Genomic DNA, 144,179 nt, shown 5'->3' with positions numbered 1-144,179 from the left:
AATTAATTAAAACAGTTTGTGGAAAATCAGAAGATATATTTCCTAGAGCTATATTGGTACATCTCTTATACAAATGTGTTCTTGTAGCCATATAGGACAGCTCTTATATCGATTTGTTTTGATTATTGCATGAAATTAAACCATAATGAAATTTCTCAGGGTTTATAACTACAAATTAAAGTTACCGAACCGCCTCTGGTCAAATCCTCTTTCTAACCTGTGTTCTGAATCTTGTTCCAAGAGCTGTGTTTCCTGCCAAACATACCGGATGGGACATCTGCAGCAAGGATTGGAAATGAGAATTTTGCCCTGAGTTTGAAGGTGTTATTTTTCCCATGGTTTGATTTGCCTGGCATTTTTTTGCTTGGCATCTTTTCCTTTTCCTTTGCAAGGAAAGGGAGAAATGAGGAGCGTTAGTTGCTGACGAATCAAGAGGGAGCTGAGGCTGGCTAGGTTTATTACTTTTGGCAGATGAATGGTGTGATGTGGTTTTACTTCCTATTTGCAGCCTTTCTAGAAACCTGGGCTCTGTTCTTCAGTGAGCTCCCCTTGTCGTCTTATATATATATTAAAAAAGACAGAGTGAAAGTCCAAAAGAAGAAAAGGCATTTTTAAAAAGAAGATTCGTGAGAATAGGGGACCCCATGAGAATGCCGTGGAATCAGAAGGGATAGAGCAGAAAACAATTGTCAACATGTAAAAATTGTCTTTCTTTCCTGTGTAGACTTTGTAGAATTTGCATGCATCTCTCTCATAAGCCAATGTCGATGATAATGATATTCGTAACAACAGCAACAATTACAAATGGCACATGTGTGGTAATTCCCAGTTGTTTGCACACATTATTTCATTTTTAAAAAGAAGGTATGAAACACAAAACAAACTTTTTGAGTAATCACATTAAAACTCAGAGCCTCGGCCCCAAGACGATGAACCGGTTTGGCACAAAGAGGAGACATGTGCCTGGCATCTGGCATCTGGTTTTGAGTTCAGCTCAGTCACTTTAAGCCTCAAATAAGGCACAAGCCCCCAGGCCTCAATGTTTCTCATCTTTAATATGATAAAATTATATTAGAAGATCTCTAAGAATCATCCCAAGTTTAATATTCTAAGTCTATGATCAATTTCCTGGATGGGCATAAATTTTCAGCTTAAATAAAGCACGATTTGGATGTTGAAAAGCTAACTCTGCTTTTTGAAAACATTTCTTATTGCAGCCAGTTGTCTGTTCAGAGGTTTACACTTGGTTTACAAAACCATTATGTTTTCAAGCATGCAGCTAGCTAAGAAAATAATGCTTTCATCACCATCTTTATTTGAAATGGAAAATGCTCCCTGAAAAGATTTAAATGGATGTGTGGATTGCATGTATTGTGTAACTACCCCACAGTGTAACAAGGCTAACAAAAACAAGAATCACTTACTAGATGCTGTAAGCCAAGTCTTCTTGAATGCAGTTCTAAGCTAGGAATATCTTTAATCAGCATACATAAATACTTGTTATGTTACTTAAAAAGAAGTTTCTACAACACCAGGAAAATGCAGGAAAATGAAGAGCAAGTATGCAGACAAGGAAGGACAAGCTAGCTGTGTATCAGCAATGATCTGGGGTGTGTGTGTGTGTGTGTGTGTGTGTGTGTGTATCAGGGAAGGTGGCAATGATGAGATCAGGTGTATTCAGGGAGTTATAATATGAAATAATAGGAATCTTGCTTCTTTAACTTGGGACTAGGATTCTTCTACACACTTGTTTCTTTTACACACACCTTCAAAGGAGATCTTAAAACCAACAAGACACAGACTTCAAGTGGCAAAATTCAATGAGAATGTTATCTTTAGTAGAATATCAGCTTCTAGGCTTTGAGTTCCTGGGTATGTTTCTCCTTAGTTTCAAGAAAGACTATGCCCATGATATGCTTTTGTTTTATTTTAGTGGCTTTTTTATTATTCATTCTAAGGATCCTGTTTCATAAGCAAACCTTTTTAAAGTAACATTTTTATTTTGGAGTCATTTTAGAATTATGGAAAAGTTGTAAGGATTGTACAGATAATTCCTAAGTCACCCTCACCCTGTTTATCCAATATTAATATCTGCATTATCATGGTATATTTGTCAAAATGAAGATATCAATATTGATATTACTATCAACTAAACTCCAGACTTTGTACAGGTTTTACGTGTTTGTCCATTAAGGTCTTTGTTCTGTTCCCAGACCCAAGCCAGAATCCCACATTGCCCACTATTTTATGTAGGCAAAGAGAAAGGTCTAGGGAAAGACCTACAAATGGCTTTGAGAGGTATTGCCTTTTATCTGGATTTTCCTCATTTTCCTAGAGGTAATGTTGCACAGTGATGAGCTGAACTCTGCTTTTCTGACTGAGCACTGATGTCCCCCTAGATGGATTTGGCTGCTTCTCTTTGATAGTGCCATTTGCAAACCTCTGTCCATGCACCCACCAAGCTGTACTACAGTCTCTCTCATAAATGATGGGAATCATTTAGCATCAAAGGTCTAGGGCGGAGAAGAAATGCCTCAGATCCAGGCAATGTAGTTTGTATCACATAAGTTTGATGGTCTTGGGTAAAGGGGTCTTGAGGCTATTGTTCATAGCTAGACAAGCTGTAAGTCCCATGAGGCAAGGGATTGAGTCTGTCTTGGTCACTGTTGTCTTTCCAGACCCACCTGGTGCCTGGCCCATCGTAGGCGCTCAATAAATATTTGTTGAATGAATGAACGTGTGAAAAGGTGAGAGGCTGCAAAGCTGTAGGAACATCAGCAGAGACAGGGAACACCGTGGTTGGCCAAGGAAAGGTCTCTGGCCCTCTCAGTCCTCACCCAGGTGGCCTTGGCAGTGATGGGGAAGAAATTCTTTCGATGGGGCAGTTTGGAGTCCTTCAGCTGTACTTAGTTGGAAGCCTCACTTTGCTACATCACACCTGGCCATATTTCAAAGATTAATGAACAGCATCTTGTCAGGTTTAATATATTGCTCTTGGGGAGTTTACTTTGACGATGTAATCATAAATTCCCTGAGCTGCGAATTACACCTTAAGGACTTAAATGAAGTTCTAGTGAAAACTAAAGAAACAAGAATTACTGTAAAATGTAAAAAGTGCCAGTTTTGAGAGAAAACTGTAAATTTTCTAGAACATTAGGTTTCAAAAGAAGGATTACACACAGACTAAACAAAGTAGAAGTCATAAAAATTTAAAGACACCACAAAACATAACAAAAATAAGATCCTTTTTAGTTATGACAGAATTCTAAAAGGAAACTTATACCGAATTGTACCACCCAAGCAGAGACATTAATTAACCTAATGAGAAAATATGTTCCATTTCCATGGCCAAAGCAAGTCAGGAAGCTTCTGACGTTTTAAAATGAGGAAGAAGAAAAGAGGAGAGAGAGAGAGAGAGAGAAGAGGAGAAAAGAAAGAAAGGAAAGAAGGAAGGAAAGGAAGGAAGGGAAAGAAAAAGAAAGGCAATTGCACAATTCTAAAAAGTTTTAAATGTTAACTTATCAGTTTAGGAAATCTGGGGTACTTTTGAGAATATCCTCAAAGATCTCCTGGGGAAAACTTTATAATTTTTATATAAATAAAATGTGGATTACAAAAGTGGTATTGGGAAAAAGAAGTTGGAGTCAAGGGAACCATTAGGAAACCAAGGATGAGAATCATTAACTGTAAGCTCAGCTACTGATCTTTGGGCAGAACTTCACAAAATGAACTTGAGCAATGAGGAGAGATGAAGCAAGGGCCTCCCTTCATCTCATCCCTCTGAAGCTACACTGACCCAAGTAAAGACTGAAGCAAAGCATGGAGATGTAAAAATTTGTATTCTGAAACAAAACTGTAAACCCCCTCCCAATTTTTTTTTTTTTTTTTTACTCAACTTTTGGTACAGCATTTAAAAATCAATCACTTTCTGTTTCTTAGTAATTCTATTGCTCTATGATCAATGTTGCTTACATTACAACCAAATTTGTTTTCGCTCTAGATTGTCACTCTGCTATCCCCTTTCTTCCTTAGCCCCCTCAATATCCCAAATCTCTCTGCCTGCCCTTAGTAAGACTTGAAGTTAGTTATGAGAGTGAGGTGACACCTGGGCAATTCACAGATGCTTTTTTCCTCCTGAGAAATGGAGATAATGATATTTCCCATATATTTCACAGAAGTTGTTTCATGGATTAGTAAAGTCATATGAGCAGAGTGCTTTGAGGTCCTTAGATGAAAAGGGTTATAGTAGTCTAACATGTTATTAGTCAGCGTTATTCAAATTGCTGCACAGTCTTGTACTAGCATAGTTATAATCGTGAAGGTATTAGTCAGGGGTTTATGTATTTCTCCCCAAGATTACTCTTAAAACTGAAGTTGCAAAGTAGTCCCAGTTGTGAAAGTTGAAACCAGAGTAGGTATGAAGGCTCTAGGCCTGGTTCACAGGCATCCCAGGTGGTGGTATGTGGCCTGGACAGGCTCCAGATTCTACTTTCTCTGGTGACCTGTGGGGTAACCTGCCCTTTTGCACTTTCAAAAGTGATAGTTAACAGGGTCCTGGCAGTCCTGGAAATTTTGCCTCAAAGTCTGAGGCCTGAGGTATTTTTCCAGTGTACACTGGGTTGGCAATCTAATTCTTACTGACCTTATTGATCCTGCCAATCATTTTAGGAGGCTGTCCGTTTGACTTACTCCATTTAAGTAGAAGAAATTGACTCAAGTCCACCATTTTCCAGCCTGAGATAATACTGAGCTTTCTAAATACCTCCTATCTGGTATAAAACCACAAGGCCACTGAAAATGCCCAAAGATGTGCCCAGACTTCAAGAATTCCAATACCCCTTGGCCTGACATCTATACCTAGGCATTAAGAGCCCAGATTTCAGGATATTGGACTTGTCCAAAGATCATATTATTGAACCAGATCATTAAATGAGGATTGAAGGGATTAATCTTTTTAAATGTGAAAACATACTGAGGTTTTTATATGGAAGTTGTACCTTAATGATGAGGATAAAACATTTTGAAATGGATTTAAACTCTAAACTCTAGATTGGTATTAGAGGAATCAAAATTTCTGATTCTAGAACTGTTGATTATTAGATCAAAATTTGCAGACTGACTGAAATCCTTTAGTTCACCAAAGTGAGTGAATCTTGATAATGCCATGGTTATTAAACTTCAGCATCCATCTGTCAGAATCTCCTGGAGGGTCTATTGCAATGCACATTGCTGGGCATTACCCCTAAAATTTCTAATCCAGTAGGGCCTGAGACAGGGCCTGAGAATTTGCATCTATTAACCAGTTCCCAGGTGATATGGTATGGAACTGTGTCCCCACAACATCTTATGTTGAATTGTAATCTCCAATCTTTGACGTGGGGCATGGGGGGAGGTGATGGGGTCATGGGAGTGTTTCTCATGGAATCTCTCTTGGGAATGTTCTCATGACAGTGAGTAAGTTCTCACAAGATCTGGTTGTTTAAAAGTGTGTAGCACCTCCCCCTATTTCTCTCCTGCTCCTACTTCCACCACATGAGATGTCTCGCTTCCCCTTTGCCTTTAGCCATGATTGTAAGTTTCCTGAGGCCTTACCAGAAGCTGAACAGATGCCAGCATCATGCTTCCTGTACAGCCTGTGGAACCATGAGACAGTTAAACCTCTTTTATTTATAAATTACCCAGTCTCAGATATTTCTTTATAGCAATGTGAGAACAGACATGATAACCCCCCAGGTAAGGCTAATGCTGCTGGCCTGGGGGCCATGCTTTGAGAACCAAAGTCTGCTCTTGGACCAGGTCATTGACATCAGCTGGAAGCTTGTTAGGAAGGCATTCTTTGGCCCCATTCCAGATCTACTGTATCTGTATCTGTATTTCAGAAGGTGGTAACCCAGGTGATTAGTATGCACATTAACATTTGAGAAGTGCCTTTCTAGAGGTCCCTGTATATTTGTTATTATTCCACAATCTTTGAGATATTCTGGATTCTCAGGATAGAGAGCTCGCTGAGCCATGTAACTTTCTGTTTGAATACAGCTGTCACTGAATGTGGCCAAGAACCCCCTGAGAATAAACTTAGCACAATATGGTCTAGGTATTACTCTTCTCTTACTCATGTCTCATCGAAGAGTAAGTTGAGACCTATAAAAATGTCCAGTGAACAAAATCAAATGGCTTAAGAACAATGACAAGCTTGCATTTACCATAGGAACTAAAAACACAGGAGAGACTAGTAATCTGTAATCATGAGTGGTGTGACTCTTTTTGAGCCAGAATCCCATGAGCCAGATGAGGCCCATGAGTGTCCACATTTTAGTCCCATTGTGCAATTCTATGCAGCAGAAATGTCAATGCTACTCTTGGCAAGGCTGGGTGCAGCTCTGTGTGTTGAGTCAGGTGTTCAACATCCAATAACACTGTCCTGGATCTGAGCAACCTAGAGAAACATGTAAATGAAACTTAAACAGTTGTAATAAGAACCAGTCGACCACCCTGTCCACCCTTTCCCGTCTCATCCCCCTATCTCTACCTCCCTTCTTTGCTCACAGAGCCAAAATTCCTGGGAGTATCTTTAGAATTGCAACTGGTATTTTAAAAAAATAGACTCCACAAACCTCAGCAACCAGGGAAGATTTACTGAAGGCCCAGGACACAAAGACTTCACCTAGAAGGACCCACCATGATATACAGTTAAGGACAGGGTTTGAAGATTACAGTTTACTAAATGTGCCAAATTTTCTACTATATTAAACATTTGTTATATCTCCTTTATTGTTTTTCATTATTCTAGCAAGGCATTAATTCAACAAGTACATACTCAGTGTTGGGGTTTGTGAAGAAGTACAAAAATAAAGCTCTTCGGAGGGGAAATAAGTGTGAACATTAAAATAAATACCAAAACAGAGTGCAAGGTTGAGAGAATTCAGGACCAGATGTCTTGGTAACTAGGAAACCTTGTAGAGAACAGGATGCCAGTCACTGAGGTGTAGGACACATGGGCCACAGCAGTGTGAACAGAAAGTGGTGATTGGGGCTGTGGCTGTACTGTTTCTTGATGTCACCCCATTTTAGTTTCCAGTGAACACATAAGCCCCTTATTTGGATTACTGATCATCCACTGAGGAGGTTCATCCCCGGGGAAGATCATCCCTTGTGGAAAGGAGGGGACAGTCTTGGAACCAATGCAGCTGGCTTAGTGGGTATGGACTGGTGCATGTTAGTGGTTTCACATCTCCCAAGCGCTTTCCGATGCACTTAAAATGAAACACAAACTTCTTATTCATCCTACAAGACCTTGCATAATTGTCTCCTGCCTACATCTCCAACTTGATTCTTTCCTTTGCTTCCATATTTCAGCCATTCTGGTTGCCAGGACCAGTCTGTTTCTCCCTCCAGGTCTTGATTTTGCTTCTCCCTCAGATGTCCGCCACAAACTCCTCACATCCTTCTCCTGAGATGGGATTTCTGTAGCCTCCCTGTTTACAGTAGCTCTCACTCCCAGTTACTGTCTTTGTCATCACCCCATTCATTTCCTTCATAGCTATTCTGTTCATCAATTACTATGCAACAAATCACTATAAACCTTAGTGAGTCAAAGCAAAAGCAATAATTTGATCATTTGCAGTTTTTTCAGGACAGAAATTGGAGAAAGACTCGGTGGGGCAGCCTCCACTCTAGGTCTTTTGTGCCATCGCAGTCAAGGGGTGACTGGAGCTGGGACAGTGCAAGGCTGTTGTGGCTGGGCCAGGCCGAACATAACTTTCATGTAATCTCATGGTCTCCCCAGTGGAGTTAGTTTTAGCTTTTTCACAGCATAGTAGCCTCAGGGTGGTTAAACTGCTTACACGGTGGCCAAAGCCTTCAAGAGCCAACTGTTCTTGTGAGCAAGGTACAAGTTTCATCGTCTTTTATGACCTACACTTGACCTAGCCTTGAAAGTCACTTAGCATCATTTCTCCTTTTTATTGGCCCAGATTCAAGAATAGAGGAATAAGACTCCACGTCTTCATAGGGAATGATTCCAGGAAACATGTGGGATGGGAGATCTTGTTGCATCCAGCCTTGGAAAATGTGATCTGCCACAGTGTCATTTATTGCAATATGTAGCTATTGTGTTTATCATTAATTTCTCTAATAGGCCTCCCTCCTTAGAATGTATACTGTCTGAGGCCTGGAGCCTTGCCTATCTTGGTAATTCCTGTACCACGAGCCCAAAGTGGGTGTGCAATTATGGTTTAGTGAAATATTGAATGAATGCCCAAATGCCAAGATTAATTGATGCTTCAACTCAATTCTTTTATGGAACTAAGACACATTAATTTTGAAGTAGCCTTTCCTGGCTGGGCACAGTGGCTCATGCCTGTAATCCCAGCACTTTGGGAGGCCGAGGCGGGAGATTGCCTGAGCCTAGGAGTTTGCGACCAGCCTGGGCAATACAGTGAAACGCTGTCTCTACTAAACTACAAAAATTTAGCTGGGCATGGCAGTGTGCGCTTGTAGTCCCACTACTCGGGAGGCTGAGGCAGGAGAATTGCTTGAATCCAAGAGGTGGAGGTTGCAGTGAGCCGAGATTGTGCCACTGCACTCCAGCCTAGGCAACAGAGTGAGATTCCGTCTCAAAAAAAAAGAGAGAAATAGCCTTTCCCCCTTGGTCCATACACTTTCGGAAGGCTGGAGTAATAACTACATAACAGCAATAAGAAGTTTTCCTTATCTCTTCTTCCTTTTAAGCTGACATTTGTCCAGTGCTTTTAAGTTTTTATTTAAAAGACACAGCTATTCTGAGGCTTTTCCTCTGCTCCTTGGCCTTCTTGTTCTAGAAACCCACAACTCACACCCACTTCTTTTTTTTCAACTTTTATTTTAAGTTCAGGGATACATGTTCAGGTTTGTTACAGGTAAACTTGTGTCATGTGTCATGGGGGTTCATTGTACAGTTTATTTCATCACCCAGGTATTAGGCCTAGTACCCATTAGTTATTTTTCCTGATCCTCTCCCTCCTCTCACCCTTCACCCTCCAAAAGGCCCCAGTGTGTGTTGTTTCCCTCTATGTGTCCATGTGTTCTCAACATTTAGCTCCCACTTATAAATAAGAACATGTGGCATTTGTTTTTTTGTTTCCCTGTTAGTCTGCTAAGGATGATGGCCTCCAGCGGCATCCGTGTTCCTACAAAGGACATGATCTTGTTCTTTTTTATGGCTGCATAGTATTCCATTGTGTATATGTACCACATTTTCTTTATCCAGTCTATCACTGATGGGCATTTAGGTTGATTCCATGTCTTTGCTATTGTGAATAGTACCACAAGGAACATATGTGTGCATGTGTCTATATAATAGAATGATTTATATTCCTTTGGGTATATACCCAGTAATGGGATTGCTGGGTTGAATGATATTTCTATCTTTAGGACTTTGAGGAATTGCCACACTGTCTTCCACAATGGATGAACTAATTTACACTCCCACCAACAATGTATAAACGTTCCTTTTTCTCCACAATTTCACCAGCATCTGTCATTGTTTGAGTTTTTAATAACAGCCATTCTGATTGGTGTGAGATGGTATCTCATTGTGGTTTTGACTTGCATTTCTCTAATGATGAGTGATATTGAGCTTTTTTTCATATGATTGTTGGCTGCCTGTGTGTCTTCTTTTGAAAAGTATCCATTCATGTCCTTTGTCCACTTTTCAGTGAGGTTGTTTGTATTTTTTTCTTGTAAATTTATTTAAGTTCCTTGTAGATATTGGTTATTAGACCTTTGTTGGATGCACAGTTTGGAAAAATTTTTTCCCATTCTGTAGGTTTTCTGTTTACTCTGTTGATAGTTTCTTTTGCTGTGCAGAAACTCTTTAGTTTAATTTGATCCCATGTGTCAGTTTTTGCTTTGGTTGCAATTGCTTTTGGGATCTTCATTATGAAATCTTTTTTAGTGTTTATGTCCTGAATGATATTGCCCAGGTTGTTTTCTAGAGTTTTTATAATTTTGGGTTTTACATTTGAGTCTTTAATCCCTCTTGAGTTAAGTTTTGTATATAGTGTAAGGAAGGGGTCCAGTTTCAATCGTCTGCATATGGCTAGCCAATTATCTCAGCACCATTCATTAAATAGGGAATCCTTTGCCATTGCTTGTTTTTTGTCAGATTCATTGAAGATCAGATAGTTGTAGGTGTGCAGTCTTATTTCTGGGTTCTCTATTCTCTTCCATTGCCAGACCCACTTTCTAGACATGCAACCTCTGCTAATAAGTACCTTCTTTTCCTCTGCTCTTCTTCTGCCCAATCTAGTTTTTCCAGCAGCACTCTAAGTTCTCCAATATAGGGCAATGAGTATGTCACAGGAATTCTCTGCTATAGATACATAATTCAATGAACATTAGATAACATTTTACCTAGCCAGATAGTGAAACATTTGACCACTGATTAGGTGTGCATATAAATGTTCAGGTCTGGGTAAGGAACTATTTTGTGGGCATTTTTTGCTCCCTTTTCCCCCCTTCAATTAGCTCAACTGTTTATTCCTTATGACTCACATGTTTTGTTAAATTGCCTGGAAAGGCATTTGGGGACAAGTGGAATTGAAGTGAAAAAGGCCTAGACAAAGTTATCCAGATGAACATTAAAAATTCTGCTTGGGGATCTCATGAATCACACTTAGGGATGCTGTCCAAAATGCATTCGATTGTCTTCCTAAGGAATAATAATGATATATCTTCACACGGTGGTTTTTAGATTAATATATCTTAAAAATACTAGCATTGCTGGTTTTTTTTTTTCCATAATGAGTATAGAAGCAAATTGGATCACGAAGTAACTCCAGTAGTATGAGGTACTGATCTTGAGAAGCTATGTATGTCTGTGGCAATAGTCACATATTTCTTATTAGAGACTTTAAGTTTATGGGAAGTTAAATGAATACATTCTGTTTGGAGCAGTATGGCAATGTCATAGTGTTTTTTTGCCCAGGCTACCTGTCTAAAAATAAACTTTTTTGAATCTGGGTATAGACATGCCTCATTTTACTGTACTTTGCTTTATTGATCCTCACAGATATGTTTTTTACACATTGAGACTTTGTAGCAACTCTGTGTCAAGCAAGTTTATTGTGACCAGTTTTCCAACAGCGTGTGCCTACCTGGTGTCTATGTCACATTTTGGCCATTCTTGCAATACTTCAAACTTTATTATTATTATTATTATTATTATTATTATTATTGTATCCCTTATGGTGACTTGTGATCAGTGATCTTTGAGGTTACTATTGTAATTGTTTTGGGGCACCATGATCCATGCCCGTGTCAGACAGTGAACTTAATAAATGTTGTGTGCATTCTGACTGCTCGCCAACTTGCTGTTCCCCTATCTGTCTTCCTTTCCTCAGGCCACTCTATTCCCTGAGACACAATAGTATTGAAATTAGGCCAGTTAGCAACCCTACAATTACCTCTAAGTGTTCAAATGAAAAAAAAAAAAAGAGTCACATGTCTCTTATTTAAATAAAAGCTAAAAGGATTAAGCTTAATGAGGAAGGCATGTTGAAAGCTGAGATTGGCTGAAAGCTAGGCTTCTTGCACCAAACATTTACCCAAGTTGTGGATGCGAAGAAAAAATTCTTGAAGGAAATGAAAAGTGCTACTCCAGTGAACACACAAATGATAAGAAAGGGAAACAACTTTATTGCTGATAAGGAGAAAGTTTTAGTGGCCTAGATAGAAGATCAAACCAGCCACAGCATTCCCTTCAGCTAAAGCCTAATCTAGAGCAAGGCCCACCTCTCTTCAATGCTATAAGGGCTGAGAAACGTGAGGAAGCTTCAGAGGAAAAGTTTGAAGCTAGCAGAGGTTGCTTCATGAGGTTTAAGGAAAGAAGTTCTCTGCATAATATAAAAGTACAAGATAAAGTAGCAAGTGCTGATGGAGAAGATGCAGCAAGTTATCCAGAAAATCCAGCTAAGATAACTGATGAAGGTGGTTACAATAAAAATCAGATTTTCACTGTGGACAAGACAGCCTTCTATTGGAAGAAGATGTCATCTAGGACTTTCATAGCTAGAGAGGAGAAATTAATGCCTGGCTTCAAAGTTTCAAAGGACAGATTGACTCTCTTATTAGGGGCAAATGAAGCTCATGACTTAAAGTTGAAGCCAATGCTCTTTCACCATTCCCAAAATCTGAGGGCCCTTAAGAATTATGCTAAATCTACTCTGCATGTGCTTTGCCAATGGAGTAAAAACAACCTGGATGACAGCACATCTGTTTACAGCATGGTTTCCTGAATATTTTAAGCCCACTTTTGAGATCTACTGCTTAGCAAAAGGATTTCTTTCAAAATATTACAGCTCATTGACAATTGTACCTGGTCACCCAAGAGCTCCGATGGAAATGTTCAAGGAGGCTAATGGTATTTTCAGGTCTGTTATCACACCATCTGTTTCGCAGCCCATAAATCAAAGAGTCATTTAAACTTTCAAGTCTTATTATTTACAAAATACATTTCATAAGGCTGTAGTTACCACAGATAACAATTCCTCTGATGGATCTGGGTAAGGTAAATGGAAAACCTTCTGGAAAGAACCCACCATTTTAGATGTCATTACAAAGATTCATGATTCATGGGAGGAGGTCAAAATATCAACATTAGCAGGACTGCTGGAAAAATTAATTCCAAACCTCCTGGATGACTTTGAGGGGCTCAAGACTTCACTGGAGGAAGTAACTACTGATATGGTGGAAATAGCAAGAGAAATAGAATTAGAAGTTGAGCCTGAAGGTGTGACTGAATTACTGCAATCTCATTGTAAAACTTGATTGTATGAGAAGTTGCTTCTTATGAATGAGCAAAGAAAGTGGTTTCTTGAGATGAAATCTACTCCTGGCAAAGATGCTGTGAATATTGTTGAAATGACAACAAATGATTTAGAATGTTACATCAATGTAGTTGATAAAGCAGCAGCAGGGTTGGAGTGGATTGATTCCAATTATGAAAGAACTTCTCCTGTGGGTAAAATGCTATCAAACTTCATTGCATGCTACAGAGAAACCTTTCATGAAAGGAAGTATCAATCAATGCAGCAAAGTTCATTGTTGTCCTATTTTAAGAAATTTCTGTAGCAACTCCAAAATTCAGCAACAACTACCCTGATCAGTCAGCAGCCATCAACACAGAGGCAAAACCCTACATCAGCAAAAAGATTATGACTTGCTGAAGACTCAGTTGATTATTAGCTTTTCTTTTAGCAATAAAGTCTTTTTGATGAGGTATATATATTGTGTTTTAGACATAATGCTATTTCGTACATAATATACTACAGTATAGTGTAAACAACTTTTTAAAAAAGTTTAATGTGATTTCATTTTGTTTTATTATTATTACTTTTAGGAAGCTTCTTGTTACTTTTCTTTAACTTTTATTTTAGATTCCCTTAGGTGTATCTGTGCAGTTTTGTTATATAGGTAAATTGTGTGTCACAGAGGTTTGGTGTACAAAATTATTTCACCACCCAGGTGATGAGCATAATACTCAATAAGTGTGTGTTTTTTGTTTTTTTTTGACACCGTCCTCCCTCTCTCTACCCTTAAGTAGGCCCATGTGTCTTTCCTTTCTTTGTGTTCATGGGTACTCAATGTTTAGTTCCCACTTGTAAGTGAGAACATGGGGTATTTGATTTTCTGTTCCTGTGTTAGTTTGCTAGGGATAACAGCCTCTATCTCCATCCACATTGCTGCAAAAGATGTGGTCTCATTCTTTTTTTATGGCAGTGTAATTATTCCATTGTTTATACATACCACATTTTCTTTATCTAGTCTACCATTTATAGGCATTTAGGTTGATTCTATGTCTTTGCTATTGCAAATAATGCTGCAATGAACATATGTGTGCATGTATCTTTTCAATAAAATGATTTATATTCCTTTGGGTATATACCCAATAATGGGATTGCTGGGCTGATAATTCGCTTTGAGTTCTTTGAGAAATCGCCAAACTGCTTTCCACAATAGCTGAACTAATTTATATTCCCACCAGCAGTATATAAGCATTCTCTTTTCTCTGAAAATTTGACAGCATCTGTTTATTTTTTTCTTTTTAGTAATAGCCATTCTGACTGGTGTCAGATGGTATCTCATTGTGGTTTTGATTTGGATTTCTCTGATGCTCAGTGATGTTGGGCATTTTTTCATATGCCTGTTGTCCACATGTATGTTTTCTTTTGAAAAGTGTCCGTTCATGTCCTTTGTCTACTTTTTAATGGGGTTATTGGTATGTTTCTTGTTGATTTGTTTAAGTTTCTTATAGTTTCCAGATATTAGATATTTTTCAGATGCATAGTTTGCAAAAATTTTCTCCCATTCTATAGGCTGTCTACTCTGTTGATAGTTTTCTTTGTTGTCCAGAAGCACTTTAGTTAGGTTCCACTTGTCTTTTTATTTATTTATTTATTTATTTATTTTTGCAATTGCTTTTGGCATCTTCACTGTGAAATCTGCCAGGCCCTACATCCAGAGTGGTATTTCCTAGGTTACCTTCCAGAATTTTTATAGTTTTAGATTTTATATTTAAGTCTTTAATCCATCTTGAGTTAATTTTTGTATATGATGTAAGGAAGGGGTCCACTTCAATCATCTGCATATTGCTAGCCAGTTATTCCAGCAACATTTGTTGAGTAGGGTGTCCTTTACTCATTGACTGTTTTTGTCAGGTTTGTTGAAGATCATTTAGTTGTAGGTGTGCAGCATTATTTCTGGGCTCTCTATCTTGTTCCCACTTGTCTGTGTGTCTGTTTTTGTACCAAGACTATACTGTTTTGTTTACTGTAGCCCTGTAGTATGGTTTGAAGTCAGGTAGCATGATACTTCCAGTTTTTTCTTAGACTTGCCTTGGCTACTAGGGTTCTTTTTGGTTCCATATGAATTTTAAAATAGTTTTTTCTAATTCTGTAAAGAATGTCATTGGTAGTTTGATAGTATTAAAAATAGTGTTGAATCTATAAATTGCTTTGGTTGGTGTGGCCATTTTTACAATGTTGATTCTTTGTATCCCTGAGCATGGAGTGTTTTCTTTTTGTTTGTGTTATCTCTGATTTCTTTGAGCAGTCTTTTGTAATTCTCATTATAGAGATCTTTTACCTGCCTGGTTAGCTGTATTCCTAGGTATTTTCTTTTTTGTGAATGGGATTTCATTCTTTTATTCTATTGTGAATGTGATTGCATTCTTGATCTGACTCTCAGTTTGGATGTTGTTGGTGTACAGAAATACTACTGATTCTCGTACATTAATTCTGTAGCCTGAAACCTCACTGAAGTTGTATATCAGATCAAGTAGCTTTTGGGCAGAGACCATGGGGTTTTCTAGGTATGGAGTCATATATGCTGCAAACAGGGATATTTTTACTTACTCTCTTCCTATTTAATGATGTCTTTTATTTCTTTCTATCGCCTAATTGCTCTAGTCAGGGCTTCTAGTACTATGTTGAATAGGAGTGGTGAGAGAGGGCAACTTTGTGATACAAGAGTTAAGAGAAACTCACTTAGGCAGATAGTAAGGGTGTAGGAGTCCTTGGTATGGCTTTTCTTTTTAATGAAAAGCAGCCCCAAATCATTTTCTAACAAAGAGCAGACTGGAAAGTTGAGCTGCAGACATAGACAAGCAAGCTGAGAGATCGCACAGGTGAATGCTGGCAAGAACTAGGGATTAGACATGTTCAAGATGGAGGCTTCAAATTCCCTTCTCTGCCAGCCATGTACATGGTAAGAAGCAGACAAGATGGGGCTGATCAACTGGAAAGCCCATTTGTATAAGAAGATTAGGGTGGGGTGACCAGCCTTCCCCACATGCTATGTAAATGTTATACCTGATTGAACCAATCTGTGAGCCCTACCTAAATCAGACACTGCCTCCTCAAACTAGACTATAAAACCTGACACATTTGAGGTCTGCTGGTCTTTTCTGCTTGGAGACCCTTTCCTCTATGGAGGAAGCTGTTTCTCTTTCTCTTCTCTTCTACCTATTAAACCTCCACTCCTAAACTCCTTGTATGTGTCTATGTCCTAAATTTTCCTGGCATGCGACAATGAACCCCTAGCTTTTGGGGGTACAAGTGGTTTCTGGTTATATGGATGAATTGTATAGTGGTAAAGTCTAAGTAATGCACCCGTTACTTGAGTAGTGCACATTGTACCCAGTAGGTAGTTTTTCTTTTCTCACCCCACCTTCATCTTCCCCCCTTCGGAGTCTCCAGTGTCGTTATACCACTCTGTATGCCTTTGCGTACCCATAGCTTAGCTCCCACTTATAAGTGAGAACATACAATACTTGGTTTTTCATTCCCGAGTTACTTTACTTAGAACAATGGCCTCCAGCTCCATCTAAATTGCTGCAAAAGACATTATTTCACTCTTTCTTATGGCTAATAGTGTTCCACAGTGTATATATACCACATTTTATTTTCTACTCATCAGTTGATGGGCACTTAGATTGATACCATATCTTTGCAATTTGTGAATTGTGCTGTGATAAACGTACATGTGCAGGTGTCTTTTTAATACAATGACTTATTTTCCTCTGGGTGGATACCCAGTGGTGGGATTGCTGGATCAAATGATAGATCTACTTTTCCTTCTTTGAGAAATCTCCATACCGTTTTCCATGGAGTTTGTAACAATAATCTACATTCCCACCAGCAGTACGTATGTGTTCCTCTTTCAGCACATCCATACAAACATCTGTTGTTTTTTGACTTTTTAAATAATGGCCATTCTGGCTAGAGTAAGACGGTATCTCATTGTGGTTTCAATTTGCATTTCTCTGAAGATTAGTGATGTCGAGCATTTTGTCATGTTTATTTGCCATTTATATATCTTGTTTTGAGAACTGTCTGTTCTTGTAATTTGCTCACTTTTCATGGGATTATTTGTTTTTTTTTCTTGCTGATTTGCTTGAGTTTTTTGTAGATTCTGGATATTAAGTTATGGATCTTTGTCAGATGCACAATTTGAAAATATTTTCTCCCATTCTTTAGGCTGTTGATTTACTCTGATGATTATTTCTTTCACTGTGCAGAAGCTTTTTAGTTTAATTAGTTTCCATTTATTTATTTATTTATTTATTTTATTTTTTATTTTTTTTATTTTGAGACAGAGTCTCACTCTGCCACCCAGGCTGGCTGGAGTGCAGTGGTGTGATCTCGGCTCACTCCAAGCTCAGCCTCCTGGGTTTATGTCATTCTCCTGCCTCAGCCTCCCAAGTAGCTGGGACTACAGGCGCCTGCCACCACGCCCGGCTAAATTTTTGTATTTTTTTTAGTAGAGACAGGGTTTCACCATGTTAGCCAGGATGGTCTCGATCTCCTGACCTCGTGATCCACCCGCTTCAGCATCCCAAAGTGCTGGGATTACAAGCATGAGCCACTGAACCCGGTCTTATTTTTGTTTTTGTTGCATTTGCTTTTGGGGGTTTTAGTCATAAATTTTTTGCCTAGGCCAATGTCCAGAAAAGTTTTTCTAAGTTTTCTTTTAGAGGTCTTTTTTTGGTTTCTGGTCTTAGATTTAAGTTTTTAATCTATATTAAGTTCATTTTTGTATGTGATGAGAGATAGGGATCTAGTTTCATTCTTCTATATGTGGCTATCCAGTTTTCCCAGCACCAGTTATTGAATAGGGTGTCCTTTCCTCAATTTATGTTGTGGTTTGCTTTGTCAAAGATAAGTTGGTTGTAAGTATTTGGCTTTATTTATGGGTTCTCTATTCTGTTCCATTGGTCTATATATCTGCCTTTATACCAGTAGCACCCTGTTTTGGTTACTGTAGCCTTGTAGTGTAATTTGAAGTTGGGTAACGTGATAGTCCAGATTTGTTATTTTTGTGTAGGATTGTTTTGCCTATTTGGGCTCTTTTTAAATTCCATGTGAATTTTAGGGTTGTTATTCTAATTCTGTGAAAAATGATGTTAGTATTTTGATAGGAATTGCATTGAATCTATAGATTGCTTTGGGCAGTATGGTCATTTTCATAATATTGTTTTAATCCAGAGCATGAGATGTATTTCCATTTCTTTGTGTCACATATGATTTCTTTCAGCAGTGTTTTTAGTTCTTCTTGAAGAGATCTTTCACCTCCTTGGTTAAGTATATTCCTAAGTATTTTATTTTTTTGAGGGTGTTGTACGACGGATTGAATTCTTGATTTGATTCTCAGCTCGATCATTGTTGGTGTATAGCAGATTTGTGTGCATTTGATTTTGTAACCAGAGACTTTACTGAGTTTATTTGTCAGATCTAAGAGTCTTTTGGAGGAGTCTTCAGGGTTTTCTAGGTATATGATCATCTCATCAGCAAACAAAGATAACTTGACTTCCTCTTTCCAATTGGGATGCCTTTTATTTCTTTCTCTTGCCTGATTGCTCTGGCTAGGACTTCCAGTACTATGTTGAATAAAAGTGATGAAAGTAGGCATCCTTTCTTGTTCCAGCTTTTAGGGGAAATGCTTTCAACTTTCCCCACTCGGTATGATGTTGGCTGTGGGTTTGTCATATATGGCTTTTGTTATTTTGAGGTATGTTATTTCTATGCCTAGTTTGTTGAAGGGATGCAGGATTTTAACAAATGCTTGCCCTGCATTTATTGAGATGATCATATAGTTCTTGTTTTGTTTTAATTCTGTTAATGTGCTGAGTCACAGTTATTGAATTGCATATGTCGAATCCTCCCTGCAGCCCTGGGATAAAGTCTACTTGATCATGGTGAGTTATCTTTTGATGTGCTGTTGGATTCAGTTTACTCATATTTTGTTGAGGGTTTTTGCATTTATATTCACCAAGGTTACTGGTCTCTGTTTTCTTTTTTTGTTATGTCCTTTCCTGGCTTCAGTATCAGGGTGATATTGGCTTCATAGAATGAGTTAGGGAGGATTCCCTCTTTCTCAATCTTTTGGAATAGTTTCACTAGGATTGGTACCAATTTTTCTTCGAATGTCTGGTAGAATTCAGCCGTGAATCTGTCTGGCCCTGGGGTTTTTTTGTTGTGGCATTTTTTTTCTTTTAATTACTGACTTGATTTCACTGCTTGTTATTGGTCTGTTCAGAATTTTTGTTTCTTCCTGATTCAAGCTAGAAGGGTTGTATGTTTCCAACTTCTCAATTTCTGCTAGATTTTGTAGTTTGTGTACATAGAGGTGTTCATAGTGATCTTTTGTATTTCTGTGGTGTCGATTGTAATGTCTCTATTTTCATTTCTAGTTGAACATTTTTTGAATCTTCTTTCTTCTTTTCTTGGTTAATCAAGCCAATTCACCTGGAATCTTAATTATGACACAGGTAAGATCTCACCCACATCTCTTGACCCAGGACCCAAATGTAGGCCTTAGCTAAGTAACCACAGTAGACTACATGTAAGAAAAAAGTTTTGGTTTGCCTAGTAAGTACTTTTAGACACTAATAGTATTATCTTTTTGTGTTTAGATTGTTGTTGGTTTTTTTTTCCCCAGAGTTTGTTATGAGAATGAAGGACCTTCTTTCTATACCTTTGTCTTTCCAACAGGGCTTAGACTTGTCTTAGAGAATTATATATCAATTGATTGGTGGATTGTTGAAGACTATTCTAGGCCCTGTTGGGTTTTGTTGTGTAAATTTAGAAAGACAGTATAACATATGAGAAAGAAACCTTCAAATTTTTTTTCCTGTCTTTCTCCCTCCTTTCATACCTTCTTTTTTTCTTTCTCTTTCTTTCTACTTTCTTTCCTTCCTTCCTTCTTTGCTTTTTCTCTCTCAATTTACCCTCCTTTCTTCCTTTTCTCTTTTCTCCCTTGATTTTTTTTCATTATAGAAATGGGGGCTGCATTTATTTGGCTTTGCTTTTCTCCAAACTCTGGAAATCAAAGTACACTTTTTCCCTTTACATTGGCTGTAACTATAGCACATTAATATGAATGCTTTTTTAAAATCTAATATTGTAAATGGGTAGTCAATTAGGGGAAACACATCAATATGAGATCCTAAGTCAAAACAAGTGGAATTGAAATACTTTAAAGCAAGCTTCGGAGAAGCCAACAGAACCACATAAAGAAATTTCTTAACTATGAAACAAGGAAGTAGGGAGACCAGTCTCCACGTATATCCATGGAGAGCAGGGGATTGTTGAAAGTAGGTGAAAACGTGAGTTCATGTCTAGTATATGATAATGTTTTGTGAGATAAGTGCAATAGACCTTCTACATGACTGCTGTGCTTGATGTTCAGCACACATTTGAAAAACTCTGTGGACTTTGTTTTTATCAAAGTCAGTAGCATAGTGAGTTCAGCTAAATAATGGGCAAACTTACCAACAAAGCATGACTGCATTGTTGTATATTAAAGTCATAATCAGAAACAAATGTTTGAAAACAACATAAAAATAAATATTATCATTAATTTGGCAGTCTCATTGTGGGAGGCAACATAAATACCTAGAAATTTGGAGCAATTAAGTCATTGTGACCTTAATTAGTGTTTTTAAATGGATGAACAAATTTAAATAAACTTCAAATTCCCCTTCCTCTTTTATTCTTACCAGAAACAATCAATATTGTCCATTATGCCAAGAAGATACGAGGCTAGTTTGCTCTGTTAGACTTCTAATGAATTGTATCTGTATCTATGGGACAATAGTTTCAAAGAAATTTCACCACATTATCTCATTTGAAGTTTGCAGAAACATGTCGATTATCTTTTCATCCATTTTATCAAATATGAAATAAAACACAGATGATGATTTCTTCCAAAGTCTTGACTATGAGACATTAGAACAACTACTAGTTAGTAGCTACTGAGACTCTGACTCAATTTCCACTGCTGGTTTAGGACCTTGCCACCATGTTGTTATCTAGTCCAAAGTACCTCAAATCTCAAACTATGAACACAGATTAACTTATACTCAACATTGATTTCCAGTCTAGCACATGATCTTGAATTACATTCTGAAGTCAAAGGAATGTAAGAATTGCCATACTGACCCATCCACCCCACTATTGTCTTGCTGAGGCACTTTCCTGGGAAGAAAGCAATCTGAAATAATCTTTAAACTTCAGGTGTATTTCAGCTTTAGTATAAATTTAGGGCTTTTCCTCTTGCACATGTCTATAGGAGAAAGAAGACAGCATTTTGCTTAATCCTGCAATTCCTTATTCTAATAGTTTGGTGGTGGTTACCTTCAAAAGAATTTGAATAATTGATAGAATTGTCTAAACTTTTGCTACTCAGGGAGGATCTGTGGAGCAGCAGCATTGGAATTACCTGAGACCTTATGAGAAATGCAGACTACCGGGCTCCACTCCATTCTTAGTGAGTCACAAGACTCACTAAGATCTTAACAAGATCCTCAGATAACTGGTAAAAAAGAGCATTAAAATTTGAGAAGAATGGGCCTTAGAAAATGGTGTGCTAATTAACAGCATCTGAGGTTGAATAAATGGACACATCTTTTCAGAGATTTGCTGTTCTGGTGTTTTGGTTGGTGATGCTTGTTGTTCAAGGTTTTTGGCACTAGAGGGTAACACTGGGCTCCATAGCCAATGAGCAAGCCCTTTATTTGGAAAACAAATGGGCATCTCAAAATTATCTACTCTTAAATGTGTGTTCAGTCTTTGGTGTTAAATTTACTCTAGCTACCGAATAACAATTGACATTTATTTAGCACAAATTATATGCCAAACACTATGTCAGGTCCTTTACATGAATCACCTTATTTTATCCTCAGATGTGCTATTATTGTCCTACTTTAAAGACAAAGAAATTAGAGTTAAGGAAGTTCAGGATATATGTTTGTGGTCACACAGCTGAGAAAAGACAAGACCTGACAGAGTGTGGATCAGACCAGGTCTGTCTGGCTATGAGCCTGTGCTCTGATAATGGATTTCAACTACACTACAGCCATTCTGCTCTGGCTTCTCTTGACTTCTGCCAATAATCCGTCAGGGCAGGCAGATTAAAGTAAACAACTGTGACTTCATTGAACAATCAAAATAGAAGAACAAAAAATTAAATTAAAATTCTGTATGTTTTTAATGCACTTTCTTTGTAAGTGAGAACATAGTGATTATGTGCCCACGTTCTAGAGATTTCTGTCTAATACAGGAGCCACTAGCCATATATATGGCTTTTGAATAATTGGAATGTGGCTACTGTGACTGAAAAACTCAATGTTTAAATGAGTCTTTAAGTAGTTTAATTTTAATTAGTTTAACTTTAAAAAGTGATAATTCAGTCATTAGAAATCTTTTAAGTGTGTTTGGAACAACTTGGGCATGTTAATCTACTTTTTCAGCTCTAAGTTTTATGCAAACTTTATTAAACAGATCAAGTATTTTTGATGAAAATTTTGTGTCTGAATTGAGATGTGCTATAAATGTAGAATACACACTGGCTTCCAAAGACACTATAACAACGTAACATATTTTATGACTAGTCTTGATATTGATTACGTGTTGAAACAATAACATTCTCAGTGCATTGAGTTACACAAAATGTATTGTTGAAATTAGTTTTATTTGTTTATTTTTACTTTTAAAATGTGGCTACTAGAAAATTTAAAATGATATGTGTAGTTCACATATTTCTGTGGGACATTGCTGCTCCAGAGCCCTATTGCTGGGTTCAAATCCTCACTCTACCATTGAATAGCTGTGGGAACTTTGTGTCCCATTTCTTAATCTATAAAATGACATAAGAGTACCTATCTCATGTGGTTGTTGAGAAGGTTCAGAGAATCAATATATGTAAAGTACTTATTGGGAGACAATTGTCAATGGACCTTTTGTGTTTCTGCACATCTTGTAAGCAGAAGTTTTGAATGCATTTCTTCTGAACTAACTTTTAAAGGATGCTTGTATAACAGCCAGCCTTGGAAGACAGTGATAGCTTCTCCCTCTAATGCAAAGGTCAGGTAGGTTTGCCTACTGTCTGTTATAAAAGATTTGGGATCCCTAAGCTCAAAGTTTCTTTTCTGTAACTCAACCAACTTCCACTGCAAATATCACCTGGCTCTTTCTGTTTCAATCTGTGATAACTGGGGCTCAGGGAACTGGTTACTGCTTCTGGCTATTCCTGTGACTAATAAACTGTCCTTTGTCTTTGACCCAGGAGTCTTATGTCTTCTGTCAGCCTCCCTGAAATTATGGCAGGCTAATTTGTTAGTTTCTAAGAGGAGTGAAATCTCAGAACTTCCACAGTTCTTGACATTTCTTTGAAGAGGTATCTGGCACACAGCACCATATAAGTGTTAGCAATTATTACTAACTCCCACTTGTTTCCATTCAGTTTAGCTGACTTGTTACTGTACTACACCTATTATGTCCACTTCCACTTACATAGGTATCTTTTCTTTGCTCTTTATTTGGGCGTCTGACATTCCCTCTGGCTCTACTCTATTGCTTATCTCTCGTGGTTATTTCAGGTTGTATGTAGTGAAATTTTTAGAGCTGTATCTTATAGATCAGTGTAATGGATTTGATTGTCTTTAAATATTGCTCCAAAATTTGTCTCTTTCAGGATAATTTTACAAAACTAAGTATAAAAATACGTGGTGGCAGTCTCATGCCCCTAGTTCCTCTGCCTGCATTTTCTCTAATTGAGGAGAGTTTGTCACCTGACAAGCACTAGCCTCCGTTTCTTCTTCCCACCAGCAATTCTTTGTATATAATGCTTTTTCTTCACTTGTACACACTCAGAAATGGGCATATACATGATCAGTGTGCATAGTTTCCACTTTCGCATAATGCATTTTGACTACACTATAAAACTACTTAGAATTAAGAATTTTACTGATTTTGGTCAAAGGTGAAAGTAAACATTTTTAGAGCAAAGAGTATGTCCACTATTCTATTTGCAGGAAGCTACAGGAACAAAAGGGTAAAAGGAAAAGGGAATATGAAACATTTCAGTATGAATTACATATAAGAGATTATCAAACATATCACCAAAATGTTTTAACCAAATTGTCTGAATTGCTTTTAGCTCTGAATTTTGAAGTAGCCAATATTAAAGAAAAAACACCAAAAAGCTCTTTTTATATAAGCAACTAATATTTAAATTTAATTAAAATAAAATAAAATAAAATTAAGTCTTCATTTCCTCAGTTGCACCAGCCACATTTCAAGAGCTTGACAGCCACACATGGCTAGTGGCTACCATATTGGGCAGTGCAAGTATATAACATTTCTATCATCACAGAAGTTTCCATTGGGCAGTCCTGCTCTCAGCCCTTCTAAATGTGGTACATAAATGTGTGGGTCAGATATTTTGTGGTGTTCTTTAACAAATAGCACTAAATTTGCTTCCATAGCATTTTGGACATAATTCCAGATATGTTTACAACTCTAAGTAACATGATTATACCTTGGTGTTAGGATAAAGTTATAAAACTTTAGTTCTTTTCCCTTTCCTTTCCTTTTTTTTTTTTTTTTTTTTCTGAAGACAAAGTCACACTCTGGAGTGCAGTGGCGCAATCAGGGCTCACTGCAGCCTCGACCTCCTGGGTTCAAACAATTCTCCCGCCTCAGCTTCCCATATAGCTGGGACCACAGGTGCATGCCACCCTAAATTTTTGTATTTTTTTGTGGAGACAGGGTTTGCTATGTGGTTCAGGCTAATTTTAAACTCCTGAGCTCAAGCGATCCACCTGCCTTGGCCTCTCAAGGTGCTGGGATTATAGGCATGAGCCACAGCACCCGACCATATTTCTGAAAATTCAGGACACAGTGTCAATACCAAATGCTGGTGAGGATGTGGAGATCTCATTAATTGTTTGTGGGAATGCAGATGATACAGCTACTTTGGAAGACAGTTTGGCAGTTTCTTAAAAAACTAAACATACTCTTACCATACAATTGAGCTTCTTGGTATTTACCCAAAGGAGTGAAAACTATATCCGCCCAAAAACCTTCACATGGTTGTTTGTAGCATGGTTGGCAAGTTTATAATTGCCAGAACCTGGAAGCAACCCAGATGTTTTTCAGTAGGTGAATGAAAAAGTAAACTGTGTTACAGGCAATGGAATAATATTCAGTGCTAAAAAGAAAAAAACCAACTATCAAAACACGAAAAGACATGGAAGAAATGTCTATTGGATAGACATTTCTAAGCAAATGGATATCACTAAGCAAAATAGCCATTCTGAAAAGGCTACACATTGTATGATTCCAAGTATATGACATTCAGGAAAAGACAAACTATAAAGACAGTTAAAGAGATCAGTGGTTGGCTGGGCTTGGGGAGACACAGGGATAAATAGGTGCAGCACAGAAGATTTTTAGGGCAGTGAAACTACTCTGTATGATACCATAGTGGCAGGTACATGTCATTTTCCATTTATCACAACCCATAGAATACAGAGCTAAGAGTGAACCCTAAGGTAAACTATAACTTTGGGTGATTATGATGTGCCAATGTAAGTTCATCAATTTTAACAAATGTACCTCTTTGGTGGGGGATATTGATAACAGGAGAGGTAGGTTATGTATATGTGGGGGGAGATGGTATACGAGATATATCTGTACTTTCTTCTCAATTTTGCTATGAACCTAAGATTGCTCTAAAACATAAAGTCTGTATAAAATTGTTAGAAAAAATCAGTATAACACAGATGCTCATTTTCCTTGTTTTTCAAGGTCTACATCTTCATTAAAGTATATTTATTCACAGTGATATTTTCCTTTCTTTTTTTTTCTTTTAACGGGAGTACTTCCACAGTTTTCTGTTACTGCAGTGTACTATCTTGGCGCAATTTATACAGTTTAAAACTAATGTATATTTTATTTATAGTACATATCACTTTAGCAACCCAGTTTTAAACAGATAGGTGAATTCCAGCATACATTGAAATATTGTACTTGTTTGTGTGATTATAGTGTTATTGCTGGAAATAAGAACAGCAGCTGTAGTAACCACAGCAAGCATCCCCAGTGTCATGGGGATGACTGACTGCTAAGCACAAATATTGACTCTGTGCTGTTGTGTACATTCTACCCAACTAAGCAGAAGCCTGGGATTAAGATGGAGACCACACCATTGTTTCCTTTTTGGAGGCAGAAGGTCATGTTTCCACTAAGTCTTTTCCAGCATTACCATTCTGCCCTTGAAGTTAAAACAGCCTATCCACCATGAATTAGATCCTTGCTCCTAAAAGTAAGGCTTTGTACCACCAGGATTAGTATAACCTCAGGGTTTGTTGGAGATCATCTGAGGCCCCAGCCCAGATGTACTAAATCAGAATCTGTGTTTTAGCGAAGTCCCCATCTGACATGAGGCACTATGGAGTTTGAGAAGCACTGTGTCAGACAATGAAAACGAGACCTCCGTGAAGTCTGATGCCATTTCTGGGGCACAGTGCTGTGGTGAATTGTGTCCCCTCCTCCTCTCCCTTCCCCAAATTCATATGTTGAAGTCCAAACCCTCAGTACCTTAGAATGTGACCCTTTTGGAGAGAGGATCTTTACAGAGGTAATCAAGTTAAAATGAGGTCATTAGTTTAGGCCTGAATCCAGTATGATCGGTGTCCTTATAGAAAGGGAAATGTGGGCACAGAGACACATATAGAGGGAAAGTGATGTGAAAAGACACAGGGAGAAGATGGCCTGGCACAGATCCTTTCCTTACATCCCTCAGAAGGAACCAGGCCTGCCAATACTTTGATCTCATACTTCCTGCTTCCAGGACTACAAGGCAATAAATTTCTGTTAAGCCTCCCAGTGTGTGAGACTTTGTTATGGTAGCCTGAGAAGACTAATATTCTTGGTTATGCTTTCTTCTGTGTCTTGAATTGACTACCTTCTCGATGACATCAACAGAGCATTTCTGCTCTTCTACGTGCCCAGAATATGCTGTCAGGTAGGGTGCCTACAGCAGTTCTCTTAGGGACATAATTCATGGAAGAGGCAATAATGATATTTGTGACAGTTGCAAAACCAAGCATTAGGGACCCTGAAGAGAGTGGCAGCTTCCCTGTAACATGCACTTCTTCAGCATGAAGGAAATGATGGACATGGATCAGATAACGTCTTAAAAATTTTGAGTGAGAGCTGTGGGAGACATGAACGGATTCAAGAATGAAGCTCCCAGATGGAAGAAACAGAAAAAGGAGATTGAGAGAACATCTAAGAGGAGGCAACACCAGACCCACAGAAGAGTGGGAGAGCCAAGGCAAACAGGAGGCTGGGAGATTAGAGGAAAATGCGTAAGAGTGTCTTTTATGATTATGTAACCACTACAAATTCGTGAAATGCAGTAGTTAATATATTCCTATGTAAGATTTGCAGTTTCAAATCTTCCATCCACATGGATCATGGAATTAGTACTACCTAATAGTAATACCTGTTTGTTAGAGCTGAGAGAACCTGAGTTCTTTTATATATAAGGCAGCTGAGTCCCAGTGTGGTGAGAGATATATCCAGTAGCTTCCAGCTAATTAGTTGGAGACTTGACATCTCCCAACCCTAGGCCAGAGCTCTTGCCTCTTGCCAGTACACCTGGCATGTGTGGCTTTTGGTAGCTGTAGATCATAGAACAGAGTGTCTATGATAAGTGAAATTGCTTTACATGAAGCACATGGATTTTGCATCAAGGAGTTTTAATTATAAGGCTATAAATATGTCAAAAGGATCTGACAACATCTTATTAAATTACAAGACTGAGCTCAAGTAGTTTCTGATGCTGGCATAGTCCCCAGAAGAATGAGTTTTATAGTTGGGAGCTACCCAGCCTTCTACCTCCCTCTCCCTCCCCCGTCCTTTTCCCTTTTAAAGTGTTCATTTATTTTAATCATAGAAAATACTGCATGGAAATTATAAAAATGTAGAAGAAATATTTTATCCAAATTGTTTTCCTTTCTTTTATCCTCTCATTTCTTCAAATGATAATAGGATTTAATTTTCAGAGAGTCTTCTTTAGAACTCCAAATAGAAAAAGACTATTTTTTACTGATAAGATAATATGTGTGGCTGGTATTTTAAATTGTATTTCCATTGGAAATAGAACATTAGTTTCAACTTTTCTATTAAAAAAGTGAGTGTAAAGGAGTGATTTTATAGACATATCTGTCACATTAACTGTCAAAATCCTGGGGAAATTGGCAGCTGAGAATTGTGATAGTACCAGTGTGAGCTATGAAGTCTTTTAATGACAACTGTGAAGGTTCCACTTCTCCACTGCCTTAGAAATTTAAGGTTTACATTCCAATTTTGGAAGTAGGATCCGTCTAACCTCATTTTATTGTGATCACATGAGATCCAAGATAATAGTTTCTTAATGTGTCCTCTTAAAGATCTCATCATGTCCCTTTTTGGTTCCACCACATTATCTCTCTTCTCACTGGTCTGTCATTCTTATTAATATTTGTATCAGCCGGGCATGGTGGGTCACGCCTATAACCCCAGCACTTTGGGAGTCCGAGGCTGGGGGATCACCTGAGGTCAGGAGTTTGAGAACAGCCTGGCCAACATGGTGAAACCCCGACTGTACTAAAAATACAAAAATTAGTCAGGCGTGGTGGCGGGTGCCTGTAATCTCACCTACTTGGGAAGCTGAGGGAGAACCCAGGAGGTATAGGTTGCAGTGAGCCTAGATTGCGCCATTGCACTCCAGCCTGGGCAACAAGAGCGAAACTCTGACTGGGTGCGGTGGCTCATGCCTGTAATCCCAGAACTTTGGGAGGCCAAGGCAGGCAGGTCATGAGGTCAAGAGATCAAGACCATCGTGGCCAACATGGTGAAACCCCGTCTCTACTAAAAATACAAAAATTAGCTGGGCGTGGTGGTGCGTGTCTGTACTCCCAGCTACTTGGGAGGCTGAGGCAGGAGAATCGCTTGAACCTGGAGGCAGAGGTTGCAGTGAGCCAAGATAGTGCCACTGCACTCCCGCCTGGTGACAGAGCAAGACTTGGTCAAAAAAAAAAAAGAAAGAGCAAAACTCTGTCTCAAAAACGAACAAACAAACAAACAAACAACAAAATTGTAGCAATCAGCGCCTAAAAACGGGAAATGGAGGCCACTTTAAGTGTTTACCACAGCGGGAATTTAAAGCAGGGAATTGCTTACGCTGGTGATGGCAGAGCTGAGAATCCAAAAAAGAGACAGTGAAGGAACCCAGAGAGATTAGCGAGAAATCACTTCCATCACTAGAGTGGACAAATATACTATTATTTTCTTCACGTATGTAGGAAATGATGTAGGTCTATCAGAGATTCAAAAATAGTAGACACACAAGAAACAAAAGGGTGATCATGGTCTGAGCCACAAGGACGCATTCTAGGAACTGGAAGGGTAGAAACACAAAGAATTCTGGTGCTTCGTGGGCTGTTGTGAACATGAGCTAGAGGGCTCTTTTCATGGTGACATTTCGTCTAACTTAAAACTTCTAAGGAGCAATCTGAGCAGAAGAACACCTTCTGAATGAATAAACACTTTGTAACACGTTTTATTCTTTTAGAAATAATAATGTCTTGCAGAGAGATAGCTTTTCCTTTCAACGAGTCAAAGAGATGCATTTATCCAGGAAGAAAGGGGACTTAGACGAACACCTTTTGCTTTTCTAAAAAAAAAAAAAAAAAGATTGGCAGATTTTAAATTTGTGCTCAAATTAACAGATCAAAATACTCCTGGTAGGGTTAACTAGAAGCAAAATGGCGAGGTCAACAAATTTTTGGGGTACCTGCAATCACCTTCGTTCATGTCCCTCCCCCTCCACATGCTTCTTCCCTTCAATTTGGGCACCCAGTGTTCCTAACTGCTCTTCTACATTCTTTACTTATTCTTACTTACTTGAAAGGATGGGATTTAAGGGACTTACAACCTAGAACAAATTTATCAATGTAACATCTTCATGGCTGCCTAATGAAACTGACCCTTAACATTGGCATATATTTTGGAAGAAAATTTTAAAATTAGAACGTAGAAAATGACAAAAGATGAGAATATTTTGAAGTAGTTTGGCTACATATTATTTAAAAACTGGTGTTTACATAATCAGTCTGTATGTTTAGAAAAAAGTTTTAAATTCTAAAATAAAAAAGAATTTTAAAATAGCACATGTACATCAAGTCATAAGATAAAGTTTAATCATTTTATCACGTTAAAAGACACAAAACACAGCCAATCTAACCAAATTTCAGGCATGCATTTACATAAATATATTAAATTAAGAAAAGAAATTGTACACTTAAACATCCTTTTCACCTAGAAATCATTAAATCCACAGATCAACAATAAAACCAATTCTCTGCATTTACCACTTCAAGATACAATTGTTCTATTTTAAAGATAACACAAATAAACTTGTTAGAATTTATATGCATTATACATATATTATATTTTACATAGATAGTGTGTATACATATGTAGTGTTTGTACAGATAGATAAACATATATACATGGGTGTGTGCACACGTACAGATACACACAGATGTACTTTAGGCCATCTGTACTGTTACTGCTGAATTCTAAAGTTGAGCTGAACTGGTGCCGTTGGATGTGATTATTGTCTTTTGCTTCAAACATGCTCATGATGCCCATTGGGCCCACAATCCCCCCTAGTAAATGTCCTTGTCTTTTCTACAGCACATAATCATGGTAGGAACTTTAATAAATATTTGTTGAATTAATAAATGGATAGATGATTGAATAATAGAAGATTGATTAAAGAGAAATGCATATTATAATAACTTGGTTAAATAAATCAAATAAATTCAAATTCAGAGAAATTACCTGAGCCAATGACTATGCATGTAACTTTTCAGACATTTATAGAAATCTCACCTAGTACATATGTTAGCCTTGCTCCCTTAAACTTGTACCTGCCTTTACTACCTGTTCAAATACCCTTCTCCCTTTTATTAACAGAAATCTAAGCATGGGTTGGTTCTGGTGTCTCCTGTGAGTAAGGTTCTGGACAAACTGCCCTAATTTTCACAACCTAAAGGGAAATGAACCATTAGAGAAACCAAAACATGTTAGAAGAATGATAAAAATAACCATTCCTTAATACTGGACAAAATAAATCACAGATAAAACCAAAAAAGACACAGAATTCTCATTTAAGTATTGTTTTATGTTTGTTCGTTGTGATTCAACAATTTTTTTCACTTTAATTAGTTGGGTTACTTTTGAATAAATAGTTTAGTTTACTGTAGCATGTCCTGGGGAATCAAGTTCTAAAAATTTCATAGTACCTCGGTTACCATTTATCTTATTACTATGTGGTTCTTGGTGAAATGCATGTCCAAACATATGCTGTGAATATAATGAGATAAGGGAAATATCTGATCTCTCATAAGGTAGTCAACTTGGTTTCTTCATAACAGTATTAGGAAAGGGACTGTATTGTACATGAAATCTTAATTTATTCTAGAAAAATCATGTCTCAGATTTTAAGAATATAAGGTAAAGAAACATAGGTTTTGGGCATACTATCCCAAACCTGATCATAACTTTTTCATGTGAATGGAAACTATCAATTAGTTATTTTTTTTAGTGAAAAGGAAAATATACAAGAATTAGTTTGTAACTGCAAAGACAAAGCTTATTTCATAGTTAGCCATTATGAATTTCCCATTACTGTTAATGTTCAGTTCTTTTTATATTATGTACTGAAATGTTTTCTTTTTGACTTAGAAGATTATAGTCAATTGAGATAACTCATCAAACATTTATATTAAGTTACATATATATGTATATATATATACACATGTATTTTGGATTTAAGTAATACATAATCTATATATGCAAAAAGAAAACCCCAAGAAATCCTAAATGAAAGATGATGGCTGACTTTATGACGTATGTGAGAAGTAACCTTAGATTTAATGTTGGGCTGATACCATTTTTTTAATGTTACTGTTTAGTCTGGATCAAAAAAGAATAACAGGTTTTAAGCACAAGGCTTTCTGTTGATACAAGGAATCCAATTATTTATTTTTTTTATTTTGTCAATGGCCTTATATATGACTTATACAAATTATATGGGAATCAAGGTAAATGACAGGTATACCTTAGGTTCACATTTAATGAGGAATTTAAGAAAAGTCCTAATCTCATAAGTGAACAAACCTTTCCATAGCAGCTAGGAAAACCCCACTATGACTGAGAAGAAAACAGCTCTACAATGCTCCCTCACAATCCCATGAATATATACTACTCTCCTAAAAACTTATTTTAAGGTGATGTCCAGAACTTATTCAGAGAAGACAGTTAAGAGAAAGAAGGATTGAAGTTGGCTAGGATTAGTGTTTGGCAGGTTCCATGGTTTTATATATATGTATTAAGATATATATAAAGATATATGTAACCAAATATATATAACCATATATATAAATATATATATGACCAATTTATGTTTGTGTGACAAAAAGAGGATAAGATAGCAAATATATATTTATTTTTAGGTATTGTAAAGATAAACTTTCTGATGGTATTGCCAGCATTCACAGTAATAGTTTACTTCCTGGGAGTAGTTTAAAAATATGTACATTTTCTGCCATGGGACTTTGGTCTGAGTCCTCTGCAACTTCAAATCTCATCCCAGGGGTGGGGAAATTAAGATTTATAAAGTCTCCATTGAGGAACTGCTTCTTATTTTTTCCTTACAGATTTGGAATAATTTTCTTAAAATTATTCCATAGAGAAGGTTGTTCCTTGGCTAGGAAATAGCTACTAACTTTCCCTGCTGTTAGCTAACCCCAGTGTTATTCTCCATGTCTTTCCTGTATCTATGCTAGAGCAGCTGAATTGGAGCCTCTGGACTGGTAGTGATTTCTGCTCTTCCTTATTTCTTTCAGTGGTTATAATAGATCAGCCTAGTATGTCATTTGTTTATTATCCACTATTATTTGTTATATAGAATTTGAGAAAATGTGGAACCAAGAGGGCTATTTTTCAGAAAAACAAAAGATCATAACCAGCAAAATCAATAGCAATCTAGCCCAGAACACCTTCAACATGGGTGTATTGAGAACATGTCTATTTAGGCAAAACAAATAGAAAATGTAGGAGAGGGAAGTGGTTAAAAGGAAAAAGAATATATGTATGTATGTATGTGTGTGTGTGTGTGTGTGTGTGTGTGTATATACACATATATATACACACACATACACATATATATTAGCCGAGAGAGTGAGAGGGGGAGAGAGAGAGAGAAGGAGGGAGGGAGAGGAAGAGAACACAGACAGTATAGGTAACATTTTATAAATTAATTGGTTAATCAGTCAATTACAATTAAAACTACAACTGCCAGTGGTATACCTTAGCCTTCCTCTAAAAATTTGGGCTTGATTTCTCTTTTATATTTCAAAGCTAAGAGACTTAACGGAAAGTTAGACTAATAAAAGTTTAAATTAATGTGTATCTTGAATGCTCCTAGATGTAGCATCTAACCTCACACCTTATACCTGGTAAGCTTGTATAGTTTGTAACTCAGAGATAAAAACAATATCAAAAGCAAATGGAAGCCGGGTATGGTGGCTCACACCTGTAATCCTAGCACTTTGGGAGACCTGGGCGGCTGGATCGCTTGAAGTCTGGAGTTTGAAATCAGCCTGGCCAACATGGTGAAACCCTGTCTCTACTAAAAACACAAAAAAATTAGCTGGGTGTGGTGGTGGGCACCTGTAATCCCAGCTACTTAGGAGGCTGAGGCAGGAGAATTGCTTGAACCCGGGAGGTGGAGGTTTCAGTGAGCTGAGATTGTGCCACTGCACTGCAGCCTGGGCAACATGGCAAGGCTCCGTCTCAAAAACAAAACAAAACAAAACAAACAACAACAAAAAAACAGCAAATGGATTAAAATTGTTAGTATACTGTTTGGTAACTATTTTCAAAGAAATAAATAGGGAAGAAGTAACTGCTCTGGGGCATGCAAATGACAAAGAAAATAGTTTTCTATTTAGGTTGTGTGTATATATTGTATGTGTTGGTTTCTCTGCTCTTTATGAGATACTCATTAATCCGAGAAAACTTCTGAGTATTCTTTGTCATAAAAGAAAAAAATATATTTTTACAATAATTACATTGAAAAAAATCCAAGAAGAAAAGTTATGGATGGAAACACTTACTTTTAGCCATCACTCAATTTCTTAAATTTTTTCTCCTTTTCACTTAAAGATCTGCCAATTGGTATTCCTTTTATTACCTTAAATAACTGTCAAGAAAACAAGGTTCTATGAACCAGGACAACAGTGTGGCAGAAACAGTAGTAGAAAGGTTATTTCCAACCATTTAAAACAACTATAACGTCATTTCACATTCAACTGACAACCACAGCTTAAACTTGAGAATGGACAAGGGAATAATAATATACATTTTTCTTTTTCATTATTTCATCTTTATCTTATGCATCAGTATTCTTACGAAGGACCTTTTTTCTTCTATTTGAGATTGTGTGCTTTATGAACTGAACAGATGTTGCCTTTCATGTGATTAAACAATAATTTTTTTCCTAGCTCATACTTCTTAACCAATTCCTACCTGCCTCTCATCATGAATCATTGAAGATAATTCTCCAGTCTTGCATTTAAAAAAATCTACTTGAAAGAAAAGGTCAAAGAGATTTTTTGAATTGACCACTTAATTTAAAATATGTTGCCATCAATTAGCCAGTGCTATCTACTTTTCTCTTAAGAACAGAAAGAAATGACTCCAGTGATTTTACTTTCTTTGCTTGGCTTAATATCCGTGGATCTTGCTATCTTCTCTTGAGAAGAACTTGGTCTTTCATTCTAATGACTCACAAAAGAAAAGGCAATGACACCTGGGGCACATATGTTTTCCTAAGTCACTTGAAAATCTTTCACTTGGGAAAAAGCTGTATAAAAAATCTGGGCCTGGTCAACTTAATATAGATATTTTAAAACAGTAGAACTAATGGCAATAGAACACCTTTTATTTGGGGGAGGAGATGGAAAGTTTAAAGATGTAAGAAGAAATGCTTGATTTTTTTAGATTTTACTGAATATACAGCAGTATCCTTATTGTTTTCAGGGAAACGAGGAAGAATTGGAGAATGTGTAATAAAACTGCACGATTTGACAGATTTGGACAGCTGGCTCCCTCACAAGAAGTTCACATTTTGTTAATGTCACCCACGTTGAATAAGGGACGATTAGATGGTAAGGTCCATTTACAAAAATGGTTGTCAGGACATTTTTTTTTTTAATTGTAAAACTTTCTGTGATGGAATTCAGTAAAAGGGCTACGAAGAGAAAGCAATGGAGACAAAAGATTGCTATTAACCTACAGATGCAGGCTACTGCATGGTTCATTGCAAGATTTGTCACACTGTTGGGCCAATGAAGTGTTAGTGTGACTAGAAGGGACCACCCCTTTTCTGGGGTAAGAGGGCAATTTGGTCTCCATGCTCATTTAATCCTGAGACTTCTTTGAATAGACTGTCAATTGAATCTAAATTGTGCAAAATTATGCATGCACTTTTTAATGCAGGCTATTGTTCACTAAGCACTGAACCAAGATTTCTCAACCCATTTCCATTTGGCATGAGGTCACTTGAAACTTAAGCAATCATATATGGAAGACAAGAACAGTGTACTTAACTGATCTTTCTACATTGTGGCTTCTATATAAATGCTCACTGGGCTTTAATTGCAAATCTCTCACCTTAAAACAATAGGGAAATACTAGCTACAATATATTTTTTAAATTGAGGCTTGTATTCCTAAAGGTAAGGAGCAGGTTTAGAAAGTCAGCTGGCGCTGCATAATCTATACTGCTCTACAATTTAGATTCTAGAGGAATGGATGTTTACAGAAGGACAGCCATAGTGGGTGTGCACTTGTCATGAGTAGATGTGTTTTTTCAGTAGTGCAAAGAGGCCTTATATTTTGTTAAAATCCAAACGTGGAGAGCTGGCTTTGAAAACCATAAAGAAAAATATCTACTAGACTTTTTGCAGTTTTAAGTCAGAACATGTCATCTCTGTAAAACCCTGAACAGAACATTTACAGAAAATTTATTGATACATTAACCAAAGAGTATTTTCATTGAGTTCTGAAGGAACACGTACATTTAAAGTCATATTTGGCAAGAATTATTATGTTAAAAATTTGTACAGGTGACAGCTTACATAGCCAAGATTTTTAAAAAACAAGTGAGCTCTTCTCCAGTGAGGTTCGATTCAGTGGAAATCTGCAACATTCTAATAACATAGACTCTGACAGTCTTGCTATGGTGAAAAGCACTTTACAAATGTTTAATGCTGGAATTTTATAAGGATTGGCTGTTTTCTTGCTTTTTCATCCGTCGTTAATGATTACATGTTGGCACAAGGATACCTTGCTAGATTAGATCCACAGCACATTAAAGACTGTTTGCTTTCTCACTCCCCTTCTTTCCAATTAAGTTGGTGAAAAATGTAACTTTAGTGTTTTACAGGACAGGGTAAAGGTGTTTCATCTAGGTGATGTCTATATTATAAAAATAAAATAAAATATATAAATATGTAACACAAACCCAGTGCCTATTGTTAAATAAAATATACAATAAAAGCAGACCTTTTAGGAAGACCGATTTTAAAATATGCTATTATGATTTAATTATAAAACACTTGAAAACAATCTTGAGATTAAGATGAAATAACCAGATTTCTCAGCCAATAAAAAGGTAAGTGTGTGACATTCTGTAACTGGATACACTGACAAAAACGGAGATTACAATTTTATATCAAGTTGCTCACTTAGAAATTCATCAGGGAGTTCTGAAACATTCTCTCCTGGTATAGTACTTTAATATAAAAATATTGCCTTTTTTATTAGATCCATCAGATTGCACAGTAATGTTTCAAAACTCTATTAAAGTTGACTTTAGTGATTACAGACAGAAAATTCCTGGGAAGTCAAATAATCTCTTCTAGTGACATAAAAAATCCGCTATCAATTTACAGTGGAATTTCTGTGTAAATTACTCTACACAAGGAAGTATATATTCTTAAAAATCATCTCTTATGCAACAATGCATATAGGGGTTATGAGTATGTGTATGTGCATATGCGAACAAACATGCTGACATACACACAGAGGATCTGCACATTTCTGGAAATTATTTTTAAATTAATAAAAGAGAATGAAATCACAGGAGTGTGTAGCAGGATAACAGTCTTTTTTTTTTTTAATGACAAGATAAAAAATAAATGCCCATTGGAATGGAATATTCAAACAGTCCCAGAAACTATACAATGTAACTTGTTAGATCCAGCAAGTAAGATGTCATGTCAATGATCTGATCAAGAATACCTGCCCTGGTCACTCTGCGGATGTTTCTGTCCACTTGTTCACATTGAAGACCAAGATATCCTTTTTTACAGAGGCACTTGTTCGGTCTAACACAGACACCTCCATGACGACATGCTGGCTCACATTTTGCTGGGAGAGAAAAAGAGCAAGAACATCACACTCTCATTCTGTATGTCAGAAACAGGACTGAGCATGAGACCAACAAATATTTGCTGAATAAGGGAAGCGAGGGAAAAAAGGAGGGAGATAGTTACAAAATGATCTGAAAGATAAATACACAAGTAGGAAACAGGCTTTTACACCCATAGTTATTTGGGGGCCTGAACTCAGCAGAGAATGAGAGACATTTCTAGAGAAGCAGAGATCATGAGAAACAATTGCAACCCTTTGCAAAATGAACTCTATTTAAAATGAAGATTTTAGTCCTTTGAAATCTCTGCTCCACAGGAGCATTCTCTACAGAGGGCCTCCCAAGCTCTATGTTCCCATTCCTTCAAGGTAGGATCTCAACATGGGCGCGGCCCAGCCTGAGGGGGAGACACAGAGGCTCAAGCATCTCCAGTGCAACATAAAGGAAGAGTCAGTTTTGGATTTTGGTTGGGTGGAATATCCAGCATATAAACTCCCTTGGATTCTTCCTTCCTCTTGCTTCCAGGGGGCAGACAGCATATGCTTTGCTCTCTGATTACACTTTGAAGTCTCTTTCTGGAGTCAGTGCAATTGGCCAGCAAAGGATGTTCTGAGCAAACCTTTTCAGGGTTACCCTACAGCACAGAATTTATTCATTAAAGAATTTTTACCACTACAATATAAATGGGGAATATAAAGATATACTGCTAAAATGAGACATAAAATTGGGTATATAAATTGCAATTTTCTGATTAAATCTGGGGAATACAGTCGCTGTGGATGGAGTCAAATTCCTTCAATACATTTCCTTATGTTTTGATGAGACAGGGTCATTTTGACCTTTCAAATGCATTAGTCAAATTCCAGGGGTCTGTGGTTGACATATGGAAAAGAAAAAATAAGAAGAAAATAAACAATTTTATGTTTTAAATCTGTGGGAGATGAGTAAACAATGTGAGTACGTGAATAAAATTCCTGCTTAGGTCCAAAGCATCCCAAATAAACAGATTATTTTTATAAAATGTTTTTGGTAAATGTTATATATTCAAACTATTTAAATTGATTCGGCATAAAAATGAAAGTACCTCATGGAGTAAAACTTTATGTTAACTCAATGTATGTCTATTTTCATTTATATCACAATTTATTATTAATATCTATTAAGGTATGTATAGTGCCACCTGTATTCGAGATAATTCATTCACCCTCAGTTTAAACATACTGTCACTAGCAGGCTTCAGGTAACATAAGAGATTAGGCAAAATGCAAAGCAGGGAATATAACAGAATGGACGCTTTATGTTATATTCTGTTACTAAAAGATGCAGAGAGGCTGGGCATGGTGGCTCACACCTGTTATCCAAGCACTCTGGGAGGCCGAGGTGGCGGATCACATGAGGTTGAGAGTTCAAGACCAGCCTGGCCAACATGGTGGAAACCCATCTCCACTATAAATACAAAAATTAGCAGGGCATGGTGGTGGGCGCCTATAATCCAAGCTATTCAGGATGCTGAGGCGGGAGAATCACTTGAACCCAGGAGGTGGAGGTTGCAGTGAGCTGAGATTGCCTCACTGCCCTCCAGCCTGGGTGACAGAGAGAGACTCCACCTCAAAAAAAAAAAAAAAAAAAAAGATGCAGAAAAAGTAGATATTGTTAGGCAGCAAAGGAAGCAGAGAGATAATATATTTGCAGGAATTTGAATATCATTACATTTGAATACCGATTCTCATATTTTTGATCAACTACAAAAAGGCAGAGAAGATGGGTAAATAACATGTAAGCATTTGTTTTAAATAATGCAATTACTTAATTTCTGTTGAGTTTTAATTTTGATAACTCCTTCCTAGATACATAACCATAGTATTAATCAAACACATAATGTTATTAATGCTGAAGCAATTTAAGTTTAAAATACATCCTCTATATGTGGTTTTAAATGTTGGTTTTTTTGTTAGGCAATATAAAAATAGACAAATTATAGTTATAATTTTTTGAAAGACATCTTGAGGACAAACAAAAAGATAGCATTTATGAAAAAATAATATTAAATGTTAATTTGAGATTTTAATTTTCATTGGCAATAAGTATTTTAACATTTGAAATAGCCGAGATCAAAATCGTTTCTAAGTGATGGTATATGCTGGTTGTTAATTATGCATTTTCAACATACACATTTTAAACTCTAGGTTTCTAAATTTATCTAATTTTCTGACTTCACACCAAGTAGAACTTAAGCATCATTGCACATAATTGAGGAACTATCAAGCTAAAGGCTAGAACAACCCTGGAAGAAATCTCCTTTGCTCTCTCTGAGCAGATGCACACCTAGCTGATGGTTCACAGGGGAGTGGCAAAAAGCATGAAAAAAAATCTCGTAATATATCTCTAGATAATTGCATTTTCCGCTTTTATTTAATAACACCCACTGAAAAGCCCTGTTTTTAGTCTGCTGTGGTAGGAAAGCAGGCAGTAAAGCCAGGGAGGGCATTTACAGGGTGTCTGGAAAATGCTAGCGCTTAGAGAGGGGCTTTGCAAACACTAAGTCATTGGCTAGTGTGAAATTTCAGAACCCAGGACCAAGAGGCCCAAAGAGATGATCTAGTTGTGCTGTTTGCATTTTTTAATTTTTGAAAGGACTCAGTCATTTAAAGGTTTTGTATATTTATAATTAACTTACATAAGTGAATTGTTTACATTAAGAAAATGAACAAGATTTTACTTACAAGCTCATAAACAGATGAGCATTAATAGTATTGTAAATGGCTAAACACTTTTGAACACTATATTATTGTAGAAGAAACAATCAATGTTGAGTTCTTGAGTACCTAAGGATTGGCTCATTCCCAGTCCTTTTCAGGTGAAAACAGAAATACTAACCAATTCTGCAGAAGTCCCCCTCCCAGCCTGGACTGCAGCAGCACTTTCCCGTGGGGGTGCAGTAGCCGTTTCGACAGAGCCTGGAGCACTCTGAAGTCAGTGTCTGTGCAGGTTGAACCGTGGCTCTGCATTCCTCAGGCATTAAAGGTCTACATTAAAAGACAATAGTTGAAAGTGTATTCCATTTGAAAATCAACGGTGGAATGAAATCTAGTGATTTTGTGGCTTACAAAGCATGCCTCTTACTTTCTAGAGAGACTTTTTTTTTTATTAATTTTTTTTGCACACGAAGCAATAAACATTTTCTAAAAATACATACAAACAAAAAGATGCATATCAAACATATTAGGAAGGTTGCACATGGGAAGACGGGGAATAGAAATGGGGAGTGGGAATTAAAGAAAATAAATGAGAGAGGGACTTTGTATGGATCAATGATAATAACTCAATCCTCTATTTGACAAAGAAGAAGGAGAAGGAAGAGGAAGAAAAAGAAAGTGGGATAAAGGATCAGAAAGGACGGAAAATAGAAAAAATTAGAGTACGACTCCAGGGTAGACCTGTTTTGTTGTTGCTGGGTTGGTTGGTTGGTTTGTCTGTTGTATTTTCCATATGTTTCACCATGTTGGCCAGGCTGGTCTCGAACTCCTAGCCTCAAGTGATCAACCCGCCTCGGCCTCCCAGAGTGCTGGGACTACAGGCGTGAGCCACCACGTCCAGCCCCCACATTGCTTCTGGCCTCCGTGGTAGACCTCCCAGACAGGGTGGCCGGGCAGAGGCGCTCCTCACTTCCCAGACGGGGGGGTGGCCGGGCAGAGGGGCTCCTCACTTCCCGGAAGGGGCGGCCGGGCAGAGGAGCTCCTCACATCCCAGACAATGGGCGGCCGGGCAGAGGAGCTCCTCACTTCCCAGACGGGGCGGCTGGGCAGAGGCGCTCCTCACTTCCCAGACGATGGGGCGGGAGGGCGCCCCGGGGGGGCGGGCGAGCGCTCCCCGCGGGGGGGGGGGGGGGCCCCCGGGGGGGCGGGCAGAGGAGCTCCTCACATCCCAGACAATGGGCGGCCGGGCAGAGGAGCTCCTCACTTCCCAGACGGGGCGGCTGGGCAGAGGCGCTCCTCACTTCCCAGATGATGGGCGGCCGGGCAGAGGCGCTCCTCACTTCCCAGACGGGCGGCCGGGCAGAGGCGCTCCTCACTTCCCAGACGGGGCGGCCGGGCAGAGGCGCTCCTCACTTCAGGAGCGCCTCTGCCCGGCCGCCCCGTCTGGGAGGAAGTGAGGAGCGCCTCTGCCCGGCCGCCCCGTCTGGGAAGTGAGGAGCGCCTCTGCCCGGCCGCCCATCGTCTGAGAGTTTTTTTTTTTAAGTGACTCAGTCAGATTTACAACTTTCTAAGGATAGGAAATACATACCAGTGAGGAAACAAACTAACCAGTTTGTAACCCAACTAAACACATTAAACATTCTAAGAAACTTTATCCTGATCAAATCCCATTGATGAAACTATCTTTAATTAAATTGATATTTCACATTTGGTAAGTATGAATTTCTAACAATTGCAATATTTAAAGTAAAGATGTATACATATCTTAAAACTTTCCCCCTATATCTACAAAAATGTTTAGGAATAGTGTCTGAGATAGTTTCACTTGTTATTGACACAGTTGGCAGTAGTTCAGGGCTGAAGGCATTCATCAAAATGACTTGTAGTCTGAAAAGCTTTGGAATCTTTGTGTTTTTTTTTTAGTTTTATTTTTGTTTTAATTTTATATTTCTTTTGGGATAATATTTTTAGACTGATTTTTCTTGAAAGGTAACCATAATATATGTGTGTATACTATTGAGTCGAAGTTTAAACTCCATGCACAGAAAGATCCATATATATGTGAAGATTACATATACATATAATCTGATTTTGATCCATATATGTAATGATTATATATGTATATATAAATAATTTGATTTTGTCCTGCTATAAGGAAAAAGAATGCTAAAAGTAACAAACAGAAACATCTTATTTGCAATGTAAAAAGTCATAGATTTTAATTGTTCTACAACTGCCATCATTTATAGTGGAAACCAAGATGCCTTCAGAAGATTTTTATGGTTCTTACTGTTTTTAAAATAAGATGTCATTTGAGCTGGGTCAGGCTGGAGTCATGATCACAACTGCTCATTACCTAATCTTCAGGGAAAAAAATATGCAGTGGCACTTTCCTATCAGTCACTGTTACCTGTGCCACAGTGTGGTGAGAAGGTTCTTTTCAGTTAAGGAATGTAAACAAATGTTTTCATTGACAGTCAAATCAACAGCATTAGGATAGCCAAGCAAATGGACACCTTAAGTACAACAGAAAGAAGGTGATCATTACAGGTCAAAACCTCAAGAGGTAAATTACAGAGCTTTCTGAGATAAGCAAATAATTAAGCCCTGCAGACTCATGTTTTTTGAGATAGGTTACCTTGTTATGTCCCTATGGCAATATGAACAGTGATAATAATTTGGGTCCTGATCTCAGGCTGTTTCTACAATGACTCAAAACCATATAAAAACCATATATGTTAAAAACAAAAATATTTAAAATGTACGGTGGCTTCCCTAGCTCTTCCCCCAAAGAAAAGTCCCACTCTATGTCGAAAGTGCTGTGTTCTGCAGCTAACATGACAATTCAGAAAACTCCCTTAAATCTATTCAGCCTCTTATTTGAATCTAGGAATGGTCAATTTATGTGAAAGGCCCTTCAGGCATTCTATGCACTAAGCATATTTTTATTCAAAAAACATTAACAGTTTCCATATGTTCCTCAAAAGTGTCTTTCTGGGAGTAAGGGTGGGGTGGGATAAGGTAGAGAAAATGTTAAATGGCTATGCCAAGAAAAGTAAGGACACAATCTTTGCCTTCTTCCTGTTGTTCTTGAGTATCCCGAGTATATTCTATTTCTTTCTCATTTAAAATTCTTATTTTGTTTATGAGACAATGGTGGCATTTCTGACCACAAGAAGGGCAGTTTTTCAGTAGCCGTGAAATTCTTCTGAGTCATAGGCCACTGAGTGGCATTCAGTAAACAAATATTCTAGTTGAAATTGCAGAATTCTGTGCATCTAATTTCTATTCCTTACTCACTTGCTCACCCACTTTCTGACTCATTCAAGAAAAGAGACGCAGAAATAGTGTATGTCAAAAATCTATTACACGTTATAGGCAATGCAAAATTTGCAGGTACCTACTCTCACATACTACCCCACGAGATGGTTTATGCCTGAATAGGTGAATCCAAAGAGATGGCATCATTTAGATCATGAATATAGATGAACTTTGTTAAACAACAACTAGAAGATGTTGCCTGTTCAAGGCAAAGTATAGGAACACTGATTCATGGGCACTGGGAAAAGGAATGAGGACATGATAAATAGGAATCTGATACTGAAGGGCTATTCTTTAGGGAAGAATGTCTGACCCCTGTTTCCCTGCTGATACTACAATTTGATGCTTTGACTATTTTTCACCAAACATTCAAACATAAGAAAACTCAGATTAGGGAGAAGATTCTAAATTTTTTTTTCCCTAAGATTTGGTAAATGCTTGTTTACCTGCGGATGTAGTAATTATTTCACACCTGGGCTTGTTTACTTTAATTTATATAAGACTGTGTGGCTGTAATATACAAACGTTGTAATTCCCTCAAGTTTTATTTAAATACCAGGAGAAATTATCTTTTTTTGTTCTACACAGTTGATAAATAACATTCTGTACTTATTATATTAAATCAATCCTCTCTCTTTTAAACTGTTATTCTATCAGGGCTCCCTTAATATGAACATTTACCTAAAAGATTGCCTGTCTCTTATAGGGTTCTCTTCAGGAATAGGCTATTTATCTATTTTTTTCCCTTCTTCACTGAAGGTTTTCTGAGGGCAGAAGCTACATACTCAATCCTCTTCAAGTCCAATGATTTACTTGGGCAAGTATTGCGCTCTTCAGGGAGATAAGACATAAATAGTATAGGGTCCTGAGCCTTACATAGAGCACTGAGGATAAGACAAACATGCATACCCAAAAGTATAATGCAGTGTGATCTTTGCTATGATACAGGCACACATGAAGTATCATAGAAATACAGATGAGGAGGCAACTAGTTTAAGGGATGTTATAGAGAGATGACATTTATACCACCACGTATTTTATCTTCTTCAAGTATTCGTATTCATAGGAACTAGGAAAATCCTGTATAGTCAGTCAATAAATGTTTATTAAATTAAATTAGGTCAGGTACGGTGGCTCACACCTGTAATCCCAGCATGTTGGGAGGTTGAGGCGGGTAGATCACCTGAGGTCAGGAGTTTGAGACCAGCCCGGCCAATATGGTGAAACTCTGTCTGTACTAAAAATACAAAAATTGTGGGTGTCATCTTGGGTGCCTGTAATCCCAGCTACTCAGGAGGCTGAGACAGGAGAATCTCTTGAAGCCAGGAGGCAGAGGTTGCAGTAAGCCGAGATCATGCCATTGCACTCCAGCCTGGGCAACAAGAGTGAAACTCCATTTCAAAATAAATAAATAAAATAAATAAATTAAATTGAATTTATATAGTAGTAACCTTCTCAAATACACTCTCTGAAACATGAACTCCATGAGGACAAATATTTCCTCTCATCTCTTGTGGCTCCCCAGGACCTAGAAGAATGTGTTGCACATGGAAGATGGTTAATAAAAATCTATTGAATGAATGAAATTAATAAGAATATGGAATTTTAAAAGGGTGTTTGCGCCCCTTCTATGTTGTTGTGTAAAGATACTAGGAAAATATGGGCCATTCAGGGGAGGGATATCCTTAAAATCTAATTGCTATACTTTCATATCATAAACACGAAACATTTACTGTATTTCTCTCTATTGCCTAAATAAACTTGTCTTAAAGTTTTTTCCAAGGTACAGTTATACTCATTCTGAAAGATGCATTTTGATAATAATTATAATCATAGTAAATAAACCGAAGGCTAAGAAGTCAAGGTCAACATGAGATAAAGAGATAGGATTGTCTTCTCTTACAGATAGGAATTAAGTCAACACATTAAAATTCAATTTTCTAATATTTGGTAGCATCTGACAAAGATTTTTGGTGATTCCAATCATTCCCCTCCAATAACTCTTTGTAATGGTGACATTCTTCCTTTTACTGAAAAGAACAGGGCCCTTTTACATGAAATAAAGAGAAACGAAAAAGGAATAAACAGCACCTTTAGACTTTATTATTATTGTCATGTTGAAATAGACCATCTTACATATACTTAAGTACTACATATACACACCTAGATAGAATCTAAACAAAACTTTAGGGTATATATCTGTGACACATTAACCCATTTTCATACTTATTTTTATTGGACTGGAAAATTGAGTGCTTTAATGTACGATCTAATAAGAATCTTTTAAATTGTCTCGTTCTTCTTTTAAACAATAACTCTTTAAACTTTTGGACCTTTCACTTTACTAAATGAAGTCAGAGTAACTTTCAAAACAGAAAACTTACCCAAGAGGTTGTTTAGGCTTATAAAAAAGAATATATCTAGCTTATTTGTTGACAGCTATCCCCACAGCCCTTGAACTTAATTTAAATCAGAAAAACATATTTCCTAATCCCTTCACGCATGACAAATAATGAAACACTAAAACCCTAGTGCAAAAAACTGTCCAACATTCTTTAATGTATAAAGCACAGTTTTCAGAAATTTAAAAAATTTTCTTAGAAACCAACTTTGGCTTGCTTTGTGTAGTAGTATAAAGATTTGGATACTTTTTTGAAAAAAAGGAAGTTAAGAAGCATAAGTTATTTATAACATCCATTAGAGGTGATGACTTTCTATGAATAGCGAAGACCAACAGTGAATGTCTTTGGGTAGTGGTATTCTGAACGGTTTTCATTTCATGATATTTAATTTAGGGGATGAACAAATAAATCAGTACATGAGAAGTCCTCTGATTCTGTGTGGAGGTAGAGGATAAATCCTGTCTGAGCAGGACTACCCTTCCAAATGAGCACTGCAGAAATCTATTTTGTCTAACAAAAAGGAAAGGAGCTCATTCTGAAATTTTTGTGAGGTGTCCAGATTTTGAATTCATTTCATTGTAAAACAAGATATACAGATCAAGAGTAATACTTATGTATGAAATCCTGATGGAGGTATTAGAAGATGTAATAATTCTGTAGCCTGTCTTAGACAGCTTTATGTTTAAGGGTGGAAGGTGACATAAGAGCTGTGTTACTCCTTTACCCACAGACACATTGGGACACATGGAAAAGAGCACCCTTGCAACTCTAACATTTAAAAAACTACTTTTCTTCCATGCTTTCTTTCATTCTCATGAGTTAGGAAAAATTGGTAAGTCAAAATCCTCATTCCACAGAATGCAGAATCTCAGGCCCTAACCCCAGATCTACTGATTTTGAATCTTTAACAAAATGGCCAGGTGACTCACATGCATATTCAAGTTTGTGAGGCCTGTTTCTAAATTAGGTCCATTTCCCAGCCAGAAGGAATCAATGTGGCCATTAATTAGTGTATTCAGGCACTTCCAAGTACAGAATGCTCTGAAATCTTCCAGCTGGGTGGAGTCCTTGCCCTGAACAAGGAGGCAGTCTTCGAATGCCACAGCAGATTCTATGGTTTAATGAATTTCCTCATGCTGTAAGCAATTTGATACACAGTGATTATCCTTGACCACTCATCATTTTTAAGCCAATACTCATCACTTTTACCTAAAAAAGGGTAAGGAAGTGAAAAATTTCTTATGATGGGATAAATTTTTACTGTCTCCCATCTGTGAAGCTTTAGCAATAGGAATAAGTGCTAGTATAGTACTTGCTGTGTCATCTTTTTATTAATCATTTTAGTGCCTTTCTCGAAGGCAGTACACAAACTGTTATTTTTCTTCTTCGTAATTGTCTTTAATCTGGCTGTTCACTGAATTTTTCCTGGTCATATCGGTGCTTCTTTCTGCAGTGTCAGTTTACTTATAAGGAGCAGAATGCTGTATTCTGAAGGATTTACCGCATGTTTTGAGACTACACATAGCCATTTTGTAGGCAGCTTTAAAAACAACAATGCATTATACAAACTCAATTTCACTGAGGAATCATATAGTTATAATACAATCATATTCCAGGTAGAAGAATGGAGCCAATGGAATCTCTTCCTGTGTAACCATGTAATGTTGATCTCATTGGGACTTCATGGCAGTATTGACAGCAACACACATTTCCTAATGTATTTTTCAAGTACTATCTGAAGTACAGCAAGAAATTAAATGTTTTAAGAGTTACTGCTTTCATTTTATTTTTAAGGAATACCTTCCTTGACATTATAGCATATGTAGGCTGCAGAAATATCTGTATTGTGTATTCTTAAATAACTCTGATACTAGAATAAAGAGGAAAAAAAACCTTTGAATTTAAGGATAACTCTGAATTTATGTACCTTATAAATCATATTCTAATTTTTAATTTGTACTAAATATTTCTAAAATTTGAGTTTAGGATGGATAAAGCTAATGTTCTTATTTTTACATAGTGTCTAGAAATTTCTTTGTCCTGAAATGTGCTGAAAACAAGTGGGGCTTAGCATTGGCTGTCTTCTTTGCGACTAATATTCTCTTCATTTTGAGGATTTCTGAGATTTAAAAGTCTCTTCCTCACATGTTGAACTCACTTGCTCACTGAGAAATAGTGTTACTTGGCTTTAATACCTAGGCAGTTTGAAACTGAGTTGGCACTAAACCTTTCAAAGGAGGCAAAAGCAGTAGTAACTTAGTGAATTGAGCCACAGGTTTGACTGTCTACTCCTAATAACGTTGTCAGAAATTTCACAAATAATCCATCTAATTTTCTTCTGTGGTTAAAGATGCAACCATAATAAAAGCAAATAATGAAGCCACTTACATTTTTCAAGTTTAACTTTTTTCTCATGAGAGAGGGTCAGCTTTGTAATTCTTAAATTTAAAAGATCAGAAAGTGTATGAAGAGATTAAGTGGCTTTCACACAGCTAGTTACAGAGAATTCTGGAACTCTTTCCTGGTTCAGTGTTCTTTCCACTGAACTGGCCCTCTTACTTTAGGAAAAAAGGTAACAATGTACCCATATTTCAGGTCCTATTAATCTCACTATACAAACATCAACACCACAGCACACGAATAACTAAAAGGGCATGTGGATCTCCTGTATCAACTTTGGTTTATCGACTTAACTCAGTGAATATATTTCCATGGGAAATTCAGGACATGAAAAGTTATGTAATATCTTACAGGGAAAACCTAGGAGAAAAGATTAATGAAACTGAATAATAATGTCATGTGCTTTTAGATAAAAAGACAAGGTCCAGTTTTATCAAATTGCCTTAGGTATTTGTCGTATTGTATTTGCAATATCCTAGCTTTAGAAACTGATCAACTATAATATGAGCAGTGAATATAGAAAAATAGGCATTTCTACTGTAATTCAATGTACGTGTTCCTGAAAAATATTGTATTCCACAAAATGGCACTTAAAATAAGGGGGCTGTTATGGACTGCTTGTTTCCCTCCAAAATCACATATTGAGGCCCTAACCCCCAAAATAACAGCATTAGGAGACAGGGTCTTTGGGAAGAAGTGAGATTTAAATAAGGTCATGAAGATAGAGCCCCCATGATGCGGTTATTGCCATTATAAGAAGTGTCACCAGAGAGCTTGCTTTCTTTCTCTCTCTATCGTGTTAGGATATAGTGAGAAGGTGGCAATATGCAAACCAGAAACGGAGCCTTCACCAAGCATCCAACCATGCTGGCACCCTGCTCTTGGATTTCCTCCAGTACGATCAGAAGTCTGTTGTTTAAGCCACCTAGGTATTTTGTTATAACAACCTCAGCTGACTAAGACAAGGGCTTATGGGAAGAATTGGTTTGGGACAGACCCCTCAAGATCTGTGCAGCTTTGTAATTAAAGCAGTGGTGAAAACAAAAGCTGTTATCTTGGAAGAAAGTTTGTGCAACCAAGTGAGCAGCTCAGAAGTAGCTGGAGGTTGCTTCAGGAGAGATTACAAACACACAAAACAAAATAATGATGGAAGTGGAACTCTGAAAAGAGGATGTGCACCCTGAAGAGAGCCATGGAAGACTGTGGGATGCATCCTGAAAGAGGGAAACCCAGTACAGGCACTTACTTTTCATTGACGGCTCAGTTGAGAAGGCTTTTTCTGCCTGTGCAACAGCTAGGCTGAGGGCATGTTGCTTTCCTTATAATTCTCTTTACGTCTTGCTTGAAAAGCTACATAACTACTTTCATGTTGTGCTGATATTCTCTTTTGTATATGAGCTTATTAGTGTTAAATAAATCTGCACTGTAGCAGAACAGACTTCAATGGGAAACCAAATCATGGTGAATTTTACCTACATCAATAAGTTCTGGATCATTAATTTGGCAATTTATAATGTACAGTGTTAGGGTACAGTATTTTTGTTTCAAAGTGTTTTACCTCAAATAATATTTTTTACATTTTAATAATATATGCAATCTCCTGATTTAAAGTAAAAATAAACTCCTTAGGGGATGGGACCAACTTCCCATTCATTCTTTCCCTCTGTAGCACATAATGCAAATATAATATATTGAACACAGGAGACATACAAAAAATGCTTCTAATGAAATCAGGACTTAATGAAATCAGGAATCTTGGATTATATCTGTACTTACTCTGATATGACACAAAAATAAAAACTAAATAATTAGGGTATAATAAAAAAGCCAATGCCATTGCTTCCTAATATAAAGAAGGAAATATATTCTGTTCAGAATTTCATGTCCAAAATCAAGTTTTTAATTTAAATACTTAATTCATAAACCATAATTGATAAAAATGTTAGACACAAGTATTGCTTTAGTAACAATATAACCAGAGAAATTTTTTCTGATTTTATCTATTTTTATTGTGATGAAAATAGCCCAGGAGAATGACAAGTAATATTAACAAATAGAGTAAATAGGCTGGACACGGTGGCTCATGTCTGTAATCCCAGCACCTTGGGAGGCCAAGGCAGGCAGATCACCTGAGGCCAGGAGTTCGAGACCAGCCTGGCCAACATGGTGAAACCCCGTCTCTACAAAAAATACAAAAAATTAGCCGGGTTTGGTAGTGTGCACCTGTAATCCCAGCTACTTGGGAGGCTGAGACAGGAGAATCGCTTGAACCCAGGAGGCAGAGGTTGCAGTGAGCCGAGATCGTGCCATTGCACTCAATCTTGGGCATCAAGAACAAAACTCCGTCTCAAACACACACACACACACGCACGCACACACACCCACAGAATAAATAATAACACTTGTATTACAACATAATTCAAAAGACTTAAAGAATGCAGTATTTTTGTTTTAGAAATCATCAAAAAATAAATTCTTAGCTCCATTTCCCCACTTATAAAGCAATAGATATACCAGTGTTTTAATTTCATATCATACAAAGGTAGAAATTTAAGATTCACTAAATGCTTTAAAGGAGAAAAGATTTAAAACAAGTTTCTTTCCTATAAAAGAGCACAGGAATGTCAGTTCAAATTCTCTTTGAAGATGACTAACCTGATGAATTTCCAAATTTTGATGTTCATATATCATTCATTTGTCACAGTTGACAAAAATAAGTCATTTAAGTAACAGATTTTTTAACTCAACCAAAATGAACTAGTAACAAAATGATGCTAAGATGCAGTTTTTTTCTTTATAAGCTACGTCTTCCTCTAGAAAACATCTTTTCAAAAAATTTGCATGACTGTTTTAGACATATCTAATGCAACATTAAATCTGTCTTTATCTAAGGTACTGCAATATCTGTTGACATACTAACTTACTATAAAAGTATAAGATATTCAAAAGGACTAATATCAGACTTCTAGCATTGTCCTAGAAGAGGTACTGGTGGGCATGGCAGTGGTGGTGACCATGTTAATTGAAAAGAAAATGCTTTTAAGAATTTTTGACTCAATATATAAGTCTCACTTTGAAGAATATATTCTTCACCATTCACATTCTCCATTTTATAGCTTTTTAAATGAATGCCAGTTTGAAGTGGCAATTCAGTCAAGTTTTCATAGCAGTCTGTCCAATTACTAAAGAAGATGATACTCTAAGTATCAAAATTGATAGCTTAAGAGAGACTACTTAGTATAAAAGAGAAAATTCCTTTGAATGCTGTGGTCATATGTCACATTTCCAGGAAATAGGATATATATATATACACACACATATATATATATATCTATATACTTATACATATATATGTGTATATATATATACACACACACACACGAGAAGACTGATATATGTTCTCACCATAAATAATGATAAGTAGGTAAGGTGACAGATATGCTAGTTAACTTGACTCAGTCATTTCACAACATTTATCAAAACATCATGTTGTACACTGTAAATATATGCAATTCTTATTTGTCAATTATACCTTAAAGTTGGGGAAAAATTAAGAGTTTAGATTCATCTTTAATAGCTGTGGGAGACCAGTGAAGGATTTCAAGTAGGGGAGAAATAGAAGTAGTTTTGCATTTTATAAATACAAATCTGTCAGCATTTGGAATAAAAGCATATGATGTTTTTTAAAAATAAGACATAAACACTTTAAAATAACATGGTCACACAAAGTTTTTGTCATAAATTATTATATAATAGCACCTATTTATTTTGAAATAGGTACAGCTCTACATAACATTTCATGTGTTTCCTGTATGTTTCAGTGTGTCTGTATACATGTACATGTATGCAAATCTTACTAAAGTATGAATAAAATTTTAGTGATACTCAGGCTGCTACCATCTATTATGTATGCATGCTCATCCATTCATTAGAAGTTTCAACTTTGATCTTGCCCAATTCTTTTGTAGTATATCTCTAAAATTTCAGATGCTATATGGCAGCTTAGTAGGGATTTATTAGTTGAAAAGGTATTGTGCACCACAACAGGAAATCTAGTATACTGATAGTAAAATATAGTCAGGAAGATACATATATATTCATCTTTGGTTACTGGATGCATAGAATAATGACGATAGCAAAAATGTGGAAAATGTTTCCTTGCCTCTTATTCTTCAAATCCACCATGCTGAATGGACTTTTATAGGGCATATACTTGTTCATGACCTCTAGTGTTAAGAAATTCTGTCATGTTTGAAAACTAGTCCCTAGTGGAGCCTGTATCCCTGTTAATAGCTGAAAGGTCAATGGAGCTGCTAAACAGTTTGTATTACTGTCAGGGTGGCCATGAAAACACCACCTGCTGCAAGAGGACTTGGCAGCTGGGTCAACAGGCACTGTGGGAATTTATCAACTTAGGGGGGCCACTTGCATAAAACTTTGACTGATGAATTGGGACTAGACTGGCTTATTGGGCTAAAGCTGCTCTATTATGTGTAACTTTCTTTAGGGTGGCAGAGCTGCCTGCTGGCTCCCTGAGACATATGCAAAGGATAAACAGAACTGGTTTCCTCTTATGAAGTGATTTTTTTTGAAAAAGCACTCTTTAGCATCCAGTCTAATAAGGAGTAGGATGAAGATATTAAGAAAACAATAAACAAAGGGCAGTAAGTGGGCCATGGGGTGAAGAGGAATGAGGGGCAGTTTTTGATATTGGTCACAGAGGAGATTGGGGATACAACATGTATGTAAAGTGACCTCTCAAGCCTGGAATTTGCATTGTTAATTTATAGATTTATTAAGGGAATGGTCTGTGTGACTTGGTTGGGTAACAGATAAATGATATGTTAAAATATAGCAAGAGTGGGTACATAGTAATTAAATCAACATGATGGAGAATAATTTTCCTTTACAAATTCCTAGAGAAATAAACCCTGGAAATGTTTCAAAAAAAGTCATTTGGTTTAAGTTCATCTGAAACAAAAATTAAATAATATTTGTCAATTCTATGAAAAAATTTGTGTTCTATAAACATAAATCTTGGAAGTTACAACTTTGTCAGAATTCTTTAATTTCCACCCCTAGGAACATTTGTGTAATTCTGAAAGGATTTAGCAAAGAGCATCCAAGGTATAATTTGAAAAGTACGTATTGAGAGTTTTTTTTTTTTTTTGGAAACAGAGTCTCGCCCTGTTGCCCAGGCTGCAGTGTGCAGTGGCATGATCTTGGCTCACTGCAACCTCCACCTCCTGGATTCAAGTGATTATCCTGCTTCAGCCTCCTGAATAGCTGGGATTACAGGCCTGCACTACCATGCCCAGCTAATGTTTTGTATTTTTAGTAGATAGAGGGTTTCACCATGTTGGCCAGGCTGGTCTTGAACTCCTGACCTCAAGTGATCCTCCCATCTTGGCCTCCCAAAGTGCTGGGATTACAGGCGTGGGCCACCACGCCTGGATCTATTGAGCATTCTTAGAAGCTCCATAGATGTCTTTATTCCAATTTTGGAACTAAAGGAACCTTAAAAGTTGAGAGATCACCTGAAAATAATCCTGGAATGCCTGGAATAAACACACAAAAATTACTAAAGAATGTAATGTGTTTAAAATAGATTATTTAAACACCTTCACAGCCCTCTGTAGAATGCAGCAGGGACAGAAATGTCACCTTCTATATATTTTTTGATGGACAGAGGGGCACAGTATGGTGAAATAATCTATGCTGAGTGCTACATTAAGGAAGATTTAGAGACCAGACCAATTGACTCCCTGTCTGACCTAGATAGACTTGCTCCCAATCTTGACTAGTTTTAAATGGCACTACTAAGTGAAAGTAAAGTTATTGCCAAGATTTTGTGCTCAGTTCATCTAAATCTGTTTTCCAGAACTGCTAGCTGGAGGATCCCCCAGGCTATGGCATGCTGAATTCAGTACTAGAGACTTTTTTGGATCCTGTGGGTTGGCTGAGCCAACTGGGTGACTGGTGTTGATTTGACCCTAACTCTGCTCTGCCATAAGCTGTGACTGTTCAATCCCTGAAGGTATTCCAGGAGCGTGTACAATGTTCTAACATGTAGGCAAACTTAATTCCTTTTCTGTTTCCTAGGAAGTTGCTTTGTTTTTGAGACAAAGTCTTGCTCTGTCACCCAGGCTGGAGTGCAATGGCGTAATCTTGGCTCACTGCAACCTCCTCCTCCTGGGTTCAAGTGATTCTCCTGCCTCAGCCTACCAAGTAGCTGGGATTACAGGCACCCGCCACCATGCCCAGCTAATTTTTTGTAGTTTTACTAGAGACAGAGTTTTTACCAGGTTGACCAGGCTAGTCTCAAACTCCTGACCTCAGGTGATCCACCCACCTCGGCCTCCCAAAGTGCTGGGATTACAGGTATGAGCCACCACGCCTGGCCTGGAAGTTTTTTTGTTTTTTTTTTCCTTAAATAACTCCTGAGTTCTAGGCATTTTCTATTTTCTTTTCGTGCTAAACAATGGCATTTAATTTTTACAAGAGAATATCTCACCATCTTTTTCTGAGATTGCTCACACTGTAATTGATTTGAACTTATGTAAATGATTATGTAACTTAACAGCTTTAGATCAAATTGTCCTTAAAGACTGAGGTGGTAATACTAGAACTTTATCTGTTTTTGCCAAAATGATTTAAGAGATACTGCATATATAGTTTCTGTGTTTTCTAAACTCCCTCATTGTGTGTATGTGTGTGTTTTTGTGTGTGTCTGTGTGTGTGCACATGTAGGGAAAAATACGCAAAACATAAATCCTATGGTAAGAATGTAACTTCTATGACATATAATACAGAAAATAAAAATTTCATAGTTTGCTGCTTTTCTCTTCTTGGGCCACAAATCAACTGATGTTTAAAAGTTATTCTGAAAACATTATTCTAGCAAACCTGGGGGTTTTGGTATGAGAATACAATTAACCTAAGAGTTTAATTTGTGTTTGATTTTTGGTATAACAAAACGTGTCTATATATTGTTTTTTTAGCGATAAGATTCTTTTTTAAAATTCCACCTCAAAAATTTTAGAAAAACAATTCTGCCCTAACACAGACATCCTGAACACTACTATGCTTGTAATTAGTTTGTTTCCAAAATAATCCTGTTCACATACTTAAGTGTCTGCTTATATAGAACTTCAACTCATCTAGGAAAAAATATTATGATAATAAACATTGATGGCCAAATCAAAACAGCATGAGGCTCCCAACAAATGTTTATAAAAACATTTGTTTTCTTATAGTCAGTTTAATTTTGAAATTTATGCACATGTCTGTGTACAAGGACAGTTTCTCTGGGACTCTGTTACTTCCCCCACCTTCTGAAAAGCAAACACAAATCTTAACCCGGGCCCCCCACATGACATGACACACCAGAAACAGGCACCATAATGAGAAGTCAGGCCTTCAGGTATGTCACTCTGAGACCACCCTACTAGAGGAGAACTAAGATCACAAAGCCAAGGTCCCTTATGGCAACCTTGGTAATTAGACACTAATAATAGATTGAAGGTGTAAAATGCACCTAAACTCAGCCACAGACTAAACAATCCAGATAATGAGAGAAAGGTTTTTGTGAGAAGGAGAGAGAATCCATTACAATGCTACCAGGTACTTTGCAAAAACATGTAGACTTAGACAGTGTAACGGAATAACAATGACTGTTTTGAAACTAATTGTATTATGTCTGAGTGAAATCCCTACACCTCATTATGAGTCTTTAGAATGCCGCTATTTTGTGAATTAACATTAGTTTGATTTTTATTCTTAAGGTTGCCAACTTCAGTAATCCCCTAAGTGTCTGATTTTATTTTCATTTATCTTTGCTTTTCTTATGGAGGTCATTAATTTCACACTTGCGGAAAAAAAAATCGCTATAGTATATAGATGGATATTTATCTTACTGTGAAAGAAAATGTATACTGTTAAATAGAGAAGGGATGTTATCAACCTGTGATATGTGATATGTGATACTGCCCAGAGATTGTTTGAACTGATTCTTCTTTTTGTTTGAGCCAATGTCAACCTACATTTCCCTCAGAAAAGCGTTTTGTCATATAGAAAAAGGACAAAATCTCAGAAAAACATATACAATTTACAATTTACAAAGAATATTTTAAAATGCCCTTAGTAAACTTTTCAGATTATTAGAATTAATTCTTTTGAAAAAGACTTGAATTGAAATTTGAAAATGGAGTCATGAAAATAGTATAGAAGAAATCCGAAATTTGCAGCATGGTGTGGCTAAAGAGTAACAAGTCCCAGTGCTCAACAACAGTCGTGTCTGTGAGAGTCCTTAGATTTTGGTATGATTAGCTGTTTCTAAATTTATGACTAATGTATTTTCGACAACATATAATTTTATCAGCTTCTGATAGCTCAGGTTTGATCCGTGAAATTAACAACTGACTAGTGATGATTCAAGATGACTGAAGTACATATGTATAAATGTTGTGATGGGTGAGTGGGAAGGACTGGGGCGAGATAAACATATTCTTTAAAGGATTAAAACATTCAAATCTTTCTTTTGCTGAAGCAAATAACAAAACCCTACTGAAGTTTTTATTTGTCTAGTCACCACAGTCTTCATGAGCACTGCAAGCTTTCAGATAGTTTCCAAATGAGGCTCAGATGTTGAACTGCCAAAGTAACTTACCTGTTTACTTAACAAAAATCATACTAAGCAGCTGTCATGTCTGCCAGTATGTTTCTCATTTTCTTAACAATAAGGAGGGTTTATGGCTTCCAACACCAGAGCCTAAGCCACTGCCTCACACGTCAGGGCCCCTTTCTGGCTTTTAACTGAGGACTCTGATTCCATAAATATAATGCTCTCTGTGATGACAGCAAGAACGACACGAATGAGCTTTTAAAGTTCTGCATAGTGGCATCAGTCATCATAGACAGGCAAAGAAAATCCTTTCAGGACAGCGCTAAGCATATGGAAATGGCAGAAGTGTACATCTTGGCTGATTGCTAATTGTGACGTTCCTATCATTAATTGAATGAACTAAAATAATTGGAAGAAGAAAATTACTTGACTTAATGGGATAAAAAGAAATCTCACCTTTTGGGATCTACAATTTTGTAGAGTTTTCCATTGTGAGTCTGGGTCATACTTTTACTGCTTGATAAAATGTAAACTTCACCTGTTAAAGAAAGAAATAACAATAAGCAAATTTATAGCAGTACAGGTCCTTACTTCCTATTGCCTGGCAGTTATTCTGTATGTCAATCTATCTCCATCTATCCACAAGAAAATCACTTGCCTAAAGATTATGCAAGAGTCTCACATGTCTGCCCTTACAGTGCATCCAGAATTCCAGATTCCAGTCACTCCTTTCCATATCCCACTATTACTCCAGTACAAGCAGATATTATTTCTCATCTAGATTATGGCAACAGCTGTTGAACTGAGCTCCCTGTTGCCACTCTTGTTCTTCTGTGTGTATTCTCAACGTACCAGCCGCAGTGATTCTTTTCAAAGGAGTTAGATCATGTAAGTTGGATCACACTCCTTTGTTTCAATGCCCTGCAATAGCTTCTTATCTCATCCAGAGCAAAAGCAAGTCCTGACAGTAGCACTTACTGCTATAACCTCATCTGCAACATTTTCCCTCTTGTTCACTCTTCTCTAGCCTCACCGGCTTGTGATTTCACACATGAGAGGCAAGTTCCCAGCTGAGGCTCCTGTCTCAGGTTCTTGCTGTTCCAGGCCCCTATTACAGGCTCCATCTTCCTGCGAGTCTCCACTAGGTTCATTTTTTTCCCCCTTCTTCAAGGCTGTACTTAAATATCACCTTTCCTGGCTGCACTTTAAAATCACACCTTCCCCAACTCCCAACAAATTCCTCTTCACTACTAGATTTTTCTTCAAAGCATTTATTACCAATTTATATACAGTATTTTTAAAAAAATTTATTTGGATTTTCCTCCTCCTGTACAATATAAATTTCATGACACTAGTTTAGACTTTTGTCTCTTTATCCGCTGCTGCATCCCTAGCATCCAGAACAGAGCTTTGCACAGAGTAAGTGCTCAATAAATATTTGTAGAATGGATATTGAATGGACAAATTTTATCTTGATTTATTTCTGTGCAAGATTGATACACGTCAGTTATCAAATTGTTACCGTTAATTGATAATTTGAGGCCACATGAAATTGGGTTGTGCCTTCTTAATCTTTATCTTTTTTAGAAGATATGAAACTACATCAAAATATGTTAAACACTGGGGGAGAGGGGAGAGAGAGAGAGAGAGAAAGAGAGAGAGAGAGAGACCTTGATGCTCAGTCTGAACTCTCTAAACTCTAACTCTTGATGCTAGCTGTGTTCATAATGATGAAATACAACAGATGGGGTACTCTTTTAGGAGAAAACCACCCGGTTTATTACCACTACTTCCATATAATTCTATGTGTTGAATTGATCATGTGAATAGAAAATTAGAAGCCATATTTATAATTACACATTTATAAAGTTTTAAAATTTATATTTGGTCCTCCCTCATGAAAAATCCTTTAGTCTATATTTCTCTTATTATTGTGCATTAAACACATCCTGCTACTTTTCTACTTCTGAAAAGGATTTACACAGTTTGTACTAAAAACGTAGGCACAACAGAAAAAATAAAAATGAAAGTACAAAGCAAAGGAATGTAAGCAAAAGAATTAATATTATTTTGTCAAGTATTTTATAGTTTACTTCATTTAATCCTCACAACAAACTCATCCTGACTTTATAGTTAAAAAAAATATGCAAAGTCTCGGACTCTCAATACTTTTATTTCAAAAGGTGCAAAAACTTACTCATTTTCTTATATGGTTCTTCAATTAAAGCTAGCAAGTTTCACATTAAAATGTAATCCAGTGAAACTGTATTTATTTTAATTATGAGATATATACAGGGTTGTAGCTTTTGGAGAGTCAGAATTATATATTTTTATTTTTTGTTTCTGCTTCTAAATAGTATTAAGTGTACACAGACATTTGGGATATTTTACCTAATGGTGGTGATGTTAACATAATGAGTGATGATGAATCATTTGTAGCAAGGTCTGGGAAAATCAGAATTATTCAGTCACAACATTTAAACATTCATCTCTAACTCAGACACAAACCATTCTTTTACTTTTTTTTTTTTTTTTATTTTTGAGATGGAGTTTTGCTCGTGTTGCCCAGGCTGGAGAGCAATGGTGAGATCTCAGCTCACTGCAACCTCCACCTCCAGGGTTCAAGTGATTCTCCTGCCTCAGCCTCCCAAGTAACTGTGATTACAGGGGCCTGCCACTATACCCAGCTAATTTTTTGTAGTTTTTATAGAGACAGAGCTTCACCACGTTGGCCAGGCTGGTCTTGAATTCCCAATGTCAGACGATCCACCTGCCTTGGCCTCCCAAATTGCTGGGATTACAGGCGTGAGCCACCATGCCCGGCCTCATTCTTTTAAATTTGAAATCATTGTTTGCCAGTGAAATTAAAATTATATTACAGAGGATGTAAGTGAGGAGAAGTATCTTTCTGGTTCCTTTGAGTGGGGTAGGGGAATGTTAAGGAAAAATTTTAAATTGCTTTCAGTGCTGGAACAAGAAAAGAATAGACTGGATTCTCTTCTTTGAATTGTTATATTCCTGTGGCTCTGAAATGTATCTTATGCGTTTCAACAGTCTTGTCTAAGTCTCTTATTATTCTAAGTAAAGGGCACGAAACTATTTCTGATGAAGTCTCCATTTGATGTAAAAAAACTAAATCTGAAGTTTTAGAGAAAATATTCTGATTAACATGGGAAACATACATTCTTCTTTATGCCTAGAAATTTATCTCTGAGGCTAAAGGAGCATAGTAGTTAAGGTTTGTTTGAATATTATTTTTTAAAAGGAGTCACTATGAAACTACATTGATCTCTGTAATTTAAATTAGTAGAGAGTAAAATTTTTACTCACTGATTGATCATATTTCAATTTCAACTTCTTTTTTTGGCTTTTAAGCTGCATACATTTTGGTAAGCATGCCAAGAAGTATATTATATGTTATACCATAGATTGTCCCATGAGAACATAATTTCTATTCTATTGGAAAGAAGATCTGCACTCAGATGATCTTGCTCAAATTTCATGCCCCAATGGGCAAAAAGAAAAAAGAAATAAAAAGGAAATAGCGGGTAAGGCAAGTTTCAGATTCCAGCAAAACTTTTTTATTTATTCCAAGAGACATGGATAAATGGAAAGGTTTTTAGATGGAGAATATACACAAACTACTCAGATGTATAATCAAAAATATCATTAAACATTTAAAAAATTATCTCTTCAGGACTAAAAAATTCTTTTCCTGCCTCCCATTTTTCTGCCCTATATTTTAGGATTTCTAGTGTGAAAATAAAATATAAAGGCCCTCAGGGAAAAGTTACTGGTAGAGAATATGTAACTGGACTGTCTTAATCTCTGGAGTAGCTCATCTTTGCTGTAGATTACATTTCCAACAAGTAGAGGATAAGATTGCTATATTTATTCTTCAGGGCAGACCAAAGCCTCTTGAAAAAGGAGGTGAGAATGAAACTTAACAGAACCAGGTTGTATGGTACCTAGTTCATCTTCTCCAAATCCCAAGATGTGACCGGAAAAGTAGCCTCTACAGGACCCACTAGTGCCGAGACAGAGTGGTTTTTCTTGCCATTGCTTTGTCACAGGACTTTGCTGGAGAGTTAAGAAATTCCTACAACAAAAACATACCATAAAGCTACAATGAATACATACTTTTGTTTATTGATGACAATAAAATGTTTAAAATAAAATTCATAACAAACAATTGCTTTGCCATAGACCTGGCTTCTAAAGGGAAAAATAATATAGCCCATAATGTGTGTGAGTACTGTGAAATTCCCATATGCGGAGAAAGTACTTAAAGATAGTATTTTGTTTGGAGGGGGCACTAAAAGTACCTGAGTATGAGAAAAGCCCTCCCCTTCATCCAGAGAATGATACTTCCTCGCCAGGACTAGAATCCATGCTGTGCTATTAATCAGAGAGAGGGACAGGGGAAGAGCATGGGGTCAGTACATTTTTCTAGCTCCTTACAGCGACCAAGAGTATCAGCTCTGCCATATGCCTGAATGCCAGTGACTTGGAAAACAAGATTCTTAATTTGGATTTTGTCACAGAGTTTCTTAAAATTATCCACAATGTGACCTTGAAAATTGAGACTAAAATTTAATTTTGTATTATTCCTACTTATAGAGACAAATTATATTATCTTGCTTAAAGTCCTGAAAATTTGGCAAAACCAAAAATCTTGAGCCTTCCAATATAATTTTAAAAATATTTATACAGCAAGTAAAACAATAGTTTTCAAATTATTTATTGTCATGGTAAATTTATGTTGAGGATGAAGGGAAGAGACTAAATAATATGATAAGTCCATCTGAAGACTTCTGTGCCCTTAAAAATTATTTGATGAAATTTATCAAGCCTGTCGAGAGAGCATCTTTTTGGAAGTTCTTCAATTAAACCACTATATCTATGGAACTAAAAGTAAATAATATTTATGTGTATTCCCCATCTGATGCACAAAAAGAGATAATCATTTGAATATTTTGTGGCAGTTTGCCAAATGATTAATGGATATGTCATTTGGTATATCATACTGTTGTGGTATCAGGAAACCTACCCATTACGATCTCCAAACACATAGCTTCCATACAATCTTTCTGACTGGCAGCCCCGGTATACAAATCCACCAACCAAAGGACCATTACTGAATGGCTTGAATTCTAAAAGTGATGGCTCACTTTCTGGAAAGAAACATAGCATTAGATCAAATGAAACATATTTTCATAAAGTAAAAAGAATGTACACCAAACAAAAATTACTATAGTAATTTAACTCTGAAATGTGTTCTATGATACACCAAAGGATTTCTTGCTAGAGCTATTTAATGAGAACAGTCTTTGCTAAATAGTATCAACTTTAAAGGACATCCATGTACAGCTTAATGAAATCAGAATGCTCTGCAAATGCTTGCTGTTGTAATTTTCAAGACATACCAAGTTTTCAATGAAATTAGAATCTGGATATTTTGGGACTCGTGATTATTACTTTGAACCAAAATACTTTAAAAAAACATTTAAGGCTTTACATGCTAAGTTTTGTGTAGAAATGCTTCTGCATATATTGAGTAAATTGAGACAGACCTCTGCCAAAATATGTAAAATGTTTAAAAGCCTACACTTTAATGAAAATAAAAACATAGTACATAAAAGGTCTTTAAACATGCATTTATTCTGTATGTGAAAATGTTGTAACTTAGTGAAGTAATATCTTCATTTAAAATATTTTAATGTTCTGTTTATAGAGTTGTGTGGATAACAAAGTCTATTTCAATAACTCCTGATTACATGTGTATAGTCTTGTGTCTCTATCTTTCTGTGCAGGCCATTACATACTTGGATATCTGCCTGCTAATTGTAATGGAAAAACTCTAAAGCTACTTGCAAATTAATCTGAAAATTACCTTTTATATATTTAATATCAAATAAGTGATTATCAACAGATTTTATCAAAAGCTTTTGTGAAAACATAGTAATTTTTAATGAGCTCTTCCCCTCCCATGTGGTTATGGTGTATATGAGACTACAAAAAAGTACAAAAGAGAAATTTTAAATAATGAGCACACTGAGAGGTAGCATAATTGAATAATTAAGGTCACAAACTCTGGAGTTAGGCAGCTCAGATTCAAATCCAGACTCTGCCACTTTGTGTTGTGTGACAATTAATCTTTCTGTGCCTCAGTTTCCTCATTTGTACAATGTGGCCAATGATAGTGCCTATCACATGAGTTGTTCTGTAAAGGAAATGAGTATAAAGTGCTTACTACAGGGTCTGGCATGTAGTAAGCACTGTAGATGTGTTTTAAAATAAATAAATGTAGTGCTGTTAATATTATAACCAATTTTAGCTTAACCTCAATTAATGTGACTGTAGAATTTTGTTTAATCTACAAATATAGCCAAAATTCCATCAAGCTAGTGACTCATTAGTTTTTTTTTTTCCAAATCACATTACTCTTTGGTTTGGCTTTTAAAAGATGCACATACACACACACACACCTGAAAAAAAAAGTAAAATAACTAAATACCACATGAACTAACACAGCTGCTTCATTCCTGGTGTTAAATAAATATCTGTATTGAGTGAGTAAATAGAAAAAGCAATCAATTTAATAATCTTAATCTACTGTGTTTCCTGAATCATAATAATGGTTGATATATTGCTTCCTTCAAAAGGAATAAATACTAAAATATTGAAAAATGCTAAGTGTTTTGAACTTTATTATTATCCAACTTTATATTTTTACATGTTCTCTCTAAATATTCAAGTAATCATGTTATTAAAAATGCTGCTTAAATGTCCCATTCCCATGACTTGTTTTTACAAGTTGATTACTTTGTTTTCTCTAAGATAAACATTTTTTAAAAAATTACATTCTTATTTGAGTCACTTACAGTTTTCCTAACTGCTGAGACAGGCACGTTGGATATTGAGAAATGTCTTACTTTTAACACTTGTTTTTTCTCTATATATAAGATGTTAAGACAAGCTGCTCTCCCCTATTGAATAGAAGTTACTCATCTTGATTCTCTGATGAGCAAAATATAAGCTGCTAACTTTTGAAGGACCGTTAAATTTTTTGGACCTACTGAGAACCTTTCAATCCATGGTAATTAACCAGACGGAACCCTCAGGGCTTGTAAGAGTCACTGAAGCTTTAAAAAGTGAGCAGTTTACTCCCGCATGATTGTTAGGCCAGTGTTTTTATGCTTTCCCAAATGCTCATTTTTCAGAAATCCTTTTCTCTTCAATTACTAAATATACTAAGACAAAACTTGAACTAAAGCAAAATCAGCAAATTATGCTCTACATACCGTAATCTTTCCCCTTTATTATCTGTAGGATTCTGGCTGATGATCTGTTTTTTCCATTGGAGTCTGAACAAAGTATCGTTAAATTGATGTTTATGTCGGTGGGATGTCGATCCACAGCACATCTGCATAACAAGAGGGCATACACATTAATTCCTACCGTGATCCTTTCCAAGCTCAGACTGGAGATTCCTGACATAGGAAGGAGCCCTTTGTGGACTGGCAGGGATCCTGTGGCAATTTAGTTTGGATCTTCTAGAAAACACTGAAGGAAGTAGTCCGATGTGTTTGCTTACTTGGTTGAAGCTTAATCTCTGGAATATATTTCTTAATTTCTCTTGTTATGATTTATAATTTCTTATGTTATAAATATGCACACTGTCTTAAAACAATTGTTAGTCTGTTCTTAAGGAATATCATATGTATAATACACTGGTAAAGTATTGTGAATAAGAATCAGTGTCACCATCCAGGAACAGAAAACCAAACACCGCATGTTCTCACTCATAAGTGGGAGTTGAACAATGAGAAAACATGGACACAGGGAGGGAAACATCAGACACTGGGGCCTGTTGGGGGGCAGGGTGCAGGGGGACAAGAGCATTAGGACAAATACCTAACGCATGCGGGCTTAAAACCTAGACGACAGGTTGATAGGTGCAGCAAAATACCATGGCACATGTAAACCTATGTAACAAACCTCCAAGTTCAGCACATGTATCCCAGAACTTAAGGTAAAATAACATAAAAAGAAAAACAACAGTGTCACCATCAACTCATCTCTGTGCCACACAAAACAGTACTAGTTATAACATTAATTCTGGGTTTCTTACATGAAATTGCTGCATTCTAAAACTTAGACTGCTCTAACACAGGAAAACATGTGCTTTAATTCCAGGAATATAGTAAAGCTGGTCCCTACAAACATCGAGGTCTTTTATGTTGACTCTGTTTTCATGTTTTCCATCCCTAATCTGGGGGCCAGAGTATCTCTGTGACTTAAGCCACTGACAGGAAGCTCCATAAGGGGAGGTAGGACTTGCAACTTCATCACTACCTGCCTGTTATCTGGTTCAAAGCCAGGAATATAAGAGGGGTTCAAGGTCTGTGGAATGTTTCAATCACTGAGGGACTGGGTATGAGGAGCTTGGGTTGGGGGAAGGAAGAAGTTATATAATACAATTTTGGAAGTTATCGAAAGTGTGGAAAACAGGCTTGCATTGTTTTTAGGTTTCTCAATCTTGGCACTGCTGACATTTTGGGCCAGGTAATTTTTTGTCTGGGGAGGCTGTGCTGCCAGCTGTAGGGTGTTTAGCAGCATCTCCGGCCTCTACAGGCGAAATGCCAGTAGCATCACCCCCTCACTCCCATCACACCCTAATTGTGAAAACCAAAAATGTTTCCAGACATTGCCAAATGTCCCCTAGGGGTAAAATTATCCCATTGAGAATCACTGTTCTAGGCCAACAATATATATTAATTACTTAAAAACAAAATGAAACCATTGAAGCTAATAAAGAAATTTTAAAAATAAAATAAAAAATTGAGAGTTGGTGCTGGTTCTTAAGAGACGTAAGAGTCATGTAGCAATTATAAAAAAAAAAAACAAAAAACAAAACATAAATTCTTGGCTCCAGATGATCTCATTCATGATAGGGAAACCATAAGCCTGACCTGCCAAAGATGGGTTAGTTGTTCTGTGGCAACAGTCCCTTTATTGTCCTCTCTAGTTCAATGATTCACAGAAGACAATGCCTGGCAGGGATCATGATAGAGTCATGCTGTGACTTAAGGTGGAACTAAATCCACAGCAGGGAGAACATTTTCCTCTATTACCTTTCTTTGAAGATGGAGAAACTATGAGAAAAAGAGGTTTGACTTGTTTCCAACAAGAAACAGCAAATTTGGAAAGCAGGCCAGGTGGAGTTGCTGGGGGCTTGGAGCCATGGCTCTGGCTGAATACCAGGTCCACTAAGAACTGCTTGACCCTTGTAACCTTCAGTTTCTCATGTAAAAAAGGGCCCTGCCAGTGAAACTCTCTGGGTGATACTATAATGGTGGATACATGTCATTATCCATTTGTCTAAACCTACAGAATGCACAACACCAAGAGTGAACCCTAATGTAAACCATGGGCTCTGGGTGATTATGACGTGTCAATGTCAGTTCCTCAACTATGACAAATGTTTCTCTGTGGGGATGATCATAATGGGAGAGACTATGCATGTGTGGAGGTAAGGGTAATATAAAAAATGTCTATACCTTTTTCTCAATTTTGCTGTGCATCTACCACTGTCCTTTAACTTCTCTATTAATAAAAGGGGAGTGGGAGAAGTGGGGCTGATGGTGAGCCTTGCTGAGAAGCAGAGAGGAGATAAAGTACACAAGATACTTAGTTCAGCACCCCGTAGCAAGTGCTTAATAAAAGTTCCCTTTATTTTTAACCAATAATTAATTTAGTTTTCTTTCTGCTTTATTAAATCGTCTTTTGCTTAGAGTACTTTTGGAGGGAGGTGGAATATAAACACCAACTTTTCCTTCAGCCCTCTGCCACCAGAGGTGGGGAGGCTCCGCAGCACAGGCATCTTGCCACACATCTGGTCTGTAAAGCACCCCATCCCATGTTTTTGCATTGAGGTTCAGGACCCCCAGGAAGGTTGTGAGAAAGCTCCAGTGGGATTGTGGTGACTCAGGCTGCCTGACTTCAAAGTGTTGCTTTGTGGTGGTATCTGTGAGTTCTGAGCTCTAGGAATGGAATGTGACAGTTTCCTCCACATCCTGAACCCACCTTAAGTATTCCCTGTCTCACAGATTTTAAGATCTGCTGAGATGCCAAAAAGGAAATGAACTGTAGTCTTGGGTTTGATGGAGGGGAGATGAAGGGCACGAGGGATTATAAAAATAAAAAGTTTCAGAAATATTCACCTTGCACATAGTGAACACTCAATAAACATTAAATGGTAATAATAACTTAGTAAATGAATGAATGTGGCCAGATATCCCTGAGTACGAATAATAGACCATAGACTGGATGAAGCTTTCGTTACTAAATTGCTGTATTATACTTCATAGCATTTTTACAAAATGTACCCCAAATTTCTCACTCTACATACTTTTTGGTTTTCCTTTGTTTTGGTTCATTATAGTACCAACAGTTAATATGGAGTCCTTTAGTATTTGCAATGTTTTCAAAGTGAAATAAAAGTTAATATTTAGCTCAACTCCTTGCAAATTAACACTGCAGCATCATATTTAAGTGAAGCTATGATAACAAGAATTGCAATTCATTTAAAACCTACCAGGGGTCAGACACACTATTTGCTACTTTACTTACAGATTTTTATTTAATCACTGCAAGGCAGTTATTATCACCCCCATGTAATATATAAAGAACTTAAGACTTAGCGGGATTTAAGGAGACAAATCAAAAAGTTTCTCTCTCTAAACTGTTCAGATTAAAGTCTTGGTCATTATACTAGTCCAATAGTGTTTATCTGATAATAACCTCTCCACATTTTAAGGTGAAATTTTCTCCATGAATTTGTCCTTTTCGTTGTCTAATCTGCCTTCTCAATCTGCTTCTCACAGTAATAGAAGACAGAGTGCTAAATACTCACTTGAGTAATGACCTGTTGTGATTTTAGAGGCATGGCCTTAGGTACTACCTTTGGCTGCTCTGTGATGGTATATGCTCTATACTATATTTTTCCAGTTCCTGGATCCCCACCTGGGTTAAAAGCCAGTGAGAAGACAGACTTGTGTTCTCACCTGCCTGGATCGTGGAGCCCATGAGCAAACACTTCGGGGGGCTGGTTGGTGCTGTTGAAGTGTGGGTTGCTCCTTGGTATGGAATAAGGCACGTTGCACATGTCTGTGTCCACATCCAGCCGTAGCACTGAGCCTGTGAAATCACTGAGAAATTGGGGGACAGAATATGTGTTTTACATTTTCATTATATATTTCACCTATATTAAATATGGTGAGGTTGCTCTATTGATGAAAGAATCATCCCCTTAGTTGAAATAAAATATTAAAGTGACTGGATACAGTGGCTCACATCTGTAATCCCAGCACTTCGGGAAGCCAAGGTGCGAGGATTGTTTCATGCCAAGAATTCAAGGCAAGCCTGGCAACATAGCGAGGCTCCATCTCTACAGAAAATTTTAAAATGAGCCCAATGTGGTGGCACGTGGCCAGGAGGATCTCTTGAGCCCAGGGGTTTGAAGCCACGGTGAACCATAATGGTGCCGCTACATGCTGGCCTGAGCAATAGAGTGAGACCTTGTCTGAATAAATAAACTAATAATTAAATAAAATAAATTCCTTATTGTGGAAAATGAAACCGGGGCATTCTAGACAAGCAACTGAACCAAGACACAGTGTGATGGTGGCTGAGGACTGTGGCATCAGTAGTACACTGCTTTTTTTTTTTTTTTTTGCCTCTGTTCTCTTAATTTTTGTCAGCCTAAACCTATGTATTCCATAACCCCCAGGAAGCTTCGCTGGGCAATGTTAGCCCATTACGCAGTGTTGAGAGGCAGTATGGTTGTACAGAGCCACTGCCTCTCAGTGCTGTGTGGAGCAGAGGCAGCCCTGGAGCAGAGAACTACACAACAGTAACTCTTTTCATGACAAACAAAAGATCACATAGCATATTAGTGAATTCCTCTTCATTTCATAAATGCAGACACTGATGACAAAAGTTAAGTATTTAACCAAGGTGACCATTCAAAGATGGTTTTTAATTCACTGGTGCCCACCTTTTCTTCTGGCACTTAAACCATTTTAACCTTGAGAGGAACCCATTTGTGATCAGCCTTTTACCTTAACCCATCCATTTCTTCCATATCATCCAGGGTAATCATCCCATCACCGAGAATGATGTACAAAAAGCCGTCAGGGCCAAAGAGCAGTTGTCCTCCCAGATGCTTTCTGTGGAGTTCTGCAACTTCAAGAAAGACTCTGGCTGTTCTCAAATCAACTTGGTGTGGATTTTTTCTACATTGTGGGAAGGAAACAATACCATGACTGTTAAAAGACTTAAGGTGAGTCCATCAGAAAGTAAATAGTATATAAATGAAAAAACAAACTCTTGGCACATAGTAAATAAGGAAACATATATTTGAAATGGAGCTAACAGAAATTGCTGGAAAATCACATTATTTTCCAAGTTTCAGAAGTAGCCTTTAAATTGAGAGATAATTGAGGAAAAATGTTAAAACCATTGTTGTTCTCAATGTCTCTTAAAGACACATATGGAGTTTTCAGCAAGATGGAGATAATGATTTATTATTATTATTATTGCCACCTTATGGCTACTTATTTGCAACTTCTAAATAAAAAAACTTATGAAAAGATGATGAGAAAATAAGATGAAAAATTTCTATGCTTCGATGCCTTTTAGTGATACCTGGATACTGTGTATTCCACAACCCTAAGAATGTGGTCATGAGGCCCAATAGCCCACCGTTCTTGGTTGGTGGTATAAGACACATACAACTTTCCATTTTTCTTGTAATTGGGATGGAATGCGAGGCTTAGCAGTCCTCTTTCATCTCCTCCCTGCAGTCAAATGAAAAACACAAAGAATTGTAAAGTTAATTATGTTCTTTATTGTGTTTCAACTGGAACCCCAAAAGAGTCTCTTTCTTTCTTTTGGATAATCTTTGCCCAACCTCCTTTCTTTTCTTCCTTGCCTACTGCACAAAAAAGGATTATAAAACGTTTCACTTTGTGGAACTCTTGAAAAAGGGTTAGAACAAGACAATTGTCTTGTGTGGTTATCTATGCGCAAGAGTCTTACACCACTTTTGTCAAGTGATTTGTGTATGTAATCTTGGGATGCTAGGAAGACAAGTTTAAGTGCTGTGAAGAATTCTTTCCCGGGTTACTAGGTTGCTTGTAGTTCATAGAAGACAAATAAAAAGGTTCATAATCAACAGTCACTTCTAATCCAAGTCTCCAAAACCTAAAACACAGTGTGGGCTGCCAACTCCCACTGTCTTGGCAATATGTTTAGAAAACAGTTAAATTGCTTGTGTAATATGTAAACCTTTGCTTTACCCTGGAGGCATCTACATCAGTTGTCACAACGATGGTGGTCTGTTCATCATAGCTAGGTAATAGGCAGCCTTGCCTATCTATCTAGAAATAAGGCAATTTTACATGAATCCCTTCGCTGCATAGGGTTTTTCTTTACAGAAGGATGAAGCAGCAGGAGGAGACCTAAAGGCCATGGCTGGGGAAGGAGTGGGAGAAATGCTAGAGAGGAAAGGGGACACTAGGAAATTAAAGAAAAATCCCAAACAACTTTCTTGTGTTATTATATGAATGTCAAGGATTGTATACATTAGGCATGCCAAATGCTATAACAATTAAAACATCATCATGTTCTTAAATAGAAAGGCATTTTATCTTCATTTTCTGCTAATTCAACTTGTTGAAATTCAATATGGTCTTAGCCTTTGTTTTATCCCACAAGTAGTCTAGGAATTTCTATAATGAAATCAAAGTATCTAAAATTATCTAGATCAGGGCCTTAAAATTCACATACTAGTAAAGCCAGGGAGCACTTTCTCGGTGAAAAACATGGCATAGAAATTGGATGCTGCAACTGGTGATAGCACATCACCTTATTTATTCCATTAAACATCACAACATAGCCTATGGCAAAAAGCTAGGAGAAGTTATTCCTTCTCAAGTGTTAGCAGAGAAAAAAAAATCTCTAATACTGCAACCTCTTCACAGGGTCATGTTCAGTCATGGAAGTACTCTCATGTTTTTGTCCCCCACACAATAGTATATGTTACTAGCAAAGCACAGAACTGTTTGTAGTTCTTACTTTACATGGAGTTCAGAATTGAAAGGTTTAGGCAGAAAAGTTTACTTTTAATAAACACTGATTTGTTTCCTGGCTTAGAGAAAACTGTTTTTAGATATAGATCACCCAAAGTAGAATATCCACACTTTCAGAGCATATAAATATTAAAATGGCTGCAAATACACAGAAAGACCAAATCATTATTTAAATGTCAAAAAGTCAACTTTCCTGCACATCACAATATTAATTTTAATTTTAATCATAAAGGTAAAACTCTAATGACTGATATATGAATGACTCTCTGTTTTTCAGATTATCTTGTTCTGGTGATTTTAATATTGACTTGATGGTGCTGTTTTTCTGCTTAAATCTTCATTAAATAAAAATCTTTTGGCTTTCTTATGAGACACTGGAAGCTAGGAAATGTTAAGTACGATTTGACTGTAGAGAAGCCACTGCACATTTGAACCTCCTTGACGGATTGTCTAACGAGGCCCAAGGGTGGGATTTTGTTTGTGATTAATTCCTCCCTCAAATATATTTCCCCCTAAAGCTGTGAGTGCAGGTTAAGTACTGCATGCCTGCTTCACAAATGTTTGTGTTCCATTATAAGCAGCTTTTGTTGAAAGTAGTTCTTTGTAGTTTTTAATCAAATCATCAGAAATACAATTTGAATTGGATAGCAACATGCTTCAAAACTGTGCTGGTTGCTTCTCAGGAATTAAGAATGTAGAATTAAGGCACTGTAGAAAGACAGATGGGAAAAGAGATTTAAACAAATCTACAAGTGATAGAAGACAATTGTTCACTTGAGAGATACCATCTATCACATAAATGGCTTTGGGGGCATTTTTGACATTTACTAAAGTGCCAAATATGGAAACAGAATAAGACATGTGAGTGCCAAAGAAATAAATCAAAAAAGCAATTTAAAAAAGTCAGTAATTCTGAAATTTTCAGGTAATAGGATTTACAATTGATTAATCATTACATATGATCTCATTTTTGGGTCAACTTCCAGGTGCAAAGTAGTTTAGAAATTTGACTACTCTTAAGTCATTTCAGAGAAATACTCACTTTCATAACTACATTGATGAAAACAATTTAATGTATTATACAAATATCCTAGATTTTCTTGAATCTAGATTTTAAAATTATATAATAGGATTCCTAAATATTCAGAAATTAGAAAGGACAGATATACTGCTGGTGTGCCACAGTGTGCCAGGAGATTAACGTATTGAGAGCTCACATTTCACTTGAGTTAGACTTCAGTTATGTTGTCTACTTAATTAAAATATATTACTGACAAATTATGGTTTAACTCTCAAATGCAAACCTGTCTCTAAGGTCTGGGTCATTTTTCAAAGTCTTATGAAGAAATATGTTGATTGGGCACTGAAGGGTTGATTTTAGACCAGGGTCAGTTAGAGGCCACACCATCAGAAACACCACCAGATATTTAAGGTTGCTTCAGCTGTAGTCTTCACCAGGACACTGTCCTAGCCCGAGAGCCTGGACGTTGGCGCCTGGAGCCGGGACTGGCCAGAAGACCAGACCTCCCAGGCTCCTGTACTTCCTTCTATTATCTTAGTCCCCTTTGCCCCAGCTCTGACTATGTGTGTTCAAAGCCCCGTTCTGTTGGTCTGATCCCCTAGCCCAAAGACTCCCTTCTCTTCACTCTGTTTCCAAATCCGATAACCCAGCTTTAGAGGCTCAGCAGAAAAAAACAACAAAGCCCTGGTGCCAATGTTACTAACTGCTCTCCTTCTTACCCCTTCTCATCCTTCCCCTTCATTATGTGTGGTTTTATGGCTCAGAGAATATGGAATCAAAATCATACACTCCTTCCAGAAATGTGAATTATTGAACTGAGTCTAGGGAGCATCTGGGGAGTTTTTATTTTATTCTTGAGCTTCTAGTGATTAGTTGAGCCAAGCTGGCTAAAAAGGGAGAAAATCATATTAATAGAATGGCAAATGGAAGATTCGTGATTCAGGCAGTCTTGCCTTTCAAAAAGACATTGACTTCTAACATTATCCTTTTTTTTTTTTTTTTTTGAGCTGAAGTTTCACTCTTTTTGCTCAGGCTGGAGTGCAATGGCACAATCTCGGCTCACTGCAATCTCCGTCTCCCGGGTTCAAGTGATTCTCCTGCCTCAGCCTCCCGGGTACTTGGGATTGCAGGCGCTCGCACCATGCCCAGCTAATTTTGAATTTTAGCAGAGACGGGGTTTCACCATGTTGACCAGGCTGGTCTTGAACTCCCGACCTCAGGTGATCCGCCCTCCTAAGCCTCCCAAAGGGCTGGGATTACAGGTGTGAGCCACTGCGCCTAGCCCTAACATTATACTTTTAAAAACTGTTAACCAATGTCCAAAATGTTTATCCTTACCCATGTGAAAAGCAGTGATTTGTCTAAATACTCACATTATAATTGTACTTCATTATTAGCAATAGTGACTTGTACATTGAGCACTTTGTATGTTGTGCTTCTGGGAATGCACACACAGCATTGCTAGAACCAAACTGAAAGCTAAAAGGGTAACAAGTAATTTACAAACAAGAATTTAGGGTTTCCTCAGTTTGGTAATGCTTTAAAAAAAAAAAACTTACTGACTTGAACCTCATCCAAGCTTCACAGGCTGCCGCAAGACCCCCTCTTCCCCTTTGCTCAGCTCTTCAATGCTACATCAACTTCTGGACAGCCCTACTGGACAGCAAGCACAAATGACTGCTCAGATTTGGAGTGTTGAATGATTTGAAAATAATGTTCCCACAATTTGGAACCTGTAGACTAACTTGTTTCAGAGGAAATAATAAAACCCTCTTCAGTCGCTTTTAATAAGTGTTTATCTGCCATTCTAGTTATCATTCAGCTCTTAAAAGCAATTTCACAGGGTCCACAGAAAATAGACAACCCCAAAATGAAGAATACTGATACTTTAATGTAAATACAAGATCAGACCTAGTGCTGCAGCTTTGGGATAAATTCTTCCCTGGTGAACAGATCAAAGTTCTAACCAATTAAGAATATTCCTCTTCTTTGAATAATTAAGTATCCATTTGAAAGAAGAGATCATCATAAAATGATTATAACAGAAAGTATTTTTTTCTTTTCTTTTTTTATACATGGTTTCATTCTATCATCCTGGCTGGAGTGCAGTGTCACAATTATGGCTCACTGCAGCCTTGAACTTCTGGGCTCAAGCAATCCTCTTGCCTTGCTTTCTGACAGTGTGGGTATTACAGGCATGAGCCACCACACTCGGCCCTATTTTTTCTTTTTTAACAGACATTGTAGGACAACATCTTTCACTGTGATATTTAAAAGACAACATTCTCTTCATACTTTAATGTGGTTATAGTTAATTTTTTCTGGTTTCTGTTTTTGCTTTAAATTTGCCCTAATGTCCTTCAGGAAATACTGACTTGTACATTTTAGGAAACATAATTTTTCTTAGTGACCTTTTGGTAAGTGGCTGACTTCAAGTTCAGTCATCCACAACATGACCCTATGATATTAAGAAAGCCATGAAACATAAACTAAATAATGTGACACTATGTTCAAGACATTAGTTGTTACTGCCTTGTCAAAAATTTTATTTTACACTTATTCCACAAATACTTATTGAATACCCATTATGTGTTGGATATGGTGCTTAGGGATAAACAATCAATAAGAATAAATCCCTCCTCTCAATGAGTTTATATATGGAAGCACATAACAAAGTATAGTTTTGAATTTTGAGTTGTTTCATTCCCATCATACTTGGAGATTTTTGAGGAGGATGAACAATGCTACACTGTTAGAAATGTGCATGGTCAAAAACAAGTATTAAAGATAAGAAATAAATATTTTTGGTAACTTCTGACACAAAGATTAATTTATATATTGGCACCTGAGCTTTCTCCACTCTAAAACTTGATAAAAAAAAAAAACCAGCTTAATTACATAAAAACTACACTACATGAAGAAGTTAGCAGAGTTTCTACAAACAGTAAGACCATCTGGTAATTTATTTTATGTACACGACACAGGTACACAGGTATAATTGAAGCTCTCTAGTAAAATTGTTGCTCTCTTAATGCTCAAGGAATTTTTAAGAATTAACATAAGAACAGAGTGGTGGTATTTTGAATTCCCTATAAGATACATACTTTTACTATAAGGCAGGTTTTCACGTTTCTTTTATTAACTGTCATTTTCTTGCCTATGTTTTGCTGATATGCATCATGAAAGGAAAAAGAGGAAAAAGAGGACTTGGGACTAAAATGGGACCCTCTGATGCAAATCTATGCTTTCTCTTAGACTGAAACTATTTGCTGATCAGAAATGGCAAAACAGGTTTGTTTGAGAACTGTTAGTTCAAACACAATACCAGATTGTATTCATTTTCTATTGCTGTTATAAAAATTTACCACAAACTTTGTGGCTTGAAATAAGACAAATTTGTTAATTTGTAGATTAGAGTTCAACATGGGTCTCACAGGTTATAATAAATGTTGGCAGAGCTAAGTTTCTTTCTGGAGGTGCTAGAAGATAATCCATTTTCTTTCATTTTCCAATTTATAGAAGCCATCTGCATTTCTCAGTTTGTGTCTTCTTTCTTCCATCTTCAAAGCCAGCAATGGTGGGTTGAATCCTTCCCATATCACATCACTCTGACCTCCTTTGTCTTCCTCTTCCACTTTAAGAACTTGTGATTACACTGAGCCCACCCAGATGATCCAGGATAATCTTCCTATGTGCTGTTTAGCAATCTTAATTCCATTGCAACCTTAATTCCCCTTTGCCATATAAGGTAACATATTCACAAGTTCTAGGGAAAGGACAAGGACGTCATTTGGGGAGGGGCATTATTCTGCCTACCACATGAATATTTTAATCAGTTTCTAAAAAAGGATCCCAAGCATTTATGACTTGTGTCTTCATGGCCATGCCCTCCTGTGAGCACTGAAAGAGGAGACCAGTGAAGTTCATATATAAGTTCACAAGGAGATACTTAAGGTATACTCTGTTACAACAAGCTCTTTCTCATAGCTGTCAGTATTGAAAGAATAACCAACATTCTTCAGAATGAAGTGAAAGTATCCTTCAGAATTGAGCAGAAGGAGAGAGAAGACCATTTGATAAAATGTGGACATGTGAAACTTTCACATATGAATTAAGTTCAGATCAAAACTCCCAAGTTAGTCAAATGAGATTCCAAGATAACAGAGAAGGTAAAATTAAATATAAATAAACCATTTCTACTAACTGGAGGACAATCTTTGCATTTTAAGTTGATTAAAACTGTGTTATTTTGCTGTGTGTATAAGCTGTGAAACACACTGCAGAGCACTGATTTCTTAACAACTCTTGGAAAAGATAAGGAGCATCGCTTTTCAATAGTTCCAAAAGTCTAAATTGGTCTCAGAACAGGAGTCAACCCCCTGAGGTCCCTGGGTTAGCTTATGGGAAGGACTGCACGATTTGTTTTTGTGATATATAAAAAAAAATGTTTGTTCTTTGTCTCCAGTTCTTGGCACAAAGCTTCTAAAACTCTTGGAATTTCCTGAGTGATAGGAGTGCATTTCTTTTCATTTGTAAGCAACCGCTTTAATCACACCTGATTTTATACTAATAAGCTAACTTTGGTGGGCTTCTAGATAACTTCAAGATGGGGGCTTGCAGCCAGAGGAACCCACCATGTGATTAGAGAATTGGAACTTCAGCCTACACCACAACCCCAGGGAGCAAGGGGGGTTGGAGTTTGGGTTCAATCACCAATGGCCAGTAATTCAATCAATCATGTCTGTGTAATGAAACCTCCTTAAGACCCTAAACAATAGGGTTCACAGACAGTGGCACACCCAGAGAGGGCAGGGGAGCTCTGTACAGCACCCCCTTCCAATATCTTGTTCTATGCCTCTCTTCCATTTGGCTATTCCTGAGTTGTATCCTTCATAGTAAACCAGTAATAGTAAATAAAAGTGCTTTCCTGTGTTCTGTGAGTCCTTCTAGTGAATTACCAAGGCTGAAGGCGAATTATGGGAACCCCCAAATTTGTAGCCAGCTCAGCAGAAATATGGTAGCATGGGCACCCCATTTGTGGTTGGTATTTAAAGTAGGGGCAGTCTTATGGGGCTGAGCCTTTAACCTGTGAGGTCTGAGCTAAGTCCAGATAGTTTCAGAATTGAATCGAACTAAATCAAATTGTTGGATGCACAACTGGTGTGGGAGGACTGGTGGGTGTGAGAGTAAACCTCTCATTTGGTGTCAGAAAACATCCCAGAAAGGACCTGAAAGGTTACTTAGCCCATTCTTTTTTCTAGGGAAATAGAGATCATGATCAAGTCTATTTGAGAATACTTTGAATAATTTGGTAGTTTTCTTTTCATTCATAAAATTCTTACTCTTGAACTTGACTTGTTTTTTCTTCTAAACTTAAGTTTGGGAAAGACATAAAATATCTTGTTTCATTTCGTAATCCACTCTTTTGGCTTTTCTGACCTGCACTATTCTCTGAGGATGAAACCAGCCACAATAAACTAAGGACGTATCAATTCTAATAGGAATTCTCCCTTTTCATTAATATTTCCTCTACTTTTCCAGATTTGGTTTTCCTTTAAACTTACTCCAATTAACGGAATGCTGAGGCTCAACTTGTCTCTTCTCCTTAATCGTGTTTACTCACTGTTTCAGTCCTCCAAGAAGGTGCAGTCATGAATAGCTTAACAATGGGGATACCTTCTGAGATGGTAGAGCCTACTACACATCTAGGCTATGTGGTATGGCCTGTTGCTCCTATGCTGCAAACCTGTGTAGCATGTTCCTTTACTGATTATTGTAGGCAACTTAATACAATGGTCAGCATCTTTGCATGTAAACATAGAAAAGGTACTGTAAAAATACGATGTTATAATCTTATGGGACCACCATTTTATATGTGGTCCATTTTTGACTCAAATGTCTTTATGCAGTGCATAACTGCATATACAATTTTCAAATGCTGGTGGGACACAAGCTCACCTCCATCACACTCCATCACACCTGACAAAGAAATCTGTCCTGCTTCAGATAACATTGGAGAGCTGCTAGAAGATAACCAGCAATTCAGAATTTTAGGAAGTGTCTCATGGGGTATATAATCTCTGGTATGTAGCAACTGGTCCATGTCAAATCTATGTTTAGAATTTTCAAGCATTTTATCTTTTGAAGGTAGCAGATGCAAAGACAGATTAGAAAAGTGCAGATGGGAGAATAAAAGAGATTCCACACGGAAATCATCTACCTGTAAGTCACAATAATTCTTTTTTCTACTCTCTTCAAAAAACAAAATAAATCAGTAATACTAGGTTTAAGTTACAGCCTACTCAGAGTGAAGATATTGGAATGTATTGGAAGTGGCTATTTTCTAGAATTTCTAGTTTCATAGCTTCTTCTTAATCCCATATATGAATGATCTTTTGACATTTCCATCTATGAGGAAAAATGTATATATACATACTCAGTTATATACTTATAACTACTATAGTCACAATATGTTATGTATATATGATTTATTTTATATAAAATTTATATTTGTCAAACGGAATTTAATTTATTATGTTCATATTACTATTTCCTCCCATTTGAACTGTGGCATGTGATACATTATGGCATATTAGAGATTGGATTGACTTGTACCTTTTATCTTGCCTGGGCAGCAGTCGACAGCTGTGGAAACTAATATATGTGCCCAAGGAATCCAATATAATATCAGAGAATGACTTAAACACAAGGAACTATCTGGCTCAATATGCATCAGATGCTATAATATCTATTCCAAAGTTCCATTTTCTAAAATATCTTCTCAGTAAGACAAAATGCTCTAATAAAATTAAACTGTGTGAAACATCTATTTGAAATAATAAAGTAATAAAACAATAAGCCTCCAAAAAGCATGAAAAACCCTTCTCAAAAAGAAAATCCTAGCAATAAACAATTTTTTAAAGAAAAAAATTATAGAAACATTGGTGACACTTAGAGAAAGCAAAGCTTTTATTCTGTGCACTGAGGCTAAATGAAAATAAATTAATGATGGTTTAACAAAACTATAAGATATTCTTGGGAATAAAAATGAATAAAAATTACAATTAGAAAAAGCTTTGTAACCTCACAAAACTATTATGAACCATATAGGCTTAAGACTTGTTGAACAAAATATTTAAAAAACATTCTAGACCGAACTGTAAAAGGGTAAAATATTAAGCTAACTACTTTGTTAGACACAACAAAATGTTAGATATGTAAATTAGGAAAAAGTCTCCAATAGACTGTAAGCTTCTTGAAGGCAGAGACCACATAGTGGTATTTCTGATGTCTTACATAGTACCTCATTGACAGTGGAGGTACAGATTGTACCTCCTTGTTATAGTACAAATAGGATGTACTGAGTTCTTACTGCGTGACAGAGACTGTGCTAAGTGATTTTCAAGCATTATTCTGTTTAAACTTTATAACAACTCTAGAGTTTAATGCTGTTTTATTATCTTTACTTTCCATGTAAGGAAACAGAGGCATAGAGGAATTGAGTAACTTGCCCCAAATGCACAAATATAAATAGCAAAGCAGAGATTGTGATTGGAAGACACACAATGGGAAGTATTGTGTTACAGTGCTCTACCAAGTACTTCCTAAATGAAGAAATGAACAAAAAAAAGAAGAGACTGTATTCTTTTATCAGCACCCATTGTTCATAAACTAAGGCAGTTTTGAAACAGTCTCAAGTAACTTGGATTTCTGAAGTTCTACAAGGGAATAAAATGAAGCTCATCCCTCAGTTACTTTAACTCATATATATTACTTTAAATTAAATGACTTAGTCATTTTAACTTATGTGGGATATACTGAAGTGTGTACCTCAATTATTTTAACACAAAAGGTTAATTTAGGTTTTAAGGTAGTGTTGTGCCAGTAAATGGCCTGTTTGGGAAAAAAAAGGAGGTGCGGATTTGTGTAACTTTATGTGGTGTAAATATGCTCACTGAGGCAAAGGAAAACTTCTTGGTAAATATCTTAAATCTATCACATAACATTGCTCAGCTAATCCAAGAAGATGATGAATGTAAAATTACTTAATGAGCTCTAAAGTGCTATTCAAATTGAAGATATAACTATTATAGTGCACAGAGAGGGAAGAACTCTTCTCACATGCAGTTCTATGACATAATAGGCTTCTCAAGTAGGGAATGTAATTTTGAAGTTGAGAATGTGAAGTCCTACATTTTCTCAGATGAGGAATGCGTGCATGTCATGTAGAAGAAGTATTAACTTGCTGCTTGCCATCCAAAGAACTTTTGGACTTCAGAAAATTGCAGGCATGGACAGGCACATTTATACTTATATTTAGCACCAGGCTCACCACATACTTTTGATAAAGATTTGTGTATATCTTTTCAGGAGATTTAGGTGGCATGTGCTACCAGTGGCTGGTTTATTAATGAATGATTTGTAAGGCTTGATGTACTCTAAATTTTTGTTCTAAAATTGAAACACCCGTAACTTTGCTATTGTAGAAATATAGTTTTTTCATTAAAATATATAAAATTTATCCTCTAAAATTAAACATAAAGCAATTTATTTAGTAGACAAATATAAGGGGTGAAAGAAATAGACCCCAACATTTGTGTGTTCTTCAATAATACCGATGGCAAATTACAATATTTCCTCCCCTCCAAAAACAAACCCAATGTGAAAATGCACTGCCAAGATTTATTATAGAAAAATGTGTATTTTTGATAGTAGCAAACAGCTGTGAAGATTACTTTAGAGCCTTATTGACTAATATGACACATATTTATAGAAACAAAAAAGATACCAAATTTAGATTTAAATTTGGATATTCAATTATAAACTAAGGACGAATATAAAATTATTCAAGGAGTATGTGAGAGCATGCATATCCATTAAAAGCATACATATCCCCAAAGACTAGATGACGCCACAGAATAAAGGAAATATTATTTATGTTTGGAGAGGTTCAATTCTTTCTTCTCTCAGTGTCTCATGGATTTCAGTCTTAGGACCATTCTTAAATCATGAATAGTTAAAAAAAATTAAATTGAGAAATATCAAGCAAAAGACTAGATGATGCCACAGAATAAAGGAAATATTATTTATGTTTGGAGAGGTTCAATTCTTTCTTCTCTCAGTGTCTCATGGATTTCACTCTTAGGACCATTCTTAAATCATGAATAGTTAAAAAAAATTAAATTGAGAAATATCGAGCAAATCTTGTTAGAAAAGCAAGTATTTCCTTTGGAATAAGGAAGACAATTTAGAAAACCCATTAACTTATTCAGACCCCCTTATAATTTATTTTACTTAATGGCTAAGAAATGACTTGGTCTATAATAAAGACAAATGCATTTTAATATTTTATTAGTGATGATCTTACAAACATAAGAACTATTAACTTTTATAAAAACAAAAGTTAATTTTATGGAATTACTGGAATATTATATTTTTATATTAAAAAATGAAATAAAATGGACTTATGATTTCATTCACCAACTTTAAAGCTAAAATCTCTGAGGCATAAAGTCTTACCATTTTATTTTAAACATTAAACCCAGGAATATAAAGTAAGTTTTCTTGATAGTTTCATGTGATTTATACCTTTTTACTTTAATTTTTTTTTCTCCTGTCAGGAAATGGGAGATTCAGGGCCTTTTCAATAGAAGAAAGAAATCACAATATTAAAGATAAATGCTTAACTGTAGCAAAGGGTACAAAATTGTTTTTAATGAATTTGACCTCTTTTATAAAGTTTGGTTTTTACGATGTGTGGCTAATATGCTGGTCATGCAGCTAAAAGCATTATCTTCACATCATTATATAGAAATATAACACCGGTATACTTGAGTTTCCTAGTTATGTTTCACTACTCTTGGCCATTATGTATTTCTATTGTTACTCTAAATAAGAACTCAAACTGACTTATATAAGAGAAAACATTAAGCAATTAAGTAAGATTATTGCTTTGAAAAGAAACCTTGAAAAAAAAAAACCCCAATAGTTTAGACCACCAAGGAACACTAATAAATTTAAGGAAATATGAGGTTTCCTCCATGTGACTTCTCTTGAAGAGTTATGCAATAGATTGCTGGAACTTCAAGGTCATATAACAATTATGGTGCTTTAAAATTTATTTTCTAAGTAGAGTTTGTATTTATATGATTTATATGTCAATTAAACTTGCAATTTACCAAGTAGCAGAATCAAATTCTTTGAATCTTTGATTTTTTTGAGTACTATTTTACAAAATGATCGAATGCAGAATTCTAACAACACAGAAACATTAAAACACTACAATATGAACAATCTAAACATTCATTTTTAATATGAAAAATTATTCTTATTCCAAAATATCATTAGCTACAAATCAACATTTAGCAAATAAACATTTGCTATGGCTCAGATATCTAAATTCAGAAAATCTTTTTGATATTTGATATCTTATATCTTTGTATTAATTCTGAATAAAAACTAATAATATATATTTCTGACCAAGTGCATCTTTAGTATTAAATTATGTGGCAATTTAAAATGTAAAATTTTGTAATTCCATGTTTTCTATAGGAAAGAAATTATGGTCTATTCCATTCAGATAGAATAAATGTGGAAACTATATATTATACATATCTAAAAATGTTTAATCTGGATGAAGTTCAGATTAAAGATAGAAAAGTGATTATAAAATTAGAATAGGATTTATAAAGAAAGTCTAAAGGGAGGGCTTGAATTTCTTAAAGTCACAAAAGAAAAAACTCTGAGGAGTACAAATAACCTTATTTAAGTACATGAGGATTTATTTTAAGGAGGACAGTGTCCAGCTGTTCACGTTTCCCATGGGAGTTTCTCCAATAGGATAGATTTCAATGAATAAAAGCTCTGTTCCTTATAACTTTTAATATAATGGAAAATTTACTTTAAATATCTATGATTAATACAATTTTGGATCAAAGGACAGAATTTGAGGGAACTTCTGATATTAAAATTGCTTGAAACTGTGTTGTTAGTCAACTAAGGGAAGAGCCGAACAGTGAAAAACTGACCAGTGTTCTAGTATGTTCATAATTGGACCCAGGTAGCAGTTTGAAAAAAAATCTGATGGAAAATTAAGGAGTCCCATTCCAATTCCCAGAATCACTATGCAGAGATTAGTTCCTGATTCTAAATCGTAGGGCAAATGAAGTGTTTATAGTGGTTCCACTTTCCTGACTGCCAGTGCCCACTCTCTTCAACACCTATAACGTTATGAACACTTATCCTCACTCACTGCACAGCTCTTGCTCTCAGATTCCAGCACGTCACTCAGTCATCAAGGGGCAGATGTGGTATGCCAGTTGCTTCCATGTCCTCATGTGTCAGATTCCTATTCATTCATAGCATGGTGTTTAAGAGTATGGGCTGAGGGATCCAGACTACCTTGCTTTGCAACCTGGCTCCTCCACTTGATGGCTTTCCAACTTTAGGAGAGTTACCTTAGCCTCTCTGTGTCTCGCTTTTACCACTTTCAAAATACATGCATTTCCTACCTTGTGAGTTGTTGCATGGAAAGATAGAAGTATGACCCCTGACACACTATTGGTGCTCAAGAAAATTTAGCCATTGTTAAAATATACCACAGCCTGGGCTATTGTATTCTAGTTGGGGAGAGACTTTACACGAGTAAGGCTGTACATAAATACATATTTCAACTTTGGAGAGGGCTATAAAAGACAAGAATAGGGTGTTATGGGAAAGAATTCAGGGGGAATCTAATTCAGACTAGGGCGTTAGCGAAGACCTTTCTAAAGAGGGAAGACCTCTCTAAAAATTCAAGTTGAGACTTCAAGGATGAGAAGGAGCCAGAAAGGGAAGAAGGTTGCAGGTAAAGAAAGAACAGCATCTCCCAGAGAGATACTTTATCTGTAATGAGTATGATTCTTTGGGAAAAGAGAAATGGAAGAGAAGAGTACAAAAATATGTGTACCTCCTATTCTTGCTGGTTGTGGAGAATTTTAGGTATCTGAGGGCACACGTAAATACGGTGGAGAGAATGTGGGTCTTATTACATGACAGTTGGGTTTGAATCTTTGCTTATGTGACTTCCAGGCTGTTTGACTTGGGGAAAATAATTTAACACCCCTGAGCTTCAGCTTTTTTCTATTGTAAAGGCATGATAACTTCTACTTCGCAAGGTATTTTCTTAAAAAATGAAAAATACATTAAATGAAAATTTAAAGTTACTAGTACCCTGATGGTACATATTTATTAGTTGTTCACTAATCAGCTCTTTTCTTCATCATGGTGGGGACGGGTGGGAGGAGCAATGAGCATATTGTTCCTGTACATGACAGTGCCACCCTTGAAATGCATAAGGCCAACTCTAGCAAAAATGATAATTCAGTGATTCTACCTGAGCACTTAGACTTTTTCCATTTTAATAGGAAAAAAAATTTTTTTTTCTATTTTGGTATTTTCAGGTGGAAAACTATAATTGGATATAGTGTTTGTTTTTTTCTCCCTTATTTGATAGAATGTGTGACAAGTGACTTTAGAGTGAGGGCTTTGGAGGAGGCATTGCTGATGGTACTTAGACTTCTCATGTGCAGCTTTTGAAGTAAAGCTGCATGTTTTACTGGGTGGCTGGAGTTATTTGAAATCAAATTTAAAAATTAATATAAAAAGGCATCTCCTTCATTATATAAAAAAATCCTATACATAGACTTATTTAAGTATATAAACGGAGGCACTGTTTGTATTTATATATACTATGTGTGATTATTAAAAAAGAAAATAGAAATACAAGCACATTAGCAAAAACTACATAGATATTTCAAGAATCATCAAATGGTTAAAAAAGCAAAACTCCTGAAGCAGCAATTCATCAGCCTAATTATGGACACAAATGTCAGCAATATCAACCAATTGCCTTGCTCTTCTCTTTCTTAAATATTGCCGGATGCAAAAATATTGTCTTTATGTCACACGTATAAGCCTAGACAGCAGGAATCAGGGACTCAAATGTGAAATTACCTGTCAAAATTAGTATGCATGATATAATGAACCTTGAAGTTTTTTTATACTTATAAGCAAAATATAAGGCCATATTGATGTTTATATTAGAAATCCAGATATCTGGTGGTCTATATTTTATCACTGTGAAAATGATAAAGGAAGTTTTGTTTTTTTTCTATTGGAAAATTGGAAATCTTTCAATTTTAATAAATGGTAGATATCAGAGATACATGTAAGATTGGGAGCCCCTCAATATATCATGAAATATTATTTTGTGTAATATTACACATCATTTCGAAACCGTCTTGAAGTAGGAATAAGGCCTAAGGTAGAACTGCCCTTATTAATGCTGGAGTGACTTTGGCATCCCCTGCTGCTGAGCTGGTTAAAACACAGATAAAGCTGTTTTCTTTGAATTGCCTGATATAAATCTAAATGGAGGTTAAAAGAAAATCATGGACAGCATGAAGGACAGTTCATTTTTCTTCTTTGACTGTGAGAGTTTTTTGTTTCTGTTGGCCATGCTAATGATAAGACACTGGTCCATTCTTCACATAGATTTGTAGCAAACAAATCTTGTCATTTTACTTTGCCTCTTCAAAATAACAACAAAGCAAAACTTTTTGACTCTTATCGCCTATAAAATAGGCCCAAATAATTTATCAGGGGCCATGAGACACTTTTGCAATACGGCCTTAACCTCTCTTTCCAGTCTCTGCTCTGTCATTCCATCTCATGTTCGTGTCTTTCCAGCTACGGTCAACTCTGATGCTCTCTTGGCTTTCATATCCTGATGCATTTGCATTTGTTTGTTCCCTCTGCTTTGAAGATCAATCCCATCTAGTTTCTATGGAATAACTTGTTGATTGTTTAAGACCAGCTCCAGCACTTCTGCAAGGTCCTCCTTGACTCCAGAGTCTAGCAAGCATGTCTTTCCAGATATTGCTAGGACACCGTACTACCATCATCTCACTTCGTGTTGATTATACCTACCAGTCTCCCTACCCCATACAGAAGAAATCTTAGATGGAAATCAAGTTTTATTATTCTTTGATTGCACCTTAGCACTTAGCTCAATGACTGATACCTCTAGGTATGCAAATATTCATTGTGTGGGTTAATAGTAGACTCTAAGACCTATACCTCAATTTCATGAATTTCATCTATCTTTACACAATTATCTTCTGTTTCAAAACATACCGATATCAAATAAGTCATTTAAAATGGTTTACCCGCCTGTAATCCCAGCACTTTGGGAGGCCAAGGTGGATGGATCACGTGAGGTCAGGAGTTTGAGACCAGCCTGGCCAACATAGTGAAACCCTGTCTCTATAAAAATACAAAAATTAGCTGGGTGAGGTGGTGCATGCCTGTAATCCCAGCTACTTGGGAGGCTGAGACAGGAGAATTGCTTGAAGCCAGGAGGTGGAGGTTGCAGTGAGCTGAGATCACACCATTGCATTCCAGCCTGGGCGACAGAGCGAGACTCCATCTCAAAAAAAAAAAAAGTAAAATAAAATAATTTACCTGGAAAAGATATTAGAGTAAGGCTTCAGTTAAAAACAGAATGTTAACAATTTCTATTTGATATTAGTAGAAAAAAGTAGCATCTTGCTAAAATGTATAATAAACAGTTATGTTAAACTTTCCTCTGATAGTAACAAATAATGGCCTATAAAATATTGGTCTAAAATTGTTTTTCAAGTTGTAGACTAATCCAAGCAGTGCTCCAGGCAAAAATCAAAAGTAATTATTTCCTATTTTGAGTTTTAAAAAATGTTGTACTTTACCACCATGTTCTTTTTGATGATAAATGTATAAAAGAGAACTCATGGTAGCATAGTAGTCCTGGAATCACTTCCCAAGATTAATGTCACTAGAAAACATCAGGCAAAGTATTAAGCAGTAACACTAGACAATTTGTTTTTCTTTGTAACTACTTGTCTAGATCTTCAGAGCAAAAACACTAATTAAAGTCAGTCATCATTATGATGTCATTCTCATAATTTCCTTAGAAATAAACTAGCAAGTACAAAAAATATTTATAATGTACGACATCATCTATGTGCCTTTCCATTGCTCAAACTTTGGATTATAGTTAGTGAGGTTTCCTGTTTGTTATAAAGAACACACTCTGAGTGAAATAAAATACATGAATAAAAGCTCTCTGAAATCAAACTGTCTTGTAAATCACATGTGTGCAGGTATAGTTTAATCACTATAGATTGAAACAATTGTATGACCTAATCCAGCAATTGATAGAAAGATTTTTCTTTCTTTTTGCAAACCAAACCCTTGGGAAGATACTTATCTGTGACTGAAATGGTTTCAGTGGCTAGAACAAACTCTAAATGATATCTTCCTACTGGTATGGCATCGTCCCTAGATGACATTTATAACATACCAAGCTTGAAGAAATAAGCACTCCAATGACATTTTTGGTGCTCCCACTTTAAATTCATAAAATGTCTATGGCCTTCATCCAGACACAGGAGAATTGAGAAGTTTTGTGTGTATGAGAATGACTTCTCATCCCTTCCATTCTTGCATATAACTTCTTAGATGATGCACTTCCTCATTTATCCAATCCTGCAACTGTTTTGTCTGGCAGAGTTCATTAACATCTACCAGTTTACATAGTTTCTTTGACATTTAACATGCTCCCCCTGACTTGTGTCTTTTAAAGGATAAAATGGACTGGGAAAAGGACAGAAGAACCTCACATTTGTTTAAATACATTAGAAGGCATAACTCTTCCCCATAAGTTCTAATATTTAGACTTCCAATTTATTTTTGCAGAAAAATTAAACTTCCCACTCATCCAAGATAGGAAAATCTTATCTTGGCACAGGTGTGCCTTTTCCCCAACACTTGCGTAAATTATGCATTTTCACTCATTGGCTGCCTCAGACTTCAAAAAAAAAGACTCTCCAATTAATTCTATAGAGGCACCAGCACCACTGGGACTCTTCTAGCAGGCCATGCTTAACTTCCTTTATAATTTGCATTGCTACTCAAGGCCAAATCAAGCACAACTTTCATTTTTTTTTTTCCTGCTTCAACAACAAGCTATTCTGAAAGTGACTCGTGCTTGGGAACCAAGGCTGACTTGGGCGGGAACATGGTCTGTGTTTGACTTGGTGTTAGTTTGTTATGCAATGTTCACAGAAGACAGCAGAGTTGAAAATCAGTGCTGATTCTGGAGCAAAATTTCTTTAAATGCGTTCACAGGCTGGGTTTTGGATGGTTGTTAGATGGACTTTGTCCACAATTATTGGACATAAAATTTGAATCCTGATTCGACCAGTTGCTAGATATATATCATTGAGAAGATTACTTAACTTTCTGAACATGAGTTTCCTTATCCATAAAGAGGGATGATCATACCTAGATTACAAGATTGGAACTTGTAAAGACTCTATAACACTGTGGAACTTCAAAAAGGTGGATTCCCATTCCTAACAAGTTAAAAGCCATATGCAAATAGAATGTAAGTTATCAAACTTAGTTTTGTTAATGCTGAGATTACCTATAGGGCAATAGCAAAAAAAAAAAAAAAAAAAAAAAGTTGCCAAAAGTTATTAGGCACCTGAAACATCTAAAGCACTCACTAGACCAGTGAGTTTTATGGCTCTGTGGTGGAGGAGTGATGCAACTGATTGTGTAAGGGATGAAGACACTGAAGCATCAGCTTAATTTAGGGCAACTCCACACAGAATGAAAGAATTCAAAGGTGTTGGTTTTCCTTTTCCCACATAAGGCTCACTACACTATGAGCACATCTAGTAAACTTTCTTGATTCCTACTTGCAGGAGACAAAAATATCCTCTGTGAAATTGGTAGAAATTAAGCAGGGATGCACCATTAAGCTCTGTACTAGCCTAGAGTTAATGCATTAATGTATACTCTAAACCAAAGCCATGTAGAGGAATGGCTGCATTAAAGATGGATTTGCCAGATACTACATTCAGCCCTTTGATTTGTCTGAGCAGCACCATCTGTGAAATCACACTTTGCCCCGAGACACTCCTTTACTCCAAAACTCTCTACTTATATGAAAGCCATGCTTATTGCAATGTAGCTTCTGCACAAAACACATGAAGAGAATATTATTAGGTTGTCATAGGATTTATGGCATGGATGGCTGACACCTAGACAGATAAACATAAGCAGGATTATTTGCGACATTATGAAGCTATAACCAATGATAAGCAGACTGGCTGAATATAACAATTACATAGAGTGACAAAGCAGCAGTATATGACCAAAAAATCACACTTACCCTGAAGACTTGATGATTTATTTTAAGCCACTTTGTCACGGGGCGCAAGAGATAAAGAGCAATGCCTTGAACAGCAATTATTTGGAAATAAATAGAGGCTAAGCATCTTTCTTTTTAAGTGTTTCAGTTTTCATACATGTTCCTGTTTTCATCTTTGTCTCTGTGACTGTTGCACCTGGACTAGGGTTCTACCAGAAAGTTCTGACAACTGTACAAGCTGCATTGCTAAGAAAGCTGTGGCCTTAAGCTGAGCCAGCAAATGGCTCTACATTCTCATTCTCTTTTCTCCTTCTTTCCATTCAGAGACATGTAGGTCTTTAATAATCTTTTAATAGTCTAAATTAAGTCTTTAGCTTAAAAGTCTAAGTTGTTTTTAGAAGTTTTATGTTTTAATTACAATTTGGATAAGCAGAGAGCAATTGCCTTTCCCATAATTTCTTTTAGTAACATTTCCCATTTTTCCTTTGTTTTACTATTAATATTTCTAATGTATCTTTAATCTTCCCTTTTGTTCTCCGTCCCAATTTCAATACCATCTTTAATCCCAAGGCACCCTACTCTTGTGAGAGATACTGATTTAATAGTACTCAGGATCATAGATAACTAACTACTGTATTTTAACTAGTCTTTTTTCTTGAACAACTTTTAGGTATTTCTACTGATTTTTTAAAATCTTTGCAGCATTTTCCCCAAAGACTGCTTCTCATGAATTTCCTGGCTCTTAAAAAAAAATCCCTCTTCTTTAAGCTTGGTGTCATAATAATACTTCTTAGAGCCTCTAGGGAGGATACCAAACTTAATTATATTATGGCCACTGTAATTTGGTGGGTGAGCCACACTTACTTCCTTAACCAATTCATATGCTACTCAAGGCTAAACCAAGAGTAACCTCTCTTTATGCTTCAGCAACAAGCTGTTCCAAGAAAGCAGTTGTTTATAGTATTGAGAAACTGTGCCTCCAAGCCACATCCCAGTGTAATGTTCAGTTGGCAAAAAAGAAGGTTGTATGTTGTTCAACAGGGAAATTTGCCTCATTCGACCACCCAAGAGGGCAGCAAAAATAAGTCACCTAGTAAAGGTGGTCTTTATACAAAGGTCAAACAGAACTTTACGGGAAACTTTGGGTGGACTGGAAAGTCCTGGCTTAATATAGTGAACTGCATAATTTAAAATGTGCTTCAGTTTTACTATAAGCAAAGCTTATTGTAAGATCAATGCATGCCTGATTATGCTTTTTAATAAAAAGAGCAATAATTAAAAAGGAAAGAAATGGAACAAGATGGCTGGTGCAAGACATTATTTTCTAATCCTGACATAATCCTAGAGGAGCCGCCTTCCTTCTTCTATTTTTTTTCTTTTATTGGTAGTTGTCTATAGTGACAGCCACCTGATTTTCTTGATGATGAAAAGGATGAGAAGGTCCTATGAAAGTACAAGAGCAAGAAAAGGAGGCTTGGCCATCATGTTGCTTCTATCAGGCATAAGATACTAACTCCAAGTTAACTGAAATTCCACAATTTTTCAAATGTTTTTGTTTTTGGTCATTTGTTGCTATTATAAAAGTCATTTTAATGTCTACTTTATGATGTACAACTATTTAATATCAGACGTGGTATAGTTAAGGAAATTTTGTAATTTAAAAATCTCCAAATATTAAGGTGACTGTATGTCCTGGCTTTCTGAACATAGTTCTGGTCTATGGCCTCGTACAACTATTCAGAGATTCATCTTTAACTCTCAAAATTGTCTCAATTTGGTGACAAATTAAATAGACACCCTTACTTTAATATATACTTCAACTATTGAGCTTGAAAAGAGGAGAAAATTCTAAAAGTACACTTCTAGCTAAAAATTTCAGTTTTGAATAGCAAACAGTGCCCAAGCCTGACACGCAGGAAAATGATATTGGTATCATCCCTCTTCTCCAGGAGCTTACAGTGTAAGGTGGGCAGTGCTACAGTTATGATGCAATTCATGAAGGGTGTTCTTGGGCTATTTTGTATAGTGCAGAAGGTTGCAGTTGTACAGTACATGCAAATTGTTCCATTGATAATGGTAGAAAGTAGCAGTTTATGCAGGGGGCCAAGATAATGAAGTTAGGATTTGAAATATGTATACAAGACCCAGGCAAACCAATTACTGGTGGAAATCCTACACAAGTCATTTAGAGTTGAAAGTTACAGAATGCAATCAGAAGCAACAGTGCCACTTTCTTTTCACTAGTCTGGTATATGGAAATAAAAAATGGCTCCTTATAATGATGTCCTAAAAAATTCAAAGCCCTAGGAAATATAAACCATAATCTCAAATAGGACTATAATGTGTATTTAGATAAATATGCTAAACTTTTTAGAATATCCCTAATTTTGTTAAAATATCCTTGTACAAATGATATTCTAGTGTCTTCAAAGATTTTCTTTTGGCCGGGCACAGTGGCTCATGCCTATAATCCCAGCACTTTGGGAGGCCGAGGTGGGCAGATCACAAGGTCGGGAGATTGAGACCATCTTAGCTAACACGGTGAAACCACGTTTCTACTAAAAATACAAAAAAAAAAAAAAATTAGCTGGGCGTGGTGGTGGGCACCTGTAGTCCCAGCTACTCCGGTGGCTGAGGCAGGAGAATGGCGTGAACCCGGGAGGTGGAGCTTGCAGTGAGCTGGGATCTCGCCACTGCACTCCAGCCTGGGCAACAAAGCGAGACTCTGTCTCAAAAAAAAAAAAAAAATTTTTTTTTTTTTGTATTTTTAGTAGAGACGGGTTTTGCCATGTTGGCCAGGATGGTCTTGAACTCCTGACCTCAGGTGATCCGTCCACCTTGGCCTCACAAAATGCTGGGATTACAGGCGTGAGTCACTGCGACTGGCCTAATTCTTTCTTTCTTTTTTTTTTTTTTTAAGACGGATTCTCGCTCTGTCGCTCAGGCTGGAGTGCAGTGGTGCAATCTCAGCTCACTGCAACCTCTGCCTCCTGGGTTCAAACAATTTTCCTGCCTCAGCCTCCCAAGTAGCTGAGACTACAGGAGGTCTTCAAAGATTTAAGGCAACACAACTTCTTAGGGAGGAGTGTGCTGAGAATCACTAATTGACCATCCAAATTGCGGGTCAGCAAACATTTTTCTTAAAGAGCCAAATATAATATTAAATACGTAAGGCTTTGTGGGCCATGGAATCTCTCTGGCAACTACTCAAACCTCGCTGTTGTAGCACAAAAGTAGCCACAGAGAATACATAAACAAATGACGTGGTTGTGTTCCAATAAAACTTTATTTACAAAAACAGGCTACAGGCCAGATTCAATCAGTAGATTGTCAAGCCTGAATCTAAGTCATTACCATATAGTATGTCTTAAGTACACTTTACACGGCCCAAAAGCTAAATACCATCCACATATGTGGAAGCAGTTGGTATACTATAATTTATCATAAGTTTTAAATGCAATTAAATTTACATTATTTGACTATTATCTTAAATTTAATTTCCAAGAACCAACTATTGTAAACACAGTGGTCTTTTGTTAACTCCTTACCATTCCTAAAACAAAAGGAAATGTTGTAATTAGCCACAATATTTTTAAACTATAGCTCAACTTTTATATTCAGAAACTCCTCATAAAATACCAACTTATTATTTATTTCTTATATAAAAATGAAGACTAAAGTGAATAGCTTAGCTCTGTGTTTATCCCAAGTGAGGACTAAGATTAAGAAGATATTTTATTTCTCTTCAATCTGATCCAAGCTTCTTTATTTTAGATAGAAAACAAGAAACATTAATTATTAATTACATATCAACAATCTAAGCAAATTAATAATGTTTCAAAATTACTGGACAAGAACGTAAAATCCTATGACCTGACAATGGAGCTTTATTCTAGAAGTTACTACTTTAATGTGGGCAAGATTATAAAACCAGAGACTTGTTTTCAGTGTCCAAACCCTCTCAGGTTTTGCCTTTCTTTCTCTCTTTGCTTAAATCTATTTCTTCCTCTAAACACAAATATATCCAAGCTTTGTTTTATCAAAATCTGCATTTGAGACAAGAACTGGAATTTGGTCTCATTAAACTAAAAAGACTGGTAAGGATAACAGTCAGCTTTCTCAGTAATATTTGCACTTTAACAGAGATTAAGCTAATAAAAATTTGGCCGATGATCTTTGAAAAATATATTTTACACATCCTTGCCTGCGTAAATACAGTTTTAACTTGTTCTTAGAGTCTTAGTGTCAACTTTTTAAAAAATGGTCTCATCTGTATTTTGTTTGACACATAGAGATGGTGTTTTCTTAAAAATAACTAATAGTCAATAGCAGTAAAGCTGCTATTTCAGTCTCTCTTCCCAAAGTTGTCTGTTAAGAAATTCCATTAATTGAAATATCAATGAGAAGTGAATGCAATTTCTCTCTCTCTTTCTGTCTGTTTTAACAGTTTTATTTTTTAGAGAAGTTTCAAGTTTACAGGAAAATTGAACAGAGATAGAGATTTCCCATATATTCCAGTCCCCTGAAATACTCTTCTTTTACTTTGATATTTGGTGGTGTTTTGAAAGAAATAAATCCAACCCAGAGTGAATGGGTTTGTCAAAACGTGGTGTCATGTGGCCCTTCGCTTTGTTTTCATGGGAAAACACTGCATTTCCTTTGGTTAGGAGCACCTGAACAATCAGCAGGCATTGTTATCCCTAAAGGAATCTATTACTCGTGCTGTCTAACTTTCAGAGTATGTTGAGAAGTTTTTGCTGTCCTGCAAATCTGCTGCTTCCTCCTCTGCTTCTCAGTTCCACTTCTCGGTAAATTAGTCTCTGGAGTGCTTTCTATGTCCCCCATATTTCTAATCTGCTATTCTAATCACTATCACTCAGAAACATGAACGTTCTGGGAAAGCTTACAGCAAAACCTTAGGCTTGTTAAACAATGAAGATTAATTTTACAAATAATTCAACATGAGTATGGCTCTGTTTGGCTAGCCAACCTCAAACAAATAATTTTGTCTCCCTATGCTTTAGTTTCCTCAACTGTAGAATGAAAGAGCTAGTTGGCATGATCCCAAAGGTTCCTTCCAATTCGAAAAGTTTTATAGTTTTATAACTAAAGCACGTGGCCCACAGCTATTTTCTTTGATGCTCAGAAGCCAGTTTTGCTTCATTTTGCCTTCCCAATTCTGTCCCCCAAAGGTGATGATGAAATCTGATTGCCAGATAAATGAGACGCTAAAGCGTGCTGCTGTGAGATAAGAAGTCTGCAATCTGGGGATGGGATCAATCTGGGGACCGGATACAGTAGCTCACGCCTGTAATCCCAGCACGTTGGGAGGCCGAGGCGGGCAGATCACAAGGTCAGGAGATCAAGACCATCCTGGCCAACATGGTGAAACCCCAGCTCTATTAAAATGTGGTGTCCTGCACCTGTAGTCCCAGGTACTCGGGAGGCTGAGGCAGGAGAATTGCTTGACCCAGGAGGCGGAGGCTGCAGTGAGCCGAGATTACACCACTGCACTCCTGCCTGGGTGATGGAGCGAGACTCTGTCTCAAAAAAAAAAAAAAAAAAAAAAAGAACTCTGCAATCCGACAGACTTTTGAAGTCCAAGAAGCTCTGAAGAGCAAAAGCAAAAGCTTTTTTTTTAAAAGTTTAGTGCATATTTATTTGCCAGCAAAACTAGACCTGAACAATTGTGAAACAATTCATATATATTCAGATGTTTTCTGCAGTTAGATTAATGTATAATATACAAATCCTATTGACTTAATATACATCTGAAAATCCCTGAATTCTAATACTTATCTAGTCTCAATGGGTTTCACATAAAGAAAAGTGAAAGACGGTGAATCTGATATATTTGTAAAGATGACCTGAATACTACAGTATTTCATATTTTACATATAAGAATAAGCTGTTTTCACATTTTTCATGATACTTTTATGTACATTCTTTGAAAATTGGTCATTTTCACCATGTATCTTTTAAATTATTAGTCAGTCAAAATATATAGCTGATGAGAAGTTCCTATTCCTTGGTAGAGATAAATAGAAATTTTCTGCATTTTAGTATTTTGCAGGTCAATACTGGGAACAATGAGATGGCATCAATATCCTGACAGTAACCAAGTAAATGGGAAAACATTTGAACCTGCTTAGACAGTAATCCTGGACACAAGTCCAAAAGCCCTCATTCCTTCTATCTTTCTCTCTTTCTAATACCATAAATCTCTACCTGAATGTTTACAATTAGTAATCCATCAACATGTAAAAATAGAGTTCCTCTGTTTCATTTAGAAGAAGTCCAGTAATCATTCTCTCAATGAATGAATGAATCCATCAATGAATGGCAAACATATAATCATAGCTCTGATGTAGAGCTGAACCATATTATTTTTGCAGATCTACAAAGTACAGGGAAGACATTTACTAAGTTCCTACATAGAGACCTTAGAAAATAGATTATTCTTCTGAGCTGATTTCCACAAATCTGTCAGTTTTTTGATCAAACAGAAAGTAGCTTTGTAACTGTCTTCTGGTAACAATCCTCTAGCTGGGTTGTGCCATGGGTAAAAAGCTTGTCTTAAAGAAAAATGTCTTCCCATCATTTGAATGAATGGCAGAATGAACAGCATGACAAGGGGTCAAGGTGGTGAAATAAAGCAGAAAGGTTATTTAAACTTTCTACATAAGTAAATTAAACATTGCTTTTAGAATGGCTATGGCAGACAATAGAAAACAAGAAGTTTTTTTTTTGGTAAAGCACAGTGAGCACATAAACATGTTTTTAGTCAGAAAAAACTAAAATCGTGTCATGTAATTACATAAAACTACTCCTACCTAAAACTCAGACATATAAGACATAAGCATGTTCTTTTCATTAAAAAGAAATTAACTTTTAATTTTTGAATACTTATTGTGTATAGTTAGCATTAATTTCATGAACATGTTTAAATATAACAAAGACTGTCAATGAGAAAACAAATGACTAATTTAAAATCTTTCCAAATTGCTAAAGATAAAAGCACACACATTCTCCAACAGAGTCAGGATTTGTGCTTTTTAAACTTTCTCTTGTTTTTATTTAAGTGAATAAACAAGAACAGATTTTAATATGCGTATTAAATAGCAAAGGCACACTAACAGACTCATGAGAATGTTCAGAAATGTCCTGCATATTTCAAAGTATAAGGAAACACAGACAATATTACATTTTAATTAGTCTACAGCATGTTAATCATATTATTATGACTAAAGACAAATTAAAATATGTCATACAGAACAGAACAGAGGCCTCAGAAATAATGCCACACATCTACAACTATCTGATCTTTGACAAACCTGATGAAAACAAGCAACGGGGAAAGGATTCCCTGATTAATAAACGGTGTTGGGAAAACTGGCTAGCCATATACAGAAAACTGAAACTGGACCCCTTCCTTACACTTTATACAAAAATTAACTCAAGATGGATTAAAAACGTAAACGTAAGACTTAAAACCACCCTAGAAGAAAACCTAGGCAATATCATTCAAGACGTAGGCATGGGCAAAGACTTCATGACTGAAACACCAAAAGCAATGGCCAAAAAAAGCCAAAATCGACAAATGGGATCTAATTAAACTAAAGAGCTTCTGCACAGCAAAAGAAACTATCACCAGAGAGAACAGGCAACCTACATAATGAGAGAAAATTTCTGCAATCTATACATCTGACAAAGGGCTAATATCCAGAATCTACAAAGAACTTAAACAAATTTACAAGAAAAAAACAGCCCCATCAAAAAGTGGGCAAATGATATGAACAGACACTTCTCAAAAGAAGACATTTATGTGGCCAACAAACATAGAAAAAAAAAAAAAACTAATCATCACTGGTCATTAGAGAAATGCAAATCAAAAAACCACAATGAGATACCATCTCACGCCATTTAGAAAAGAGATAATTAAAAAGTCAGGAAACAACAGATGCTGGAGAGGATGTGGAGAAATAGGAACGCTCTTACACTGTTGGTGGGAGTGTAAATTAGTTCAACCATTGTGGAAGACAGTGTGGCGATTCCCCAAGGATCTAGAACCAGAAATACCATTTGACCCAACAATCCCATTATAAACCCAAAGGATTATAAATCATGCTACTATAAAGACACATGCACACGTCTGTTTATTGCAGCACTGTTCACAACAGCAAAGAACCAACCGAAATGCCCATCAATGTTAGACTGGATAAAGAACATGTGGCACATATACAATGATAGAATGGATAAAGAAAATGTGACATATATACACCATGGAATACTATGTAGCCATAAAAAGGATGATTTTTTGTCCTTTGCAGGGACATGGATGAAGCTGGAAACCATCATTCTCAGCAAACTAACACAGGAACAGAAAACCAAACACTGCATGTTCTCACTGATAAGTGGGAGTTGAACAACGAGAACACATGGACACAGGGAGGGGAACATCACACACCAAGGCCTGTCAGGAGGATGGGGGGCTAGGGGTGGGATAAGCATTAGGAGAAATACCTAATGTAGATGACAGGTTGATAGGTGCAGCAAATCACCATGGTACGTGTGTACCTATGTATCAAACCTGCATGTTCTGCACATGCATCCCAGAACTTTAATAATAATAAAAAAGTCATGCTTGTTTACCAAAGTTAATTAAATTGCACATAATGGAGTTCAACATCATTGGAAAGAAAGTGTGAGCTTTAGAGCCGTAGGGCACAAAATATTTCAAAATTATGTTACCAAAGTACAAAACCTCATCATTAGATGTTTCATAATCTCTATATAAGCATTTTGGAGGTAGTTCCTGATATACTTCTGTTATTCTTATAGTTTTAGATGCAAATTACAGTGATTCCCCAGTAAATATAATTAATGGACAGAAATAAAATAGAAATTTTACAAAAGCCTTTTAAAGTAAGGATGGGACTATAGGTTGTATAGATGTGTTTCCTACAAGGATTCAGCTACTCCTTTTTTGGGAGATGAGCCATTTTCTGCAACCTAGAAGTTACAAAGTCAGTTTTTTTGACCCCATTGCTTCTGGCATTCCAGCAAGGCTTCCTGGACATATTTCATTGCTACCTCAAACGTGGGTACCTCTCTGGGTCTACATGTCTTATAAAAGGAAGTAGATATAAGTAAGAAAGAAACAAATATTATATGAACATTAAGAAAATACCATCTAATTAGGCACACTCTACCAAGCAAAAGCCTTAGTTGCGTTGCTTTATAAACCTTAAATGTCCCTAACAGAGGAAAGCCCAGTACTAAGAAGCACGGGGAGAAAGTCAGGCAGGATTGAATATTAAGAGCCTGGACTCCGGCTCCGAGTGGTCTTATTTGTTCTGTAAGCCGTGAATATCTGTTGTTATTGCTGCCCAGGGTCCACTCCTTTCTCTACTAACAACACTTCGATTTCCCCTTGGGGTGGTACCGTTTCCACACTTGTGGCTGAGTGCTTTGGACTCTGTCCTTGGCTCCAGAGAAGTTCTGGGACCCATGAGTGGCCCCAGGATGGGAGTGGGGCCCAAGCCAGTGGCATTTGTTATGAGACTGCTGTTGAGACTCAGGGAAAAGCAGCCCTCATTCTCCTGGATTTGCTAAGCTGGTAGGATGTAAGCCTAGAGCTGCTACAATCTGTGCCGCAAGGAGAAAGCCTGTGAAAAAATGAAGCCAACACAGGGGAAAGTAAAATTGTTTTGGTTTTTGATGAAGCCCATCTGAATTGAGTTTCTGTTTTTCCTAAAGTCTTCTCCCCTTGCATTCATTTTTCAATTCTTTTGAGACTCAGTTTTTAAGCTGTCTTGTCCCCCAAACAGGGAGAAACTCCCAAATCCTGTACAAGGGGAAGAACGGCAGTCACAGTAGCTAAGGTGACCTTTGTCTTAAGCCAACTGGTTGCACAGAGACCTAACATGTCACTGGGAGGCTGGCCATAACTGTCCTTGCTGTCTACCACAGAAGAGACACAGAGTCCCTAGCTGAACATGTAAGATGCTTTATAGGTACCCTCTCTGGCCTCAGTTTACATGTTTAGGCTGATCTCAATCTCTTAATCATGTTTCTTGCGTGAAAGGCAATGCCCATATCCTTTAAGAATCATTCCTATGTGAGACACAGACATCCTCAGAAGGATGGAGTTACTGGTTCACCTGTTCTTTGCTCTGGCATCTCCAAGACTTTGGTTATACCTTCCTTACAGCATACATCAGGTCATTTATAGTTTTTCTGCTTCTATGTCCTCTCCCTCATGAAATTTGAGTTCCTCATATCCTTGTTGCTTTTCCTGACCACCACCCATTTACCTTCCTCTGATCAAAGCACACTGATATTCCTGTGGGGAAACTACCTTCCACATTCTAGGTCCTGTGTTTTGGGTTGGGCCCCAGAGATGTCTCCAGATATGGGCCATGTTCATTGCATAGAACACATTATGAGTGTGTCTTTTGGTCCAGGTTGAATGGAAACTGAATAGCAAGTCTCCAGAGAATGATAACATGGGACATGCTGTAATGGTTACAACCATAAATTTACTTTCATGCAAAATTTTTGACCAAACAAAAACAAACACACAAACAATAACTTAAAAAACTCTACTCCTAGCCATATCTAAGTAGAAATGTACATGATAATGAACAAATGCTTTTGGCAGGATTATAATAACATTTTATTCTAACTTTATTTTCAAATTTGTTTCAAAATTCTGAGTTTGATTGCCATGTTCTCAAGTGAAATCTTTTGCTTCACTATTATTATCTCTCTGGATCCAAATATAAACAATTTAGAGAGGGGGAAAAGGGGACATTTTGTGCTCAATTTCTTGGAAGCACATGCCTGTTTATTCCCAACATTAGCGTCATTAATTTAATGTTTTCCCCATCATTTAAAGATTGCCCTCAGTCTGTTGACAACTCTTTCTCCATTGAATTTCTCTCCTGGGTGGCATTTAAGCTGTATTTAAAACATACATCTTGTTTACATACACTCTTGAGCCAGAACCTTTGGTTTATAGGAAAGAATTTTGATGATCTCCTTCTTTCCCCACTGAAAAATTACTGAAGTTATACTAATGGTTCCTATGACTGCTTATTGTTGATCTCCTCCAAAGGATTGATATCAAATGCAAAGTTTAGACTGCCTGGCTTTGCTTATGCTATAAACTGAAATACAACCAAAGAGATTATGGAAATATTCTACACTTGGTCTATGTACTCATATACCTAAACATTCTCTGGTTAAAAATTAGGTGTGTAATTTTTTAGAAAAGTTTATATTTTTAGTAATATTTCATTAAGCAATACAGTGTTTTATGAATATATATACACGCACATATGTATATATACATATGTAAATACTTCCTAATCAAATAGTACAATTATAGATAACAAAACTGAGCCATGAACTATTTTTGTTTAGGAAAGAATGAAAAATACTGCCCTATCAAATGTTAGCCAAAACTAATGAGAAATTAATAATCTCTTTGTATTTTATGTCCTGTAAACAAAGATTATTTCCCGATGGTTTCAGTTTAATATAGCCAAATAAGGTTTTTTTACTCCAAAACTGAATCTAAATTCCTGTTTGATAATTTCGTGTATTTATTATTCCTTAAAAGCACCATAAAAACTTTCTCATAATGAAGACAACAAAGTTAGCAAGATTTGTCTTCAATAACTAATTGTATTCTGATGTAATATCTTCATTCATCTAATTGTTCTTATGCATTTTCAAGTCACATAGTAAGTTCAAATTAGCAAAGATTAAATGTTCTGCAGTGTTTCCTAAATTTTATCTAAGGCAGTCATAATTTAACTATGAATCCATTTGGAACTCATTTCTATTTCAATTCATTAAGTGGTATTTAAAATTAAAGTATAGAAATAAAATGCTTATTAGGTTGCTTCGTCTGGAGGTTAAACAACAAATTTGTGGTTAACACTGTCTTCTGAGTAAAGGAGAGACTCTTTTAAAATGATATCCAACAATGTGACTAACTGCCTCCCAGAAATTTAGAATTAGAAACACAAAGGTTAGATGAAGTTAAAGGTCATCCCCCTACAGGCAAAGGGGCCCAGTTCCCTACCAAGTTTCTAGCAGACCTACTTCCCTAGGGCACATCATAAAAGTAATTTACTGACAACTCACCTTACCAGGGGTCATTTGGTGCCTCAAGTCTTCTGGAATTCACTTTTAAGAAACATGATTAAGTGGGGACAACTATTGGCCCTAAAGTATTTATGCTGAGAACAAATGTCTGTCAGAATTAAATTCTTTGTGTGTGGTGGTTTCAGACTTAAAAAGGTGTGTACCTGATGAAAAGCACATATATTCTATTCACCAAATTAAATTTCAGAATGCATATTTGTTAATTGATTTATTCGTTTTTTTTTTTACTCCAGCAATCCAAATAGAGAATGCAGTCTAATGAAAAGGATAATACATTTACCAAAAGTTAGTTATATCCTTTTCAACCTTTTCTAGTCCAGTTTATTCTCACAGTGGAGGAAAAATGCATTATACTATTTTAAAAAATGAAGATGCCATTTAAACCCAGCCAAGGAAGTTGACTTAAAAAATAAATGGCAAGAAAATCTATTTCCTGATTAAAACAAGTCTCCTGCTTTTATTTTTTGACATAAGATACTGAGTTTAATATTAAGCAGAGATGGCCTTCGCACATTTAAAAAAATTGCTAGAAGCTAAAATATGTGTTCATTGGACAAAATTAAAACATTATTTGACACTGTGTGTGGGATACAGCTCTAATCTATACAGTGTATGGAAATGAGGCTGGTACTTTCAATTGCACAGCACACATCTCAGTAATAACAGGGGATGAGGCATACAATTTCAAGGAACACCCACAATGAAAATTATTCTTTCCAAACAGAGAATTGTTTTGGAATAAGTTAGGTTAATTGGCATCATGGGAATTCTCTCAAGGAAACACAGAGCCCTGCAATCCTTACATGTGCAAGTAAGATGATCAAGCATTAACCTCTTTCCTTTTTCAATTTTTCACATCTAATTTACTCTATCCACAACCAAATTAACTTCCATAGATTCAGATGCAGGTAGGAAGGGGGACAGTTCTTTGCCAGCTTAACATACAGCCTGAAAGAATGATTTGTTAGATGAGGTTATTTGCTCAAATACCTACAACAAAGAAGAAACCCATTATGGATATTTGGGATTATTCTACTTTTGAGAGTGAATTATAGGTACTTTATTAGTAAAGTCAGTTATTTTACAATTTAAAAGATTAGAAATTCCCTACAACAAGCTTTCCATATCCCTTTATTAGAGGTCTATGTTTTTATATTCCATTGTCATTTTAATCCTCTCTGACTTCAGGATACCTAGATTTTGACCTTTTATATGCTAAACCCAAATATAGTTATTCTTTAAAAAATAATAATATTTTTCCCCCGTTTCCCCCTTTAAATGTGCATTTCCCAGGAGGAACACGTGTGTGTGTGTATCATTCAAACAGTCTTTAATTGTGGTTACTATTTTCATGAATTAGCAATTACAACTGGCGTAGAGTGAGCCTTCTTCATTACATTACCACAATTGATATTTTCCTGTAATTTACAACCTTTCACCAGAACCCATGAAATATCCTATGTTGCTAATGTACTGAGTTTCAAAATTTGCACTTTGAAACTATGAGAAAGAAGGTATAAATTTTGGAAACACCATGTGTAAAAATGCTTACATTTAATAGGAAAAAATTTGCAATATTCTTCCAAGTATTGACCCACTGAAAGGTAGAAATGAAAGGAACCTCAGATATTAATGATCCTCTCATTTTACAGGTAAAAATTGAGGCTCTTGTGGTGAAATGACTGGCTTACAGGCACAAAGAACATTCACAGCAGAGCTGGTACTAGAAGTCAGTATTCTACCCTATATCCCTGCTTCCACCCTTGCCTCTCCAAGTCTACTCTCAGCATGGCTGCTATAGATCTTGTTTAAAAAGTTTGGGCCGGGGCCGGGTGCTGTAGCTCATGCCTGCAGTCCCAGCACTTTGGGAGGCTGAGGCAGGCGAATCACCTGAGGTCAGGAGTTCGAGCCTGGCCAATATGGTGAAACCCTGTCTCTACTAAAAATACAAAAAATAGCTGCACGTGGTGGCAGGTGCCTGTAATCCCAGCTACTTGGGAGGCTGAGGCAGGAGAATCGCTTGAACCCGGGAGGCAGGGGTTGCAGTAAGCCGAGATTGTGCCACTGCACTCCAGCCTGGGTGACAAAGCAAGACTCCATCTCAAAAAAATAAATAAATAAAATAAAAATTAAAAAAATAATAAAAAATTAAAAGTTTAAGTCAGATCATTTCACTCCAGTTCAAAACTCTCCAGTGATTCCCCATCTCACTCATCTCACTCAGTATAGAAGCCGAAGACCATAGCAGAGCCTGTACGCTTCGTGCTCCCACCAACACACAGATGCTCAACTCTGCAATCTCAACTCCTACAACTGCTCTCCTCTTCCTTTACTCAGTTCCAGGCTGGGCTTCTCCCCCACCACCCCAAGTACTGTCCATTTCGAAGTCATGGTATATCTTCACGTCGACCAAGGTTTGAAAATTTGCTTCCCTGTTTCCCTGTACATTCAAGACATTATCTTGTCATTAGCTGAAACCTGAAATCTCACTACATGTTGAGTTACTGCAGCTTTTTAAAATTTAACTAGAGCAATGATGATCATACAGAAAGACGATGCACCTATTGGCCTATGAGGCAAGGTACCCACCCAAACTCTGCATTGGGAGATGCTGACTGGGTTTCTGTATTATTACAAAGGGAAAAAAATCAAAATAAAGCAAAGTATGTTCCACAATTTCTGAGCCTGGACAAGCATGGAGTCATCCAATGCCTGATCACACTGAACCCTTATCTTTTCCATAATTCTCTTGGAGATTTGCACTACTTTCCATTCCTCAGAATTGTAGAGCAAGAAAGGACCTAAGGTATTATTATTATTATTTGTTTATTTTTATTTATTTATTTATTTGCGATGGAGTCTTGAACTGTTGCCCGGGTTGGAGTGCAATGGTGTGATCTGGGCTCACTGCAACCTCTGCCTCCTGGGTTCAAGTGATTCTCCTGCCTCAGCCTCCCAAGTAGCTGGGATTACAGGTGCCCATCACCACGCTCAGCTAATTTTTTGTATTTTTAGTAGAGACAGGGTTTCACTATGCTGGCCAGGATGGTCTCGAACTCCTGATCTCGTAATCCGCCTACCTCAGTCTCCCAAAGTGCTGGGATTACAGGCGTGAGCCACCACGCCTGGCCAACCCAAGGTATTATTTAGCCTAGTCCTTTGACTTCATAGATGAGGCCATCACGATCCCTGAAGAGACAATGCCATCACTGTGTGGCAAAACTGGTATCATCATATGATCAGTGAGTGAGTGATATGGCTATGCCATGATTAGTTCTCACACATCCAGCTGAGGTGGGATATTACAGGAATGCAACCCATTAGAGATCAAAGGCTCTGAAAATTGATGCTGTCACCTAAGTTTTATTTAGTAGTCCCTCCAATAACTAATTCTTCTCAAGGGAAGAAGCTCACCTAGTCATGCCCAGAAGAGTTTTCAGTTTTTGTTTGCCTGTTTGTTTGTTTGCCCAGAAGTCTTATATGTATTAACATTTAATCAAAGTCAAAATCTTAAGAAAAAAAACACCCTCCTTGGTCAAGGAGACATTGTTTGTAGGTTGCAATTAAGGAATTTATGCAATTAAAGAGCTATGCCAACTATAGGGTAAAGCATTTTGGTGCAGCAAGCGTAAGATCAGCCCCAGGGTGATATACATAGACACCTTGGGTATAAATATATTATTAACTTCATGGGGTCATCTGATCTTCCAAATCCCTGGAGATTTAAACAGAAGCTTTAAAGATGATACATAGAAAAATCACAGACAGGGTAAGAGAATGAACTATGTGACTTTTTCAACCTCGGGTCACAGGCTTGAGTCTACTCTAGGGTAGTAATTGATAACTTATGACAGATGTTTGGTGACCTGTGTGTGGAGGGACGTCGGTTCAAGTTTTGTTTCACTTTTCCTGAACATATGTGTTCACAGCCATCCACAAAGATATTTGCACTTACGGGAGCCTCATCACCACATCTTTCCTAGAAAGCCTAAGAATTTAATGGGAATTAAATTTCGTTATTTCTATCCTCTTAAGACTAGCACTTTTTTTTTTTTTTTTCAAATCTTAAGCATCTTTTCACTCACAGACACAAGCCTTTTTTTTTTTTTTTTTTTTTCTTAAAGGAATTCTTCTGAACAGTTTGAAACTGTGGACTAAGGTTCCTTATCAAACAGACATGTTTCCCTATCTAGAAAAGCCTGAGGACAGATGCCATTTTATGAAAGTTTGTGGTCTGTTTGGATCAAAGTTGGGTTAGAATAAGAGGGTGGTTTAGAAACAGCTTATTAGAACTACATAGTATGGCAAAAACCGCAATTACCTTTGCACCAAACTAAAAGTAAATAATTTAGCTTTTTTTTTTTTTTTTTTTTTTTTTGACAGTCTCTTCAGTCACCCAGGCTGGAGTGCAGTGGCATGATCTCGGCTCATTGCAACCTCCATCTCCCGGATTCAAGCGATTCTACTGCCTCAGCCTACCAAGTAGCTGGGATTTCAGGCACGCACCACCATGCCTGGCTAATTTTTGTATTTTTATTAGAGACGTGGTTTCACTATGTTGGCCAGGCTGATCGAGCACTCCTTACTTCAGGTGATCCGTCGGCCTCAGCCTCCCAAAGTGCTGGGATTACAGGCACGAGCCACCGCGGTGGACCAATTTAGCTTTCTTTTTTTGAGATGGAGTCTCACTCTGTCACCAGGCTGGAGTGCTGTGGTGTGATCTCGGCTCACTGAAACCTCCACCTCCTGGGTTCAAGCGATTCTCCTGCCTCAGCCTCCCGAGTAGCTGGGACTGCAGGTGCACACCTACCACACCCAGCTAATTTTTTTTTTTTTTTTTTTAAGTAGAGATGGGGTTTCACCATGTTGGTCAGGATGGTCTGGATCTCTTGACCTCGTGATCCGCTTGGCCTCCCAAAGTACTGGGATTACAGATGTGAGCCACTACACCCAGCCAATTTAGCTATTCTTAAAGAGAAAGTCACATTATTCAATATTTGCATGTTTGAAAAAACTCTTTCCACAAGAATTTTTGTGGCCATATATAAAACTGTAAGATATTTTAAAATAATGCTTTATTTTTGTGTTAAGCTTCAGTTTACTGGATTTAGTTCTACAATCAGATTAAATTATTTCAACTGCTAGCGATGATGGAATCAGTTTAGATCATATTCATTGGCATTCTCTTTTCTTTGTTACCCTACTACATAGAGGTATGATAGAGTAATTAGCACATATTTTATCTTAAACAAGTCGTTATTTTTAATAGATTTTCTGTAAGTTGAAGCTGAGGACTGAGGAATTGCATAATATTTTAAGTGAGTGAACAGATGAACTTTAAGGTGTATATGACATGTACAGATTGAGTAAAATGGAAATTCTTTAGATAAAGGATTCCAATTTGACCTCCCTCCTGATGGTAATTCCTGAGTGCCACTGTGACCATATGCATTGTCAGCTGGCATCACAGGTCATGCTGGTTAGAAACTTATGTGATTTAGAAAAAACTCTTCTCATGATAACACATTATAAAATGGTCTTGATAAATAGCATCTTATTTTTCAGAACATATTTGACCAAAAGTTCCGAAGATAATTTTAATTTCTAGCCAATGATCTAGTTTTTAAAACACTTCTGATTATGTCCTCAGTTCTGGGCACTTTGATTTGTAATAGCTCGACATAATTACAGACTTGAAAATTAAATATCAATTGATGACTACTATCAACAAATACCTTAAAATGTATTGTAGTAATTGACAACATATTTGTTGTACATACTTATTGCATATAAATACTATATATTATATAAAATAAATTTATGTATATACTTACTATGTAAGTGCAAAGATGAAAGACATCTGTTAAAAGCCTTACACTACATAAACAAATTTCCAAAGTTGGTCATAGAAAGGGAGAGACAAACCAAAGAGCAAATTTGCTTACAGATTTAGACTTTATATAAAATATTGAATCAATGTGATAGAAAAAGGTTCTATTGTAGCCTGAGGTTTGAGACATAGGTAGTTGGGGCTCTTTCATTTATATATTCTTTTGTTTTGTTTTGTTTTTCTTTGAGATGGACTCTCACTCTGTCACCAGGCTGGAGTGCAGTGGCGTGATCTCGGCTCACTGCACTGTCTGCCTCCCAGGTTCAAGCGATTCTCCTATCTCAGCCACCTGAGTAGCTGGGACTACAAGTGTGCACCCCCACACCCAGCTAATTTTTGTATTTTTAGTAAAGACGGGGTTTCACTATATTGGCCAGGATCATCTCGATCTCTTGACCTCATGCTCTGCCCGCCTAGGCCTCCCAAAGTGCTGGGATTACAGGCGTGAGCCACTAAGAGCGGCCCCACTTATATATTCTTGCACCCGATCATCAGCACATTTCACTGATAATGTCTACTGTCTACTGTTGCTGTTATTTAACTTTAAAATCTTTTAAAGTTCTCTCTTCTCTGATTTCATGGCACATTTTACTGATCTGCCTTTTTTTTTTTGAGATGGAATCTGACTCTGTGCAGGCTCAAGTGCAGTGGCGTAGGTGCGATCTTGGCTCACTGCAACCTCCGCCTCCTGGGTTCAAGTGATTCTCCTGCCTCAGCCTCCCAAATAGCTGGGATTATAGGCATCTACCACCATGCCCGGCTAGTTTTTATATTTTTAATGGAGATGGGATTTCAACATGTCAGTCAGGCTGGTCTTGAATTCCTGACCTCAAATGGTCCTCCTGGCTTGGCCTCCCAAAGTTCTGGGATTACAGGTGTGAGCCACCACGCCTGGCCTGATCTGCTTTTCAAAATAATAACAATAATAATAATTTCTTGAGAAATATACTCTCTGTAACATCCATTTCATGTTAATTTTATAGCAGCTTTACCCAATTGCCCCCCTCCCAACTGACATTCTAAATCTGTGCTGTGAGCCATAGTTGCTAGTGGGCAAAAATATGTGCCTTCTTACTTTTCAGTCCCAGTATATTTCCTTTGCAAATCCTACAATTTATTAACTCTGTGGCAGATTGACACAAACCATGTTCCAAAATAAACACAAAAAAGACCGACATTACTATAATATCCAGGTTGAGAAAAACTACTATGAAAGCAAGGAAATGCTGCTGAAAGGTTGCTGTAGTTCTTATGGGTCGGCTGCTTTGTGCTTAGTCATCGTTAGTCATGTGCTTCGAGAAACTCCAGAGCTGGGGAGTTTGCAGAGTGAGGTGGGCAGCAATACCCTATAATTAATGTCAAAAGTTGATGCTGTCAAAAGGTGTTGTTTTTCTCTAGTAACACATTTAAATAGAAAATATATCCTAGGTTTATCTTTCTGAGGTAAAAAAGCCACTCCACATGCGTCAATAACTTTGTTTCCAAGGGACTGCCATATTATTTTGGTGCAAATGCTAACACTATCATGAGTTTCCCATAAGCTATACAGATACATTTTGTTTTATTTATTATTATTTTTTTTTGAGATGAGGTCTGACTCTGTCACCCAGGCTGGAGTGTGGTGGCAAAATCATAGCTCACTGCAACCTTGAACTCTTGGGCTCAAGGGATCCTCTTGCCTTAGCCTCTTGAGTAGCTGAGACTATAGGTGCATGCCATCACACCCAGCTAATGTTTAAATTTTGGGTAGAGATGGGGTGTTGCTATGTTGACAAGGCTGGTCTTGAACTCCTGGCCTCAATCGATTTTCCTGCCTTGGCCTCCCAAAATGCTGGGATTGGAAGTGAGCCACCAAAATTCATTTTACCAGGGACTATTTCAACCCCAGGGTGTCTTGCTAGCAGTGGTCACTGGAGCTTGTGAGTCATGCATATTTTCCTTCTTCCCCTCCTTTTTATGATAGATGATGGTTAACAGCTTACAAAGCACTTCACATTTATGCGTGATTGTGCTTGCAAAATATTAGGTGTGACTTTTTATTGTCTGTATTTAACAGATAAAGAAAGTGAGCCTAGAGAGGTTAAACAACTTGCCCAAGGCCAAACAACCAGTAAGGCTTGGTAGGAACAGTGGTCACAACCCAGGTGTCTATCCGTGACTCTAGATGTTGGGCTCTCAGCCTCCTCATTGAGCATGCTGACACCAACCATCACCAATCTTGTTTTCTTAACATGATCTGCGGTCTCTCCTCTCATGCAGTGCCACTCATTAGAGGCATATAGCAGCATTTAGCAGCATAGCACCCTGGTTGAGAGCACAGTGTCAGACAAACTGCATTTAAAATCTGTCTGTGGTACTTGCTAGCTGTGGTATCGGGGCAGTATCCTTAACATGTGGGGCCTTCATCTGTGAAAAGGGATATTAACACCTACCTGACAGGGATTCCAGAAGTAATCAATGTAATGACTATGAAAGTAAGGGCTTAAAAAGTGGTGGTTATGATTAATAAGAAAGAAGAGTGTCTGCTAACAACATGGCTTGCTTGAAGACTATAGTATTAAACTTTATTGTATACTTGAAATTTGCGAAGAGAATAGATTTCTTAAGTGTTCTCATCACACACACACACACACACACACACACACACACACACGACTGTAGTATCAGGAAACAATCTTCAAAAGGGAATTCTGTACCAAAGGGAATTCTCTGCCATTTAGAGATAGTTTTGTGATGTTTGATATTTTCTTTTTATGAGGTAATACAGCCACTGGAAAACAATGATAACTTATATCACCAACAGATTTTCTTATTTTTTTCTAGTCAGAGACGGTCTCTAGAAGATGGTAGATATCTCACTTAAAGAAATGCCCTTTAAAGATGGCAGACTTTTTCTAGGGTCCAGACAGATTTCCCGGTTTTTCATTTGTTTTAAGTGATTACCATGAGATTGCTCAGATTTATAGCTTCTATTTCCTTTGCCCTTCAAATCTTAGGTAAATATAAAGATATTAATGTAAAAACTTTCCTCACCTCTGCTGTGACTGATGGGACCTAAAATTTAGGAGAAGGCAGGGCTTTCTCTACTCAACTGGGGAAACATGGCATCTGTTACTCCAGTTTCTGCTTCAGTAAAAAATATGGTGGAAAATAAACTATAGATTAAACTGCCTTAAACTGGCATAACCACATAAATGCACATTTATACTTATTAAAAGGTTTTATCAATAGAATAGCAAATTCAAAAATAATGAAAGAATACCAGGAGCAAAAACTAACTCAACCAAATGGAAAATTACACTGAGTTTATTTCATATTACTACGGGACTTTTGGCTTTATGAAAAATAATTTTTCTTTGTGGACATTTATACATTTAAAATGAGATTAAACTTACATAAAAATTGAAAACGACATTTTTCACAGAGTACAGAGCATTGTGATATAAAGGATCAGCAACACTCAATAAAATAAAAATAGTTGGATTAAAAGCCATGTCATTACTACACTGATATTAGAAATAACTGCAGTCAAAAACTTTACTTACAAGAGGCCAAGTGTGGTGGAATCCCAGCACTTTGGGAGGCCGAGGCAGGTGCATCGCTTGAGTCCAGGAGTTCGAGAACAGCCTGGGCAACATGAGGAAACCCCGTCTCTACTAAAAATACAAAAATTAGCCAGGCATGGTGGCACACGCCTGTAATCCCAGCTACTCAGGAGGCTGAGGCAGGAGAATCTCTTGAACCCAGGAGGTTACAGTGAGCTGAGATCGCACCACTGCACTCCAGCCTGGGCAATAGAGCAACACTCTGTCTCAAAAAATAAACACAAAAAACAAATAAAAACATCTTTATTTGCAATCTGCATTTTGTTTATGTTTTTACATGACATAAACGATTTGTAACCAGAATTTTAAACTATAAAAAAAAGAAGTTGCTTAAAAATTTTTATTTTGGGGAAGACAATTTCTACCACTTTTTGAATGAGTTTGTTTATTGTTTATTTCCACCACTATAGCAACTCTCTTTTAGATGAGGCATTATAACTTCTGAGCAGTAATCTGATAAGTCAAAAAGTTTAAAAATGCCATTCAGTATACAAAAATGTGCCACAATGGTGATTCTTCTATTGTAATATTCAACAAATGTAATCCATTGCTTTCTTTCTATTAACACAGGCTTTATTCTAACCTAATGTGTGCTTAAAAGCAGAGTTCTCAGCAGTTTTTCTGGGGAAGCATTTGTTACATGATCTAATAATCACCATATGTGTATGTGTGTATAATGTGTATGCATGCTATGTTACCAATACTACTTTTGAAAAAGAAATTGCTTCTCAATCTGCTTTGACTCATTTCACTCAAGCAAAAATACACCAGTGCTTCATGGGTTGCCTTAAGATTGCAAGTCAAAGAAAAAAATGTAAAAAGTTAGGTTTGACAAAGTTCAGAGAAATGGAACATCAGCCTCCATGGTTGATGAGGACTTAGATTTCACTAAATTTTTGATACTCATAATTATGTCTGTGATTTACAAGCCTGTGAAACCAGAGGCTGCCCCATCAGGGCTTGCCCTGGTGGACCCTGCATCCTCCTCCACATGCTCCTGTGACTCCCGGGCACCGGGACTGCTGTCTCTCAAGAGCTCCACCTCAATTGGCTCAGTCACCCGGACAATTAGCAGCTTTCAGCCTCACGTCCTCTCCTCCCCTGGTAAAAGGACTGCTTCTAAAAGCATCTTTTGAAATGAGGATCCAAGTAGATAGAGAGGGACAGGAGTCCAGTGACACTTGTTCCAATGATAGACAAGCCTTTCAGCTGTGTCTGCTGTGTGCTGTCAGCCGAGGGCTGCTGAGGGTGTGAACCTCTTCGTCCTCTGAAGAGGACTCGCAAGAACTAAGTGGCAGAGAATGGTATTTGCTAGTTTCCTTGAGGGGCCACCCTGTCAAGTGACAGGTGCGGGCATATCCTTCCTTTAACACACATGCAAAGCTAAGGCTGACTTTCACATTCTTGGCAGTCAGGGGCATTTTCGTGAAATTATACTAGAGTATCTTCTGGTGGCCTTGTCGCTTTTAACAAGGGTTTACATATATAATCACAATCCACATATTTTAAGAACAGGAACAATAGCAATTTTGCCAACTAGCTGAGCACCGTATTCCAAAATGGAACAAAAACAGAAAAAGATTAATGAGTAAAGCCATTTCCCAGTTAGAATTAACTTGAGATTTTTAAATACCATTTTTTTCCAAATGGTATTTAGTATGCTTTATATCAAGCATCTTACATGCTGCCAGAATTAACCCAATTCCTCGCTCAAGTTGGTTAAGTAATATATATAAACTAAGTAAATTAGAAAAGGTACAGGGCAAATGACAACTGGTATCCAACCACCTGCTCTTAGTCGTTAAGTCAGGAATAGGACTTGGGTGTAGGCTTGGTAGAGAAAATATGTCTCATTCAATGTGTAAGTGACCCAGAAGTTTGGCTCAGGCTACATCAGTGGTTTTCAAATAGGCTACACATTGAAATTATCTGGGAAAGCTTTAAAAACATATTGATGCCTGGGTGCCAACTCCAGATATTCTGACTGACTGTTTTGGGGTATAAGAAGTTTTTTTTTTTGTTTTTTTTTTTGATATGGAGTCTTGCTCTGTTGCCTAGGCTGGAGTGCAGAGGCATGATCTTGGCTCACTGCAACCTCCGCCTCCCAGGTTCAAGTGATTCTCTTGCCTCAGCCTTCTGAGTAGCTGGGACTACAGGTGCATGCCACCATGCCCAGCTAATTTTTTTTGTAATTTTATTAGAGACATGGTTTCAACATATTGGCCGGGTTGGTCTGGAACTTCTGACCTCAAGTAATCCTCCTGTCTTGACCTCCCAAAGCATTGGAATTACAGGCATAAGACACCACACCCAGCTTGGCTATAAGAATTTTTGAGAGCTCCTGGGCGATTATACTATGAAGCCATTCTTCACAGTATCATTAGAGGCATTAGTCTATCATTGCCAAGGACTTTACACAGACAAAGCTGGTTCTAGCACTTGCCAGAAGCTCTGATTTCAGAGCTCAGATATAAGCTCAATTTAAAGATTTCAAATCACCCAGTATCTTAAAGAAGTGTTTCTTTCTGGAGATAGTAAAATTTTTGTAATTTTTGCGCTTTGGAATAAAATGGTAACAACAGAACAGTAACAATGCTGCAAGTGCACATGCACACACACAGCCACACACACAATGAAAGTTTTAAAGTGTGCTCATCAGTTTGACACGCGGCCCCTTCTTCACAGTGCCAGTATTAGTGATTAGCTTGTAGAGTACACTATCATCAAAGAGCTATCAAATCACTACATATTTTAAAAACATATTCCTGACTTACTCTTTAATCTCAATGCCACAACTTTGTTTTCTATAGCAAAAAGAAGTTAATTCTTTAGCTTGTGCTTTGCATTTTTTGCAGATTAACTTTTTCTCTGTGAACTGTAGACAGTTTAGCCCCCAGGGTACTACAGTCTCCTACAATTTAGGCAGCACGATCTTGGTGTTTAAAAACAAGACATCATCTTTTTAGCTTCAGTCAGGACCCATTTAGGAAGAGTTGTCCAAGTTCCCTTATGATTGGCTCTTGGCTGATGGCATCCCTCTCAAGCAGTTATAAGAATCAGAGCTGGTAGAGGTTTAAAGAGATAAGCAAGTCCAACTCTTGGCCACAAAAAAGGTCAGCTTTTACCATGTGACAGAAATCACTCCCAATTAATTTACATTAGCAGACAAGGAATTCCAGATTTTTTTTAATAGCAAGCCATAGATTTTAGAAACTCTTATAATCAGAAATTTCTCCTTATGTCTGACTTAACATATTCCTCTTGGTCATCAATTAATGTAATTGTGAAGGGGTTCTGCACTGTGGTTTTTATTATTCTCAATTTCAAACATGTGGAGGTTGGGTTTAGTATGTATTACCAATTCTGTGATTTGAGTATTGCAATTAATACTTCAGTCTGTTAAACAGCCTTATGCCCTTTCTTAGGATTTTAAAACTGAAAAAATAGAGAATAGTTGATATGTATAATAATTTATGAAAATTCGTATTGGCATTATTTATGCAAAATGATTATTGACGAACAGAATACTGTCATAAATATATGATAACTTTCATATATTAAAGAAGCCAGAAATAGCTGTGAAAATGCTTTTACATTACAAGTCTCTGAGGGGCAACCACCAAAATCAGTGCTATGATCAACTCATAAATGTGGTGGTATCTGCCCCATCATACTGACAGTGGCCTTAACTCTTCCAATCAGGGAGTTCCATAGACACTGAGATAAAGGCCTCATGCAGCATGACCTGCTTGAAGTAAGAAGGATGTGATCTTATTACTCACTATGCACTCTGATATCCATGTGATATATTCTTATCTTGTGGACATAATTTGTGCTAAAACACCAAAGGAATTTAAAATATTGCATCTTAAAATATGTCATATAAGTTCACTAGAATAATAGATTTTGAAGTATATTTTAGGCCCCAGAAATCCGGGAGCTCTTCTGGAAGAGGAGCTCCAAATTCTGCAAGTTTTCTTGTAAATTTGGCCAAGTACTGCAGAATTCCTAGAAGACTGCAGAACACACAAACTCAGAACCAACGTACTGTTATATCCTTGCTTGTACAATTTTATTACATAATGAAACATCTCCATGTCAGAGCTGAATATGGTAATGAATCATCAGAGATCCCTACGAAGGGTGTAAATTGAAATAGGGATGCTGAAGGAACCCTGATTTAAAAGGCAGTCAAATTGAAGTAGAAACAAGAACATCAGTTCTTGTTATAAAACAATTTTCCAGTATTCTGAACCCTTCTTACATCTATATTACATCATACATATCTTTTTAATACCAACATTTTTACTCAAAGCACATTTGAAAACTATTGTTAATATTAATATTAATTCTCTCAAATAATTAGTATTATTCTCAAATATCTGAAAATATTTTAAAGCAAATTGGCAATATGTATTATGGTTATAATCTTCAACTCAGTAATGCCCTTCCTGTGAATGAATATTAAGGAAGTCATCCATGACCAGATTAAGTAAAATGTACACAATAATAAATAACATTATTTACAGTGGTAAAAAATAAAAAGTGGAGTCATCTTAACTCTCACACAATAAGAAAATGAAATAGATAGCAGGAATATATCTATATTTTTCCTGACTTGTTTCTTCTGATTTGGGTCTTCTTACCACTGAGTACAGCACAACAAAGCAAGAAAGAGTTCATTTCTATGTGAGTAGAAGACTATAAATCCTCCTTCAGTTTTTTCTCAGTTAAGAAATGAAAAGGATAACTAGTTCTTCCCAAATCATATTGTTACTTTGTTTCATTCTAAAATAGGCACGAGCTATGAAACGTGTCTTAATTTTAGAACGTCATAATTTGCTTTATAGTTTAGCACTGCTAATGTTGTACTGTGTTACTCTTGTGAAGCAAACTTGACAATAATTTTGTTTACATACCTAGGTTATTTAAACTGAGAATTCAAATTAGAGAAGTGAAAAAGAGGGCAATATATGCTATATAGATGGCTAATTATAGAAATATTTGACTTACCTGTAAAAACATTGTACAAGGAAGTCATAGTATAAGTAGTATTTTTTATGAGACAGACTCAAAAACAGAGATGGTGAAAGAATGATTTGCAATTGCCAAAATAGACCAAAAGACCTCTTTGTTTCCACTAGCAAATGCTGATGTACAATCCTGTGTTATGCCCATTAAACAACATTTAAACAAATACTTTATAAAGCCAAAGATTCCTTTAAATGTGTCAATTACATGGGGAAAGCATGTCAAATATCAATTTGATTGCAGTGCACAATAGTCAACAAATAACAGAAATTTAATGTCACTGTCCTAATTCAGGTGCCATAATTATTGTTTCTTATGTTGCCCCCTTATTTTCTCCTGCAAGATTCTTTCTTTTATTACAAAGAAATACCTTCGGTGAGGAAGGTAACACTAAAATAAAATTAACATAGCCAGCACAAAAATAAATAAAATTTAAAAAGCCAACCTTTATTCCACTTTGAACAAGTTTGTGAATGTCCAAATAAGGCTCCTTGAAAATTTCTCCTTCAGGGGTAAGTATCTTCACATAACCTTCTTTTTCCAGAATGAAGAGACGGTGCGAGCCATCCCCACTATGCAGGGCACCAACGGGCTGCCGCAGCCCACTCACAACCTCCTGAATACAGAAGCAGTTGTGTTTGTGCTTTCTAAACAAATTAAAGAAAACCAGTAAGCTTTTCTTGAGATGAAGGAGATAAGGGATGCACTTGGCATCCTTTTCAAACTCTATTTCCTCTAGGAATCATGGTTTTGAGAACCATGAAGTGCTTGCCAACCCAAGGGTCACAATATAATTCTTTTAAGTGGTTCTTTTAAGTTCTTTCAATGGCAAAAAACAAAACAGCCTTCTATCAGAAAGTAAAATAAGAGAATCAAAACATGTATATATTTTCAAATGTCATAATCTCATTTTCTCATATTTCAGCGACTATAATTAAAATTAGTTTTACTCACAATAAATAAACCTTATGGAAGGCATGTAGAGAGAAAGTTCTAAGATCTATTTAGAAAAATCTGATTTGCTAATAGTAATTGTGCTGAACATTTTCACAGTGCCATAGGCTAACAACAGTCATAAAATTCAGGCTTAAAACTATACCCATAAAATTCACATGAGTCATAGAGAAGCCAAGCTCATAATATAAGATTAGTAGTCTAAGTATTAAAAGCATTTAAGCTAGAATTTTAGAGAAACAAACTACCACAAAGAAAAAAATAAAGCATCTGGAGGATATAGCTGCTGAACACAAGCACAGACAGTTGATTCACTGTCAAAACCACAAGATTTGTCAGTTGGGTTTTTTTTTTTAAAGATTAAAGAGCATTTATCTTTATGAACCTGCTGATCTCTTCCACTTTGTCATATTCTTCCATCTGGTCCAAATAGTTAGATGCTGGTCCTCTGACTTGTTTTCTTGGAAAATCTGGAAAGCACAACCCACCATCTTTTCTTGCATAGTAAAAGCAAAACTCATCCGCAGTTGTTTGAAGGAAACCTTTAAAAAATATAAAAAGACTCATTAGAAACTCTTAATGTCATAGTAAAATCACCTTATTTGAAAGATATAAGATGAGGAAAACAATTTTTAGAAACTAGATGGATATTTTAGGAAGAACCTAGACTGAAATAAAAACAGTCCTGTAATCCCAGCACTTTGTGAGGCTGAGGTGGGTGGATCACCTGAGGTCAGGAGTTTGAGACCAGCCTGGTCAACATGGCGAAACCCCGTCTCTACTAAAAATATAAAAATTAGCTGGGCATGGTGGCATGCGCCTATAATCCTAGCTATTCGGGAGGCTGAGGCAGGAGAATCACTTGAACCGGGAGGTGGAGGTTTGAGTGAACCGAGAACACACCACTGCACTCTAGCCTGAGCCACAGAGCGAGATGCCGTCTCAAAAAATAAATAAATATATAAATAAATAAATACATACTAAATAAAAAGAATGAAAAATATCGGGGGTTGGGATTCCCATTTGTGTTTTAAACTCAATCTAAAAATTGTGGTAAAAGTGAAATAATATTGTATTGGGTATTAAAAGGCTCCTATGAAGTACAAATAAGACAAACTCAGCATTTATCTTGCTATTGCATTGATGTCTTTTCAAGATTCTCTGGTTACTGTATGTGGTACCTGTGAGCTTATCTCATCAGTATTTAGCATTTTTTCCTACAATACTAAATAAATTCCTCAGATGAACAAACAAGAATCAAGAAGGAGACAGGCCATCAGGTGCCAGTTTTGGTCATTTTACAAGTCTTAGTGTATTGCCACTTACATAAGATTAAATAATAAATCTAATGAATAACACAAGGTCATTATATGCTATAATAAACAACTGACTCACTGTGTAATGATCAAGCAATGAATTGGTGCTTATAACAGAGCCTCCATTTTCCAATATGCAAGTGCCTTTTTCCTGCACCTCACTTATAGGAGATAATGATTAATGTGTAATAGAAAAATTATATTTAAAATATTCCTTCAATCGTCCCAAACAGAAAAGCTGACATATCAACAAGCCAAAACAAAAACACAACAGAGAGTTACTTAATAGGATCTAAAAGTAAGATGTTTTTTCTTTTCTTACACATTAAATATTTTATCATATAAAGACAGCTATCTTTGAATATGAAAGAAAAGAACTTTATGGCAAAAAAGTTTTGATATTACTTTTACAATTTGAGTTAATAAGGTGTTACCTTTCTGGGACATATTAGCAAGACTCACTTCCACATTCTAATGATTTCTGCTCTCAAAATATGATGGTGCTACCAGAGTCAGCCTTATATATGGTCCTAAATTGCTGCTTCTGGTCTTATACTTTATATTATATATCTAAAGTTTTTATTTTTATATAACAAATTATATTTTCATACCTCATCAATTTTTTGATAAACATACTGAGTAGCTCAGTAGAAATTTAGAAGTTGTATAACAAATTCAGATTTAGCAAGGATTTCTAAGAATAAGAATTTGGGATCAGCCAAGTGAAACTCATCAATGGCACATAAAAGACACTACAAGTTTACTTTCTGTGTGCTTGACCTAGGACCCCTCAAACCTAAAACTTATCTTAGAATGTGAAGGTCTCAAATGGTTGTAAAGCTTGAAGTACATTTTGACCTAACTTTTGAGTGAAATGTCTCACCCTGAACTTTCTGAGAGAGACTCTTCCCTGCCAGTTTCTGACTGGGCTATTGGAAAGGATCTTGTCTTGGCAACCAGGCAAGTAAGAGCAGATGTCCTTGGGAGTGTGTGTGTATGTGTGTGTGCATGCATGCGGTGGGGGGCACAGAGAAAAAGAGGCAAGCAGCTGGGAAATGCTCCACGGGAGGGGCAAGGCAATTGGAAAGTTATCTTTCTTTGAAAAAAAATTCAAGGATTAGAAGCTGGGGAGAGGAATGAAGGCCATAGAAACACTTACCCATCTTTAGCTAGTCGCCATTTGCAAAAGATAACTTTTCCCCTCCCTTCTTAAATGGGTAAGCATTCAGATGAAAACTGCCTAATAGTGTTAAACAAGTCTCTTAGAGGTAAAAAGAAAAAAAAAACTAAATTGTTAAATCAAACTCTTTGCACAGTTTTGGGCTAGATCTTGTTTTGGAAATATTTACCATCAGGCAACAAGATCTCCATGCCTATATTATGCATGCAGGAAGACTGTCATACTATGGTCATATTTATAACTGGATATGTGAGTGAGAAATATAGTTTTAAGGTGATGCTTGCCAGAAGGGTCAGAGAAAAATTTCAAAATGCAATTCAAAAGAAAGTTCAAGCTTGCTTAAAAAAAAATGTGTGTTTCAGCATTACTGTCTACTAACCAATACCATCTTAAGGGGAAATTAATTAACAATTCTGGTGGTTGATTCCAATTTAAAGGGAATTAGTAACTGGGACAAACATGAGGAAATGAGAAGTCATTTTCAAGTGAAATATCTAAAGATTAATGAATACATATTCATAAACTTGATGGCTCCAGAGGTAAGATGCCTGCTTAGCAAATTAAGAAAAAATATAGAATGTTAACAATAAATTTACTCCAAGCTTCTTATGTAATTTAGACACACTGAATAACCTAAGTGTGAAAACCAACTCAGAAGATTTTTACTTAAATACATGGGCATTTTTTTTTTACAATCATGTAATTTTCTTTGAATTTAAGTATCTAAAACTTTTATTAATACTTTACCTTAAATGACCTGATTCTGCAGTGAACAATGATGAATAGGGAGATATATTTTAACATTTATTGCCAGGGTTCTCTTTTGTTTGGCATTTTACTGAAAGTGTATGTTTAGCTCACTCAGGATCATCATAATATGGTCAGGTCTACTAATAATGAACAAACACCGAATATTCTAGCAGCTGTATTTTTTTAAGTTCTGATAATTTATCAACTATCTTGGATCTGTAAATATTCTCCTGGATCGTGAGCCTGGTTCTGCTATACCACAAAGCACCCTATAAATACTGACATATAAAATAAATGCTTCCTTGGAGTATTCTGAGCTCTCCCTTTTCTCTCAGCATGTATTCCAGGGAAAAGTTATTTTTCCTCATTTTAAGTGCTGCTCATCACGATAAGGAAAAAAAAAAGTTACTGACTCTTCATGAGTACGACTTACTCATGAACATATCCTAATAGAAGTGGTGGATTTTGATATATCCATCTATTTATTCCTTCTGGTTTACTCTCCTTGGGACTAAGAAGACACATGTGTAAGCTAACTGACCAGGGTTCGGAGTGGCTATGGACTAGAAAAATTCAGTTGAATCAAACCCTTGACCTTGGCCTTCTTAGCAATAGGATTATACCAACTGAACTAATTGTGCAGACATTTCACACTACAATAACTTACTGCTGAGAAGATGAGGTCGCAGAGTGATAAAAGTCATTATGACTACAGGTATAGAGGAAGAAGCAAGGCCAATAGATGTCCATTGATATGCTTCCCATAGAGTGTGTTATGCCTTCTTCTAGTGACTAGCAAAGTAGCTATCCTGCTCAGTTAAGCAGAAGAAAAGACCTGCAGAAATGAGTGGAGAGTTTTTGGCATTTTTAGAAGTTTTGAGAATTCACTTCCCTAAGTGAATTCACAACTGGAAAATATTATGATTAATAAAACTCTAGTATATACTCACTATATTGCTTTGTAATATCTTTTCCCATTTTTGGGAAAATAAGCAGACTATGACTATTTCTTAATTAAGCTTTCTAGGAAGTAGCTATCTTGTAGGTATATGAATATTCTAAAGTGACTGTGCTTTCTTAAAGCCATGAAGTCAAAGCAAATGGTTAAGTCATTTATATGTACATTTCTTCATGCATTGGGCAATAGGGAACAAATGAAGATGTCTCTGGAATCATTTCTCTCTCCCAATTCTTCCAGCATTTGGCTTCTTTTAGCAAAAAACATCCCTTGGGGTACCTTCCTCTTCAAGTTTTTGATTTGTAGAAAGATGAAGCTATTAATGAGGATAGTCAAAATATGTTGATTAGTTTCTTCTAAAAAAGAATCACAAAGTAGCTGTTCCAACACTTTGAACTTCAGAGGAAAGTGAACCATATCATTAAATCAACTTAAGGGAAAACTATTAAAATTTGCTTTTATAGTAATTTCCAAAAATTCTGTGTTCCACAATTGTAAAGACACTTCTGTGCTGGGGGCAGGGGCAGGGAAGGGTGGGGATTAGCATCTTATTTATTGTACTTTAGGAAATCGTAATCTACATGCCAAGGATCTATCCAGGCAACAAATCGATTAGCATAAGTAATGCAAAGAGTGTGTTATTACAGCTCACTTTTGGGGCAAGTATTGAGAATGATCATTAGCATTTGATGTACGCAGGGGCAGCCCCCTCTGCTTGTCGGTAAAGCCTTCCAGAGTCTCTGGAAAGCACCGTTGCTGCTCTGTCCACCTCTAGAGTGGAGCTTTCATCTGGTTATCTTTCAAAGCAGCCTGGGTGGCCACCAAAAGCACTTGACATCTTGATGCACTTCAGCAGTTTTACATATATACAAACTTTGTAGAAAAATAAATTTGTCATTCGTCACCACATATGTTGATCTGGGGAGTGAGGTGCTTGCAGTTCTGGCTCTGAGCTGCTTGCTGTGCTCTCTCTTTCAGTGGATATTACTTTTATTTTACTGTTTTTGGAAACTAAAATTACTTCAAATATATAAAGACCCCCACAGTTAAGTCCCCAAATCTAGCATGTTGTATTTATCTAAAGTAGATAATGGTAAATAAAAATGCTAAGTGTTGATATCACTTTCAATTTATAGTCCTAAAGGCAAATGTTCAAGACTTGAAGTTTCCAGCAAACATTTATGGTATCTAATCTGTTATCACCTCTTTGTAGGCCATCTAGGCAACTGTGACCTATTCTACTTTGCTTTGGGGAATGTGATAAAGAGGAAGAAACATCTGCTTGAGAAAAGGCTTAGAAACATGGCTGTGGTTTATGAAGACAATAATAATATTTTCATATTGAATGGGTTTAGATATATGTTATGCTAGATGCAAGGGAGCAAGCAACCCTAGTCAAAATGTTTTATAAGGTTATTAAGACAGCTATATTAAAAATACAAAAGTCTACACTTTCCTGGGTTAGAGAAAAAAGTAAAATGTACATAGCACTTAAAAAAATTATCTCGGTGCATTCTACGACTCTTAAAGCTTGTCTTTTCCTTAAATACTGCTTAACCTTCAGTAGATTTGTGTGCGACTTTGCCTAACTAAACAGAATGTCTTGTTAAATTATTTTCTTCCTCTATGTTAAGTCTTCCAACTAAAGCAACAGCAATCAAAGTTTACAAATTTTTGATGATAAAAATTAATCAATGAATATATATGCTTATTGGAGTCCAAACTATAATAGTGACTAGGCATATTCATGACACTATATGCATAAGCACGTCCATATCTCTCCTATCACCTTGTCATTGTACAACTTTGATTAAGGTGTGGTGTTTGACTTCTCCCAAGGCTCAGATTTCCTCATCTGTCAATTGGAGAGGACTCCACTGTTCCTACCTACCTTACAGGGTTTTTGAGGAGAAAATTAGTCATTTTATGTGAAAGTGTTTTGTAAGATATTACTTTTTTGGATTCCTAATCATATTTTGTTTAAGGATCTATCTTACAAGTCAGTGGACATTCTCCAATATATATATGTATCAGCTATATAGAAGAAGACACTGCCTTGATATTGAAGCTGATGTTACAGTAAAGAAGGCACCAACAAGGAATTTGGATTGAGAATCCAACGTGTGTAAAGATTACCACCTGTAATCTGTTAAGCTGTTATTATCAGCTTAACAAGAAATATATAACAAGTCAACAAAACCAATTATAATATGTGCAGACTGAAATTACAATATTCCCTTTAGAGGCAGTAAAAGTTATAAATTTGGAAATGTTAATTATGAGGTAAAATAGGTATTTTTAAAGGCAAGATACATTTTACAAGTCTTGTAAATAAGCATTTAAGTACAAGTATCTTACAAGGATATTGTGCAGTGGTTTATTTTATTTACGCATTTTTTTTTCTTACCTGGAATATGGCCTCGGCAAGTGTAAAAGAATTCTTTGCAATAGTCTTTGCAGAGCAGAGGAAGTACTAGGTCTCTTTCCAAGACTTCTCTCTCAGGTGAGTGGAACAGGCTTTGAGAATGTGGAGAGCAAAGTGCACATTTGATTTCCTCCAGTAACTTCCCACATTCTGTGTTGTTGGTAACAGAAAATATCTGAAAGCCACAAATCAGAAACAAACATTTTGTTAGTTAGGTAAAGTTAGGTTTAGTTATTATTATTATTTTTTGCAATTGTGTAAGTAGAAAAGTCTAATTTAGCCAGTGAAGTTTTTTGAAAAGAATTACTGTGTCACAATACAGAATGCCTTTATAAGGATAGAAGTATAGTCTCTGGAGCTGGGCTGGGAGAACAAAGGACAGGGATACATAAAAGTGCTTCATATTCCTGCAAATCAAAGACTTCATCTGTACTTCAGGTGTGAAAAATTAAAATGCAATTATATTTAGACTCTTTAAGCCTTTATCACTTCATTCTGCCTCAAAGTATATACTGAATGATATTTAACTTTAAAATTCCAACTTTTGTCCAACCACATGCAAAACAGAATTTTTTAAGACATGGCTTATTTGTGTCTTACATGAAAATCTATTTCATTCCTGAAATTCTTAATATGATAATGTCAAAAATATGCTTGGGTTACATTTTTTTTAAAATTTCAATTAGTTTTCAATCTGCAGACTGCATTAGGGAAAATTTTCTAAAGTAGGATTTGCTGTTCATGTTTTATAAAAATAATATCCAGAGTGAAATCAAACAGGTTTAAAACCAGTTTTTATTATTCATTATATCTTAGCCAGGAAAAATTTTTTAACTAGGTCCTCAGGTATGTTATATGCATGAATAAACACAAGAGTTTAACGAAGTGTTTTTGAATAATATGTAGTGAATTTTAATGAAAAATGGCGTACTTTCATCACAATTTTTACAATGACATGTCTTTTATTTCAATAAGACCATTTTGAGTTATTGATTCATTGAGTTTAGCAATTAGTAGACAGAATAGGTCTTGTTGTTTAGCAGTAACTTTAAAAACCTGACTTCAGAAACTCCTTTAATATATATAGAAGGCAATATCAACACAATATTTGACATGTGAAATGTAGTGCTGTCAAAATCAAGTATTGATTTTTTATATTAAAAACATCATAATGGAATTGAATTTTATACCTTTTCCAAATTCATCTAACTATATTTATACTTTATTACTTCTTTAGAACTGTCAACCAAAATTAACATTTTAAATTCTAAAGCACTGTTTTAAACAAATATTCCATTCACAAATTAAGGTTCTAATTTGGGTAAATCTATGGCTTCTGTGTTTTGAGATAATGATATTCTAGGTCATCACAAAAATTTAAATCTGCAAGAGCAAAGTAACAAAAAAAATTGAATACAAGCATACTGAAATTTTAGTATGCAGCAAGTCCAATGGAAGTTATCATATTTTGGAAAAATGTATAATGGGTTGTAGCTACAATATTCAAAAAGGTTATTATTAATCACAATTATATTTACAGTCTTATCAATTTATTTAAATAACAATTGCTTAAATGGATAAAATTTTCTAAAACGAAACATACACTACACCCTTAGAATTTGCATTCCAAGAATGTTTTAAATGTCTTTTATCGTCCATACTCTGGCAGACCTCACCAGATCTATTTAATATTAATAGTGTTCAACTGTGTTCTGTTGATCATATAGCAATTCTGTTTGTTTATCATATGGCAGTCCACTAAGAACAAAACAACTGCAGGATGCTGAAGGCACCCCTTTTGCTGGCTGAAAAACTGGAATGTAATTACCTTTGGTTTTATGGAGATTATGCATGCTTTCATTTTTTATAGCTGAAAACAAAATGATCCTCGTATACTCTCTCAGCTGCTATCCAGGAAGAGCTTGATTTTAGTGCCTAAGGAATTTTGTCTTTTACAATTTTTGGAATGTGTTCTGGTCACAGATCTCTCATCAAACGTTTCAGAAGTAGGATTCAATAAATTATCTGAAATCAAGTATAATATTATTCTTTTTAAAGTTTCATGCTGTTTCGGCCCAGCAGGATGGTAACATTTTGCTCTGTGTGAGGTCTGCAGTGTAAATACCTATTTGAAGATAGATAGAGCCATCATTCTGGCTTTGGTTTCAATGAACCAATAGTCTTACTGAAGTCAATTAAACTGACTCAGCCAAAGCTACAACAGTGTTTTAGACAGATGAGTCTGGGTGTGTATAGGGTAATTTCTTCTCTTTTGCCTATGTGTCTGCGTCTTATATAGGTCCTTAACTTTATTTCTGATGATGCCGTCAATCTTAAGAAGAAATTTAAGATAATTTCCTGTTTCAATTTTTAAAAGCCGTATACAAAACCATCACAGTGGTTTAAACTAAATATACTTCAGAAATCATGTAAAACTTCGAAACATTATTACAGCATGCCTAGTAATCATTGTGGCTGTTGCTAATTTATAACATCTGGCAGGTCATCCTTTAATCTTTAGCCACACGAAAGTAAAATCCATAGAAGAAGGGTAAGATAAATAGGGGATACACAGTAAAGTGTGGCCTCCAACTATAGCTTATCAACAAATAGTAAAATGGGTGACAGAGACCTTCTGTATTTCTCTTTATTTACCAAGTAACTAAACAAAGAGGGCAAAAGGCACCCACATGGGTTCGATGAGGGGACAAAAGGAGAAAATACATGACAGTATATTAAGATGTCGCCTTAAGATCACTTGGTACACAAAAAGTTATTTCTAAAAATCATATGCCTACAAGGTTGTTCAGCTGTTGGGTAGAACACATGTGTCTCTGAACTATAGTGCTGGATTATGTCATTAAAGAGTTCAGTTTCAATTTTAGGCTAATATGTAAATAGATCATTGTACTAAGGCAGCTGTTAAAGGGACCCCAGGATGAGTTATTTGTTTAGTTGGATGTGTTCAACAATAGCCTTTGTCCCTGAAAGAGCCAGAGCAAACAAATGATTGTAAAAGGGCACACTTGAAAACAATTACTTTTCACCCATTCCTTGACAGCTTTGGCTGTGAAACCACCCAAGGTAGAGAGAGCTTCTATGCCTCTGTGGCTACAAGTTAAGTTTTTGAAATGGGGGTATTTCAGTTGATTGCAGATTCAGTTTGGTTAATAAGAATTAGATCCTTTTAGCATTCTGTATTTAGAAAGTGCGATAATATTGCTAAGATAATATGACTTCCTAAATTTTGACAGTACTTATTTGTCATGGTAGTTAACAATCTTATTACAATATACAGCATTATTAAAATATACAAAAAATTAAAATAGAGCATAATTCCATGGCTAAAGAATTGAACTCAATTCTAGTTCATTAAAGAAAATTTCTTAGCCTAGAAACAGGACTTAATTGCATAGCTGAGCATGCTAATATTCCTATCTAGTTTGCTACTATCTATTATTTGTCTAAGAAATTTCTTCCTGTAGGAAAAAGCTACTACTGTAGTTTCTTGAAAAGCTGCAGAAATCTTTCTGGGGAATTTTTTTTTCTTCCATAAACAAAAAAGGGCCCTTTCAAATAGCAATCATCTCTCCTGTATACACATTTTGAAATAAGATCCTAACATATATTATAATCCAGGAAGGCTTACAGGAAAAAGGGAAACACTGAAGTTTATTATAAAATAACATGTTTTAAAAACTATTAAAACTTGAGAACTAACATAGGTCAAGAATGCATATGCATAGCTATAGCAAATCTCTGTTTTGAACAATTTGGGTATTGTTAGTTTATAAACCACTTGTAATGGAACCAGCAAAAGTCTAGTGTACCAAACTTAATTCAGACACACTTTTCAAATGAGTAGGGGTTTGTTGGAAATTGGAAGCACATAAAGCAGAAAGGAATGTGTATAGTTAACATGGCAGATTTCTTCCTAAAGAACGATTTCTTCAAAAAAAAATTTTATATAACTTCTCTTAAGGGCTATAACTCGCCTTGGTCCCATCCCCCTTCCCCCTTCTCCCCACCATTTAGTCAAGCACAAAATTTTCATTCCACATGTCTCTGGAAGAGTAGAGTATTGCAGGGGTCTCTAGATCATCAGTATATTCATAGTACATATTGCACCAAGGGAGACTTAATGGCAAATATTTCTAAACTTTTTTCTGAATTTCCTGGTTCTTTAGGGCTCCTGATAAAACCTTTAAGGTGACCTGAATATAGCTATTTTGAAACTTAATTCAATTGCAACACAGGAGCTTAATGACATTGTTTTGAATAAAATCCTGTAATATCTGTTCCCTGAATCTCAGGCTCCTGCTGCATATGGTAAGAATAAAAAGAGAGTTGCAGCTGAAAACCTGCAGCAAGACAGTTCTCACTCATCTGGGAATAGAAGGAGTTGGACAAATGCTCCCTCAAAAGGCATGAACATTTGGACAGAGCTGGGGACTGAAAGAGAATGATGTTCTCTAGTTTCACCCATTAGTGAACCAACTAACAAATACAATGGTGTTGTTGTTATTCTTTTGCCATAAGCAACAGGACTCTGTGTGTGGGCAGCAGTTTAGTGGGGAGGAGGATAAGTCGACCCCTTTTTGTCCTATTGATTTTTTCCTATTTGCATGACTTGAGCAAATTAAATGATGCAATATGGCTTTTTGTTACAAAACAAAGTGAGAGATACCACCCAGACACATATGTTGATTCGTAGGAGCTGTTTACATGAGAATAGAGTGAAATCTACCGTGAACTGAGCATAAAAATTAGATTCAGCCTGGGTATTTTTTTTTTTTTTTTTTTATGCCTGGGCCAGCAAGACTGAAGCACAAGTTTTCCAAGAGTCTCTCAGACCTTGACAACTGGCAGTGTTCTAACAGAGGAATTCTTAATTAAACCTAAAATGGGGAAAGGGAGGGGGAGCAAAGACACCTGATTGTTTATTTCACATGCAGTGATTGTTAATGATGTGACCCAGCAATCATTCCTTGGAGTACAGTAGATACCACCCATGACTGCATCTCCTGGCAAGAACGATATTGCAAACTCAAACACAAGCGTGTCTTTACAGTCAACAAACACCATGTTAGTATTTAGTTAAACTTATTAACACAAGGATAACGTAAATGCCATTACTCTTAAAACAAATTCTTAGAGTAGATCCTCCAAGACACCAACTGACCCTGAAAGTCTGAATTTATAATGTTACAAAATGACGGAGAATCGTCTCAGTTTTATGTGATAAATAACGCCGCAGCAAAATCTTTCGCCAGTTTTTTTCAGGTCCCTAACCGGAGGACCAGGAGTTCCTTTCTGTTGGTTTAACTAATGTAATGCAAGACACCCCCCTCTGACGGGGCTGGGGATCATAAACCAACCATGCTTCAACATCCTTTACGATTCAGTCCTCTCCCTAACCGAGCACGTGGAGAAAACAGCACAAATCTTTTTACCCTAGAAAACTAAACCGGAAACCACAGCCACCTTAATTTACAGTTTCACCGCAGCCAATGCCCCATTCGATCCAAAACACACTGTTCATCGCGATTCTTTTAAAATGTTTACCCAGCCCAGGGTGCGGGTACCGCAGAAGCGTCTGTTTTCAGAGATAGGCAAGTTTGCACAGCATCCCGACCGCGGACTCTGGGGGCAGAAATGCTACTTGCTTACCCCAGAGGAACACACAACGGAATCACGTTAGCGCTTTAGAAAAGTTATGAAAAGAACTCCCCCAAAGAAGTTTTGCCCTTCTTACAGCCACCGGCTTTGCCAGAGCCACAGGGAACCCCACCCAGCCAATATGCCAAGTACGCATCCGTGAGGCCGGTGAGTGCCTACCTTATTCTCCAGGCGCCCCAGCCCCGGGCTGTCACTCCGCAGGCAGCAGGACAGCCGAGGGTAGAAGCCACCGCACAGCATCTCTCCCCCACTCAGCAGCTCCAGCTGGGACATCATCCTCCTGTCTCTCCTTTTCAGGCGCTTCGGGGGGTTCCCATTCAGGCACCTTCTCCTCCTTGCTCCGCTCCCTTCGTTTCTTTCCCCAAACTTAGCATCTCCTTCAAAGAAGCCCAGAGCCACGGCCAGCAGCAGCAGCTTAAAGGAGAGCATCTTCAGCATCGTCTGCCCAGAGCAGCAGGGGCTGGGCGCGGGAGGATGGCGGGGGAATGCCACTGCCCAGCAGGGCCACTAGGGCGCAGCTCCAGGAGGAGGCTGCGGGGCTGTAGGGCACTCCAGAGACAGAGGGAGGTGGCGGGGACAAAAATATGTACAGCGATGCAACTTTGCAAAAAATAAAAGACGCGGCGATGGGTCCAATGCCTTAGGGGAGCCCGAGGAGCGAGATAAAGTTGTGCGGATGACACCGATTGTAGTTGTGCCAGTGTCAGTTGGGTTAGGGGCTTTCTGCTGCGGCTAGGAAGTGGGAGGAGGAGAAGGAGTTGGAAGAGGAGGAAGAAAAGGAGAGGACAGCCACAGATGTTCACTGGTCCGTGTAACGGGAGTTGTTTAGGTGGGACAGTAGCAGGAACAGAAACGGCGACGGCGGCGGCGGGGCAGGCGGAGGCAGGGCCAGCGCTGGGCTCTAGATGATGCTGAGGTCTCCTCTGCCGGCGGCTGCAGCTTCTCACACAGCCTCTCATGTTTCGCTCCCTCTTTTCTTCTTCTTTTTAACTAGCGCGCGGGGAGGTGCTGCCACAGCGCGCCCCTTGACGTCACCGCTTCTCGCGCGCCCCCGCCCAGGGTGGGGGGAAGGGGAGGGGGAGGTCCCCGCGCGAGCGCGTCCCCGGGGCCCCGGAGACCTCCCTGCTTCGGCGGGGAGGGGCGGCTAGCCGCGACGGCGGCGGACGGAGGGGGAGGGCCGCGAGCCTTCGGAGCCAGCCTCGAGGGTGCTGAACCCAGCGCGCCCGCCTCGCCGCGGCCCCTGGATGGGGGTGTCCACGGCCCGGGTTCCCGGCGGGCTTGGCGCAGGGACGCAGTCCGGAGACTCCCGGACTGCCCGGCTGCTGCAGCCCGCAGGCTCGTCTCTCCTCCCCGCTTCCCCTCCGAAATGCCTGGGCTAAAAGGCTGCCAAGCTGAAGCTCCGAGAGAAAGTAAGTAAGAGTGGGCCGTAGGAGGTGGGAAGGGAGGGACCCCTTCCAGGGCCATCCCCACCCCAGCCCCCCGGCCCGCCCCTCGCCCCGTGGGAGGGTGAACTAAGTGGGCTGGAGTGGACGGGAGGGAGATTTTGGGCCCCTTTCTCTCCCCCAGCCGCACGGACACCCCCATTTTCCACACTGATTTTCAATGTGAAGCTCAAGTCCTCAAAGATCTTTCATGGGGTCTGACTTAGAGGCAGGGAGACATCCCAGATGCCGTTGAGTAGGCTGAGATGGTTTGGAGACTCATCCTTGCCGGAGGTCCTGCAAGCCACTGAAGTGGCACAGACGCGTGTGCGCGGAGTGGGGCGGTGTGTCGGGACACAGGCCAAGCCCGAGTCGGCCTCCCAGAGTGTTTGCCTCGGTTTGGGCGGGTTAGTCCCCGACGCCCCTTTCAGGGCCCCACATGTGTTCGGGAATGAGCCGGGCCCCGCTGGTGCCATCTGGGAACACAGGTTCTTGGGCCGCAGGTGGACAGAGAGAAGTTGGGCGCGGAATTAGTGTTCGTTTTAAAACACACACACACACACATACACACACACACACACACACACACTCCTGCAGGCACGCGCGCGCAGTCCCTGGGGAGAGGTTCCCCCGGGTGTAGAAACAGAAGCGTTGTGTCTGGAGAAAGAATTAGATGCAAGTTTGAGGGCGTCCAGAAGCGCTGTGCTCTACTTATCGCCGTGTATACAAGTAAATTAACCTTTTCCCCAGCTAGACAAAGTCTGTAAATAAAGTGTGTCTAAAAAGATGTCTACGTTATCAAGAGCGGTGACTTGAGGTTTACTGGATCCCTGCAAATTGGCATCAGGACGAGCTTCTATAGGGTTGCACACAAAATGCCCTCCTAGCTCACTTGGATATTTAACAGAGGAGCTGATTTCCCAGAAGATGGGCTTTGATGAGGAGATAAGGCAGTTTTCCCATTTTGGCAGTGGAGGAATGTTCACCATATTTGGGTTTGTTTCACTTGTTGGACATTGATTTCGCCAAGCGATTGCAAAAGTTGGTGATGGTTGAGGTGGGCAGTTGATTAAATTAATCACTTCTTTAAAGTGGTCACAGTGGCTAGGTAAGGCTTCTGTCTTTTTCGCTTCCTGAGCCTGGATATCAGTGAAGTTAGGTGTTTCCCAAAAGAGGTGACACATCAGAATAACTGAAAAGAATCTGCTAAGATGTTTGGCCCAGTCCTCAGCTAAATGTAGGGCCCCCATGACATAATTTAACATTTTCCCCAGGGGCTGTTTTATACACATGACTTCTTCATGCATGTGATTGTAAGTCCACTTTGGATCTCACATGCTATTTTTTTTCTGACTTTCTTTCTGCTTTGAGGACTTTTAATATAAAATTAATCAGAGAGCTGTAAGCACTTTAAGACTTTAAACTCATTAATAGATCTCTAGATGAATCTCATCAAATTTAAATCACTTGCACAATTTCATCTCATTAGGTAGTTTGAGAATAAGGGCTCGGATCCACTCTGGGGTGCTTTCCACTATCTAACCCTTTATTCCCAAATGCCAGTTTTATATTCTTTTTCCAAAATAAAAATCCTTCTAAAATCATGTTTCAGTGGTTTGAGCTCCTACTCTGATAAATTCATGTTGGTAGTTTTGAAACAGGCCTTTTTTATGGCTTATACTTCAAGACTAAGGCCACTTAAAGGTAAATTTATTTTGGTTTTAAAATACTATGCATTGTTATAACCCATGACCCTAAGATACAGAAAGTTTATAAAAGATTACTGAAATAAGAAATGCTTGTTATTTCTTGATACATGGAAATTAGAATTGATTTTATATACTGTTTGTCCTGAAAGTCAATAAACTGGGTCACTTAGGAGATAGCTTGAGCTTATTCTTACTGTTACTGATATAATTTCTAAACAGTTACTAAGCAGTGTTATACAAACCGACTAACTTCTGATTTGTTTTTTCCAGAGGGAAAATTGCAACCCTTGCCTACAACCAGACTGACAGCATAATTTCTTAGGAATCAAGAATCAACACAGGGTTATTTCTTTAGATTAAACCTTAAAAGCCCCCTTGGAGGCTGAAGAAGCAGAGGATAGCCATGCATACACTTGAACGTGTAAAATGGTCCTCTTTCATTGGAGAGGTCTCCCTCTTCAGCTAAACCGACAGAGTGGTGAAAAGAAGAAGGGACCCCTTGTTGACCAAAATAATCCAGACAAATCAAATCGGCCCTTTCTAGCAAGGAGTGGAACAGCCCAAGGGTGGCTAGATCACATCTTCTGCTCACACCACCACTGAGCAACCCTCTCCAGGACTGCCACCTATGTGCAGGTCATGCCCTGTGCAAGAGCACCTAAAGTGGGAGCTGAAGTCCTGCCCAGGCTCCATTCACCAAGCAGAGCTTATGTCGCTGTGTGTCTGTGTCTACCCAGAGGATGTGGGTCCTTTTTAAAATGTGCACCAAGGCATCTTGTATGAGATGGCACCAGCTCGGATCATCCCACCCTCATACCCTGGTCCGATCCAGGGTTATATTCCCTACTTTAGAAGAATTAGTTATTCTCATGAACGTATTTAGTTTATTGTAAAAAATGAAATATGTGACACAAATTGAAATTAATTTCAGAGGTAAAGGTCAGAATATTACCAGGTATGTGAATTATGTTTGTAGGTATATGTATATATCAAGAGAGTTATATGAATATACATTTTTGTGTATCAGAAGTGAGGACAATTTAACTTTGTTAAGTGTTCGAAATAAAATTATTTTGAGTTGTGGAATCAGTTTTATGTATGGATTTCTGGCCTTCACAGAAATATGTACTAATTAATTCCATTTCAACAAATATATATTAAGTGTCAGGCACCGTGCTAAGCAATATGTATATAGTACTGAAAAATAATACAAACACCCTGCTTCTAGATAGTTAATAATCTAGTAAAGAAGACAAATGATAAGGTCACAAATAAAATTACAGTTAAAAATTATGGTAAAATCTATGAAAGAAATGCTAAGGTACAGAATAACAAAGCACATCTATTTCAGATTAAGTGACTAGAAAAAGCTTCTATGGGAAAATGACATTTCAGTTGAGACTTAGGATGACTTGGAAGGAGTACGAAGTGACTCCAACCACTGTTTAAAATATAGGATCTTTTGAATTCAGAATATAATTTGATACATTTGAGGAGGAGTGCAGAATAGATAACTCAGAACGGAAAGGCTAAAGGCCAAATTCATAGATTTTTAGTTTATAGACTCCAGGTAACTAATTAAGTTGGTTCCATGTATTTGTCATTTCCTTTTGTTTTTGCAAGTGCCCGTTCTTTCCTACCTAATACTTATCCATCTTTGTCTCTTTCTTTAAATTCTGGCTTAACAGCAACCTCTTCTAAGAATTATTCTAGTTTGAATGGCCTTTCAAGCATTGCACCTCATCTAACAAGCATATAGATACTATATTTTATTTATTTTCTTTTGTGCATCATTGGTAAATACCTGAGATGTTTTCATATGTACAAGTTGAATATTCATGAGATTATAAGCTCTAGAAAGGCAGGAATTGCATTTCCTTCTTTGGAGACCTCAATGTAGTTTAGTTTAGACTCATAGTACAGCAACCAGCCTCTCAATAAATGCTGCTGAGTGGCTGATCTTGATTGAGTTGATAATTTTTAAAGGTTTAAAATGGAGCTCATATTTGCATTATAAAAACTTTAAATTGGGCCAGGCACAGTGGCTCACCCCTGTAATCCCAGCAACTGGGGAGTCCAAGGTAGGATTGATTGAGCCCCAGAGTTTGAGACCAACCTGGGCAACATAGTGAGACTCCATCTCTAAGAAAATAAGAAGAATAATCCGGGCATGGTGGAGCACACCTGTAGTCCCAACTACTTGGGAAGCTGAGGTGAGAGGATCACTTGAGCCCAGGAGATCAAGGCTGCAGTGAGCTATGATTGCACTGCACTCCAGCCTGGGTGACAGAACAAGACCCTGTCTCAAAAAGTAAATTGTGAAATAGAAGAAAGCACACAATTTAAAGTGCACCATCACTAAGGAAGTGCAGCTGACCTTGCTACTAAAGTGTGATTCCACAGAGGAAGGATGGCCAGAAAAGCAAGGCAATAAATACACAGCCTTTAAAAATTAAAGATTCGTTATAATTCAGGTAAATGGACACAATGGTATGGCTGCTTCTAGGGTTTTTTCTACAGTTAGTTAGTCTTTCTTTCAAAAGTCAGCACCTACTCTGTGCCAGAGCCTGCTCTGGACCCTGAGAACACGGCAGTGAACAAACCTTTCTTCATGGAACTCATATTCTAATGGGGAAGACAGGTAACAGATATAGAGTATACCAGATGGGGAGGAATGCTGCAGAGAAAAGGGAGCATGGGGAAAGATTGCAGGGGTTGGGAGAAATAATAATGTTGTATACGTTGTCAGGAAAAGTGTTTACTGGGGCAATATTTGGGCAGAGACAAGAAACAAGGGCAGAGAAATAACCAGGGTCCACATTGCATGGGATCTTATAAGGTATGTTATGGATTTAGGCTCTTAATTTGGAATGAGATGGTTTTCAGTCAGGGGTCTTTATCAGAAATAAACCATGCTAGCTATTTTCACAGTGCAAATTACATATGAGGAATTAGTTAAATAGGTGTCAGGGAACTGAAAAGGCAAAAGGGGAACACTACTGCAGGAAGCCACTCCCATCCCTAGGGATTGAGGATGAGGAAAGAGTTGGGGTTAATAGAACCTAGATGCTTGTTGGAGAGCCCTCGTAGAGCTGTGTAGATAGGGTTGCTGCCCAGCGGGTGTTGATAACCTGAGATGATGAAATGAAGCTGATGATGTCAGTGCGGGAAGAAGACTGGAGGCTGAAATCAGTTGCTACTGACAGGATATATTCCTTTCCCAGAACTGCCTTAACAAGGTACCACAAAACTAGGTGGCTTAAAACAACAGAAATTCAGCCGGGCCAGGTGGCTCACGCCTGTAATCCCAGCACTTTGGGAGGCCGAGGTGGGTGGATCACCTGAGGTTGGTTGTTTGAGACCAGCCTGACCAACGTGGAGAAACCCCGTCTCTACTAAAAATACAAAATTAGCCAGGAGTGGTGGTGCATGTCTGAATCTCAGCTACTTGGGAGGCTGAGGCAGGAGAACCGCTTGAACCTGGGAGGCGGAGGTTGTGGTGAGCAGAGATCGCTCCATCGCACTCCAGCCCCGGCAACAAGAGCGAAATTCCATCTCAAACAACAACAACAAAAACCCAGAAATTTATTATCTCAGTTCTGTAGGCTAGAAGTCTGAAATGAAGATATTGGCAGGGTTGGCCCCTCCTAGAGATATGAGGCATAATGTGTCTGGGCTTCTCTCCTAGCTTCCGGCAGCCTCCAGTGTTTTTCTCCTTGGTTTGTAGGTAGTGATCTCTCTGTATCTGTCCTCTATGCATGTCTGTCTCTGCATCCAAATTTCTCCTTTTTATAAGGACACCAGTCATATTGGATTAGACTTCACCCTAATGATCTCATGTTACCTTGATCATTAGCAAAAACACTATTTCCAAATCAGGTCATATTTACAGGTACTGGGCATTAGGATTTTAATATCCTTTTGCAGGACACAACTTAATCCATAACACAAGATAAGGAGTCATTGCTGGGGTAATGTAGCCAGGAACTGCAAACTAAGAGAAGGAGCAAGTCTTTTCTCTCTCTCTTTTGCCTTCTAGCCTCCCTCTAGTGCCCTATCTTAGGTAAGATTTTCTATAAACAGAGGCTGAAACAAGGATTCTTGGAAAGTAATTCATTGAGAAGAACTAAGGAAGAGGGGGTTGAGAACAGCAGAATATGGCCAGGGACGGAAGCTAAATAAGGGTGGAAGTGGGATCTATCTTCAGCCTGATTCCAAGGGGGCTCTGGAGCATGAATTGCACCATAGAATTGGTTCCAACTTGAGACAAGGGTAGAGGGATTTTTTTTTTTTTTAACCCTTATAATAGTTGGTTATTATTTGCAGGTTTTCCCCTTAGGGGTCATGCACCCCCAGGTAGGCAGGTTCCATTCTGCCAAGAACAATTCTCTGGAGACAGGGCAGCTGTGAACTGTTAGCAGCATGGTGTGCTGTGGTAGCCTCTACTTTTCAAGGAACCTGTCCATTACATCTATTGGCACAAAGTTGTTCATAACGATTGCCTTGTTACCCTTTTATTCTATAGAATCTGTAATAATGTCACTTATTTCATTCCTGATATTGGTGGCAATTTACATCTTTTTTTTTTCTTAGTTCTTCATCAATCTGACTGTAGGTTTATCAGTTTTATTGATCTTTTTTCAAAGAACCAGCTCTTGGTTTTATTTATTTTCTCTATTGTTTTTCTTTGTAATTTAATTGATTTCCTCTCTGATTTTTATTGTTTATTCTCTTCTGATTACTTTGGGTTTAATTTGCTCTGATTTTGATAGTTTCCTAAAATGAAACCTGAGGTCAGTGATTTGAGACCTTTTTCTGTCTTGGTGTCTCTCTCTCTTTCTAATGTTAATACTGCTTTAGCCACATTCCAGAAATTTTGTAATGTCATGCTTTTATTTTCATTCAGTTCAAAACACTTTCTAATCCATCCTTTAAGTTCTTCTGTGACCAAAGACTTGGGGATTTGTTTTTGAAGACGTTCTGTTGTTGATTCTAACTCAGTTCCATTGTTTTTAGTGAATATATTCCATATGCATAGAATTTTTAAATTTTTGACACTTTTCCTGGGCAGCAAATTGGTCCATTTTGATAAACATTCTGTGTACAGTTGAATGTATATTCTGCCGTTTTTGGGTGGAGTGTTCTATGAAAGTGTGATTAGGTCAATTTAGTAGATAGCATTATTCAAGTCTTATGTTTTCTTCTTGATTTTCTGTCTACTTGTTTTGTTAACTATTGAAAGGTTATTTATATCTCTAATATAATAGGGATTTATCGTTTCTTCTTGCAGATCTGTTAATTTTTGCTTTGTATAATTTGAAGCTTTGTTGTTGGGTACATAAACATTTAGGATTGTTATGTCTTCCTAATGAATTGAACCTTCTGTCATCATAAAATATCTTGCTTTATTCCTAGTAATATTTTTTGTCCTAAAATCTTCTATTATTAATATAACCACTCCTATTTTCTTTTGATTAATGTTAACATGATATATCTTTTCCCATCCTTTTACTTTTAACCTATTTCTGTCTATTTAAAGCACAGTAGCATAGGATTGAGTTTTGCTTATATTTGCCAATATGATAACCTACGGCTTTTAATTAAGATGTTTAAATCCTTTACATTTGATATAATTAGTAGTTCAGTTTGGTTTAAAATCCATTACCTTACTATTTGTTTTCTATTTGTCCTATATATTGTTTATTTCCTTTTTACCCTTTTCCCTACTTTGGGGTTCATAATTTTTTATTATTGCATTTTATTTCTGTTATTGGCTTATTACCTCATATTCTTTTTTTAGTGGTTACTTTAGGGTTTAACTTGTCACATTATATGTTCAGCTAATATTACACCACCTCATGTATGAAAACCTTAAAACAATATACTTTCATTTCTCCTTTCCAGCCTTTGTACATATGTTACCTGTATGTTATATACTTCAGTATGGTATTAATATTTTTTATTTAGATAGACATTTATCTTTTAGAGAGATTTTAAAATAAGAAAAGTCTTTTAGATTTATCCATATATTTACCGTTTCTACTGCTATTTATTTTTTAGTGTAAATCCAAACTTCTATCTGATATGATTTTTCTTCTGCTTGAAGAACATGTGTTAACAGTTTTTGTAGTAAGGATCTGGTGGTGATAGTTATATTTTCAGCTTTTGTATATCAGAAAAAGTCTCTACTGCTATTTGTTTTTTAGTGTAAATCCAAACTTCTACCTGATGTGATTTTTCTTCTGCCTGAAGAACATGTGTTAACAGTTCTTGTAGTAAGGGTCTACTGGTGATAGTTTTATTCTCAGCTTTTGTATATCGGAAAAAGTCTTTTTTTTTTTAACCTTTGTTTTTGAGAGACAGTTTTTCTGGGTATAAAATTTTAGGTTGACAGATTTTTTTTTCCCTTCAGTATTTATAGATGTTACTCTATTATCTTCCTAATTACATTTTTCCAGTGAGAAATTACCCTCATTCTTATTTTGTTCTTCTGTATATAATGTGTCTTTTTTCTCTGATTGCTTTTCATATTTTTCCTTTATCAACATCTTTAAGCCATTTGATTCCAATATACCTTGGTGTAGTTTTCTTCATATTCTTGTGCTTGAGGTTATTCTTGGATCTGTAGGTTTACAGAATTCATCTAATTTTCTTGGTTATTATATCTTCAATGTTTTCCTCCTCCCCATCTTTCAAGGACTCTGTATATATATTAGGCCACTTGAAGGTGTTCAACAGCTCACTGAAGCTCTGTTCATTTATTTTTTTAGCCTTTATTCTTTGTATCTCATTTTAGATAATTTCTGTATCTTTTAGACATTTAAGTAATTCTAAATGTCTAATCTTCTGTTTACCTCATCAAATGTATTTTTTTTTAATTTTAAGCATTGCATTTTTATCTCTAAATTTTGATTTGAGTCTTTTAAAGTCTCTTCAGTCTGTTCTTTGCCTGATTCATCTTTCTCTACATTCTTGCACATTTTTGAGCATAGGGAATAGACAGTTTTAATACCTATCTTAATGTCCTTGCGGATTGATGTTGTTATGTGTGTCAGTTCTGGGACTGATTTTGTTGATTTTCGTCTTTTGTACAGCTCATATTTTCTTGCTTTTTTGCATGCCTGATAATTTTTATTAGATTTGGGTTTTAGACAAAGTGTTTGTGTCCTCACAAACTTCATATGTTGAAATCCTAATTCCTAATGCGATAGTATTAGGAGGTGAGAACTTTGGTAGGTAGTTTCTGCATGGAAGTGGAGCCTTCATAGATGAGATTGGTGCCCTTATTGAAGAGACTCCAGAGAGCTCTCTCACTTTTTTCTGCCATGTGAAGATAATTGGAGAAGTTGGCCATCTGCAACCTGGAAGAGGGCTCTTCCTAGAACTTAACCATGTTGACACCCTAATCTCTGACATCCCACCTTCCAGAGCTGCGAAAAATAAATATTTGTTATTTAACCCACCAGTCTATGGTAATTTATTTTAGCAGCCCAAACTAAGACAGATTATAAATACTGTGACATTTACTTTGTTGGGTGCTTGGCATTATAGTTCTATAAATATTCTTGAGTTTTGCTCTGAAGTACAGTTAAATTGCTTAGTAATAGTTTGATCTTTTCAAGCCTGCTGTTAAACTTTGTTAGGTGAAACCACAACCACCTTTATTCTAAATCTTATTTTCTCCACTACTAAGACAATACTATTCTTAGTTTGCCTAGAAAAAAATGGACACTACCTGATTTTCCTTGAATTATGAGGTGTTCTCCTCTGGCTCTTATAACACCAACTATTCTTAGGCCTTTCTGAGCTCTAAGGACCTACTTCTTTCAAGTGGTTCTTCCTTTTTCTCTAGTAATTTCCCAATATGCATTTTGTACTAAATACACAGCTGAAGAATTGGAGGGTACCCCTCTGTGGATCTCCATAGCTTTCTGTGTGCAGCTGGCTCCTCTCTAGTACTCTGCTTTCTTAGCACCGGTTCCCTTGGCCTCTCTAGACCCCATGTCTGTCTCTTCAGTTCAAAGTTAATGCTTAGCTCTCTCTCAATTCCCCCTCCCTGCATTGCTGCCTAGAAAATCTGTCTGGGCAGTAAACTGGGACAGTCATAGGGCTTACCTTGTTTGTTTTCTCTCTCTCAGGGGTCAGTGTCCTCTGCTTACTTACTTGATATGCAATGCCTAAAAAATTTGTTCAGTTTTAACTCCCATTGTTAAAATATCACAATATTAACTATTTAGTAGTTTCAGGGGGTTGATTAATCTGATCCCTGTTATTCCATCTTGACTAGAAGCAGGAGTCTTAGATCTTTTTATTCGTGCATATAGGAAGTTTTTCAATAACCAATTCAATTACTTTAATAAATACAGGATATAGCATGCCCAGTTACCAAGCCAGTGGGTGATTCATTTCAATATTTTATTATCAGCCTCTGTTCATGTCTTTCTGTTTCTGTGGGCTTATCATTTTATGTAATCTACAGTGTCACAAAGTAGTTGGTGGGAGTTTATTTTAGTCTTTTTCCATTTTTGCTCTTTATTATGAATGGTGATCCTAACTACATTTCCCGGTCTCGTATCTAAACCTTTTAGTTCTGTCTATCACCTTTTGTTTCCAGACCCATGACCCTAGGGAACCATGACTCTCAGAACGTTTTTTTTTTTTTTTCCTGGTACTCCAACATCCACAGTTACTCATTTTGTACAGTGTGTTAAATTTATTTTGAAAACACACAACCCTTTCTATTTATTTATTTTTTTTGCCTAGAGGGTAACACCTGGCTGCTGTGTATTCTGAATATAAGGAAGGGAAATTAGTAGCAGACTTTCAGTAACTGTTTCTGTTTTTAGTCTTATGCTGTACTCCGCTGCCCATCACAACTGGTATCCTGGAGTCTATAACCTCCCCCAAGTTCTGAAAGACAGAATGGCTCCCACCTTGGCTGCAGCCTCTCCATATTTATTCTGGACTGCATCTTTTCTCAGTCTGCTTTATTGAGCTCCACTCTTCCACTAGTTTTCCACTTTCTAGAAATGTGTTGAAATAGTTTATCCACTGATAAACTTCTTCTTGTTCTTTTCACAGCTCTGTGTTTGCCTCTGCCCTTTTAAGTTGGTATGCAGTAGTCCTCCCTTAACCTTGGGGCTATGTTTCAGGACCCCCAGTGGATGAGCGCCATCAATTGAAACACATTCCTATTCATGTCTTTTACCCACAAATTTAATGTCCTTTTCATCTTAAATCTAAGATGGAAGCACTATGGCTATAACTTTTGCAGTTTGAGGTGCAACAGTAAAATTAGCACAAATTTCTTTTTCATTCTTCACAATTTCACAAATAGATTTGTTTTTACTATAGAGCTTAGCAACCTCAGCATAAGACTTTTTTCTTAAGTAGAGGACTTTCACTTTTTGCTTAAAAAAAGCACTTTCAGGCCTCTTTCTGGCACGTCCAAATGGTCAGCACCACTCTTCTTGCACTATGGGACTACTATTAAGTAAAATAAGCACCATCTCATTTTATAACTGAGATGCCTACTAAGTGACTAAGGCGTGGGTAGAGTATTTAGTGTGAATACATTGGATGAAGGAATGAATCACATCCCAAGTGGGACAGAATGGACAGCATGAGAATTTATCACACTACTCAGGATGGCATGACATTTAAAGCTCACAAATTGTTTATTTCTGGAATGTTTGGTTTAATATTTTTGGGCTGAGTTTGACCACAGGTAACTGAAGCCATGGAAAGCAAAATCTTGAATAAGGGAGGACTACTGAATATTATTTTAGTGGAATCCCAGGAAAAAGATGAGATAAATTTATAGGCTCAGTTTGCCGTCTTGAACTGGCAACACTTGCTATTTAGTTGCTAAAACTGAAGTTATATAGTAACTAACATTTAATTATTTAATTGACACTATGACCAATTCCTTTCCCTGAAACTATGTCTTCTCCTGTTTCAGTAACTCCAGTCTCAACTGGGTTTCCTATTTATCTGGATACAACTCCTCCGCCCTCACTTCCTCTCTACATCTCTTTTACATGTTTATGTACCCCTAATTTCTATACTTGGCTCTTCTTGGTATTCTCTTTGGACATTTTTGCTTGAATATCCAGCTAGTATTTCAAACTCCGCAATCCCAAACTGAACTGGTCATTTTTACTTCTAAATCTGCTCCTCCACATGTACTTTCTGTCTCGATGAACAGTACATTAGTACTTTTTTTTTTTTTTTTTTTTTTTTGAGATGGAGTCTCTCTCTGTCTCCCAGGCTGGAATACAGTGGCACGATTTCGGCTCACTGCAACCTCCATCTCCCAGGTTCAAGCGATTCTCCTGCCTCAGTCCCCAAGTAGCTGGAACTACAGGCACCCACCACTATGTCCCGCTAATTTTTGTATTTTTAATAGAGACGGGGTTTCGCTATGTTGGCCAGGCTGGTCTCGAACTCCTGACCTCAGATGATCCACCTGCTTCTGTCTCCCAAAGTGCTAGGATTACAGGCATGAGCCACTGCACCTGGCCAGTACATTCATACTTCTAATCACAAGTCTAAAAATTTATGAGCCATCCTCACTCCCTCTTTTAGATACAATTGGTCATTATGTCTTGTGCATAGTACCTCTTAAATATTGCTCAAAATTATATACTTCTTTCCATCCTCTCAGCTATTGCTTCTTTTATTTAACAAATATTTTAAATTTTTTACTATAGAAAATTTTAAACACAGTAAAATATAACTGTCGCTCAGCTTCAACAATTACCAACATTTGGCTAATCTTATTTAATATATACTCCTCCCTATTTCATCCCTCCACTGGATTATATTAAAATGAGTAACAGATGCTATACCATTTCCTTGGTAAAATGTATGCATTTCTAAAAGGAAAAAATTCTTAAAACATAGGAACAAAATTTTTATCATCATAAAAATAATAATTCTTTAATAATTTATTCTCGTGTCCATTATGAAATATTTTAATATGTCCACTACATTTTCTTGATTGTCACATATATTTATAATAGGTCTGTTCAAATCTGGAACTAAGCAAGATCCATGCAATGCATTTGGTTGACATAACTTTATTGATTCTTCTTTAGTTTAGAGAGGTTCCTCCTTTTTTAAAATTTTTTATTTTTTTAATTTTTTATTATTTATTTATTTATTTTTTAGACAGAATCTCAGCCTGTCTCCTAGACTGGAGTGCAGTGGCATGAGCCTGGCTCATTGCAACCTCCACCTCCTGGGTTCAAGCAATTCTCGTGCCTCAGCCTCCCGAGTACCTGGGATTACAGATGTATGCCATGCCACCATGCCTGGCTAAGTTTTGTATTTTTAGTAGAGATGGGGTTTCTCCATGTTGGCCAGGCTGGTCTGGAACTCCTGAGCTCAAGTGGTCCGCCCGCCTTGTTTTCCCAAAGTGCTGGGATTTACAGGAGTAAGCCACCACACCCAGCCCCTTTTTGTTTTTCTTTCCCATTTATTTACTGAAGAAATCAGGTCGTTCATCCTTTAGGATCTCCCTAAACATTGCAGATTTATTTGATTGTATTATCCTAATATCTTTAAGCCAGTTTCTGTATCTCTGTATTTTCTGTAAACTCATATTTAGATCTAGAGGTTTGAATGGAATTTTTGCAAAAATATTCCATAAGTGGTTTCTATTTCATCATATTTGGGAACGTATAATGTAAGGCTATTTCTCTCGTAAGACTTTTCAATGACTTCAAGCATTATTATACTAATCCATTCACTTAAAAAATTCCTGTAATCATCTATCTAAAGGGTTCAACAGCTATTCATGATCATTGTCTAGGTCCCTTATATATTAGGGGCCTATCATTTGTTATCAGC

At 37.0% G+C, this 144,179-nt stretch overlaps 2 protein-coding genes across 2 annotated transcripts; one reads left to right on the top strand and one right to left on the bottom strand.

Moving 5' to 3' along the window:
* Positions 1 to 37,095: 37,095 nt before the first annotated feature.
* On the bottom strand, positions 37,096 to 130,149 carry HHIP (hedgehog interacting protein). Its single transcript, XM_003257762.3, has 13 exons — positions 129,356 to 130,149; positions 123,500 to 123,692; positions 117,274 to 117,430; positions 116,380 to 116,581; positions 69,530 to 69,681; positions 68,944 to 69,117; positions 67,888 to 68,031; positions 64,123 to 64,244; positions 61,869 to 61,992; positions 60,787 to 60,917; positions 57,275 to 57,356; positions 40,254 to 40,402; positions 37,096 to 37,375 (listed from the first exon to the last, which is right to left on the bottom strand). The coding sequence occupies exons 1-13, from the start codon at positions 129,632 to 129,634 to the stop codon at positions 37,182 to 37,184; spliced, it is 2,103 nt and encodes a 700-aa protein (XP_003257810.1). The 5' UTR covers positions 129,635 to 130,149; the 3' UTR covers positions 37,096 to 37,181.
* Positions 129,992 to 133,412, top strand: LOC115835873 (translation initiation factor IF-2-like). Its single transcript, XM_030815181.1, has 3 exons — positions 129,992 to 130,078; positions 130,191 to 130,605; positions 132,597 to 133,412. Exons 1-3 carry the CDS (start codon positions 129,992 to 129,994, stop codon positions 132,638 to 132,640), a joined length of 546 nt encoding a protein of 181 aa, XP_030671041.1. The 3' UTR covers positions 132,641 to 133,412.
* Positions 133,413 to 144,179: the final 10,767 nt, after the last annotated feature.

Source organism: Nomascus leucogenys, chromosome 7b (genome assembly GCF_006542625.1).
Source record: "Nomascus leucogenys isolate Asia chromosome 7b, Asia_NLE_v1, whole genome shotgun sequence".
Classification (NCBI taxonomy): Eukaryota; Metazoa; Chordata; class Mammalia; order Primates; family Hylobatidae; genus Nomascus; species Nomascus leucogenys.
This window is presented reverse-complemented; position numbering and strand designations above follow the sequence as displayed.

Coding starts and splice junctions, on each gene's coding strand:
- HHIP (XM_003257762.3), bottom strand. CDS start 129,634: ATGCTGAAGATGCTCTCCTTTAAGCTGCTGCTGCTGGCCGTGGCTCTG. Junction 116,582..117,273: donor AAAGTGGAAGAGATCAGCAG/GTTCATAAAGAT, acceptor TAATTTGTTTAG/AAAGCACAAACACAACTGCT. Junction 60,918..61,868: donor GTGTTTGGAGATCGTAATGG/GTAGGTTTCCTG, acceptor TTTTTGTTGTAG/GAATTTCTTAACTCTCCAGC.
- LOC115835873 (XM_030815181.1), top strand. CDS start 129,992: ATGTTCACTGGTCCGTGTAACGGGAGTTGTTTAGGTGGGACAGTAGCA. Junction 130,079..130,190: donor CGGCGGCGGGGCAGGCGGAG/GCAGGGCCAGCG, acceptor CTTTTTAACTAG/CGCGCGGGGAGGTGCTGCCA. Junction 130,606..132,596: donor AGCTGAAGCTCCGAGAGAAA/GTAAGTAAGAGT, acceptor TGTTTTTTCCAG/AGGGAAAATTGCAACCCTTG.